General features: G+C 37.3%; 1 protein-coding gene across 2 annotated transcripts; it reads right to left on the bottom strand.

Moving 5' to 3' along the window:
- Positions 1-40,370: 40,370 nt before the first annotated feature.
- GABRG2 (gamma-aminobutyric acid type A receptor subunit gamma2) lies at positions 40,371-135,454 on the bottom strand. Of its 2 annotated transcripts, XM_034406285.3 has the most exons (10): positions 134,726-135,435; positions 111,174-111,322; positions 103,844-103,911; positions 102,165-102,385; positions 100,374-100,456; positions 97,258-97,395; positions 51,529-51,681; positions 46,069-46,274; positions 42,802-42,825; positions 40,371-41,460 (listed from the first exon to the last, which is right to left on the bottom strand). In XM_034406285.3, exons 1-10 carry the CDS (start codon positions 134,848-134,850, stop codon positions 41,185-41,187), a joined length of 1,443 nt encoding a protein of 480 aa, XP_034262176.1. In that variant the 5' UTR covers positions 134,851-135,435; the 3' UTR covers positions 40,371-41,184. The 2 variants fall into 2 exon arrangements, with proteins under 2 accessions (XP_034262176.1, XP_034262183.1); XM_034406292.3 differs by lacking the exon at positions 42,802-42,825 and having other exon boundaries at positions 134,726-135,454.
- Positions 135,455-144,179: the final 8,725 nt, after the last annotated feature.

Genomic DNA, 144,179 nt, shown 5'->3' with positions numbered 1-144,179 from the left:
ATCTGGAACGAGCTCCCCCCAGAGATACGGAGGATCCCGGATCTGCGCACCTTCCGCCATGCTTTAAAGACCTTATTATTTCACCAGGCGGGCCTGGCCTAATTTTCTCCCTCTTTTATAAAAGATTTTTAATTTTTAAATATCTTTTAGTATTTTATACATTCAATTTTAAAAAGTTGGTTTTAAAAAGTTTGGGGTTTTAAATTTGTCGGGGCCAAAATTATTTAATTTGATTTTATTCTACTTTTAAATTTTGTATGTATGTGTTTTATTGTTTGGCTGTGCACCGCCCTGAGTCCTTCGGGAGTAGGGTGGTATAGAAATCAATAAAATAAATAAAAATAAATAAAATAAATAAAATATAAAGGAGGCCATGAGAGGGCGTATCTCTCTCCTGCATCACTCATTCTCCTTATGTATCTGCATTGTAGTTCTCTGTGTAGAGTTGAAGAAGATTGATTGCTTGCCTGGTATGTACTTACCACTTGTATGTCTGTATATAGTATTGTATAAAAAAACACTGTTCGTAAGACAAACCTCTGCATCCTGTATTTTGCTCTTGGGTGGTCTCAAACACTCTGTAAACACTCTGACAATTTATAGCACGGCATAAGATTTCTTCCATCTTGGGTCAAAGTCAGCTTCCTACAAAGGAAATGAATTCTTCCCAAATACACCATATAGAACATTTTAAAAAATCAGTTCTACAATTAGTCATTAGTATGCTATCCTTGCCTTTCCCATTCATTACCTTTTCAGCTTCTTATCTTGAGATTCAGGAAAGCACAATTCTTGTAATTTAGCAGTAATCTACAGGTCCCAACTGGTAAAATGAGGTGGTATGTCAAATCAGGTTTCTAATATTTTCCAAATAGCAGCTGGTTATTTACAGGATTTACAATCTCCTGTTATAGCTTAATGCCTCCCAGTCACTATTTGGAGTTACAATATTTCTTTATTTCTCAATTTTTATAACCTGACCCAATCCCTGGATACTGGATGGTGGTATTTCATGTATTTTAAAAAATATATAGTAACGTTAAAAAAAGACCAACTTCTATTTCACTTCCAATTTATGCATAAGTATAAATAGAGATATAATATAAACACACATAGAAACACAAATGCATTTACTTAAAAACATAGAATAATAAAAATAAATAACCCCAAATATTTTTCTAATCTAATTAATAATTATAGCTAAACTAATTAGAAAGCCAAGTAAATGACCTTTAAATGGTATTTAAAAGCATAGTAAATACATTTGCAATCATGCTTAAATGGGTATTTAACCCTTAGGACTTGAGGACCTTGATTTGTAAAACATTGTACATTTTTAAATCCATTGCAGCCCCTCCTATGTGGTTTAAAAGGGATTTCATATTGCACCGCATTAAATAGTCATGATTGCCTCTTGCCCAACATCCTCTTAGATTTTCTTATAAGAAAGTCCCATTCAGCTGTGATCCCTGGCAATTTCATATGGATTGCAGATTTTTGTTGCTATTAATCCCAGCTGGGAGATTAAAGAGCAATTTTCTCTTTAGGAGCCATTGGTGACTTGGCCCCTATCAGTGTCTTATTGCTTCAGCATTATGGATAGCCAACTTTCTTAATTTCTCTTAAGAAGTAGAAAGAAAAACGTATTTGTCAGAGAGAAAGAAAGTGGGAATTGTCTTTAAAAGCATCCTGACATATACATATTGCAGGGAACAAAAAAGGAACCAGGCAGAGAGCAAATTGCTGCTCTGATTGTATGCAGAGTTGGTCATTGGCTGTTGTTTGAATGTACCTGAGAGAAAAATAGGCTTTCTCATTCCTGGCCAGACACTTAGGTCTTCCCTGTATTCATGTAATGTATGTAGCCAAAGAGTTTAACAGGATCCAATCTAGGTCCATCAGCAGAAACAGAGGTTTAGTCTTCCAACTGAACTCAGGTCCAATTCCAAGCCAGGAGAAAGATGCTGGAAATAAAATGGAGGCAGCCTGCAGAAAAGGAAGTCTCTGTTTATTTGGTAGCCAGAAACTAGTGACAGCAGCTTGTTTCTGAGGTAGCTGACAAAATGGGGTTGAGAGTAGGTGAGTTTTTATACATTCTTTGGGGCTTTGTGGTTGAGATGCCTGTTCCTGTGCAAGGATATGTCCTTCAATATTTTAATTTGCCAGATTCCTACGGGGTCATGGCTGGCTCTACAGGCAAAAGGGGAAATGTAAATCCAAGCTTGCCTGAGCTAATCTTGTCAGTTTTGGCTTGCCTATTGTGTTGTTTATTTGGAATCTCTTTGCTTATGAATAGATTGTCCCAGTCTTTATGATACAAAATCTCCATTCCTAAAGACCAGTCAAGTTTCTGCTTGAGGCTGTTTTCCTATGGCAGGAAGACTGGGGCTGCTTTCTTCCTTCCTTAAGATTTTGTTTCTCTTCTCCTTTAGGGGAAATATTCTATCCTGCCTCTTTTTAATATTAAGAATAAAGAATATTTAAATCTGGGGGGGGCTTCCTACACAGACTTGTGTTGGGACTAGGGGTGAAATGCTCCCGGTTTGGACCGGATTGCCCGATCCAGTAGTGATGGAGGCAGTGGTTCGGAGAACCAGTAGCAAAAATCCCTGCCTTCCCCCCATTGCCCAGCTGAGCTGCGCAATCATCAGAGGCTTTTTTTTTTATTATTTTTAAAAGCATTTTTTCTACAACCTCTTCGGCTGAAGGGGTTATAGAAAAAATGTTTTTAAAAGGAAAAAAAGCCTCTGCTGATCAGGGAAGCCAGCTGGGATCATCAGAGGCTTTAAAAGCATTTTTTTACAACCTCTTCAGCCTCTTCAGCCAAAGAAGTTGTAGAAAAAATGGTTTTAAAAGTAAAAAAAAAAAAAGTTGGCCATGCCCATTCAGTCATATTACACACACACACACACACACACACACACACACACACACACACACACCACCACCACCACCAAACCACGCTCACAGAACTGGTAGTAACAAATTTTACATTTCACCACTGGTTGGGACCCTCCTCAGGGAACTTCTCTTTACCATTCCAGTGGCTGACCCAGATTGGATCCTGAAACATTATCCTAGGACATATATATTTGACTTCATTCTCAAAGATCTTTCTTCATAAGGCTTCAAGACTACACAGAATTCCATTTTTCTGGTCATATACTTTTTTCTGCTTCTATGTTAGCAAACCAGGATCTTGCAGATTTTGGAAAGCTTTTTCTTATAGGATACTAATCTGGGAGGAAAATGTACTTGCTTAATACTTGACTGCTGTTATCTATTTCAGTTTTAACCTTGGACCAAGGAGTGGATTTCACAGGAAAATTAGACATGAGTTGAGGGAAATTTCTTTTGCTGAAGAAAATGCTAGCACAATTACCAATCCCTAATTTTTAGGAACTGAAAAGAAAGTACAAAAATTAAAAATATTTGACTGATAATTATTTATGAGGTATGATTACTATAAGATTATAAAGGCCTGACATCAAACATTTTATTTCTTTGTATAATCCAGATGATGGTTGTCCCAAAGTCCCAGTGCTTTTTAAAAGCAACTGGACTTCCTTTGTTTGTTTTTTGGTTTGGTTTTTTTGAAGACGTTTTGCTTCTCATCCAATAAGCTTCTTCAGCTGAAGGTCAATCATTATCTCTCTGAGAGTCATTGAAGCCCCTTGGGGATTTATCTATGTCCTCAGGATCACCTGAATCAGATTGCAAATGGGTATGAAACCTTATTGGAACTTCTTTTTGGAACTTTCAGCAATTCTAAAAAGATTCCACACCCTTTGCACTATTCAGGTGAATCCGAACGCACAGATAAACCTCCAAGTGGCCTTAACAACTCTCAGAATGAATGCTAAAGACCAGATGAGTGCAAAGAATATAAATTCTTCCATCCTCCACCATTCCGTCAAAACTGAAGAAGCTTCTTGGATGAGAAGCAAAACAGCTTCAGGGAAAAACAAGGTCCACTTGTCTTTTGAAAAAACACCTTTGGGGACACTCACTAGTACCGTGTTTTCCGAAAATATGCCTTACCCCAAAAATAAGCCCTAGTGAAGGGGGTGGGCATGGCCAGCACAGAAGGCAGCCCTTCCCTTCCCCGGTTACCTCATGGCTGCTCAGCCATTTAGTCAGGCCCACGGATCAGCTGAGCCAGCGAGGGCCAGGAGTTGCCTTTCATTCTTTCTCTCCAGGTGCAGCCTGGCCTTTCAAGCAATCAAATGTCGCTTGAGAAAAGGACACACATCCCAGGATTGCAACAGTGAAGGCTCGGAATGGAGCCTTTTTGACAAATGGCAGGAAAATGGGGAGGGGGATTTTCCTACCTATCATCCTTTCCTCAGTCTGTGCTGAGATTGAGGAAAGGATGATAGGCAAGAAAATCCCCCTTCCCATTTTCCTGCTATTCACAAAAAAGCTCCATTCCAAGACTTGGTGTATCCCAGGATCCTGCAAGGCTTGTTGTAGCATTGTACATGCAAGCGACAGCATCACCATGATGTTCATCACATCAGTGCAACCTCTTGGAGCAGGATCCTGCAAGGATTGTTGCATGTGCAAGCGACAACACCACTGTGAGGTTCAACATATTAGTGCAGCTGCTCGCAGCAGGATGCCAGCTGTGCTGGTGTGATGAAGCTTGTGGCAGTGCTGCCATTCATGAATGCAACACCACAACAAACCTTACTGGGTTCTGCTCCAAGAGGCTGAGCTGGTATGACAAACCTCACGGCAATGCCACCACTCCTGTGCATTGCTCGCTTTGTTGCAAACAGCCCAGGGATTTGGGCAGCCTTTACATACCGCAGGAACCCTGGCTTCTGAGTCCAGCAAGGCTAAGCGTTTAGGCTCCAGTGTGTTCTTCTCTTCCTGGGCAGAGGCAGTGCATCCACAGTGCGTCCAGCTCACCGAGTCTGGCCTGCTGATCTCAGTTGGCAGTGGTGGTGGGTCTGACCTGATCCTGGACACCAATCTGGCAGGGGGTTGAGCACAGCTAGCTTCATGCAAGAAATGAGGCGCTGCAAGGTAGGCCATTTCTCACATTGGCCAGGTGGGGGTTGCCCACAGAGAAGGACAGTCCTTGTGGCGCCACCCTGAACAGGCACCGAGCTGAAGGTGGGGAAAGGTCAGTCCCCTTAGCTAGTTACCCCCTGCTGTTTCTCATCAAATGTCTCTCTCTGTGTGTGTGAGTGTGTGTGTGAGAGAGAGAGGGAGGGAGAGAGAGAGAAAGAGAAACGGCAGAGAGGAAACTGTTTCAAACAGCATTGCCTGCAATCGTTGTTACTCCCCTCCCTCTCTCTCTCTCTCTCTCTCTCTCTCTCCCTCCCTCCCTCCCTCCCTCCCTCCCTCTCTCTCCTTCTCTCTCTCTTACACACACAGACATTTGATTGCTTGAAAGGGACAGGCTACAGTTTGCTTCAACCGTAAGCACACACTTCCCACAATCTTCCACTATTGTCTTTTCTCAAGCAGCCAGGTAGAGGCGGGTAGGGAAGACAATTCTGAGGGGGCGCATGGCTTTCTGCCTCACTGGCCCTGGCTGGCTCAGCTGATCTGTGGACCACGGTTAAGGGCCCCAGGAGCCATGAGGTGACTGCGCTCACCACCTCCTGCACACACACACCCAAAAAAAGACCTCCCTGAAAATAAGCCTGAGTGCTTATGTTCAAGCCTAAAAGTAAATAAGACCAGGTCTTATTTTGGGGAAAATACAGTTATAAGTATGTGAACAATACTTTGGTCAAGATTAAAATGCAGTGGAAGCCTTCACCAAACACATCCATCTCTGTAGGCAGATACATTAAGTTCATATAGGAGGATGTTAAGGAAAATAGTCTGGCTTTCCTGGATTGTGAAGTATACAATACAGAAAATCCACATACAAGTATCATTTGCATTTTAGTTCTCACCACCCACTGGAGCACAAAATAGGAGTCATCAGAACCCTACAGCACCAGGCTGAAGGTTTCCCTATCAGCAAAGAGGAAAAAGGAAAAAAAATAAACATATCAAGGAAGCCTTCAGAACTTACGGCTATCCCAACTAGGTCTTCATCAAATCCAGAAAAAGGAAAAAAAAAAAAAAAGACCCAACAGGAGTTCCTTCATAACAGACAAAGAAGGGAACAACAACCAAGCAATTTTGTCATCCCATATATTGCAGGAATAGCTGGAAAGCTCAGGAAGATTTTCAACCAACAAAACATACATGCACACTTCAAACCCAATAATATACTAAAGCAGAAGCTTGTGTCCCCCCCACCCCAAGGATAAAACACCCAGATACAAACTAAGCAATGTGATATATGCAGTGAGACATGTGCAAACACCGTGTTTCCCCAAAAATAAGACCCTGTCTTATATTTTTTTGAATCTTGAAATAAGCGCTTGGCCTTATTGCCATGCGCTCAAAAGCCTTATTGGGCTTATTATCAGGGGATGTCTTATTATGGGGGAAAACAGGGTATGTACATTGGAGAAACAAAATAATTTCACAAACACATAGCACAACATAGGAGAACAGGACAATATTCAGAAGTCCATCTGCATTTGATAGACAAAGGATTTTGCTCTTTTGAAGACAGCAAAGTCCACATTCTGGACAGAGAGAACCACTAGTTTGAAAGAGGGGTAATGGAGGCCATCTACATTAAAATTGAACAGCCCTCTCTCAACAGAAGGAAAGGAATTCAACAACACCTATCTCCTGTTTACAACATTGTCCTTTTGCAGTTCCAAGATGGTTCCACACCCATTTGCACACTGTTTCGGGTGACCCTGAGGGCACAAATAAACCTGCAAGTAGTTTCAACTACTCTCAGAGAGCTAATGATTGATCTTCAGAGTGCTAAAGGCCAGATGATTGCAAGGAATATAAATCCTTCCATTCCCACCATTCATTTAGAACTGAAGAAACTTCTTGGCTGAGAAATGAAATATCTTCAAGGAAAAAACTAAGTTCATTTTCCTTTTGAAAAAATAATTATTTTTGACTGGGTTAAAAGTAATATTTAATTACTTTAAATATTTATTAAATATCATATAACAACTTGCTAAACCCTAATTCAGCTTTATCCTACACTGTACAAAATAACAAAATGTGTCTGATTCCGTGTTAAGGCAAATCCTGGAATTAAAATTCCTATTACCGTCTGATACTAATTTCTTATTTCCAAAACTAGGAAGGATGGTATTGTTACTTTCTATATTTTTCCTAGCAAGCTTTGGAAGAGTTCTTGGTACATCCAAATGCTTAGAATATTGAAATTTTAAATATTATTTTGTTACGTTTGAATTATCCTGGATTTCCTCTTATAATTTTTACAATGTATTTCATGATTAAATCTTTTCAGTAGCTTTAATCAAGTAAGGGGTCAGATGAGAATGGAGGTAGCATATTCGTGTTTGTTTATGTTCATTTTAAACCCATCACACGACAGGAGAAATTGGACTTTCAACTTCTCACAAGATGCACCGTGTAATTTGCCCAATGCCTATTACCATATCCCCTCTAAAACATTTCCTATTTAATATGATCAGTAGGAAACTGGTTGATAGCTAGCAATTAATTAGTGAAACACCATATGTTAATAGACACACAGCAGATGTGTAGAAATGGAGACTCTGGTCTGGAATAATTCTGCCATTGCAGTTCAGGTAAGGAGAACAATTAATCATGGTGCTAAAGTTTGTAAATGGTAACTTGATTAATATAGTTAACAGTTTTTGGGTAGAGTAAAATCTAGTAGTTAACGGCAAACTCAAACCCTTGTAAGTCTAGGACTATCTACCGTACAGTATAGTGTATGTGAAGATTCAATAAGATGAACAGTAAGTGATGAAATGCCCAGAGATAGCCAACAGAGGTCACTAAATCAAGATTAAATGGGGGGGGAGTCTTTGATCTGTGGTTGTGTGGTGTGTGGGTCCACAAGCACACATTAGTTCTTAAATGTGTGAGAGATTCCTTTTAGAAAAAGGATCCCAACCATAGGCAGCTAATTGGGAAGCTGATGTTGACATGAAGTCAATTCAGCGACAAAGCCAACTAACATGTTTTTTTGGTGGCAAGTTCAAAGTCTCGCTGAATTGCATGTGTGAATTTGAGAGGTCAATATTTAATGGCAAACATTAGAAAATTATGTCAGGCATATTAGCAAAAATCATCTCTTAATAAGGTATGATTAATGGATTTGCCAGACAAGAGTAAAACAAACAGCCATAACCTTTCAAAGCAAATTTCACAAATAGGGTAATAATATGTATCAGAGATGTTTTTTGCTTACGTTTAAGAAAACAATTGTTTGTGCATTTGCTATTTAATTGAGCATGTACCAGAAAATGGCAATTAACTCTTTAGCTTTTCTGCAAAGCCAAGCCATTAATGAACAACAGCATATTGGAGACGTTTACTTATTTATATAGTTAACCCAAATTATTATATTAAATTATTTTATCAGGACCAAGCTCCTGATGGCAGAAAAAGATCCAAAAGTCCATCGTGTTTGCCCTTTGAGTTTTTTGTTTTTGTTTTCTTTTAATTTCTTTATTATTCTTATTTATTTTTATTTTTGTTGGCTGATAGGCAACAGTAAACAGGAGTTCTGTAGATACAAGGCTTTCATGCATGCATTTGAAGTGTCTTTCATTTATACCTGATAAAATGGGTATTTGACTCTTTCAGTAACAATCTCTCAGTTTAAAATTAGAGTCATAAATCACGTTTATAAATCCATTCGAATTGAGCATCGATTGAAGAAAGAAATCCAGGTAGGTCTTTATTATATCTTTAACTGGATATAATAACTGTATTGATAAGAATGCAATCTTAAAATCTTTGTTTAGTGTAACACATTAATGTGTTGGAAATGTTTTGCATAAATGTTTTTTTTTCCTAGTTTGCCAAAAGGCGCAAAACTGAATGAGACATTCGCCAATTAAAGGGAACCACAAGGCAGGCAGATTTCCTTATCAAGATGCAGGCTTGGTTTCTTCCCTTTAAGAGGAATAAAAAAATATGACAGGATGTAAAAATGAAACAGCAAATATTGAAGCAGATGGGGAAAAGTGATCAAAGATGGTTGTTGTTATAAGGGGTATTTGTGTACATGATATAAAACCTGGACTTACAGTAGTTTCTCTAGACAAACAGGAATGGCATTTTTTTTTAACCATTTACATCTAATCCAAGAAACATGAAAGCTCTTTTGAAAATATTTCCCTTTGATACATTTAAAAAAGGTAACTAAGCTCGAGGGCAATGATGCATCCAGCCAAATAATCCTGCTCCAGTGTAACAATAACAGAGTTGGAAACAACCTTGGAAATCATCTAGTCCAACCGCCTGCTCATGCAAGAAATCTATACTAGTTCTGAGAAATGGCTGTCCAGTGCCTTCTTAAAAAATCTCTAATGATGAGGCACCCACAACTTCCGAAGGCAATTTGTTCCACTGGTTGATTGTTCTCACTGTTAGGAATTTTCTCCTTAGTTCTTAGGTTGCTTTTCTCCTTGATTAGTTTCCATCCATTGTTTCTTGTCTTGCCTTCAGGTGCTTTGGTAAATAGGTTGGCCCTGTCTTCCTTGTGGCATCCCTTCAAGTATTGGAAGACTGCTTTAATATCACCCCTGTTCCTTCTTTTCACTAGACTAGGCATACCCAGTTCCTGCAATCTTTCTTCTTCTTATAGCTTCTAGACCTCTAATCATCTTTGTTTCTCTTCTATAAACTCTTTCGTAAATCTCAACATCTGACCAAAACTGGATGCAGTATTCTAAGTGTGGTCTTACTAGAGCTTTATAAAATGGTACCATTACTTTGCATGATCTCGATTCCATTCCTCTGTTAATGCAACCTAGTATTGAATTGATTTTTTTTGGCTTCACACACTACTATTGAGACAAGTTTCATCTAGTCTGTATCTGTACTTTTGATTTTCTTCCCTAAGTGTTAGACTTTGCTTTTCTCTATGTTAAATTTCATTTTGTTAGATAGGGCCCAGTGAACATCTATTGAGATTTATCTGGATCTTGAGCCTATCTTTTGGGGTATTGGCTTTTCCTGCCAGCTTGGAATCATCTGCAAATTTGATGAGTTCCTCTTTTATCCCCTCATCTAAGTCATTCATGAAGATGTTGAAGAGTACTGGGCCTAATACAGAACCTTGGGGAACCTTACTGCTTAGTTCCCTCCATGCAGATGCAGTTCCATTAAAGACTACACATTGACTATAGTAAACGTGTTGGTTACATTGTTGTCAACACGTTATCAACACAATGTATTGTAACGCTCTCTACATGGGGCTCCCCTTGAGGTGCACTCGGAGGCTCCAACTGGCGCAGAGTGCGGCCGCGTGGGTGGTTATGGGAGCAACATGGAGCTCCCATGTAACACCTCCTGCGCGAGCTGCACTGGCTCCCGGTGGTCTTCCGAGTGCGCTTCAAGGTTTTGGTTACTACCTTTAAAGCACTCCATGGCTTAGGACCTGGTTATCTACAGGACCGCCTGATACCACCAAAAGCCTCCCACCGGCCAGTACGCTCCCATAGAGAGGGGCTCCTCCGGGTGCCGTCGGCCAAACAATGTCGGCTGGCGGCCCCCAGGGGGAGAGCCTTCTCCGTGGGGGCACCTACGATCTGGAACGAGCTCCCCCCGGAGATACGGAGGATCCCGGATCTTCGCACCTTCCGTCGTGCGCTTAAAACTTTTTTATTTCATCAAGCTGGCCTGGCCTAAATCATCTCCTCTTTTAAATTTAAATTTTAAACATAAATTTTTAATCTGTTTAATTATGGGGTATTTTAAAATTCAGCCTAAATTATTTAATCTGTTTTAATTCATTTTAGATTTTGTATTTCCTGTGTTTTATCTTCTGGCTGTTCACCGCCCTGAGTCCTTCAGGAGAAGGGCGGTATAGAAATTTAATAAAATAAAATAAATAAAATAAAATAAACAATGTGTTGTGTTGACATGTTGACAACATGGAGTGAGAAACATGATATCACCCCCTCTACTTACTCAATAGTAAAAGTTAGGACCTCCTGGTATTTACTGGTATAAGGATCCTCATATGTGGAGGGTGATGGTGCCCATACTATGTTGAGAACAAACTAAGTGGTATAGCCCCATTCCACTTCTCCTGTGTTCAAAACCTTCTCAAGCAGCTGAATAGTTTCTTTCCCTGTTTCCTAATGTTTGACTATACCAGGGGTCAGCAACCCATGGCTCTGGAGCCGCATGTGGCTCGTTCATCCCTCTGCTGTGGCTCCCTGTTGCTGGTCGGCACCACAATTTGGAGAGGAGCTTCCATTTAAGGGGGGGGAAGCATGGTGTCCCAGGAGGAGACTCTAGGGCAAAGGGTGGGATTTCCGGTCGGCTCCACAATTGATAGGGCTTTTAGTTAGGACACGTAGAGGAAAAAGGACACTGCACTAGGAGGAGACTCTATGGTGGGGGAACCGGACTTCCGGGCGGCTCCAGAATTGAACAGGGGCTTCCGGTTAGGACCTTTGTGGCTCTTTGAGGGTTTAAGGTTGCCGACCCCTGGACTATACCGATTAACTCTCTACTCTGCTAAATGTGGGGGGGGGGACACTGAGAAACTGACCAGACTACTTCATAGGAACCTTTATTCTAATCACTTTAAACTCAGAGAAAAACCTGATATCTATGTGTTTGTTACAGAGATTTTATTAAAAGTCAGATCAAAAATAAAATATGAACAAAGTATTAGGAAACAAAGGGAAAACACAATACCATTTTAACTAAAACTATGAAGCATTTCATATTAAAATATTAAAAACAGTAGCTTGAAGCACTTAGGGAAGGGTTTTCAAACTCATCGGCTCTTCCATGAAGTTACACATTGTTCACCAACACCCAAACGTTCATTACATGAAAATCATAAGTGCTACTATAAATAATTATAATGATGATAATCAGAATAACAGCAGCAGCAATATCAATATCAATAGCTCTTGGGGGTTTGATATTGGCCATTTTGGAGAATCCTTGCCTAAAGGGGAAATGTAGCATAATTCCACAAGTCTTTTTTCAATGCATGAAATTGTGGAAGACATGATTTTTTTTTTAGAAAACAAGCAACTTTTGTTGCTTTACATTTTTTTCTAATAAGTGCTATGTTCACATCTTTTGCTTTATTGCAAAGTATCATTGGAGAACTGAATTGAAGGCCTGCTACAAAGCTCTATTATTTATCATATTCTCTATCTAACAGACATCAGGAAGAGGGGTAATCAAAATGATAAAGCACATACAGTATATATTGCCACCATCATAATATCAAAGTAATAGGAACTTAGCCCATTAGATGCATTACCCATTGTAAGAGCATAATGCAGTAGAAGCACCTTTTTAAAGGGAAGGACAGCGAAACTATGAAATCTGTCTTTAGTATAGTGGTCATATGTCATGACATTACTGGGTAGTAAGCGTGGATAAAAATATACCAAAGTACAGACGAAAGGAGCCAACAAGCCAAAAGTTAACACTGATACACACACATACACAAACAAACACACAACATGGGGAGATAAATGCAATGGAAAGTCGGCACCTAACTTACATTAGTGCAAGGACAAGTTAGGGAACAGCAGAGTTCTGCGGGCTTTCATTAGACTAAGTCATAGGCATCCTCAGTTAGCCAAAGAAGAGCAAAATGATGAAATGTATATTGTGCATTACAATACAAACCCTGCCCCTCCCTTCAAGCCTGGCTCACAATGTTGCATGCAAGTATCTAAGCTGCAGTTTTTTATATCACAACATCACAGTACACATGTACAATCTCATTACTTGTCTCCCTTGCTGTCATCCTTGTAGGTATTCCAGACCAGAAGCACATCCAGCAGTACTAGATCTTTGTTTATGATAAGGTTACATTAACAGAGTCTTGCAAGTCTGACAATACATAGCTATTCCTCCCGCCCACCTTTACAGTACAAGAAACTGTTGCTTAGCACATTGTAAGCCGCCCTGAGTCTCCGGAGAAGGGCGGCATATAAATCAAATTAAAAAAACAAAACAAAACAAAGAAGGTCCTTTCTGAGATGTTGCCACACTCCCAGTGGTGGTATTCAGCCAGTTCTATCCAGTTTGGGTGAACCGGTAGTGTCGGCTGCAGGAGGCTCCACCCACCCACCCACCCGGATGTCATCACTTCCCGTTTTTGATGATCTGCGCATGCGCGGAAGGCCCTGCATATGCATGGAGGTGGTTGTGGGCACTCACATTTGTAAACCAGTAGCAAAGGTAAGTGAATACCACCCCTGCGCACCCCAATTCCTCCTGAAGACTCAACTGCCTCTTATCTGACCATTGTCTTTTCCTTTTGTCTACCAAGATTGTTCCCATATATCATTACAACTGCAAGTTCCTCGGAATTGAGCTACAGCCTAATTTCATTCGGATCCATTTACTCTCTGCACCAATCCTTAAAAAGATAAATCAGATTACAGACGTGTATGTGGACTGTGAAATGTCACTCTTCCTGTTTTGCTTTTCTATTTCATGTTCCCTTGCTTTGGAGGAGAGCTTATTATTTACTTGTTTTTTCCCCAAGTTTTATTTAAGTTGGTGAGCATGCGGCTGGTTTTATTCTCCCTATTTTAATGGTGTTCTTAACTAATTATTAGAAATGCCAGTGCTTGTGGGTTTTTTTTTTTATTCCAGACAAGAAATAAGAAGAAGCCCTGCTGTTTCCCAGGCTGTGCAGCACATGTTTCAAAGAAGTACCCCACAACAGCTGTGGACTAGTCAGCCTACACCAAAGTTACCAAATAACTTTGTGAATAATTAAAAGTAAAAAAGGAACTCATAAGCCTCATTGTTCTCTCCCTGTCTGTCACATTTCATGCCAGCCGTAAAACCATCTAAAAGTATTCTAGAGATAGGCAGACATCTAAGAAAAAAAGTAATTATTTGACAGTGAATCAGAATTCTGTATTTATATAATCCCCTGCTGAGCTTATCCACCTGAATGTGTCTTTCAGGTCTCTTATATGTTGAAAGGGAGACCCATCCCCATCTGCATTTTCATATTAGAATAACCAGTATTTGCATGCTGTCCTATAGCTACAATTACAAAACATTTGGAGAACATCTCTGTTTGTTCGGAGGCATCAAATGTATGCATTCATGCCTGGAAAAACTAGCAGAATTACTCCGCATTCAGTACCTTCACAAATCAGTGCTTTTTGCAGCTGATCAATACAGGAGTGCAAGAGAGAGGGGGGAGGAAGACAGAAGGAGAGAATTATTTAGTCTTTGCCTCTCTACAACTTGTTGCTTTGCTTGTTTGCCATGTTTTTTGATCACATCATGTGCATTTTGCAACCGTTGGTATGATGAGAAAGTCGTCTAGCTGTTAAGACATCATTCCTCTACATACAGTACATTCCCACTGGGTGCTGTAATAAAAGCAAGAATTCATCCCTTGACAGCCAGGTACTTTTCCTGACAACAAGTGATGTGGTATAGTGTTTGAATGTGTCTTGGAGACAGACGTAAACTGAAAGCCAGGAAACTAGGGTAAAGAAAACCAAGAATTGTCTAGAAGCTGATTAGAGTTGGTAAGATTTGCTGTGAAATTACTGGTTTGAGAGGGGGATCAGAGGTGTTATTCAGCCAGTTTGGACCGGTTTGGGAGAATCAGTAGTGGCGACCTGTGCCCATCCGCCGGGCACAATCCTGTCCTATATCACTGTGTTTTTGATGCCGTACGTATGCATGGACGGCGCGTGCGAGCAAATTGCCATGTTGTTTGACATCGTATGCATGCGTGGACAGCATGCACTAGCGAATTGCCATGTTTTGTATGCAGCACGCATGTGCAGATGGCACGCACTCACATTTCCGGTGCTGGCAAACTGGTTGCTACTGTATGTGAATCCCACCTCTGGGGAGGGGTACTCAGGATCAGGCAAGAGTTTCTGGAAATCAACCTGATTCCAATCCCTGTGGAACTCCAGACAAATTGTTATAGAAGAAAATTGATTTAACTGCCTATGACAGATGATATTACAGGAACATGAATGTAACATGTGCCAGAACAATGAAAATGTCATGGGTGAGGAGCTCTTGATGAAGCTTGCTTTTCTTGTGATCTACCAGCCAAACTCAAAAGGGAATGACCTTTTCCTTCCCCACCTGGTTGGGTTTCTTTATTTTTTTTCCCCTGGAAATTTCAAGACTATGTATTCTATAGTACATTATTGGAGAAGATTACCCATTCCAATATTGTACTATAAAGAATTGCAGAGAGAGAGGGAGAAAGGGAGAGGGAGAGTGACTTATATACCACTTCATTGTGCTTTACAGTCCTCTATAAACAGTTTACAGAGTTAGAATATTCCCTCCAACAATCTGGGTCCTCATTTTGTTGACCTCAGAAAGATGAAACATTGAGTCAACCTTGAGCCATTCAGAAGCGAACTCCTGGAGTGAACAGTGAGTTAACCTGCAGTACTGCATTCTGACCACTGCTCTACCACAGCTCACCATTCCTTAAATTTAAGTTAGTAAACTAATGACTAGGTGCAAGGAGTTCAAATTTCAAGAACTAAAAAGAGTTCTGCTCAATTATGAACTTGTGACAGTTGGATGAGTTCCTAATGTGGCATGCAAATCCATTAGTGTCATAGTTTTGTTCTCAAAATCCTTGAATTGTGCAAGTTCCATTCCTGCCTTTTGGCATTCTGTATAATTTCTTCATAAGCATCAAATTCAACCTACAAAGATAAACTCTTTTTCCATTATTTCTGTAGCAATTGAAAAGACTGCACAAAGAACATTCATTACTACAAAGCAAGAAAGTCTCCATCAAAGAAAAGAAAATAAAGTAATGTAATTAAATTCCTATAACAACTTATTGGAAGTTAAACTGGGCTTTCTTCTCCCTTCCTTCTTCAGCTAGCATGTTTCTCTGATCCTCTTCCTGCCTCCCAGGTCTGACCTGGTTCTGTCAAGGATTCCCTAATGTCTTCATTGTCATCTCACTGAGAGCCTGGCAGAATCCATTTCCAAAAATTACGATAAATATCTGCATGAATAACTGACTTTTATACTCAACACAGTTCGCCCCCTGGCTGCACAATTGTTTGGCATTACTATTGCAAGTGTCAACCATTTTTGAGAAATTATATTGAATGAATGGGAATAGGCTATTCATTTGAGCATTGGTTCCAATGGACTTCAGAGACCATCTTCTTCTTACCTGAAGGAGAAGCTGCAAGGTTTGTTTGTTTTTTTTTACTTCCTCCAGTGATATGTTGTCCGATTTCTGTAATAATTTCTGCTAACCTAGTAGCTATTAAACTATTTTTTTTTTCAAACACTTTCACCAGTCCTATGCCATAGGCATGTTTATCTAAACAGAAGCCCGATTACACTTATTAGTTCTTTCAAAACCTGGACCTGTTGTAAACTAAAATCTGAGGGATTAAAACCTGCAATTGTCTACTAGCAAACCCTGTGTTCTTTCTTTGATTTGGGTCCTGAATGTAAAAATAATGATATATGTTTTTTGCTTTGCATTTTAGCACTGAATAATAGCATGGCCCTCTTCTGTATTCTTAATTTTGTGGTTATTGGACTAAATTTAAGATTTTGTTTGTGTGATATATGTTCTTTCAAGGACATTACAAGTTACATGATGAAAATCCATCCTTTTTGTCATTTTGTTAACAGAATCATTCTGAAACTACTCTTCCCAAGCTGGTGTATCCATTAGGGAGCTGTACTTTTCCTATAAACTTTTTTCTGCCTCAATTCCTTTGCTGTCTTTATTTCTTAATTCACTTTTTTTCTTTTTTTTCTTTAATTTGTTAGAAGTCCAGTTCTTCCCCATGCTCTCTCCTCATGCATCATTAATAAGAAGTCGCCGACAATGCCAGAAGAGTATAAACATTGGCAAGCCAGTAATCAGAAACTAAGATCTGATGCAGAACTCGAAACACAATTTATTTAAAACCTGTTCATGCATTAAAAAACATGAGGCAATATTACCCTGTGGCTTCCTTGGATTGACAGTGAAAGGGAAAGTGCAAATGCAGTTCCAGTGTCAGATACACAAATATCAATCACAGCAAGGTTCCCAGTGAGAAAAGGAGTAAGAAACAGTAATCTGGAGAAATTAAGGCATGGGGTAAGGAAAAGGGAACAAAGAATCTTTTAAATAGTCCCTTCCTAGCCAATTTGGGGTAGTGGTTAAGGCATCAGAATAAAAATCAGGAGACCGTGAGTTCTAGTTCCACCTTAGACATGAAGCCAAATGGGTGACCTTGGGCTAGGTATTCTCAATACTAGGTAGGAGATAATGGAAACCACTTCTGAAATCTTGTTAAGAAATCTGCAGCGTTTAATCCAGTTGATCATGAGGAGTCAACACTGATTTGAGATCCACAAAGAAAAAGAGATAGCAGGAATTATAGGTAAGATATTTTGAAATCATGTATCAGCAGCATCCTCAGGCTCTCATTACTTTCATCACAATGACCCAAGCAGTGTTGCACCATAAGCACTGTTACTTTGGGGAGAGGGGGTGCATATAATATTCTAACACACACAGAAAAGGACAGGACCAGTTGCAGAAAGCTTGCCTCTGCTAAATTTCATCTGGCACCCACTACCTGAGGTCAGCTTCACCCTTCTCAAATCTCAAGGAAATTAATGATGGTTCTGAGAAAAAAATGATGTTGAAGTGTGTTACAGTCTCTCTCCAGTGTGAAGCAGAACCATCTAGGACAGAGGTGTCAAACTCAAGGCCCGTGGGCCACATCTGGCCCACACAGTGCTTAGATCTGGCCCGCAGGCCCATCCTGGAAACAGCAAAAGTTACTGCCTCTGCCAGTGAAAATGGAATTTGGGAGAGCCATACACGGAGCCCATTTTTGCTGGCAGAGTGCTTGGGCCACCAGAGACACCCCTGGCACAAGTGACATTGAGCTGGCCATGCCCACCCTGGCTCCCACACAACCCTGATGTGGCCCTCAATGGAATCGAGTTTGACACCCCTGATCTAGGAGTAGAGGGAAGGGAAGAGTCTGCCTGAGCTTCTTCCAAATGTAATCTTGCAGTTCTGGACTTTAAAAATGCTTCAGCCCCCTTTTGTCTAGGCAACGCTTTCTTTTTATATATATAAATTTTATTAATTTTCTATTCTTTATATTTGTTGATGTTTAATAAATAAGCAACACTTTCTATGTAGCACTGTCAAAGTCATTTTCCTTAATTCTCTACCTAACACACACACACACACACCCCGCTACCATGTGAGACATTGTATCTGGAAAATTGTATTTTTTTAGAAATATAAATTATCAATGATTATCATATTATTATGTTGTTGCTGTTGTTGTTCCTGCAGTTGCTATTACTAGCCTTCTATAAAGCAAGTTTTGCTGCAAAGATTGCTAAGGTCTTAAAGTCAGCCTATGGCATCTTCTGAAAAAAACACAACAGTAGTCACCACCCGATTTCAGTCACTATAGTTAACTACTAAACAGAAGTAAATTGAGAGAAGAAATGGAAATCTCTTCAACAAAATTTTCTTGCAGAATGGTGATATTATGAATAGTGAATATAGCGAATATAAAAATCGACATCTCTAAGTAAACATTGATAGACAAAACAATGAAGTGTCTGCCCTTCTCCTATGCCTTGATGGAATTATATTTCACTCCTAGCAAAAATTTTAGGTCCCTTGTTAAAACTTTAATTAAACTATGTTATTTGGATAAAGCCCCAGGAAAAGGTTTGAATGTACAGAGGTATATAAAGATAATATTGATGCACAATCCTTTAGGGTACAACATCCCTTTTCACAAGGTTATATCATAGTATTAAAAAAGAAATGAGAAAATACATCTGAATTATAGCTCTGATAGTAAGTTTGATAAGGGAGCTTTAAATATTTTATTGTAGCATTTAATGCGAAATTAAAACCTGGGTTGGAATCAATAACACTTCGAATAAATAAACAAGTTCAGGAGTGTGTGCATACTGTATTGTGTGTAGACAATCCTTGTGTGATCCTTTGCTACTCTTGCTTTTGATCCATAAATCTTCTTTAGTGACTGAGAGACATCTTCATGCAGCCATTATATGGGCAGTTATTTCTGATGGAGGAAATTGCTGAAAACTCATATTGATTGAAAAGTTTATTCAATTTTACTGGCACACTGAGGAAAAGTTTCAAATACAGCCAAAAGGGCCATCTATGATTCTAGTTACCAAAAAAAAAGTGCCATATTTTTTTCTTGTGAAACGCACACATACACAACTCAACTGAACTGAACCAAAAATGCTCCTCTCCAACTTCATAAGGCTCTGTAAAACTCAGTGAGAAAGATAAGGAAGGATTTGAAAAGTTTGCTAAGGAAAAGTAGGTAGGTAATCCTCAATTTATGACCACAATTTGGAGTGGAAATTCTGTCATTAAATGATGCAGTCATTAAGTAAGTTGCATCTGATCTTACTCTCCTCCTGCTTTTCTATTACTCTAACGTAGTGGGAGAAAGGTCACTTTCTGTTCACCCATCCACCCCTCTGTATCAACTTGCACACTTGGGGGTCTTTGTTAAGGAAGTCAGACTGGAGAGAGAGGGGAATATTCTTTGTTTCTTGCCCATCAATTTATTCTACCCCTTTTTCCATTTTGGGTTAATTTATGGTTTTCAAAAAAGGGTGATCCATAGAAAATATGGATCACACTTGTTAATCTTTAAAATCATTTTCAATTTGTACAAAAGAGTTTTAGTAATTTTAAGTGGGCCCTTTAATGTATTACTAAATGTATTTATATAGTGGATTTTTTAGCATGATTTTTTTAAAAAAACATGGCATCAGAACATTTGGAAAATATGAAAGCTGCAGGTTAAGAGCTGTGGGTCGCTAGTGCTCTCTGAGCAGGGTTGTTTTCTTTCAGAAAGTAGATTGACGTGCACTGAAGATGTTACCATGAAACAGCTGCAGAGAACACACAGTTCAACCCTGAACTGCAAACGTTCTCTTCGATCAGTTAAGAATTACAAATTCCCTTTTGTTTGTGTTTGTTTGTTTATCCCATCTTGTGGTTCAGGCAACTGAGTGACTCAGATCAAGATAAAGCATATGAGTTAGAAAATAGCTAATGTATTCATCTTGCAAGTGAAGAAGATGAAAAAGTGTGAGTTACTGCTCAGAGCATATTCATCACACTCCTCTCTCCTTGAAGATGGAAGTCATTGGGTTCTTTACTAATGCTTTATTGATACTGGAAGGACAAAATTAGGAACTGTCCTGGATGGTTCTGTATAGTAATCAACAAAATTATACTTGACATACTTTGCAATAGGGAGACAGGGCTGCCAAGCATTTGCTGCTGGTTTTAATTTGATATGTCTTTTGGCTTGTATCTCAGAGTCAAGTGCTCCCCACAGGGTTATGAACCACTGCAGATATTTAAAATGCACTAGGGTATTGCTTAATTCCATGTGTTCCCTTTCATAAATTTAGAAACAGTTCCTTGTACCTAGTTTTTTGTCTTATTTTTCTACAGAAAATCTAATTATTCTTAAAAAGAAAACCACACCTTTCCAATCTTAGTCAATCAATAAGAAGACTTTAAAACTGTAACTATTTTCTTTTTTCCTTACTTGTTGAAGGTATGATGATACAATAATGGATCATTACTAAATATTTCTAATTTAGAATCCCACTGTGGACTTGAAGCCAAGTGATCCTGTTACTCCTAATCTCCACCTTGATTCCACTCAAACAGTTCCTTTAGCTAGCCTCCATGGCCAAAAAGTTCTTAAAATATTCCAAGTGGATCAGAAAAACAAAAACTTTTATCACACAAATATCAAACTGAAATATACTAACAGTGCTATTGATTTCAGGCTCAAATTTGCAAAAATTAAGACAAGTCCTTTTAAACAAACTGAGGACCCAGCTCTAAAACTAAGATGATCATGGTCAATTCTTATTAAATATATTGTAAATATTCAGTATTTGGGTTAATCTCATTTAGGATAATTAGAAATCAATTGGCGTTACATAAAGCAACTCTCCATTGGTTTATCAGGATAGGGCATTCAGTTCATTATTTCAGAGGATGCATAAATAGCTATTAATGTCATCAAATACTTTGAACTTTCTGTGAAAAAGATATGCTTGCTTAAAAGCCAAAGTTAATACTTGTATCACCTTCAAGCTCTGTAAAAACTCTGAAGCAAAATAGGATCTGGTTCAAATAGTCCAAATGATAAATGTTTGAGCTGACTAAATCACCAAGAATCATTCTCAGATAAATTAACTCTTATCATCATCATCGTCATCGTCATCATCATCACCATCAACATGTGGCAAAGGTATTTAAATTGGCATTCTCAAAACTAATCTGAGCCAAGGTAATAATAGACAGGGGTCTCTTTGTGTGTCCATGTATGTATGTACCAACCATGTCAAGATAACAGAAGCTAATGGATGATTGAAGTCATTTTAACATCAATTACACACATTATAAAAAGGAGTGGGTTTTGACTGGCTAGTCACACCTACCACCATAAGATCACTGACACATCCATCCATCCTATTTGATGACCCTATACTTACATCTTTAACCTGATTTTTTAAAAAATATTAAAATTAGCTCAGCAATTCAATATTTTCCATATGTTTATTCCGGAATTAATTGAAGAGGTTTTGAATTGTTCAAGGAAGAACCAAATTTGTATCTCAGCCATTTCATTAAAGTATATATTTTAATAGTATGTAATATTATTATATAATAACTGTCAGGTGCAAATAATCCAGAACAGGACTTGAGTTCAACACACTAAGTTTTCTTTCCCACCTATCCAGAAGAATCTAAACTAATGGTCCAATCTAGATTGGCACTAGATAAGGGATACCGAAATTCTTGGGGGGGGGGGAATGGACTTGAGTTTCTCATGGCTGTGCACTGACTCTAAACTGATGATGTATTTAATCCCACTCTCTAACTCAGCCTGTTCATCTCCCACAATAACTGAAGTTAGTTTATTATAGCATATAGAATATACAATAATTTGCACTATTGCATTTTGACATCCTGCCATCTATGGTACAAGACAGTAAATTTTAAAAGATTCCTTGGCATTATTATGTTATTTTATTGTAATTTCCAGAATATGCATATAGAGCTTTTAGCACCTCTCAGTAGGCCATTCCCTGGCTGTCCAGCTGACTATTATATAAAATTCTGTCTGACCAGCTGAATATTATGCAAAATTCTGTCTGGCAAATAAAGACAAGCTTTGCCACATTTCTTTTTGCAGCCTGTAGAAACCACGGTCTATCAAAGGCAAACCAATTTATGGTTGACTTTTGGCTGTGCTTTGCAGAGTATAGTATTTCATAAAGCATTAAAGAGTTAGATCATCTTCATTCCATTTTATTATAGAGTTTTTTTTTCTTTCTCTTTTTAATTTTTTTATAATTAACCTTTATTTTATAATTAATTAAGATAACTAATAATTTAAATTGTTATTATGAAAATAATTACATAACTAAATTAAATGTAACAGTTTTTCCCCTTTTCTTTTCACTTTTATCTGTCATATTTAATCCAATTTTTCTGATATGGTGTGAAGGGTTTGTGATCCGCAATATAATACAAACAGTAATATACATCTTTTAAAAAACCATATAATTGCTCTTAGGCTGTCAAGCTAACTACATTGCTACTAAGAAAATCTTAGAGACATCTTTTAAAGTAGTTGTAGAAGAGGTTCCTTCTTTCTGATCTTATGCTCAAGATGTTCTTGATCCTGCTTTTGAGAAGTATTCATGATGGTTTTCTATTGCAATTTGAAACAGACAAGAAGAGTTCCTTGCAATTTAATTGGAACACTGAAAAAGTTATTACAAACGTAAAACAGGAGATTTAATCATACCTCCTCACAAGTAAGTGCAAAATTATTACATTCCATCTGGGAGATTTCAGTATATTGCTTTCCTCCTTTCAAATAAAAGAAGCAAAGCAAATTCACCTTAATCAAACGGCGATAACTGGTTGGGGGGGGAAGCAAGAGGATATATGTACATACTACTTTACAATTTCCCATATTGGAACATATATGTTCAAGTAATAAAACTAGTTAACAGTTTGTCAAATCTAATAATCTTTTAATATTTATGAAATAAATGTGCATCCACAATTTCGTATATTAGATTAAGTTTATCATTTACTTATCTATATCTATTGTCTGTCTGTCTATCTATCTATATCATCTACCTACCTATCATCTATCTATCCATCTACCTACCTACCTATATCATCTATCTATCCATCTACCTACCTATCTATCTATCATCTATCTATCCATCTACCTAGCTACCTATGATCGATCGATCGATCTATCTATCTATCTATCTATCTATCTATCTATCTATCTATCTATCTATCTATCATCTATCTAATAATCTATAAATTTGGCATTGTTTAACTTTCTTTAACAACTGTGATTGATTTCTAATGTTTCTAACTATTGAAAAATACTAACTTTCAGAAATCTAATTTTATGATCTTTTATCTTGGAATTTAGATACTTGGCATATGATGCATTTTTTGTACAAAACAAGCAAACAATTTTAAAATATAAATTCCTATTAAGAAATAATGAATTGATTGAATGCATAATTGCCTTTCTAGGAATACAAAGGATCTTGTAGGACAGGACAGAAATGCAATTCAGAATGGTAGATGACATTTTTTGCCTCTCCCTCCTTGCTCAGGAAATGTTCTCTTATGTTTTCTTCTGCGGATTCTGCTTCAGAACAAGAACCTACTCCATAATTTCAAAGGGTAGAAGGAAAAGAAGAAATTATTAAAAATTGCCTCTCAGCGTATGGAAAGCTAATCTGCTGTAAAAACAGATATTCCACTTCTGACTTCCCCTTTCTTCAGTGCAATAAAATTGGCACAATACTTCAGAGTGAATATGACATAAGAATGAGTTTGGGAGCCCAATTCCTTTCTTCCCTTAGGTAAAGGTAAACGTAAAGGTTTCCCTCGCACATATGTACTAGTTATTCCTGACTCTAGGGAGCGGTGCTCATCTCCATTTCAAAGCTGAAGAGTCAGCGCTGACCGAAGACGTCTCCATGGTCATGTGGCCAACATGACTAAACACTAAAGGTGCACGGAATGCTGCTACCTTCCCACCAAAGGTGGTCCCTATTTTTCTACTTGCATTTTCTACGTGCTTTCAAACTGCTAGGTTGGCAGAAGCTGGGACAAGTAACAGGAGTTCACCCCGTTACGTAGCACTAGGGATTCAAACCGCTGAACTTCTAACCTTTCGATTGACAAGCTCAGCATCTTAGCCACTGAGCCACTGTGTCCCCTTTCTTTCTTCCCTTAGGTTTCTGCTATTGCTTTATTGAAAGACAGTACACTCAGGGTGAGACATTCCTATTTCTATTTCTAGGGTTGGAAAAATTTGCTCAATTTGGGGTTTTTTTTTTTTCTATTTTCCTAAAACCTAAAACACCTTCTGTACATAATCTGCTCAACTCATCACTCTGTTGATCAATAAACCTGCTTTTAATTCAATACGTAAAAGCCTGCTTCATTTGTATAATCTGTTTATAATAGCCATGGAAAAATTCCAGAATCTTGTGCCAGGAGGCTGAAACCTGGTAAGTGGGCTGGCATACATAGTCCACTTTCATTTTACAGCTTGCTGCTCAGAAAAATAGACCTTTCACAAACATTAATAAAAAAAATGAAATTGGTCAGTGGCTGTAGTCTGTATAGTCCATTTTAGGCTGTATATCATCCACAAAGAGAAAAAAGCTTTTTGATCCTGAAAAGAGCATAGCATCACCTGCAAAGCATCATCTGAGTGAAGTGCCAACACAGAGAGGGGGTGGGGATTCACTATGGAGAACGTAACATTTGATTTTCGTATGCACCTTGTTGACAAGGACATGTTTAAAGGTCAGTGGGGATTTAAAAAAGAGAAGATATTTCTAAAAGAGAGACAATGCCCTGTTAGTGTGATTGTGGTACATGATTTGCAGAAATATGGCATACAGTTCTGTCCTCCTTCAGCCACATTTGCCATTGTGGCAATTGGTAGCACCAATTATTCTGTGGACATAATATAGAAGTCTCTATGCAGCTGTCATCTTCTCTCTTCCTTAGACTGCCTCTGGCCCTTACTTGTCTTCTCTCTAAACCACTCAAACTCCTTCTCCATCTTTGCTAGTCACAGCTGATTAAAAGACAAGTCTTTACAATGGAAGATGAAGAAGGAGGGCAAATTTACCTGCTCAGCACCAGACTGGGAAGTGGTGAAGCAGGGAAAAGCCATAATTTCACATCTCTTTTTAAAAGGAAAAAAAAAAACCTCTCACTTTTGTGTTTGTGTGGGTAGCTAGTAAACAGTTTAGCAGTGCTACCATATACAACATCTAATTAAAATAATTAATTCTTCCTAATTTGAGGAAATTATTTAGAGGGTGGAGAGAAATGTTCTTTTGATTTTTAGGGGGAATGAAGGGAATACAGGGGTGAAAAGAAAGGGGTAGACTGACTTTCCCTGTCTTACTCTCTCTCTCTCTCTCTCTCTTCATCGCCCCAACTATTCACTCCTACTCTGCTTTAAAACTAAAACAGCAGCACAATAAAAATAAACCCAACTAAAATAGATGGAGTGGGAGGATGGAGGGTTTGCGTTGGAATCAAACTGCCAGATATATTTATTAGCAAAGCTTTGGTAGCTATAGGAATTCAATCACAACTGGGCCCTATATCCTCCACATTGCCCTTGCAAGTCAACCATTAGTAGCAGAGATATGACCATTCCTGACTGTTACTATATATAGTAAAACAAGATTCCAGGCTCAATGTTTGGATCAGTCAGAACACTTGAACTGATGCTAGCAAAATAGACATGTTTTACCCAAATGTTGGCATAAAAGTCTTGGAACGTATTTCTTTGTTTCAAGGCTGAAACACTCAGAACTGCCATTTTGAGCTTGAATCATTTTGCATATCCTTAATTCTATCCTTAAGAGTCACATTGCAGAGAGAGGGGGAGGGGTGTCCTATAAATGTAATAAGAAATAAGAAGCTTTTCCCCTCTCATGAAAACTAGCAGTGCCTACTTAGAAATTCATTTGAAACCTTTTTTTCTAATGGCCACTTGTCATTGGAAAGTGTTTGAGGGCGGGACCATAATGATTCATATAAGTATATAAAGGAGGCTGCAAGAGTAACCAAGACTGTAACTATCTGATTTGGAGAATGTTATAAAACAGTAAATGGGGAGAAAGTGTGTGTGGGGGGGGAGAAGAGTCCCAACCCATTTATTTTAGTCTTTTACCAGTGGCCTTAGATGATTTCTGTAGTGCACTTCATTCTGAGCTTCCTAGTTTCAACTGTTATTTCAGATTGTAGTGTAGAGTCATGGCTATCTGTTAGAGATATTTTTGATTCAATATGAAGAATGATACTGTCTTGACTTCTTTTTATTTCATTTGTTTGCTAATTCACCCCAAAGGTCTAAAAATTAAACATATATGGTACAATTGGGAAAAAAATAAACAAAAGCAAAGGTGGCTTTTGATCACATAAATACTTTACTGTACTTCATTATTGGGTTTAATCATTGTCAAGACAATGATCTTTCTATGGGATTTTCTCTTTTCCTTTTGATCCCATATATAAGTCCTAGAAAGGTAATTTAGATCAGTCTGCTGTGGTCATATCTTAGGCAGATCCCTCAGCATGTTGCTGAGATTTCCTTCCAAGTAAACAGGTAGCATCTACTGAAGTAGGCAGATACTCTCAAAGGTCCAATGCCACAAAAGGCACTATATCTCATAAGACTGTGCAGTGCTTTGGATTCAAAGGAAAACATGTGTCAGATTATGACACATGTATGCTGTGTCATAATGCTGAACTAGCAACTATAAGGCGTTCCTTGAACTCCTTGAAGTAACTGTCTTCCTTTTTAGATCAGACTGTTGCCCTCGGCTCCCAATGGTTTTGGTGCAGTAAACCATAGCTCATGAAATCCTGCATTTTTAAAATAAAATTTGTTAGTCTGAAAAACTGTGACCAGACTCCTTCTGATGTATCATTTAGTAATTCAGTCATGCAGTGTTTAGTAATACAGATAAATTGACCTGAAGGGGTGAATCAGCATTCTTCAAAATGTTACCCAATCATCACGTTTGTACAGTGATCATATTTAAAACTGATTTATTTAATTTCCTTCCTTCCTTCCTTCCTTCCTTCCTTCCTTCCTTCCTTCCTTCCTTCCTTCCTTCCTTTCTTCCTTCCTTCCTTCCTTCCTTCCTCCCTCCCTCCCTCCCTCCCTATCTCTCTCTCTCTCTCTCTCTCTCTCTCTCTTCTTTCCTTTCTTCTTTCCTTTCCTTTCTAATCAAATCATTTTCTTTTCTCAGAACAGCAAAGTTCATTCAGGGCATTTGATGTGCTATTTTAAAACATCCTGACAACATGAAAAATGGCATTTTTCCTCAACTCTAATTCAGCATATGAAAAATAAAACATACCAAGGGACTATTCTTTCTCTCAGAAGAATAAATTCAATATGAATACAGAAAGAAAAGGCTGATATCAGGAATAAAAGAGTGAGATTCTGTTTAGTAATGGAATGTGGTAATTTTCACTTATTTGGAATCCTTCCCACATTTAATAAACCAGTCTTCTGTTGAAGCAGAAATGGTTAACTAATGGGAACCAATAGCTTGGGAGGAAAGTGGTTTTGCAATAGTCAGCATTTTGGAATATGCTTATGCATTAGCAGCACCTTAACAGTTTGCTTCAAATGATGCATTGTTAGAACCCTTAAAGTGCATGGCTTTTTTCCCCCAATGGTTTTCGGAAGATATATATATATGTATATATGGATCCCAGCCTATAATACAGCAATTCTGCTCAGTGCCATAAGGGTTTTTGTTGTTGTTGTTTCATGCCCAATAGGACTCAAACCTGTGCCTAGCATATATGATTCTCGTGCATTACATTATGATTCATAGGCATGTTTGGGTCAGACCCAGAAATTGTACTTTTTAATTTAAATTTAAAACTTTTTAATTTATAAAATTGGATTTTTATAAATAAACTCCCTACGTACATAGAAATGAAAGCTTTAATCCTTTTATTTCTATTTTTCCACCAGTAGGCATTCAGCCACCCAAGAAAATATATACATATTCATGAATACATAACCTAATCTCAGATCAGTGCAATATTGGAATTTGTGACAGACTCTTTGGAAGGAGTCAGGAATCATTTGCCCCAGAAGCTGCAAGCCCTTGTCCTGAGAAGAGACAAAGTAGTTTGGCAGTCTTGGAAAAGAAAGAAACATCTCCACTAATGGAACATGAGAGAATCTAGCAAAAGCAGCTATGCAAAGGGAAATGGAAAGCTACAGTAAATGTCTATGGAGATTCTTAGTCATCCAGGTCATGGTTGTCCCAAAAGTGCTTTTTAAAAAGGCAACTGGACTTTGTTTTGTTTTTCCTTGAAGACATTTCACTATCATCCAAGAAGCATCTCTGAGCTCTGAACTGAAGAAGCTTCATGGATGAGAAGCGAAATGTCTTAAAGAAAAAACAAAGTCCAGTTGCCTTTTGAAAAAGCCATTTTGGGAAAGCTGCAGTAGCAATCTTCAATTCACAACTAGGTGAAAGTAATTCAAAGTCAATCATGACAAGGAAAATGTTTAGTCTGATAAAGAAGCAGTTGAATATGTCAAGAGAAATGTCTGGGATTGGGCAGGAACTCAGCCACAATGCCCATTTCTTTGAAAATAAAATTCTTCTTCTTCCCTGCTTCATCAGTACATTGGATAGCTTCCCACACTCGCCCCTTCCCCTCCTTCTAATGATAACTGCAGTTTTACAGAAATTAGTTCATAAATATTGCAGAATCCTCAGTTTCCATGCCTTTTAACTTGCTTCTGATATCTCTGTCAGCCACAGCTTCCTTGGAGAGCAAACAGCATTCCGGAATTAAGACACCACCATTATTAAAATCCTCATTATATATTTATAGGGCATCTCTTCTAAAGAAAGAAATGAATTGACTTTCCAAATACCTATTTCAATCAATAGCATTATCAATAGTCATATACAGAAAGAAGCATTTTAATAAAAATGTAAATGCATTTTTTTTAAAAAGGCTTGATCTTCTGCCTGCCAAAGTAAGATCATTATTTTAATGAAACTTCATTACTTTAATTAAGTGATGCAGGCATGCTGCTGCTTTGGACCTTGCTCATCATCCCTGACTTAAATAGGAGTTTTGCAAAGGACTGAAAAAGGTCCAGTGATTGAAATAACTCTACATTCTATTTGAAGTTTGTGAATGTCATACTTAAGAGATTTGGAGATTTGGAATGTATCTATTCATACAAACATCTGTTTATGAATTTAAAGGAGAGAAACATTTTTCACCTCTACTGCCAGTGAAGATTATTTTCTCTTTATTTAACAAAAGGTGGCAGCAGTAGAGATCAGAGAGACATCTAACCAAGGAAAATAACTAAGGATACCATGGACAACAGTCTTCATTCGACTTCTGAGCTTTTCACTTTCAGTTTGCATGTTCAAATACACCTAATCTTGTATAATGTTTGCATAGCCCAAGTATTTACTGCAACTGAACTACAACATTAGGAAACTGGCAAACATCATTTGTTGGAGTTATCATTTTTACACATACTGTATGGTTTTCATAAGTATGATTTTTTTTAAAAAAAGAAGATAAAAACTAATACAAACCAATGTAAAGTAAGGAAGAAAAAGAGAAGGAAAGCAAAGAGAAAGCAAAGAATGCAAGAAAAGAAAAAAGTTGAAGAAAAATAGAGAAGAAAGAAAGAAATATAAATAAATTGCTTCCAATATTATTCACAGCAAGTACAATTATATTTTAATCTCTCTCTAAAGTTACATTAGAGTACTCTTTTTTCTATAATCTGACCTGCCTAATCATCAACATTTGATGCTTATATCAACTGTTAATTTTGTTTTGCCCTTTTCTCTGGTTGTTCCATTGATTGGTCCCATTATGGATTATTGACTAGGTAAATTAAGACAGAAAGTATCACTTAAATATTGTGCCATTTATTGAGTGCCTATCTAGTAATTATATATTCCAATATTAGAATTTGAGGACTGTTTTATTTTCTATCCAGTCTTGCCACGGATTATTTAAGTTAATTATCTTAGATTGTGTCATATTCCAATGTTAGTAACAGAAGGTTTGTGGTTTATACAGCTCTTTCTATCTGTTGTGGTCCGCCAGCAGCCTGCGGAGCTAGCAGCAGAGTTGGACAGTGAGGAGGCTGGAAAGGAACATGGGCCAGTCCTGGAGTGTGGGGAAGGTTCGGACGAGGGCTCTGCATCGGAGGCAGAGATGGGACCAGGGCCATCTGGGAGTTATGTGCAGACTCTGGAGCCTCCAGAGTCAGACATCAGAAAGGCAGAGAAACAGGGGGAGCATATTCCCAGTGCGGTCATGCGCAGAGCTGACAGAAGCAAGAACAGTTAAAACAAAAGAGACAACTCAGGAGTAAGGCCCTGATTGGCCCCTCCCATAAGACATAAAGGAAGAGCAAAGGCATGTGGGCCTTGCAGGAAGCAATATTGTGGATGGTGTCTGTTTGTACTTTGAAGCTCCATTTTTGACTCTGTGTTTCCATGTGGCCTTGCCAAGATAATTGCCAATTAGGTCCTTGAAAGCGTGTCAAAGAAGATAAAGGTGGGAGTTTACCAGCCTTATCCAAAGGACTGTGGCAGATCTCTGTTGGACTATTTATAAACTCTTGGTGATTCAGCATGTCCTGTGAATGAAAGGAATTCACAGCTATTAAAATTTTAAAAAGGGGGTTTTGGGACTAATTGTGAGTTTTTTAGTATATCAGGAAGCCTAGGTCAGAACACTATTAACTGTCAGAAGGTTGAATGGTTTCCATTTTAATGGAGCTGTATACTTTTTCTGCCAGCAGCTAGGTTAACAATAGGAAGTCCCTTGAGAGTCTTGAGAGCCTGGAAGGGAAGAGTCTGTTCATATTAACTCCTGCCAAAGAATCACTGAAGCCTACTTGGTGATTGGAGGCAGGAGAAATCCATGAAAAGTTGTGAATACGAAAAATAACCATTTTTCAAAATGACAAAATCAGAAGAAATTGCTTGAATTTGATCAGTCCTGCTGGAAATGCCAGGGACTGGATTCATTGTTTTCAGTGTATAAAAATGTGTATTGCTGTTGGAAAGTATATGTTCTCTTGAGAGCAAGTTAGGGAGGAAGGCTGGTAGTATATTTGAAGACTCAGTTGTATGCTCAACATATCTAAAAAAGGATCAAAATGCAAATGTTTGATTGTTTCAAATCACTCAATTAAGTGAAAAAATATAGAAAGCTGATGAACATCTTGGAATAAGTAAACCAGAATTTCAATGAAGACTAGGAGAAATCCTTGGATTAAGATCAGTGAAAAAAGCTTCCCATATCTATTTACCAAAATATGCATACAATGGTCATATAGTTGATCTGCATTAGCGTCCACTGAAGCATGTTCTCTATTCACCTTGCAATATTGCTACAACATACAATAAGTGTGCTCAAGGGAAATCATCTATAGGCTAGCTTTACAGGCTTGGAGAAGTTATTGTTTTCTCCAATTACATGAAAAAGAACTTTCATAGGTACTAAACATTTCACGTTTCATCAGAATACTGTAACACTAGTTTACATATGACTTTCCCTGGAGCACACTTGTTGTATGTAATGTTTCAAGGTGAACAGAGGACATGTTTCAGTGGGTGGTAAAGAAACATGTATAAAACATTGATGGCAATAAAACAGATTTTATGGTAAGCAATATATCCAATTGCTGTGTTTTCAGGAAGGAATATATTCCTCAATTCTATTCCTTCATTTGTCCTTTCCTTCGTTCCATTTTAGGTAGTAAAAGAGAAAGAATTAAAGAGGTATTTGGAAATCCGCAAAGGACTGTTTCATAATGTTCTGATCCATGCTTGAAACCTTGCTAACTTGATTTTGTAGACAGCCATTGATGTGTAATTTGTGCTAAAATAAATTGAGATTTATTGTGGAAACCTACAACTCTGAAGCACTGTCTTTAGTTTGATCAAAGTGTTTTTTCATTGTTTAAGAACTGGAAGAGAACATGATATGGATTTTGGCAAGGATTATGAGTTTCAAAAATGCCTGTTCTCGTTATGTAATAATACTTACAAATATTGTTGTGCAGCATGATAGATGTGGACAGAAAACCAAAGAATTTCTTATCCTAAGAAATCTGTTGCTATAGGAAAAAGTGCTGTAGTAGCAGAGTGGGCTAAATCTGGATATAGGAGGACAATACAAATATTTTAAGATTCAAAAAGCTGTATTTATCTTATTTTAGTAAAATAATTCAGGGTTATTTTATACTCATGTTCGGGGTTAGTACTATACCTCTGTTTCATTGTGTTTTGTATATAATGGAACACATGGATATAGTTGGAACAGTCTCCTGTGATTTCATTTATATGTTCCAGTGAATGGATTTTTGGCTATGTGTATAGTTTGGCAGCTACACAAGACCATGAAACAATGAATCTCAGTGGCTTCTTCAATGGATGAGGAACTTCAAATCTCTAATCTGTTATGCAGGCTCTCCTCTCTCCATAGGTCCAAGGGTCCATCATGCCATTGCATATTATTATTATTATTATTATTATTATTATTATTATTATTATTATTATTATTATTATTATCATTATTTCAACTTGTATGCCGCCTTTCTCCGAAGACTCAAGGCGGCTTACAATGCATTTAAAAACCATATATAAAAACATTAAAAATTAAAACATTAAAAACAATTAAAACCCATTCACACCATTCATGGCCGGATCTCGCCAGATTGCAACAGCGAGATCAACGGCCCCAGGCCTGCCGGAAAAGCCAGGTCTTCACCGCTTTTCGGAAGGCCAATAGGGTGGGGATGGTCTGGATCTCAGGAGGTAACTGGTTCCAGAGAGCTGGGGCAGCCACAGAGAAGGCCCTCCCCTGCAGGCCTGCCAGCCGGCATTGTTTAGCTGACAGGACCTGGAGGAGACCAACTCTGTGGGATCTTACCGGTTGCTGGGAACTATGCAGCAGAAGGCGGTCTCAAAGATAACCTGGCCCTGAGCCATGTAGGGCTTTTAAGGTAATAACCAATACCTTGAATTGTGACCGGAGACCAATAGGGGGCCAGTACAGCTTGCGGAGAATTGGTGTAATGTGGGTGTACCTAGGTGCATATGGAAAGTTAAGGATGGTATTTCTACCTTATCAAAGAAATAGTATGTTTGTTTGTGCTTCCAATAACTCATATCCCTGACAAATATATAGTATAATCTCTATCATATGCACAGTGCACTTAACCAGATCTGGACTTTTTTTAAAAAAACAAACAACTGCATTCACATTAAACGCTGAGCTTAATGGGTTATAGATTTTACTAGTCATTTGTTTGGGGGGGGGGAGGGAATGTGGTTCTAGCTTATTTGGTTAGTTTGGACTAATTGTGAATCCAGAAAATGTATAAATTCAGTAAACATGTTGTATCAACCAAAACAAATCTCTAGAACAGCGGTCCCCCAACCTTTCTGGCTCTGCTGATTGGCAGCGGCAGTGGTGGCTGACAGTGGGGGGGGAGGGGGTGGTTTCATTCACAAAACCTAATCCTGCTTATACGCAAATGGTTCATATGTTTGCCCACCGCTTATGTGGCCTGGTTCCCAATGGACCGCAGACTGGTACCAGTCCATGGACCGGGAGTTGGAGACAAAACCCTGTAGAAACAACAATTTAGGGAAACTTTGCTTATGGTTGGGTTGAAAAGGGATTCCAATTCAAATTTTTCATAGTTCAACATTTGCATGCGTCCTTCACAAGGACCAGAACTATTCACATAAGATTTCTCCATGCACGGCTTTCCCATAATGGAAAGTCCAGAGCACCTTTCAGTTTAAAGTCTATGTTCTACACAAAAGGCCAACCATACGGTGAAATCTCAGAGGCCATCAAATTAGCTTCCACCATCTCTACCTCTAGCCCTATTCCTATCTCTACCATTCATTTTTTTCTATATTATTTTGTCTACAGTGTTAAGAAACAGCCTACATCAGGGTGAAATGCTCCCAGTAGCGATGGAGGCGGGTGGTTCGGAGAACTGGTAGCAAAAATCCCTGTCCCTCCCCATGCCAAGCTGAGCCTCACAATCACCAGAGGCTTTTTTTTCCCTTTTAAAAGCATTTTTTTCTACAACCTCTTCGGCCGAAAAAATGCTTTTAAAAGTAAAAAAAAAAAAGCCTCTGATGATCGTGAGGCTCAGCTGGGATCGTCAAAGGCTTTTAAAAGAAAAAAAGTCTCTACTGATCAGGCAACTCAGCTTGGATCGTCAGAGGCATTTAAAAGAAAAAAAACCCTTTTTTTCTTTTAAATGCCTCTGACGATCCAAGCTGAGTTGCCTAATCGGCAGAGATTTTTTTTCTTTTAAATGCCTCTAACCATCAGGCAACTCAGCTTTGATCATCAGAGGCATTTAAAAGAAAAAAAGTCTCTGCCGATCAGGCAACTCAGCTTGGATTGTCAGAGGCATTTAAAAGAAAAAAAAACCCCTTTTTCTTTTAACTGCCTCTGACGATCCAAGTTGAGGTGCCTGACCGTCAGAGGCATTTAAAAGAAAAAAAGTCTCTGCCGATCAGGCAACTCAGCTGGGATCGTCAGAGCCTTTTGAAAGCATTTTTTTACAACCTCTTCGCCAAAGAGGTTGTAGAAAAAATGGTTTTAAAAGTAAAAAATAAAAAATTGGCCACACCCACCCAGTCACATTACCCCCACACACACACCAAACCACGCCCACAGAACCGGTAATAACAAATTTTATATTTTACCACTGGCCTACATGTAATAAGATCTGGAGAACATTGGGAGACTTTAAAGTCACTCAGATCTTTGTTTGAATCAAAATTGAACTGTACTGGAGTTAAACATGATAAAATTACTTGTAGCAGGCAAGGAATTTTCTAGCCAGCAGGAAATCCCATATTCATCCAGTTTTCTCTCAAAGCAGAAAAGCTCTGTAGTTATATTGTACAACATATTTTTAAATCATCCTAGAAGTCAGCATACAATCAACTAACAAAATAATTGGTAGGACTCAGGATAATTTTTGTAATTCTTCAGGAAAGCAGGTATAAAATTACAAGTCTAAACCCTTGATTTTCACTGAAAGCCTGTCAAGACCAAAGATGGGGGCCAAGTTCCCTAGTAGAGAATTGATAACTTGAGCTATTGGATTTTTCTGTGGACTGTATTTATTCCATCTGAAATGCTTGAAGAAAGGGATAGTAAATTCAGTTTTCTTCTTCATTAGTATCCTGCCATGGTGTCTCTTCTGAACCTAGTCATTTTTGACAAATGAAAGACTCTTGGCTCCCTACTCCTGCTTTAAAGTTTGCTGAGATAAATAAACATTAGGTATTGTGCTTTGTACAATAAAATAAAGAAAAGGCAACATCTTGTGACCATTCTATGACTGCCATTGTATTATACCCCTTTCAATAAATGTGTGTGAATTTATTATTTTATTTTAAAATTTATTTTATTTTATTATTTTATATTATATTTTATTATTTATTAAATTTGTTTGCTGCAAGATGATTCTGGGAAGCTTATAATGCCAAAATGAAACCACAAATATATGTACAAATGTATAAAATCACAATAAAGTCATAATAAAAAAATAGCAATTATAACTAAAAGATGGGGAGGAAAGGAGCAAAATATATGGGGGTGGGGAGTGGGAGCTGCTATTAAATTGATCAGCCACCTCCAGTGTAATATTACTTCATTGTGGTCCCAAAGCCAACTGGCAGGTCCAGGTTTCAGGCTCTTGCAAAATGTCAGGAAGGTAGAAAACAATTTCACCTCATAGGGCAAGATGTTCCAAAGGGCTGGGACCACAGCAGAGAAGGCTCTTCTCCTAGATCCTGCCAGCTGGAATTCCTTGACTGACAGGATCCTCAGCATATCTCTTCTGCCACCATGAGTGGGACAGTTGTCCCATAGGGGTGGAATGGTTCTTCAAGTAACCTGGACCCATGTCATGCTGGGCGTTAGAGGGAATAACCAATAAAACCAACATCTTGAAGCAACTGGCACCCAGTGTAGTTGTTGTTGGCTAAATCATAGATCTATTTGTCCATTTCAAAATGAAATTGTCTATTCCTTCTCATCATAGCCATTACTCTAGGGACTAAAAATCAGTGAAAGGAGAATAGCATTTTTCTTCATAAATATACAAGATTTTATCCAAAGGCCATCAATACATTAGATACATATTTTGCCTTCTGTTTGTGGAGATATAATAACATTCAGTCATGTTCAACACATGCAACTCTTTCTTTATAAAGTTAATCGGCAGCAGTATATTTGTGTAACCTAGTTCCTAGTATTATGGCTGTGGTCCAGAGGTTATTGTTTACATAAATAAGAGAGCTGTTTTTCTAGGTAGGAGGAACAGGATGGTGTAATAAGAGACAGCAAAGTAAACAATGTTGTTTAGTGTACATATTAATAATCTCAGGGAAACTATTGCAAATGTGAAATACAACAGGGAAGTCATTTCAATAGCTTAGAAGCATTCCAAAGGCAGGGTCGCAGTGTAATTGTATTATGCCTTTTATCTTTCTTTCTATTATTCTTTCAAATGTAATTAAGCAAACATATATAATTGGAGGAGGTGTTTTGCTCAGGGCTCTCTCTCCTGCTATTTGCTGGCAAGAAGCCCAATGATTACTGTAAAGCTGTCCAATAAAGTATACTTTGTTGCAACTATCTCCAAATATTTTGGGTTCAGAATACAGTAAGCAGTTTTCTTACACCATGTAATATGTGTATTTTATTTTATTAAAAAAATGTTTAATTAAACATGAATACCAAATGATACATCAATAAATTTCAAAAGTCATGTCATGCGTCCCCAATAAGGTGTAGGAGATGACCAGGTTGAGCCCAAGGGAGACTGTCATCCGTCTCAAGTCCCTTTGCACCCACAAGAGATCTAACTCCAGTCTACTTGAGTTCAGTTGGTCATTGTCTACCACTAATTTGCTTTGACCATTAGTAGTTCAGATTCTTGTAATGAGTGTTAGCATTCAATAAATCTGTATTCATTTAAACTGCTCTGGCTCCTGATTTCTTGTGACTGACATATGGATGGAAATTATGAATCTTATTAGGCACATTATAAATTTCCAACCCCAAGGACCTTTTTCATCTTGATTTCCTAGTGGCCCATTTCCCTGCCATTGAACCCTTTTTTATCTAATGGAGCATTTTGGAGGAGAGCTTCTGAAATGGCCAAAATTGTTTGGTGCTGTTGCTTCTACCTTACACAACTTAGCATATTCTGCATGACACCAAGACAAGATTTACTAATGTAAATCAGGAAGGTTGACTATGACTTACTGAACTTTTAACTGAAGTAGGGAATGGCTAAAATAGAGGACATGTAGTGATAAACAATGCTGTGTTTATATCTATGATGTTAAGTGGACTCTCTTTTCAGTATTTTGTCTTTAGTGAATACAGAATCCTGAACCTAAAGCCATTGGATAATTTTTTAAAATGGTATGGAAAACATTGTAAGCCCACAAACTAGCCCTTTCACATTCATCCACATTATTTTCTATTAAATCTTAGCTGTATTTTTCTTCCATTCATTTCTTTTACATACATTATCAGCTACTTTAAGATTGACAGTGATTCAGTGGTTAGAATGCAGTACTGCAGGCTACTTCTGCTGACTGCCAGTTGCCTGCAATTTGGCACTTCAAATCTCACCAGGCTCATGGTTGACTCCATCCTTCAGAAGTTGGTAAAATGAGGACCCAGATTGTTGGGGGCAATACGCTGGGAACTATAAACTGCTTAGAGAGGGCTGTAAAGCACTGTGAAGTGGTATATAAGTCTAAGTGCTATTGCTATTGCTACTTTAAGCACTGGGTTTTTATTATGAACTGAAGGATGAGAAGTTAAATGTTTTCAAAGGAAAAAAACCCCATGAAAGTCCAGTTGCCTTTTGCAAAAGCACCTTTGGGACAACCATGACCTGGATGTTTGAGAATCTCCATAGATATTCTGAACTTCACTTAGGCGATGATCATCATAGGGCATAGCCTTATATATAAATAAGTCTGCAGATAATAGAAGAAAAAATGCACTGTATTTTAAAAACCTAAGCCTCAAAAAAGTAAAGTCAAATAGTGTGTTCTTTGATCAACTGACATTTTGAAGCAGGGGACTAAAACAAAAGCTTTCAAAAACTTTTTAAAAGGTTCATTGATGAGATTAACCACTATAGGGATAATCATAAATGTTTGTTGCATACACTGATGCATTTTATGGAAACTGATCAAGGAGAGATTCAACCTAGAAATACGGAGAAATTTTCTGACAGTGAGAACAATCAACTAATGGAACAGCTTGCCATCAGAAGTTGTGGGAGCTTCATCACTGGAAACTTTCAAGAAAACACTGGACTGCCATTTGTCAAAAATGGTGGTAGAGTCTCCTGCTTGGGTGGGGGGGGTTGGACTAGATGACCTACAAGGTCCCTTCCAATTCTGTTAATCTGTTAATTTTATTTGTAAATTTCTGAACAAACATACTGTATGTGCTTGTTATTAGTGAAGTCACACTCAAAGACAGTAGTAATATTGAATGCAGCAATTTTATTGGAAAAAAAAAACCATGGGTATGTGCATTTCCTTCTTTTAAGTACATTAAATAAGGAACAATTGATCAGGAATCAGTTATTCCTTTCTATGCATGTTTATTTTTAAAACTATACAGACATTGGGAAACTTAGAACTTCTTAGGACTGTATTAGTTATCACTGATTTTGCAGTGATAATATACATACAGATTATTCCTCATTCCTGTCTGCAAACCTATTTGATATTTACCATTTGTGACCATAAACATGTCAGAAATATTTACATGTGCTAAAGATTGCATAACTGAGCACTGCATGAATATTTCAAATTCAGTTGCTAGCTTGATGAGTTCAAGAATTATCTAGGTGGTTTTGGTTGTTGCTGGAGCAGCCCCATACTATGATGGATTTTCTCATTTAGTCTGGTCATTTATTTTGGTTGTCTTTTGCTTGTGTGTCAACTGTGGAGACCTTTATCATAACCAAGGGACCCAAAGCAAAACAAAAAGAAAGGAAGCACAAATATCATCACACTAATGCATGGTGAACAACAGGTCTAGAGTTTCATTTCAAATGAAAATATACCAACAGCTGCCTGTAAAACCAATGTTTGCTGTATCTCAAAAAAGCAAATGTAGCCAGAGCTTTGTTCGGCCTGGTTCATTTCAGATAGTTCGTGCATCTTAGCAGAAGCATCTTAGCAATCATCAGTATTCAAAGTAGGTGAGGAGATGCTTCCTGCGAGCAAGGCTTCAAAAGACCACAGCCAATCTTGATATATACTGTGTGTGTGTGTGTGTGTGTGTGTGTGTGTGTGTATACATACATATATATGTTTTTCTTTCTTTTTCGTAGGTTTTATGTGTATTTCTCTCTAGCCAGGTTCCACTTACGTAAACCAAGATATTATGCAGCTCTAGTTCAGTGAAATCACAATTCACTAGTTTCTGGGCTTTTTTTTTTTTCCTTCTGGCAGCCAACCAGAATTAGATGAGGGTGTGGCTAACTGATGAGGCCTTATAAGGCCGAAATAGATCTATCTTAGTCTCCCAAAGGGCAGCAAAAGGTCTGCTGGCTGCCAGAAGGGAAAAAAAAAAAGAAGAAGCCCAGAAACTAGTGAATTGTGATTTCACTGAACTAGGGCTGTGTAATATCTTGGTTTACGTAGGTGGAACCTAGATAGATAGATAGATAGATAGATAGATAGATAGATAGATAGATAGATAGATAGATAGATAGATAGATAGATATCATATATATAATAATTGCTATCCCAATTGCTGTTGAAAATGAGGAACTGGGAGCAAAATTACAGAATTTTAAAGTTGGTCACACATGGACCAATGTGTGTTCTGTTCAATTGTTTTAAGATTTGTCTAACTTCAAAAAGGTGCTGTCTGTTCAAATCTTCCATGCATGAGGGAGAAGGGATTTCTGCCAGACAAATAAAAAGAAGGCAATGGTTACTCCACAGTTTTCAGCAAAGCAGGGGATCTAAAATAAAAGATAGTTGTATATATGGAAATCTTTGCTTTATTCATTTTGCCCACCCACCCACCCACCCCAAAAAATCTTCATGCACTAGATCCAAGTGCTACAAGCTAGTGAAATATTTACAATGTTTGTACATGTGCTCTAAGGAAGGACACCCAGCAGTTCCTTTTTTTTTTTTTTAATTTGGGTGAGAAGAAAAGCTGCCTTCTCCCCACTGACTAGTTTCATTGATCTGAAGTGAAAGATGACTCTTCCAAAAAGAAAAGCCTACAGAGGACAAAAGATATCACACATTTATAGTTAGTGCTAATGCACAAGACAGCATTTATCTCAGATTGTGCCTGCTGTCATATATAACTGAAATGGTGACACCCAAACCTCAAGAGTTGGTGTGGATCCTCTCTTCGTGGTTCCTCTGAGATTCACGTGGCCTTCAATATAATCCTGGCTCTTTGTTGGATCATAGCACTTAAAAATGAAGAATGATATCATCCAGGTCACAATAGTGTTACAGTAGCCTTCAACAAATAATCTGATGGTTGTTATTTACTGAGTTATGGCATTAAAGGATTCAGATCACTGCAAAGCATGTTATAAAATTGAAAAGTTCATGAAACTTTGATGCTCAACAGACCAGGGCTGAGCCATTCCCTCCTTAGGTCAAGGAATGCTATGCATGGATAATGATATATGTGCAGCGCATTCCCTGGGGCAGAAGAGAATGGGATGGCTCCTGCCTGCAGGATAGTCCATGTGTTTATTTTAAGTCCCCTCATATGCACCAAAGCCACTAGATCATGGCACTGAAGTGAATTAATACAGGAAACCAATCTTCTAATAAAATCCCAACAATAAGGCTCATGTCATCAACTTCCTTTCTGCTTGTTTAAAGGTAAAGGTAAGATACCCAGTAGACCAGATTAAACAAACAGAAGGCCGTGGGGAAGAATATGCGGGCATAGGAGTCCATTTTGGCAATACGAATATGTATCCTTCCATGCCGCCAAGCTCCTGTTCGGCAATCCTCAAAGCAGCAGAAAAAACTCGCACAGTCCTTGCCATCAAGACACTCATAGCCATACTCTTCATCCCGCTCTTGGAGGTGTGTCGCATTGTTCATTTGAATCGTCGCTGACCTTGGGCGGATATCAATTGTTGGTGCCTAAGATACATAAGGGGCAAGAAGGAAAAAGGGCAATGATGAACGGTTGTTGCTTTGTTATAAAGCGTTCAACTAATTGGTGCAAAGCAACTAGTAGCTCTACAGAACAGGCACACGACCAGCTTGCTAAAGATCTGGTTTGCTACTACAATGATGAACTCATCATTTTGAATTAATGGAAAGGCACAATCCAACACTTATACCTTAAATCCAAATGTTACTGAACAGCAGCCACGCAGCAGGACTTAATTCCAAACAGAAACGAAGCCATAGGAACACCATGATTTGTTTCCCTTATTAGCTATAAAATGACTGTTCAATAGAGGAAAGGGATCATATTTGTTTCCCCATCAATTTGAAAGTTGATGCTTTGTATTTCTACATAGTGAAATAAGCTAAAATTGGTTATGGGAAGTCGAATACTACCAGATGAGTTATTTGTACATAGGTTAGGTGATGCTTTTAGTGATTTTTGGAACTCAGCATTTCTATAACATGCAGTTTTCAATTGACAACTGTTCACTAGCTGAAAGCTTCATCATGACAAAATATGGCAGCTGTATATGTTCAATCACTTCAATCATGTTTTACCGATAAAGATTTTTGAGGGCAAAAAACTGCTTGAAACTAGCAGCTAGTTTTTTTTTTTTTTTTTAATGTTATTAAAATAAAGGCTGGAGACAAAAAATATTTCAGATGTATTAGGATCATTTCATTTACTCTGTTACTTGGGTATTTAAAAAGTTATCTATTTCAGAATTCTATTTCATATTCAACAATGACATACAGCTACCCTGTATTTTCCACTCTGGATTTTGAGAGCTAGTGACAGTAGTGAATATAAGCATGTTATAGCCTTCAAAACTCTGCTGGTATATGTAAGAATAATTATAAGATCATCCAATGGCATCCAATAGTTTACATCTTTGAAAGATTTCTGGCTAGTAAATCTTCAGAAGATATAACTAAGGCTTAGAAATGAATCCTAAAAGAATTTATGGTGAATTCCTGTGTGGTTATCACACTGAATTGGATCCCATGGATAACTTAAGAAGAGTGAAAGAGTAATATAGATGTTTTGGATATTCTACAAGGATCTCTTCATGCATGCGGATCCAAATATTCAAATCCTTTGAACTTAGCATAAGTTCAAAACAGCAGTGAATTAGTGTCTGGGCTGCTGAATCATCTTGATGTTCATTTCTAAATATTATCCATTCTACTTCACCATCAGGCCGTTTCAAGTAGAATGCACAAATTATTTTATAAACCTCTAGTGAAGCTCTAATTGTTCAGTTCAGCAGTCACATGCAGTGGATTTCTATTCCAAAAATATTATACCTTGAATGAAAACATCCGAAGAAGCTTTGGTTTTGTAGACAGAAAAAAAAAAATCAGAATTTTTAAATTAAAGAAAAGGAGAAGAGGGGAAAAGGAGACAAAAAATAGTTTAAATTAAAGATTCTATTTGAAACTATAGCAAGTTAAAAGAAAACAAACAGAAAAAGGATTTAAAGTAGACTATTAAGCAAGAATGTATGTAAAAAAAGAATCAAAATTACACATTTTGGAATTCTAATTTAAGCTATTTCTAAAATTAAGAAAGCTATGATTTGTCTGCAAGCATTTAGTAGTAGAAAATACACTTGATCAGATTTCTAAGCACTGTTCTTGCTTCCCCACCCATCCCTCTTGTTTTTCTTCTTCAATCCACTGTCTTTCTAAATGCCAGTTCACAACATGGGTTGAAGAAAGCAGAAAATCCTATATATATAAAAACATTATCTTGTACTTTGAGCAATGACTTTGAAGCTGTTCTACTTTTTAAAAAAAATTAAACAGACACAAACAAAACCATGAAAGAGCAAGTCTGTTTCTACTATGAAACAGCAGTCTTTATTACTCTTCCTGCCATTAAAATAATACTAGTAAATAATAACAATTTTCCTTCCATTGTTTGCAATGGAGAGAAATACATTAGATTAGGTCTAGCCTGCTTGGTTTGTTTGTTTCCTGACCAGGGATATTCTTGACAACTGGAGGGTTTGGAGACTCAACTAGTCTAAAATCTTCCATTGTTAGTCCATCCACATTTACATCTCCTGCGTCAGAACTCTGCTGTCAGAAAAGTGGTAGCATTGAAGATATCATGGGGTAAGGAGAGAGAATCTCACTTCAGTTATTTTCCTCTCAAGTTTAGAACTCTTTTTTTTTTTTGCTTTAATTTATATGCCGCCCTTCTCCGGAGACTCAGGGCGCCTTACAATGCATTAAGCAATAGCCTTCATACTTTTGTATATTTATACAAAGTCAGCTTATTGCCCCCACAATCTGGGTCCTCATTTCACCTACCTTTGAAAGGATGGAAGGCTGAGTCAACCCTGAGCCTGGTGAGATTTGAACTTGCAGTAATTGCAAGCAGCTGATGTTAATAACAGTGCTTTAGTCCACTGTGCTACCAAGGCTCTTCTTTTTGACCTCATACAGAGTTTGAGTTCTTCTGTGATGATTTAAATGCCATTGGCTATAGACTGCCATCTTCATTACAAAAGTTTGTAAAAGTCTATGGAAATTAAACTTGTTCTGTCTAGCATCTGAGGAACAGATCCATCAATACATTTAATCCAGGGGTGAAATCCAGCAGGTTCTAACAGGTTCTGGAGAACCGGAAGCAGAAATTTTGAGCAGTTTGGAGAACTGGTAGCAGAAATTTTGAGTAGTTCGGAGAATCAGCAAATACCACCTCTGGCTGGCCCCAGAGTGGGGTGGGAATGGAGATTTTGCAATATCCTTCCCCTGCCATGCCCACCAAGCCACACCCACTAAGCTACACCATGCCCACCAAGTCACGCCCACTGAACCAGTAGTAAAAAAAATGGATTTCACCACTGATTTAATCCAATAGTGGCACATTGGACTCAATATTTTCTGGTGATCTTGCTTAATTGTTTTAACACGGAATGAACCCTTGAAGCAGATAAGCACATATAAACTCACTAACAAATGTGTAATTTTTCACAAGAAAACAAGTACATTGTATTAATAAAACACACAAATGATAAACTGAAAAAATAGGGAGATAATATAGACCATTAAATAAAAGGAAGGGTGATAAACAAGAAAAAAATAGACAAGAAAAGACATACTGTTTTTTAAAATTAAAATTCAAAACACATGAACTCTACAGTCTTTCCCTCAACCTTAGCAAGTTAATTCTACACTTTGAAGGTTAACAAGATCTATATTGGGGAAGAAATGTAGAAGCCTCCAGATATTGAAATCGACAAACCTTCCAAAAATAAATTTCTATGCTTAGGAATGCAGGACTTTAAGAACAATGTATAAAACAAGAGTGTCAAACTCGATTTCATTGCGGGCCGCATCACGGTTGTGCTTGACTTCAGAGGGTCGGGGGGGGGTGCGTGCCCGGGGATGGGTGGTGGGCATGGCTGGGTTGGGCATGGCCATCAGTGGGCATTTGACATAGGCTTAAGATGCATTTTTCCCCTTCTCTTCTTTCTTTCCAGAGTTCTTTACTATAACAATTTTCCTATCTTTTCTACCAGATATTAATGGCCGACAGAATGCTGCAGGAGGCTGTGGAGGCAGAAAATGGACTATGGGGGGCTTCATGGTCCATTTTGGCCAAAAGAGGTACTGCGGGTCCTTTGATATTTCCAGGCCAGCCCCGTGGGCCAGATTTAAGTACCCCATAGGCTGGATCTGGCCCAGGGGCTTTAAGTTTGACACCCCTGGTCTAAAGGCAACAGGTTTCCACTGACATACATTAAAAGAAATGATATACAACGTTATAACGGGCAGCCCATGCAAAGTACCTCCCTTGTTTGTTTGTTTTTTGTGTGTGTGTGGTTGTGTTTTTTTTTTTTGCTTTAATTTATATGCCGCCCTTCTTCGGAGACTCAGGGTGGCTTACAATGCGTTAAGCAATAGCCTTCATACTTTTGTATATTTATACAAAGTCAGCTTATTGCCCCCACAAACTGGGTCCTCATTTCACCTACCTTAGAAAGGATGGAAGGCTGAGTCAACCTTGAGCCTGGTGAGATTTGAACTTGCAGTAATTGCAAGCAGCAGATGTTAATAACAGTGCTTTAGTCCACTGTACTACAGGCTCTTATTTTTTAATCTTTTTAATCTGTTAATATAAATTGAAGATTCTGAGACAACCATAAAGAGAATAAATAAGAGGGTCTTTCAGAGTGGTCCTAAGAAAAGTTGCAGAGTGCAATTCTGGCATGATCTATCTGCTTGTTCCACAAAATTTGAGCAGCACTGAAGTTGGGGTCAGTATAAAATGAATGCAAGCTTATGCTTTTGACTTGTCTCACCAATGTGCTATATAAAGGATTCCCCCATTTCCATTTCTTCCAGATCTCCATCTATGTTCTATCTTTGTTCTATATCGGATACTAAGAAGATCTGCCATTTACATTCCTACTCATGCCTGGTCATATAGCAAATTTTCTACACACACTTTCTGTTTAATATAGCTAAAAAAGAAAAGAAAAGAAAGTAAGGGTTCATTTCTGGAAAACATGGTTAAAATCAGGGTTTGTAACATTGTTTATATTGCAGTAAGATACATACAGGATTTTTCTTCTTTTTGTCTTTATCCTTGCTTGGCTTTCTGTTACTAACAAAATAATGAAGAGTCCCATACTCCACCAATGCAGAAAAAACAAAAATGAAGCAAACTGATACAAAGAGATCCATTGCTGTCACATAAGAGACTTTGGGAAGAGATTTGCGAGCAATGGTACTGAGAGTGGTCATTGTCAGGACAGTTGTAATACCTAGTGAGAAAACAGAAACAGACAGAAAAATACAGAAAATGTATTGTTGCATAAGTAAAGAGTTCCCATGCTTGTCAAAGCAGGACGTGCAGCAGAGATGGAAACAGAAATCAATTCATTTGATTTTTGATGCAAGCACACCTTCTCTCTCTCTCTTTGAAGGTTCAAGATGGCTGGCCCAAGATCACCTAATAAGCTTCTGTGACTAAGAGTGGCTTGACTGATGAGGGACTAGAAGTTGGGGTCAGTAGAAAAATCAAATTCCAAGACTTTATCTACTACTGACTCTCAATGCACATGTACATTTTATCCAGATAATAAATGTGGATATGCCAAAATCCACACACACACACAATGTAGAGGAATCTGCACATAAAAGGGACAACTAGACACAAGAACAGTTTTTTTTCTGAACGCCATCACTCTGCTAAACAAATAATTCCCTCAACACTGTCAAACTAGTTACTAAGTCTGCATTACTATTAATCTTCTCATCGTTCCTATCACCCATCTCCTCCCACTTAAGGCTGTATGACTGTAACCTTGTTGCTGGTATCCTTATGATTTATATTGACTGTTTCCCTATGATTATCATTAAGTGTAGTACCTTATGATTCTTGATGAATGTATCTTTTCTTTTCTGTACTCTGAGAGCGTATGCACCAAGACAAATTCCTTGTGTGTCCAATCACACTTGCCCAATAAAGAATTCTATTCTATTCTATATTTGTATAGGTGTGTAGAAAAAGCTGTATGAATTTTCATATGATTTAAAAAAAAAAAAATTGCCAAAAATAGAATGGCTTCAGGTTCAGAAAAATAAGAAAACTGATTAATTGTACTTAGCAGATTTTCTTAGCTTTGGAATTCTTTGGATCCAACCTGAAGCATGTTTCAATTAAATAAATAAACAGATCTGCAACTAAATAAATGTTTATTGATAGGATTCTTCCTTCAACATTTTTAGTATTGATATCCCAAAGGATAACAAGAAAACAGTACAGTTACTTGCTTGCTTTGTTAGGCTTATTCAGATCTGCAACTTATAGCGCTCAGATCCCTTGTAATCAGTCTTCCTTGTGAGCATTATCCATGGTGTTAATGCCGAAGGATGTTTGCTATAATATGTCTACCATGAACTGTGAAAGAGAGAATGGAGTAAATCATTATTTGTTTTTGGGTACTCGCAGATGTCTTTAGTGTCTCCTCCTCTATGATTCCTACTGAATGTAATTAGTTTGTGGCCAATTTCTACAACAAAGCCCTAGTTCTAGTCAGCCAAATGCAATAACACAGAACTAGAAAAACAAGGATTAGTCAGGTGGGGGGGGGAGAAGCAAATTCTATTCAGGTCCATCTTGTGAGCAGCTAATCCTGCACTATCTGGAAGGTGGCTTTTAACCTAAAGAATTAACTGATACTTTATGATGTTTATTGCCTAGCTGACAAGGAGTGAATAGCTTGGCTTCATCCTTCTGTCCTTTGGCAAAATTAATGGTCCCGAAATATCTAGATAGCATGAAGTAACTATGGGCATTTTAAAATGATGGAATTTATCTTCTGAACGTATAAAGCTCTTGTCTGGGTAAAGCGTGAACTGTAGAACTCACTCAATGTGAACATTTATCTAAAATGAACATGCATAGGTTGTAATAGCTACTACTTTAAAGCATCCCATCTCACTTTTGTCTTCACCCCACCCACCAACCTTTGGGGGGGGGAACCCCTTCGTCAAACTTCTTGAATTGCTGAGAACACAAGAAACAATATGCGTTTGTCCCCAAATGACCAACAGGAACATGTATCATCATGTCTTTCAACCACATTCTTAGTTCCTGTTGTGTTCATTGTTTGTGAATTTCTAAAAATAATAATAATAATAACAAAAATCTGAGCAGTTGCTATGATGAAGTTGAAAAAACTGCCAGGGTATATTACTCTGGCTAAGTTTAAGAAACCAGTGAAATGTTACATGAAATGTTACTGGTTGAACTCTATAAACTCCAGGAACTGGGCTAATACAAAGTTTTCATCATAGAAAAAAGAAGTCCTTCTTCAAGTTTAATAAAGTTTCAGAATCTTTAATGGAAAATCAGATTCTCCATGATTCCCTGTACCTGAACAGAAAATAGATTGATATGGTATTCACAAATGGATATTGCCTATGGCAATCATAATTCCTTTTTCTCTAGCATAAACATCCACAATTTTTGGTTAAATAATTGGTTCATACTTGGGAACAAGTATGGGTAATATATGCATTTTAAATTACATCACTGCTTTGGGCGGAAACTAAAACTCATTCTATCTTAAACATCTATTAATATTTGACATCCACTTTACAAATGGAATTGCTCAAAGACATGGAATATTACATGCTGGAATTTCAGAACATTTGACAGTACAGTTTTGGTAGACTCAACTGATTTCAAATTTCAAGCCACATTTCTGTCCTGAACATTTCTGTGTTTTTAAGCACTGCTTTCTGTTCTTTGTATCTCAAAAATAAATTGTACTTCTGAACTATATGTCCAGCTATGGTAAGGCTTAGATACATTCTGGATCAAGGATCCAGAATCCCCTGGATAGAATCAAAGATAGAATATTCTTCTCTGACAGTAAGTCATGAGTTACTAATCCCTTTGAGAAGTTTTCCTTCATTAGTTCAAATACACAAGAAGGGTGTATTGTCTATAATATTGTTTCACTCATGATCTTTACCAATGATCCTCTGAAATTATTTTTTTTTAAAAAAAGCTGGCAGGAAGATGTTCATTCTGCATTCAAGTAACTATAGTTAGAATCCTTGTTATGGCTTGATAGACAACCAGGACCACTTGGCTGAATGAAGAAGCTCTCTCTGACTTTTTGTTTTAACATATGAAGTTTACAAAGGGAATATTGCCTTTGTAACTATATTTTTTTACTAAAAATAGAGGTATTCAGATGAGCCTTCTTAAAACGTAAATAAATAATGCATCAATTCATACCAAGCTGACTTCCACCTCCTTAATGGCATATGGACCAGCTACAATTTACAGCAACCACGGGTTTGGCAACAGTTAAAAAGAATGCAGTACTGATTGACCCAAGATTCTACTTCATGTGGAAGATCCCACACAACTATACCGACATAGTCATACTGATGGCAAACAAAACCAGTAGAAATAAAAGTTTATGATTAGCCAGCAGAATCCCATGATCCTAGCACAGATTTTTTTCTCCCCATGAGTGGTGCTAATGTGAACCATTTAATTCTACCCTTTAGTGGGAAGCCCTTAGGATCTCAGATTTGTGAGAGTCATAATATTCATTGATGATTCAGTAATCCAGCTGTCTAAAGTTGTGACAATGTCATACATAAACCATGATTTTTGTGAGAAATACAAGCAGAGGTTCTCATTACTTCAGAACGTACTAAGTAATCATCATAATCATGGCTTGAGTCTTAGAGAATGTTCTCCCTTAGCAGATATTGATTGAGCTTTCAGGCAGCCACGTTTCCTTCAGATCTATGCATGGACACTGGTATATGTAAACATCTCAATCATATCTGCTCCAAAATATATTCACAAAATATGTTCACAATAGGACAACATTTGCACACAGTAACCTCTGAAAGAAAGAGGATAAATTTTCCTTTTTAGATGAAGCTCAGGTTCTAATGCCACATCTTCTGTTTTACGATATTACGATCAAATATCAAACGTTGACAAACGCTATAACCATAGAGTGAATCATATAGTTTATTGAATGAGCAAATCAATTCATATAGAAGCAGTGAAATCTGATTGCAACACTCTTGTGGAGTCCTTGGTGCTCTGTGAGCTTGGATGTTTTTTTGCAGAGATTTCATTACCAAACTAAGTAACAACATCAGTGCTACAAGGGAGTGGGGTTTGTTCTCATTTTATATGCTAGTGGCTTGCCTTCTCAAGTAAATGGGAGTGATATTGGTGGTTCCTGGATTAGGTTATAATTTACTGTTGGCTTGTTTGTCTGAGTTGGTAGTTCCTTGATTGAAGTATTGTTTACTTCTTGATTGTTGCTCTAGTATTAATCCTGGTGTTAACCTCTGCTCATCTGGACGCTGTATGCTGGAAAGGAGCTGTTTTTGTGTCTTTGTTTCCTTTTGGACTTTTTAATTGTCCCTTTTGAATGGTATATAAATGTTGTTTATGTGTCTGCTGATAGACAATTAGTCTGAATGCTAGGCTTCCAGGAATTTTCTAGCATTTTTGGACTTGGCTTGATCTAGGATGCTCACAGTTTTCCCAGTTTAAACTAAGTCTGTCCAATGTTCTATACAATGCTCTTGAAAATAATTTGTGGATAATGTATATTGGAGAGCCAGTTTGGTGTAGTGGTTAAAGGGATCAGGTTAGAAACTGGGAGATCACGAGTTCTAGTCCCACCTTAAGTACAAAACTACCTGGGTGACATTGGGCCAAGCCACTCTCTCTCTCAGCCTTAGGAAGCAGACAAGGGAAAACTATTTCCAAAAAACCCTTGCCAAGAACACGGCAAGGATTCTGTACACTTATATACTGTACACCTATACAGGTAGTTCTCAGGAGTCAAAAACTGACTCAAAGGCACACACAGAGACACACAAATGATAAATGATAGAAAAAAATATTTACTATAATTAAGATATTGCTATTCTGTAAGCCCAATTAGTTTAGTATTCCATACAAGCCATACAAGAAAGGGGAATGTTACATTGGATCCAGGCTCTTTCCAGCCCACAAGACTGACTCTTTTCAGAGTTGGGGAACCTAGTTTGGAAATCTTGTTAAATCATAAAAAAGTTAGCAAAAGAAATAAAATGGGGGGAGTAGGGGAGCTAAGGATGTTAAACATCCCACACCATGCCTTTAATCTAGAAATTCTACTGGCCCAGTCAAAATAATGTCCTACCATTGCTTATAACTGAAAGCATATGTTTTTAAAAAGCAAGACCAGGAAGAGGACCGAGAGAAACAAAGCTACAAACTTTCTCATTTTCTCTATATCTCTTTCTCTATTCTGCTGATCTGAAAGTAATAAAGTTTTGAGCTTCTTGGAGCCTATTTGGAGAATTCCAATGAGAGCATTAGATTGTGCTTCTCTAGATTTTAATAGGGCAAAAGCTTTAAAGCAGCATTCTAAATGTATGTCACGTTGGATCTACACATCTATGCAATTTGTATAAGCTAACACATTGTTATAGAGGTTTTATGGCTACTAAAAAGATAAAGAAGCAATGACCTACCCAAAGATGTTCTGGCTGGTACAGCATCCTTATTAATCCAGAAAGAAACCCAGGAGAGCACTACAATGAGCGTGCAGGGGATATACGTTTGAATGGTGAAATAGCCCATCCTTCTGCTTAAATCAAAATAGACCGCCATCACCACATAATCTCCTGTAAAATGTATATAAAGAGATACAGATACACAAAATACATTAATACAGTCAAATTACTGCCTGCTGATGCATTACCCAGTGGACCCAAGGCACGTGAATTTCTCGGTACCAAATCTGGTTTTCCCATCTCCCTTCACCGGACCTTTGTTCCTTCCAGCTAGACTAGAAAGTTAATTGAAAACTGTGCAAGAGTACCTCCATGACTGATCCACATACATTTAAGAGAACTGCTTCATTAATTGCAATGAGCCTAGATAATCAGTGTGCAATTAACCTCCTATCTACCACAAGCTAGCAAATGATAGCAGGGTGGAGTATATCGCATCCAGCCAGCTTAACCTACATTTCTCCATGGACGGCATATCCTTCAATGTCAGGTTAGTGACTAACCAATCAATTTCAATATACTAGGTCTTGTTTTCATTTATTTATTTTAACTTGCTTCCAAAAGTCATGTTCAACTTACACTGGTTCTTATCTCTTTTCTTTCTTTGATTTTCTTTTCTCTTTGATTCGTTTTTTTTGTCATGAATGCTTCAGTTTCAGTAAAGAGCTTCAGTAAAAAAAAAAAAAAAAGATGATGTGTCCATGAAGGGGAAGGATTCTAATACATCCTGGGAATGAGACTGGAGCTGTTCCTCTCTTTTTAGGCTCTTTCCATAAATACAATCCCATGCTAGAAGACAACGGGCACATACTGTTTCTATGTAATTTTGAAGAAGGAGGCAATTGTCAGATGTAAAAAAAAAAAAATGCATATATAACTACAAACCAAGTAAAGACCTGGTTTTTTAAGTAATATTTTTATCTGGCTGTGCTGTTTTCCCAGAACTACCTGTACATGTACGGGTTAGAGGCAGAACATTCAATTAAAAGGCACATATCAATTCAGGCAACTCTAAAACTGGCAGGCCAATTCTGCAAAGTACATCTTATCACTAGATGGCAGCAAAATGTTAAGAGTTGTCTGCACAGCTTTCTTGCCATCTTCTGGTAGCCTGAGATGACCCTAAATGTTGACCAGATGTAGATGGCTTGGGCAAAATCTGTGGCTTAACAATGCAAAGTAGATGTTCTCCGTAGTGACAAAGTAAGTTGAGAGGCTTGGGGCCCTGCAGAAACAGATGCTATAGACCAGGGGTGGGCAATTGTGGCCCTTTTACAACCTGTGGACTTCAACTCCCAGAATTCCTGAGACAGGCTGTTTGTTTTCAACCCAGGTTGAAAACAAAGGGTCAAACATGATATAAAAAACGCATGGAATTCTTTATCAGATTTATTGCCAAAAGTTAGGCACTGTGTTTCAATTCTTAGGAAAGCACTCTTTAATCTCTCTTTAAATTGTACCATAAGGTATAAAAGGAGAAAAAGATCAAGGTCAACAACAAACTAATCCATTAATTTTCCACTCATAGGGTTACAAGGTCTCAGCTACAAAAATCCAGGTAGCCATAAAACAGCAGCAAAGAACTAGTTTAGTGAGATTGAGGAACCATTGCAGTTCAAACTACAGGTAGTCCTCGACTTACAACAATTCATTTAGTGACCGGTCAAAGTTACAATGGCACTGAGAAATGTGACTTATGACCGTTTTCCACACTTAGAACCATTGCAGCATCCCCATGGTCGCATGATCCTGGCAACTGGTTCATATTTTAGGACAGTTGCAGTACCCCAGGATTGTGTGATCTGCTTTTGCGACCTTCTGACAAGCAAAATTAATGAGGATTCAGATTCACTTAACAACCGTGTTACTAACTTAATACATGCAATGATTCACTTAACAACTCTGGCAAGAAAAGTTGTGAAATGGGGAAAACTCACTTAACAAATGTTTCACTTAGCAACATAAATTTGGGGCTCAATTGTCGCCATAAGTCGAGGACTAACTGTATTTGCTTAAATAAATATCTTCAAAGAAAATATCATAAGGTTTGGTACATATCCAACAAAACTCCTCCACCTCTTTTTTCCAAGCAGCTTACTAAGGAGTTATTTTCCCCTCCTAGATCATCACTTCTCCCTGCTGATTGCTAGGTTCGTGATGCAGGAATCCTATGGATTTTGGCATGGGTAGTTTTTGAAAGACGTTTCAAAATGCCTCTTCCCACCCTATAATTCACTGGCATTGACCATTGGTAAGAGGAAGATTAATAAATAATATTTTACTGCAAAGTCATTTACGCACAAAAACAAACAAACCTATAATTAAAACTCACAATTCCTCTATGTGAAATTTGGTAGGATTATCCTCACAGTGGCAATAATTTGTGATAAAAATGTCATTTAATTTTGTCCCAAGTCAACAAATGTCAGACTTTGTTCATGTTTCAAAAGCCTAAAACTGAAAAGAGCCTCACTCCAAAAGCTTGTAAATGCTCTTGCAAATTTAACCCTTTGACCACTTGCCACGCACACAAAATTTACATATTGCAACATTTGCCCTGAGATGAAGCAAATAAATTCTGAACTGGTTTAAATAAAAGCACCAAATCATAACTGAAACCAAATTTTGTCATCAGTGCAGGCATCCAGAATATACTGATTTGTTATTCATTTACAATATGTGTCTCCGTTTAAGAATCTTTTCAATTTCTTACCCTCTGCTTTATTTATTTATAAATAAATTTATTTATTTATCTGAGAACTGCCTTTATGGAATGATTGAAAAATCTGTCTTATCTGAATTTTTAAATGAGTATTTCATTCCTTCCAAATTTTAGGAGATTCTATATTTAATGAATTGTCATATTAAAAAAGAAAACCTCACAAAACTGAGCAATTAAGAAAAACTGACTTTACCTTTCCCTTGAATGCCCTAACCAACAAGGTTTATGGTAGCCACAGAAAACCCTTTTGTGCAAGAGGAAAAGATTTATTCCCAAATCTGTTTGAAAGTATAGCTCTTTTACAGGTGACTAAAAGAACCACACTTTCAAAGTTCTGGGAATAAATAGTAATTTATCAGAAAAGCTGTGCAATCCAATAACGGGAACTTTGCTGAAGCAGAAAATATCGGTGCATCAAATCAGATGGTGAGAAGTCTATCAGGTTCTCTAACATTCCATGTTAGTAAATGCAAATTCACTACAAAGAACTATGTCTGCGGTTCAGAACAATAGACTCTCCAAGTTATGAAAAGCAAAACAATCAAACATCAATTGTATCGACAATACTTCACAGAAAAACAACTTGAAATATTACTTCCACACTAACAATAACTGTGTAAGTTCCATTTAGATGCACTAAATTTCCTCACAACATGCTGGCTTGCAAAACCAAAACCAAATTTATCAAAATACTAGCTGTACCCGGCCACGTGTTGCTGTGGCCCAGTCTGGTGCTTCCGCTGGGCTAAAAGAGTGAGGCTGAAGTTCCAAAGTCTCCATGAACATTTGGTGGGCATGGCCAACTCGATGTCACTCACTTTCATCAGTCACATGACAGCCCGAGCCACGCCTACCCAGCTAGATTAGGGCAGAGAACCGGTTGCTAAAAAAGAATGGGAACCACAAAATCTTCCCTCTCTGTCTCTCCCTCTCTCTTTGTATCTCTCTATGTCTCTTTCTCTCCCCCTTCTGTATCTCTCTCTGTCTCTCTCTCTCCCCCCCTCTGTATCTTTCTATGTATCTCTCTCCCCCCTCTCTCTGTCTCTCTCCCACCCTCTCTCTCTGTATCTCTGTATGTGTCTCTCTCCACCCCTCCGTCTCTCTGTATTTCTCTATGTCTCTCTCTCCCTCTCTCTCTGTTTATCTCTGTCTCTGGCCCGGCCTCTTCTGCATCCCCTGCCATTGCCCTTACCTTTTCAGGCCAGGCCTTCGCAGCTCTCCGCACCACAGCAGAAACTCAGGGGGGCCCTCCATCCTCCCTACACAGATGTTCTCTGGGGGCTCGACGGGGAGACGCATAGCAGGGAAGGGAAGGGAAGGGAGGGAGGGAGGCTGTGTGGCGGGGGTTCGAGGCTGGTTTGGGGCTTCCCGGCCAAAGGAAGAAAGCAGCAAAGCCAGCAGCCACGCACACCCCAGTGGACCCCTGCGGCACAGTTCTCTTCCCCCACCTGCCAAGGGCAGGGGAAGGATTAAATCTCCCGCTCTTCCAAGCAAAATGAAGGAGGGCTGGCCATCCTCCCTTCTGACTGTTTCCACCCCCCGAAGCCTCCCCGGAGCCCCTTTTCTGCCAGAGGCCGAAATTTTCATGTAGGCTCCGTGAACTGCCAGAGCGCCCACCTGGGAATCAAAGGTGACACTGGTCAAAGGCAACCCCGAGGCTCCAATTGCCTCCATCTCCCGCTCACCGACCGTATTCGCATAGCGCCGGTTAGCGGCTGGTCTTTCTGACCTCGGCGCCTGTGGTAGCGCTGAGCCAGGTGCGATTCAGGCCAGGTGAGGGACGGAGGGTTCCTGCTCAGCAGACCCAGGCAGCCTCGTTGCCAGGTGTTCTTTGGAGGGAGCCCTGAGAGTGGCTGGTGAGGGGGATGGGCAGCAGTGGCAGGTGAACCTAGTTCGTGGGGTGGCCAGGGGAGGGGGAGGTCAGAGCCAAGCTCGGGAGGGCCTCACCCAGCCCTAGAAGCGCCGGCTGTGAGGGCTTCCCGGCGGGGAGCCGGCTTGCTACCTGCCGAGCCTGGTGGCAGGATATGGCCCTCGGGCGTCTCTGCCTTCCAAATGCGCAGTTTCTTGGAAGCAATATGGAGAGTCTAAATATAAGGAGCAGAAAACTGTTGAGCGTAATCAGGGCTGGGAGGCTGCCATGTTAGTTTTATGTCCAGCAGATGGCGCTGTTTTTCAATGTTTGTCAATGCCTTTCAATGTTTTCCAATGTTTTTCATGTTTTTACCTGTCACAGGTGTCACATGTATAGATATATAAAAACATGCCCGTAGTCGAATGCAACGTTGTGTCAAAATTTGAAAGCAATCGGTGAAGAACTTTCAGAGATGTGTGGTTATGTATAAACGGACATTTACATTTTTATTTATATAGATAATACCTTTTTTTCATTTTGCAATATATAGCTGCAATCCGATACAGATTGTCACAGACCTAGGCTTTCAAATGAAGAGGAACTTCATTCTGAAGAGATGTGCTAGTAGGAGTGTGTGAATTAGCCACAACCTTACTCAACCACAATATTCGATTCAAAGACATATTGATTGAAATTCAAGTTGATTGAACTGTGCAATTCAAACCATGATATCAATTTGATTCAGATATTTGGACAAATTAAATGTCTGCTTGTACTTTTGCAAAATTCTAACACATATTTACATCAGATTGGAATAAATTGACTTGATTTGGTGGTCAAATTGATTTGGCAATTCAAGCCAAACATTCAATTCAAAGGAATTGTTTGATTGAATTGCCTTCAAACCAAAGCTTCTCACAGTCATAACACTTAGACATATATAGTATTATGACTGTTTTAAAATGTTAATCCTGTCTGTATTGCAGCTCAGATTCTTCTCTTCCTTCTAACAGAATTCCATTTACTTTTTAGCTTGCTTGCCTCTCAGTCCAAAAAATTCAGGAGAAAGTAAGAAATAACAAAAACATCACAACATTGACCCAAGCATGAAAAGAGCAAGAATGTTGCAGTTGCAACAATAAAACAACCAGACTGTTCATTCAGTGTTGTGGTGATCTTAGCAGTTTTACAACAGAATCCAATGTTTGGCATCACATCTGTAACTCAGTAAAGCAGACACCAAGCTGTTTCATTGTGTAATGGTCTTCACAATGAAAACAAACAGACACCTGCCTACAGTCACCACAGAAGGCTTCCAGTGAATACAAACTAACATTCACAACTCAAATCCTTTCTCAAAGCAACAACTGGGCCAGCGTGCTTTTGAAATTAAAAATTGTGCTTTTGCCTGGGACAGCTGCTGTGGCATTTGGTTAAAGCCATAATGGAGTGCTTGAGTTAACCCAGCACAATAAAGCTATAGGGAGACCTTGTATTAGAATGTACAGGACGTTAAAACATTTAGCATAGTCCCCCTAATTTTGGCGATACAGTTATACTTGCCTTTTGTTCAACCACAGAAGCAACATAGAGGATAATTATATATTTACCTTGGCAAATGCAGACCAAATGAATGACAAAATATTTGTACTTAGCTTCAATTGATATATGCTATTGATACAAAAAAAATATTTTGTGCATTAGCTTTCTGCTAGTACATATGACATAAAGGGCATTTTATTAATGGATAATTGAAAAATAAAGGCTGAGGTTTCTCAGTTCTTCCTCAGGGGCATGAAGGAAGACAGAAAGAAAAATAAATGAGCACAAGTGGTTCCAAGAGCCCCCAGATTGAGCTATGAAGCTCAGTGATCCTTCAAGGCAGAACTATAGGATGCTTAAATATGCCTCTTATGTCTACCCTTTGATTTTATTTTACAGTATAAGTACACTGTGGTCTAATCCACATTGGAGCCATTATGGAGGGGGATGCTTCTTTTTTTCCCCTCCATCTTTATTATTGATGGAGAAGATGCTTGAGAATCCTGTGGACAGTCAAGAAAACAAACACAATGAACAAATCAATCCAGAGTTCTCACTTGAGACACAAATGACCAGGCTCAAATCACTCCATTTTGAACAATTTTTGAAGATCTAGCTCTCTGGAGAAGGCTCTAATGCTGAGAAAGGTAGAAGGAAAGAGAAGAATGGGATTACTAGCAGTATAGTGAATGGATACAGTGATTATGAATGCACATTGGGAAAACTGAATCAGTTCAGGAAGAATTGAAGGACCAGGTTAAGGACAGAACATTACAGAGAAAATCTATGTGATTTCTAAGAATGGACAACAAATGGATGGCATGTAGTCTTCATTGTCTTTGATTATGTTAGATAGATAGATAAGAGAGAGGGGGGGAGCACACTTAGACTTATAGATCATTTCACAGTGCTTTACAGAATTCTCTCAGTGGTTTACAAAGTTAGCGTATTGCCCTGAACAATCTGGATCCTCATTTTACTGACCTTGGAAAGATAGAAGGCTGAGTCAACTTCTAGCCGGTCAGGATCAAACTCCTGGCTGTGGGCAGAATCAGCCTGCAATATTGCATCCTAACCACTGTGCTACCATATATATTTTAAAAAGGAGAGATCCTTTATTCCTGCAAATTAAAATTTTACCATTAATTCCTGCATGATTGTGGGACACCAATCAATACTATTTTTATTCCTATGGGCTGCATTGGTCAGATAATTTTGAAAAATGGGTGAGAGCATGTCCCAAATATAGATAGAATTGAAATCTTCCATTTTTTTCAGGGGAGGGAAAAGTACATGGTTATTTTAATGATTTTCTGCAGTTTTGTCATCCCTTTTCAGACTTTGGTCAATCTACTCTCCTAGGGTCACAAAATGAAATTGAAGGCTCTATACAGAGCAAATGTGTCTAGACTTCTTTTATATCTTGGTCTTTCTGTGAACATTCATGGAAGTCACTACAGTATATTTTGACATTGATTTCTTGGCCCTCCAACCAATTCACTGGGCTCAGCTATCCTTAAAGTCAAATAATATTAAGCCATGTAGGAATTGGTCTCCATTTACAAAACAATCAACATATGTGACAGACAGTAAAGGAGATCTGAAACATTCTCCAAAAAAGAAAGAATAGAGAAATCACAGGACTAGTTCAATTATTTCATATAGGATACAGATTCCATTATGTAAAAAAGGTATAGCAAAATGTGGCCTTAACAGATTAATACACAGTAGGGCCTGCATGCTTCCAACCTTGAATTCTAAAGACAACTGTTCAATTGATAAAGTACGGAATGAGTCAATTGGTGAACTAGCTCTTGTAGCTATAGAGATAAATCAAGATTAGCAGAGTTATAACAGTTAATATGTCAACATGCCTGCATATAAAACAATATTTTGTTCTTTAATGTATAGAGCATGAACTTGCAATGCAAGACCAAAATAGACTAACTGGAATTGAATTAACAAGATAGTCACTTCCATTGAATGGAGCAAAGCAGAATTTTAAAGGTATTTTTCATCTTTTATAATGTCTGTCTTTACAACCAGCCAATTTTCCTTATTGAAGGGAGATGAGTACCTTAACTGCTCCTTTTATTTTATGTGCCTAAAGATGAGCAAGTCTGAAATCAGAATTAAATCATCAAGACATCAAAAATTGGCATCAATATTCTTCATGTGCTAGGAGTTCCCTGTATTTATTTTAGTGATGAACAGTGCCAGAACAGCAGTTGGATGGTGAAAAAAAAAATGGCTCAGACTGATTCAATAAATTTTTCTTAAAGACTGATCAAATGTCTAACAGCTTAAGTAAGTATGAGTCACTACAGAGATGTGAACCAGCTTATACTATTGGCATATGCCCACATGGCATGTAGGCATGCACGTATACCACCAGCTGTCCTAAAAAGAATTCTGTTGCATTCTGGTGGAAAGATAAAAAATGAGAAAAGCAAGGGATGGGCACAGATTTGTTTAAATTCTCAGTTCATTCAACTGGATAAATATACTTGAATGGAATCCTGGAAGTGTGTGTGTGGGCGGGGGGGTGGGGGGGGGAAGGATCAACAACCTTTTTGCTTGCTTATTGTAGTATAACTGTTAGTATATAGTATACTATATACTGAACAAATACAGTATATTTTCAGATAAAATGATTCATTCAGAGATAAGACCTGTCTGAAGCTGTATGCTACTAGGAAGTTTGTGATGGAATAAAAGTTTGATGAAACATGGTAGCAGTTTGGTAAGAGAAGTAATGAGTTCCTTCTGGTGGATGGACAGGCATGATAGACAGATTAGACAGAGATAGATAATATCTGGTTGCCAAAGATATGAGACTATAAAAAGTTAGAATAAGAGAAAAAGAACGCCCCAAAAGAAAACATTGGTGGAGATTAAGGGAGAGATAAATTGTTCGTATTAGACATGTTGGAATCCCTAAGGATTTTGGAATTGGTGACTTCCAGATAAGAAAAATATTGTCCCAAGGAGCAGAAGAGCATTTAAAAAATCTCAGAAGTATTTTAAAAAGTTATAAAAAGTTCTGATGCTGAGTGCAAGATAGATAGGAGAGACATAGAGATGAGGAAAGGAAAGATAAGAAAAATACTGTCCCAAGAAGCAGAAAAGCAATTAAAAAAAAAATCAGAAGTATTAACAAAGTTGTAAAACGCTCTAATGCTGCATGCAAGATAGATAGATACATAGATGAGAGGAAGTCAGGCCTGGAGCCATTGGAAGAAAAGGATGAGGATGAGGATGAGGATGAGGATGAGGAAGAGGAAGAGGAAGAGGAAGAAGAAGAAGAAGAAGAAGAAGAAGAAGAAGAAGAAGAAGAAGAAGAAGAAGAAGAACAACAACAACAACAACAACAACAACAACAACAACAACAACAACATCATAGTGGTGAAGGTATCTGGGTAGAAGTCAGGAAACTAGGAGTTCTAGTCTTATTTTAGGCACAAATGTGAACTTGGGCCAGTCACTTTTTTAGCCTTAGGAAGGAGGCAGTTGTCCACAATTTTTGAGAAAACCTTGCCAAGAAAACTATAGGAATTTGTCGAGGGAGAATGAAAGAGAAAGAGAAAGAGAAAGGGAAAGGGAGAGGGAGAGGGAGAGGGAGAGGGAGAGGGAGAGGGAGAGGGAGAAAAGAAAGACTATTTATAAGTACCCAAAGGGGAATAGAAGCAGGCTGAGGCATTTTTTTCCTACAAATCATTCCAGCTGAGCTTTATTCCCTAATAGGAAAGAGAAACATGGAGACATAAGTAGCTATAAAAACCTTAGTCCTCAATGTTCAGCCAATGGGTAAGAAAAAAGCTATCAGCTTTACCTGTAAATAATTCATCAATAAAATTGGTGAGTGGGGTAGGGGAAAATCAAGGCTTGAAGACTCCAATGGAAAAGCAAACTGGGGTCACCAGAAGGAAAGATCCAACCAGGAGCAAGTGGAGAGGGTGCATAAACTGCTAGATGTTGACCTGTATATTTTGAAAAAGGGAAGGATACAATCGGTATTTCACCTTTAAGCAGGTAAACCAGTAGGTTCTTAATAAATACTCTCTGAAAGAAAATCATCCCAACAAATTAAATAATTTAGTAAAGCTAAATAGCTTACTAATTTAGTTAAATAGCTTAGGGTTAACATTTACTCATGTGGCATTGTCTATATAACTGGTTGCTATTTTTTTATAGCAAGTAGTAAAACTGTTCTATTTGTTCAAGTTTAGTTTGATTTTTTTTAAAAAAATTCAAAGGGTAGGAAGAAGAAAAAAGAGTCTCCTCTTTTTCTGGTGGAAGAGGCTGAAGTGGAAATCACTGGCAGGCTTTCTTTAAAGATACTTGCAAAGGAACTGGGGAGAACTGACTTGAGAGATCTCAGGAGAATCGGCTTCTCGTACCCAGAAGAACTGGATTCAGATATTGGGTACATGTTTAAAGCCTTGCTTCTAGCACTATATTGAGTATCTCTGAAACTGCAGCTGACAACTGGAACACAGTAAATCTATCCATTGTGTAGAAAGCTGCCCAGAATTAGCATAATGTGGGATCATAAGTTACCTCTACCGGTCCTGTCTTTTTCCAAGCATTCTCATCTAAGCCACAATTAAGGTTTCATTACATAATGGAGTGAAACAGTGATACATCTTTGATAATGGTTTCAACAGAATTTATTTCAGAGTCTTTATATATGCTAGGTTTTCAATTTTTGCTCCAAAGATACATCCTAATTGTATTCGGTGACATTGTGACTAAGTAAAAACCACTGATTTGAAAACATATTCCCCTCACCCTCCAAGCTTATGTTAAATCACCTTCTATTTGTAGAGTATTTGGTGCTCTCTGAGCTAGTTATATTCCCTTCTATTGACATCTTTTATTCAGTTATATGATTATAGAGCAGCGGTGGCACAGTGTTTAGAATGCAATACTGCAGACTACTTTTGCTGCCTGCTGGCTGCCTGCAATTTGGCAGTTCAAATCTCACTAGGCTCAGGGTTGACTCTACTTTCCCTACTTCCGAGGTGGGTAAAATGAGGACCCAGATTCTTGGGGGCAATATGCTGACTCTGTTAAACCGCTTAGAGATGGCTATAAAGCACTGTGAAGCGGTATATAAATGTAAGTGCTATTGCTATTGCTATTGCTATTGCTATAGAGGCACGAAATTATGTCAAAGCCAACACTGAGGGAGACAACCTTATATAAGAGATTGTGTACAGCGTGTTGTCATGGAATTTTCATGGAAACTCTTTTCATTTGTAAAAACATGTCCAGTTTTAACTACATGAACAATCTGACTATTTAAGTGGGGTTGTACAGTTAAATATTAAGTGTATATAATTATATTATACTGTGTTTTCCCCAAAATAAGACATCCCCTGATAATAAGCACAATCGGGCTTTTGAGTGCATGGAAATAAAGCCAAGCGCTTATTTCAGGGTTCAAAAAAATATAAGACAGGGTCTTATTTTCAGGAAAACATGGTATATCGTTTATTGTTGGGCAATTAGTAGTTTCACTATAGTATTGCCGTATCTAAATATTAGAACAATGTATTCTTTTTACCATTTATTCCAAGGATAAATGCAATTTCCTTTTATAATTGTGCTGCGTTTTCCTAAGACTTCAATGTAGCTACTCTCATGTTCAGGGACTCACATTTTACCCCATTGAAGAACTGCTTCATTTCTTGCAGTGCAATAAATGAGTGACATTTTGGTTCTGAAGAGAATTCATAGAAGCATTCTGGAAAGTCAGTTTATTTAAGACTGAAGAAGCATCATGTAGCTGTCCAGAATATGCTCCCTGGGAATGCATATGCCCACAAATCTAAGAAGTGGGGGAGATTGTGTGTACATATGGCACTGAGCTATATTTTACCCATTTAGTTGTCAAGAGGCTTATAAAACAGCATGGTGTATCCAGAACTGGTATATCTGCTCCAAACAATTTCCAACACAGAATTTACATAAGATATGAGAAAAAATGAACTTGCCATAAAAATAGTAAGAACAAAAGGGGCAAACCTTCCTTGGAGATTACTAAAGACTTGCCAGAATTTTATTTTTGGTACTGGGAAGATTAATATGCTTATATAAAAAAAGACCATCAATATTCAGTATTACGCTTGAATATTGATTGAACTGGCTCTGAAGATACCATTATTCACCAATGTGTAAATAATCTGCAAATGAAGATGCATATGCCTCCTTTTATTTTCTCTCCAAACAGCAGCCACTAGAGAGAAGAATAATTCCTTTTTCCTGTTTGAGTTGTTCAGACTGGTTAAAAAATTTGCTTCCCAATTAACCTGCACAGTGCACTACTATTCCAATAACATTTAAGAAAATTGCTTTGAGTTTGTGAGACATATTATATTTTAAAGGTGTAATATTTCAGTTCACATATTGCTAATAAGAAAAAAGAACATCCAGATCTCAGCCAATTTAAAGATACTCAATTCAAACATCAGCTTCTTCAATACTTTCCAAAACAATCTATTAATCATTCTCTTCTTCAATACACCTTCCTCTCAAATACTGTCAAAAATTTAGAAGGTACAAGTGCCAAAATCTAAACCCATTTGCCATGCAAGCAGAAGCTGGAACAGAATATAAAACTATATTATAGATTTAACTCAAGGTTGGGATACTAATTTTAACTAATTATAATAGCAAATACACAGCATAAGCCTCATGTTATACAGTAATAAATAATAGCTGCCACAAGGTTTCTATAAATAAATAAGTTATTAGTAGATTTATTTATGTATTTATTTGTTGTATGATCATAGAACATAGAACAAGAATTGACATGAAATCAGAATAAGGTACTTGAAAGCAACAAGAGCAAAAAGTCATTGATATGAAGATGGCTTTTGATTTTATTCTCCATACACTATGGGAATAAGCTTTCAACTTCAATTTTAAATGATCCTTCCATTGGATATGAGCGATTTGCCTATATTATACTTTTTTTGTTTTTGTTTTTGTCTTCAAGTCAGTCTTGACTCCTAGCATTTCCTCTTTGCAAGATTTCAGAAGTGGTTTGCCATTGACTTCTTCCAAGGGCTGAACAAAAGTAATAGGCCCAAGGTCATCCAGCTGTCTTTGTGCCTAAGGCAGGACTAGAACTCACACTCTTCCAATTTCTAGCCTGATGCCTTAACTGCTACACAAACTGACTCTTATGCACACTGAACCAAAAAAATATCTTATTCATTTTAACTACAACAACAAAAAAGATTAACTGAGGTTAGCAGAGGAAACATGCTAGGAGTTGTTTGGAGAAGCAGTTAAAATGTAAGAATAGCGAGTGATAATATTGCCTTTCATTGAGCTGAGGTAACTGAATTGCTTTCCTTTCATTAAAATTTAAAAGAGACAAGTTTTGCTGCCATTCAAATAGTAGATTAACTGTTCTACCACCTCTGGGAAACAAACATAATAAGAAAGCATAATTCCCAGAGAGCTTGTTAAAAGGAAATATGGCTTTCCCTTTTATACCCAGGGTAACCTTATTTAACTCTTATTTCATCCCCAAAATCACAGAGAAGCAGCCCAGTCAGGCTTTGAAGAGATAATTATATGCTTTACATTTATATTCATATCTATAGATCTATATACTGTACATATTAAAAAGGGGGAAAGTGTCAAATCATAATCTAAAGTACATTTGTCACACCAGTGCTTGTTTCAAACAAGAGGACACTCTAGTATAACATGCTATTGACATAATAATAGTTTCCTTGCCCTGGTGGGATTTTTGAGTTTCTAGGAAGATCTGAACTAGCACTGTCCAAGAAATAAAATAAAATAAATCTATATAACTAGTGTTGGCTGCTTCCTGAACTGGATGCTTTTGATGGATGGGTTAATTCATTTGACAGAGAGAAACAGAGAACATATGACAAATAAAAAGAATAGTTTTGACAATATGTTTGAACATATGACAGAAAAAAGATGAGGATCTCATCTATCAACATTAATTAGTTTCCATAGGATGCGCATTTTGTGTTGTTCATTTCTTTCCAAATTTATTATTATAGTTGGTTGTACAGCCAGCTAGATGTTTAAGATGGCTTTGGCATTTTTGTCCACCTGTCAAGTCCTTTCTGGGATAGGCAATCATTATTATTAATAATTATTATTATTCATTATTATGTCCTAGCCATTTTGACAACTGAGTTCTCAAAGAATGCAATGTAATGTAGTGGTTAAGGAATTGTACTAGGAATGCACAGATTTGTTTAAAGTCCAATCAATCAATCAATTTCTATTCCTGTCCATCTCAATCCAATTTACTCTCAGATACCAACCGTTTCTGAGTAAGTTTGGAGTCATTACTCAATCTACCATCCACCTAACCACACAGGGTGGTTGTTGTGGATAAAAACTGGAGGAGGGTGTTTTATATATGCCAGAAAGAGCAAGATAAAATCCAACAAATAAATACATTTACTTTTGAGGCAACATCTTTCCCCCCTCCCAACTATTCCATCCATTTCCCTCAAATTGCTGAAACTGTATGAAAATCCATATTATTTGTAAAACTTCTATCCTTTAAATCCACATATATTTATAAATGTTGATATTAATTCAGAGCATTCAGCATTTGTAAACTATCTAGAGTCATTTAGGTGAGATGGATGATATAGAAATTTGATAAATAAAATAAACACTGTCCTATGAAATATTGTATTTTCACTGTGACTTTATTGAGAAAGAAGTAATGATCACAGTATTCCAGCTTGTCATCCTCAGTGTTTCCCAACTAGTGACAATTTTTCTTTAGCAGGCTGTTCTAAGGACATTTTGGACAAATTATTTTCTTGAACCCCCTAGTAAAAGGCATTGTCCAATCACTAAAGCTAATGCTGTTGACCATATGTGTGAAGAAGAAACATGAATTCCAGATGCTGCCCACCTCAAAACCGCTTGCCAAATTGTAAGTGCAATGATCCCAAGAATCAATGTCATCTCAGAGTCAGTCTAGAAGTAGCCAAGCAGGTTAATACTCAGCATTTGCTCCATCAGTTCTAAGGGTTGCTTATGGTAGGATAAAACATTAAGTGAGCATTCCTGTAAAACACCTTCATTTAGGGGCAAGGAAGGAGAGAGCAAGATACTTCCAACTATTTTCAAACTCAAGGGGCACCATTAGATTAAAAAAGTGGACATTTTACCCCAGGGAGATGTCTATGGAGATTCTCTGTCATCCAGGTTGTGGTTGTCCTAAAGATGCTTTTTTAAAGAGGCAACTGGACTTTCTGGTTTTTCTTTGAAGATGTTTCACTTCTGAACCAAGAAACTTTTTCAGCTGACTGGTAATGGAAGGATTTATATTCCTTGAAGACAGCTGATCATTTGCATTCTTTTAGAGAATTATTGAAGCCATCTGGAGATTTATCTTGATCATTAGTTGAGTAGTGCACATGGGTATGGAGCCTTCTTAGAACTGTCGAAAGGACTGTGTTGTGAACTGGAGATAGACAATGTTATATTCCTCCCCCTCTATTGAGATAGGGCTGTTCAATTTTGACATAGATGGGCTCTTTGACCCCTCTTTCAAACCAGCATTTCTCTATGTCCAAAATGTCCAAAATCCTTCCATTACCCACTATCCAGTCAGAGCTGAAGAAGCTTCTTGGATGAGAAGCAAAACGTCTTCGAAGAAAAACTAGAAAGTTCAGTTGCCTCTTGAAAAACACCTTTGGGTACCCCAGGAAGCTACTAAGTAGGGTAGATTTTAGCATATTTACTCTGTTATGCAAAGGGCTAGAAGAATTCTGAAGTATAAGCAAGAAGAAAAATATTATGCTGATCAGGTTCATATCACTAAATCCTTTCATATCTCAAGTTTATCATTTTTATTTTTACTTATCTTATGTAAATGTCTCAGTAAATTGCATCCCTAGTTTTGCCAGAACATTTTGTTTCAAATTCCCCTAGGGAAAGGACTCTAAGAACAGTAAGTAACAAGCAAAATTTGTCTTCATTCAAAAGACTGGAGGGTGAAGCAAAAAACAGTCCAGATTCACTGCAGCTTTCTTGCAAGCTGGCTGTGATCTGACAGGCTACTGACAAGCATTTCAGGCTGCATCAGGCAAGCATAGAATGCAAAGCAGGCTAGCTTAGGGAATTCTCAAAAAATGTTGGGGAGTGTCATGCTTCTCCCAGTGGCTCAACAGCTTTACCTTCATGCCATATTTTGTGTACATGATGAAACACATCTTTTTGCTAATGGATCTGCCCTAGGAAGCAGTCTTAAGAATTGGATGAGTAAGATCAGAAGCAAAAACCTGAGACCAGACTGTTCCATTACAACAGGGCTTTCAAACTCGCGGCCCATGGGCCAGATGTGTCATGCAATGGGCATGCCCACGCCCAGTTTAGCGAAGGAGGAAAAGTCCTGATATGTCACATGATACCGCCATGATGATGTGAGTTTGACACCGCTGCACTAATCCCTCGGGTTATGATGGCAATTAGGACCATGATTGCTTTGCTAACTGTTGTGATCATAAAGTGCAATATCACATGGAAATTCCAGGACCATGTGGGACATTAAGTTGGAAGAGCAACTTGCTACATTCCTGCCAGATTCTCCATGTGGGAAGCTAGTAGGGAAGATCACAAACAGTGATCACATGATGTGCTTTGATGTGATGTCATAACCATGAACTGGGTGTGTCAATTTTTTCAGTGCCACCATAAATCTGAACAGTCAATGACTGAATGGATGCAAGCTGAGGACTATCTGTAATGAGGCGCAGAGTCAACCATTTTTTCTGCTAAAAGTTAAGAAGCTCTTAGTCTGTAATATTGCACAAAATCATACTGCACAAAATGGAGAAAAAGGAAAGTCATTTGAACCGTCTTCCTGTATATTAGTCTTTGCAATTTTTGGATTTTTAATTAATAGCTATTGAAATAAAACTAGCTTATTAACAGGTAAGTCCATGAATCTCTGGCTGTTAAGACTTCCAGATCCCATGTTGATCAGAGAAGACCCCAACCAAGCAAAATAACTTGACTATCTATCTCACTTTGCTTTTAGAAGGCACATGTTGCTTTATGAAACAGCTTGAAAGGAGCTCTTCATTTATAGAATTATTGAAGAAAGCTTTCTTTGGAATTTGGCATCTGTATCAAATCATAATGATGTCTAAAGATCACTAGGGTGCAATGACATCATCATGCAAAACCTGATCTTATGCATTTCCTTTCCAATGTTTGATTCAAGGGCATAAACTGAGCCAGTTGTGTGCTGGTGTTGCCATCCATCTTCCATTATTCGCCTTCCTCCCTGTAGATACCTATGTTTTTGAAGTTTTGCATAGAAAAAAATGTGTGACTATAATGAGACATTCAAAATCAGAAATTACTTTATGGCTTAGGACCTTGGGTACTTACGGGACCGCCTTAGGCTACTGGTGGCAGAAGGCAGTCCCGTAAGTACCCAGGTCCTAAGCCATAAAGTAATTTCTGATTTTGAATGTCTCATTATATTCACACACACACACCACTCACCGGCCAGTACGCTCACATAGAGAGGGGCTCCTCAGGGTGCCGTCGGCCAAACAGTGTCAACTGGTGGCCCCCAGGGGAAGAGCCTTCTCTGTGGGGGCACCTGCCATCTGGAATGAGCTCCCACCAGAGATACGGACGATCCCGGATTTACGCACCTTCTGCCGTGTCCTGAAGACCTTTTTATTTCAGCAGACTGGCCTGGCCTAACTTCTCTTTTAAATTGTAAATTGTAAATTTGCTTTAAAATATTAGGGGTGTTTTAATTTGTTTTGGGCCAAATTATCTAATGGGTTTTTATATGGTCTTTTATATGGTCTTTTAAATTTTGTAGTTTGTGTGTTTTATCTTTTTGGCTGTTTACCGCCCTGAGTCCTTCGGGAGTAGGGCGGTATATAAATCCAATAAAATAAAATAAAATAAAATAAAATAAAATAATAAAATAATAAAATAAAATAAAATAAAATAAAATAAAATAAAATAAAATAAAATAAAATAAAATAAAATAAAATAAAATAAAATAAAATAATAAAATAAAATAATAAAATAAAATAAAATAAAATAAATATATATTATGTCTTCCACCCGATTTAGCATTTAAAAGACATAGATTTCATATTCAGCTTTTTTTTTTTTTAAAAAAAAACCATTTTAAACACATGTTGGGGAAACACTATGTACATACTAACATAATCACAACCCTTATTTTTTCATAGCTCCTTGAGGCATCCTTGTGTAACTAATTGTTCTGCCAAGTACCTTTGTGGCTCGCCTTAAAGCAGAAATAAGATGCTTTGTATTCTAAGATGGTGATGACTATCCCATTACAATTCTTAAAGAACAAGCTAGGAAATGACCCAGAACAATTTGCAAGGGAACAACAAGTTGAAACTTCTGTAGCAGCTTAACAGGTCATCTGTAATTATGGAACAAATGTAATCAGAGATCTTCAGAATCCTAGACAAATTGTTCCAATTAAAAACTAGTTATCCTCCAAGTTTTAAACAGTCAGCCAACATGATAACACAGGTCAGAATGCAGACGCGTAATGGAGAATGATAATCCTTTCTGTCCATCTTTCCTAATGCTTTTTAGCCTGCTATCACCAAGACTACATGGTTGCATGTAGTCTTTGGGATCAAACACGCTAGTTCCATAATCAAATGTTTCTTAGAATAGGGATTTTTAAGATTATTCCATCAGCGAAATGTTAGTTAAAAAAACATTCCAGAACTTTTGATCAAGAGACAAAATTCTTGTGACTATATTTGGTGCTTTATTCCCTCTCCAGTTTTTCATAGAACACATCAGGTTCTTATGAATCCATAAGTTCTAAAGAACAGAAGGAAAATTATGCCTTAAAGCTGAATTCTCTGAAGATGCTCCAGATTGCTAACATTCCAAACTGCCCAATTTACATTTAATAATATGAGATCTATCAAAGGCCACTTACACACTTGATTACAGCGACCCTCTCCCTTGGCACACTGCTGAAGGTCTTGATCATTTGTTTCCTTAACGTTTGAAAGTGGCACTTTTATGGCGTCCCATGTCCTTAAGGTTAGACTATTCCAGAGGACTTCTGAGAATGTCTTAAATATGAAGTTATTTTAAAACTGAGTACTGACAAATAAATGTAAAGCAAAGATGCTTCTCAATGTAATTCCACGCTTTTCTTTGAAATGTATGCATGTGTGAGGTAGGGCACTCATGAAAATTATACAAGGCAGACTTGCAGAACAAGAGTTCTGGAATTCTTCCTAACCCCAAGGTTTATAAGCCGAGGCTGTAGGAGGCATCTATATTTTCTTCTGGGTAAGGAAGGAACAGTTTGTATGGATGGATGTTCTTGCTCTTCCCCAATGTTGTAACTATGGTTGTATGCAGGCAGCATATTCCACTCTGGCTCAAGGAAGGAAAGAGGGAAGTGAAATGAAACACTCTGAGCAGCTCTGCTTAAAATGAAACCTTCTGAGCAGCTCTGCTATTAATTGAAGGATTTCTTTTCAGGATTCTTTCCTGCCCTTTGATATGGCCCATTCCCAAACTGTTGTATTCCCCCCACTTTGGCTAGTTTTTTTTCTTTCTTTACATCAAATTTATTCAATTTTTACAGAATTGATGGACAGAAATGGGGCCCCAACCACTTTACATAATTTCTTTCAACAGGACTTCTTAGTTTCTTCTGTATTCACCTTTTTTTTACTTTCTGAGTGAAGTCCTACTAGCTACATACCTTCTATGTAAACAGTTATTACTAGTGCATTCGTTTAGGCATCTCTGATTTCCCTTCTTGTAACATTCAGGAAATAAGCAGGCTATTGACCACTTGCATTTTATCACCTTCAGGATAATCAGTTAAGATCTGAGACTAGATGGAATGTATTGTGTGTCTGTCATGTAATTGTGATAGACTCACAAAAGCAATAATTGAATACTCTGAGTACCTAATCTTGGATTACTAAATTTATTTCCACACAGCATCATTTCCACTTATAAATTCTTACACTTTTCTGTCCTTACAAATAATTTTCAAGCCATTTTCTCTCCTCTGTCCCCAAAATGGCAAAGACCACAATGAATTAATCAGTGGGTCCATAGATGTGGATAGAAAAGTCATCAATCAGTACCCAATCCTGAGCAACTGTTGCTACTGATTCTCTTATCAACATTTCATAAAGAAAGAAAAAGAAATGGCTAGCACTCCCTCTTTCCATTTCCAGAACATATTGTATGTGGTTGTCTAGTTCTGTTGTAAAATAAACAAACAAACAAAAAAAAATTAAAGAGCAAAGGAACCTGAAAAACCACCAAGTAATGATACCTCTGTTATATGAAAGAGCAGTTTGTTGTCTGTGATGGTGAAGGACAAGCATCTAACAAGGTTTGCTACAGATAACACTTTATAGGAACTCTAAGCTTAGTTGCACTTTGTATCTTTCCCTTATCTGCATTGTAAACAACAAACCCAAGAAATAAAATGAATTGCTAACATTTCCCCACAAAGGGCAATTGCTAGAATCTGCAAGCAATTTAGCAATTTAAACCTGGATGCTTTTTTAATGTGGAATTAAAAGGTTATGTGAGCTTGCTTAGTCATATGAAAAAAAAAAGGGTTAGGGTTAGGGTGTGAAGGAAGCTGTGAAGGAAGCCTGGTGAAGTCATCCAGTCATCTTTTCACTTTAAGAACCCATAACTTTCTCTGAAGTGAGAAAACTGGGAAGCAGGATGAGGCAGCATCAATGGGTAAATAGACTACCAATAAGCTCCTCAAACCTGCAGTGCTGCAGATAAAATGTTCCCTTGTTTTTCAATTCCAAATGCAACCAGTTGAGCCAAAATTAAATAAATAAATATTGTCAATGGGTTGACAACACAGAAGACAGAACTGATTTGACGCAAAAAAAAAAAAAAAAAAACACCATATGGAAATATCATCTGTTATACCACCTGCTTGTCTAAGAAAACACAGGTTGATCTTATTGTGCAACAGCAGAATATCTACTACAGTACATCTTAAAAGTATAAACAATCTGTAATCCCGGTTATTCAGAATGGAAAAGGCAAAGGGGTGACAATTGTAAGGACTTACCTTCCTAGCAATAACGTGAGATACACAAATCCATTAAATTAGTGATAATCATAGAGTTAAAAATAGTCATAATTCTATAACTTTGTTCTCTGAATTGTTAAACTACATACAGTTGCCTTCTCACTGGTCTAGTTCATACATCATAGGCTACAGTAAATCATAATTTGGTTTGTTTCCTTTTGGGTTAGCATCTTTTATGAATTCAACAAACTGTGGCTTCTTCATCATACTGCAGTTAAACCAGTGAATCACCATCAAGCGCAAATCTACTTGCAGCATTAGTGCAATCTCAGACTGCTTTACTCAGTTGGAACCTCTCTCTGTCCTCAGCTGAAAACATATATAGGTCTTTTCACAGCTTCTTAACTGTAAAATACTGAACACTGATTACCTAATAAAAGAACTGAACTTTGGGGAAAGGTTGCTGGCTCCGCTGTGACAAAAATCTGGATTTTTTTTGGCCGTGTTCTTAGAGACCCTAAGAGATAGTTTCATTATAGCAAGGAGTTCCTTTGGAAGTCAACATTTTAAACTGCAATCTTAACTACTGTAAATGGTTGATTTGGGTTTGATAATGCATTCCCTAATCAATTCTAATCATAACTTTCAATGAGAAAACCTTTAATGCTTTTTACTTTTTCTAAGATTTGAGTCATTGGTTATATCTTGCCAAGATCATCTGTTTCCAAAACTAGAGGAATTACAGGCAACAAATGATGGTTTGTATTTTTCAGCTGCATTTTTTTTAAAAAAATTGCCGAAATAAGACTGGTACTGAAAGAGTTTACCACCTGAATATTTTATTTCAGAGAGGGGAGTTGCTTCTGCAGCTTGGTTTTGTTATTACTGAATATAAAACTACAGAAACATGCAGTTTATTGTGCTGAAGTCCAGTCAACCATAATATCTAGTTTTTCATAGCACTGGGACATTTTAGATAGACATGTCTGATTTGAAGCAGTTAATATTAAGGGAGGTCTACCTAGAGATGTACAGCTATTCAGTTCTTCAACATTCTGTAACAACTTGGATAATATTTAAAACTAATTGCAGATTTGAAGTATGCACACTTTGCATATACTTGAATAAAATTAATGTTGCCAATCATACACTTAAACTGAGAAAAATCTCTCTCTCTCTCTCTCTCTCTCTCTCTGTGTGTGTGTGTGTGTGTGTGTGTGTCAGTTTCTTTTGCTATCTGAATGGTCATAATGTGTCAAAATTGGAGGCATCAAATATAAATACTTTGAATTGGAAAAAAGGAACCATGTTTCTCTAGGATACTTTTTAATGCTTTTCTAAAATCAATAAATGTTCTTTTTCTAATCAATAGATTTGAATTATTTCCCTCTCTCTCTCCCTCCCCCCTCTCTCCAGTTGTCATTTGATTTTAACTATTTGCTTTGCCTTAAATAATGTCAAGTGTGAACAATCGGAGTTATGTCTCGAGATGGGACGGGTGGTGATTGGAGCATGTGACCGACTGAGAAGTGAGGGGATAGTTTTGGGGGTTTTGATTTACTGAGAGAAAACCCAGACCTCTCAGATTCAGGTTTTCCCAGATGTGCCAGTTTACCTATTCTAGTAAATAGAACTTTGAAAAATGCTTGCTTCAGTTTTACTTGGAGTTGGGGGGGTTTTCTGGAATGCTGACACCAGAGTCACATGCATAGAGTTCAAGCTAATTATTATGTTCTGCTATAATATAGGAATCTCCCCAGTCCCCAGTCTAATTGTTCTCTGGGAACAATTAGATAAAGTTCCAAGGAATTTGGGGAGGTCAGTTCTGACCCTTTTATGGCTACGCAGTGACTCTAGATTTGGCCCACACTTCATCTCTCCTCCCTGCCAGGCTTAAATACTGCCCAATAAATATTTAAATCCTTTTCATCACATTTTACATAGTAGTATTAAGTGTATGAAATGATAAAAAAGTGTTTTATCATATCTGGGAAGAAGCAATATACCTCTCCAATAATCTGTTTAATTAAAGCAAGGAACACCAATCCACAATCCACTAATAAATCCACAAATTACTCATTGTAAGGAATATCTATTATATAGCAAGCAAAGAATAAAAATTAAACCCTTAAACAAAGCAATCTGTTCTACAGAACACCATAATGCATAATTCTATAATGAAAGTTAACAGTAATGTTGCAATATATACCTAGATTCTTCAGATAGGCTTGATTGCTTCAAGATCCTGTCTGTGCTCAAAAGCTAAGCAAGATTGGATCTAGTTAGCACTGAATAAAAGACCATCAGAGAAGCTAGGATAGACTAGGAAATTGGGGAGAAAAAAACTCATAAAGACTCCCATGCTGCAAGTGTCTTGAAATGATATATGGTATGGTAAAAACAGTTTTGGCAATAGAAAGATATAGAGAGCTATAGTGAACTGTGCTGGATACATTATTTTAGCTCTGCTTCCTCTTTCCTTTTGCCTTATTTTGTGCCTTAGGTTTCTTCTTCCTGATAATTCACACTCCTATTCTGACTTTCACACACTACAATCCACCCCAAAGAGAATGCTATTATGGCATATGATATATTGATATACCATATTAACAATTAATAGTATTATAATTGCTGCACCATTGCTTTGAAAACTGCATGGCTGTGCTGATGTAGTCTTCAAGAGTGAAGTTCAGCTCAAGGTTATCTTATCTTTCATTATTTGTTTGTTTGTTTTTTGTAGGAAAAGAGAGCAAAAAGAACATTTATGCTTTAGTAATTTAGAGTGACTGGCAATCTCAATCTTTCAGGTGCTTAAATTCGTTCGACAATAGATTTTTACAGCATGCTGTTTCATGCATTCATGTATCTTATCACAGCTGGTAACAACATTTCAAAGTATTATAGTTATTTTAGCTACCTTTTCTTCAAATGTTACCTACTCAAACCAAAACAATGACAACAAAAAGAACCTTGATTTAACTAGAGTGTGATCTGGGTAACTTGAGCATCCAATTATACTGCTTCCTCTTCACCCAGCTCTCAATTAAAATTTCTTGAAATAGCTGGGATGGGAGAAAAGGCCCTTGCAAATTACCTAAGTAGGTTACCAAAATGCAACATAACAACCTTAAGTTGAGAAGGCAGCACCTTCAGCTGCTGTGCGTTGCATAAGGAATTCACTGAGCAATAACCACCTTGGAGGCATCACTGTTTATTATGGAAGATGTAGATATGCCAGAAGCCAATGTCTTTTTATTTTATGAGTATTTTCCCCCTTGTTTTTCTTTCTTTTTAAAAAATGTTTGCGCACTACCTCTTCATCAGAATGGCCTAGAAACATCCCTTCTGCTTTATTATTGTAAGTAAAAAAATGTGACATTTAGCAATGACCCACCTCCTCTATAGCAGGGGAGGCAGGAAGAACAAGTTCCACTTGGAACTGAGTGCTTATTAGGACTCGTTCTCTTTACATCTGACTGAACAAATGGAAACCCTATCCAAGCTATCACTGAATCCATTTGTATTTAGACAAGATTTTAGCAAAAAGGTGCTTCTTCTTTCTGAATCTTAATTTTAACAGCCTTCAAATATTTCACTATCAGTTTCTAATGTTTAAGTCCAGTAACTAAGGTAACAATGTGCTTCTGAAAGAAGGAAACTGAAAGGTGGAGATTACCAAACAAAACTATTATGCAATCACTTTTCCAGAATGATATTTGGATGCAATAGATAGTCATACAGTCTGTCTATTGCTAGGTGCCTGAATCAAGTACCATTCTCCAGAAAACCAAATTCAGGAAACAATGCTCTGAAATAATTATATTATAGTTTGTCAATTATGGTTTGGCAAGGATTCTAAAACTGAACCATACTTCACTTTCTTATTTATTTAGCATTCATATTTATCAATCATATTCATATAGCTCACGAAAAAAGTGACTTTTCATGACATACAATAGTATATGGAAATACATGCATTAAATTTACTTTAGGAAATTTTATTTCAGCATAGCAGGCCTGTGCCTTTTTTGCTGGAGAGATTGAATATTGTTTCCATAGCTAAACTAGGTTCTATAATCTCTTTGTGGGTCATGATTCTCCATCACAATATGTTGCTATGACTTTCTCCAATTGCTAGCTGCAATAATGAAATCAGAGCACACTTTGTAAGTTAAACGGCAGCAGTTTAATGAAAACCAATAATTAGATTTAGTTGCGATTTCAGTGTAAAGGAGTGCATAGATTCTGAGACAATGCAATTTTCAAAAAAGTGTCATTAATTCTTAATAGTACCTGATTCTTAGTTCAGCCAGAACTAAGAATGCTGAGATGTTTTTAATTTTCATCTTAATATAAATTATTCTTGATATATGGTTTATTGTAAGTTTTCTTAGGTTAGGTTATAGATATTATATTTTCATTTGTTGATTTATTTTAATTAGCTTTCCCACCAAGAATGTAGTCTTTATCTATGATACAGTCTTACAATATTTTATCATGAAGGGAAGGCTTTTTTAAAAAAAATGCTATTGAGATAGGTTTGCAGTGGAATCAATAGAAATATTTAACATATCTAAAAGCGGTATCTCAAGCCAGGTGCTTTGTTGCATTCAGCTTTCCTGGAAACCATTTTGAAATTTGATTATTCATATTTTCTGAGCTATTACCCATAGGACACTTTATCACACTTTGTATCTATCCTTTGAAGAAAGACAACATTTGAACTGTAGGAGAATTATTCCTTTTGTTAACTGTATTTGCAGCAGCTCAATTTTGTCCATCTCGAGTCTTTCCCAAGATCCTGAATTGCTGTTGTTTGTGAGATTTTTTTTTATTGTGTTAAAGGTATTATTGCAAGATGTAAGCTTTCCAAGTAAAAGCTGCCTTTTGTAATTGACAGGTGGTGTTTTCGTCAATGCTGAAAGTATTCAAATATTGCTCTTTTTGCAGTTGTACCCCAAACACTTATTACTATTGGTACTACCTTTGCTTTCCTTTGCCTCAGTTGTTCTCTTCTATTTGCAGGACTTTGCATTTGGGGATTTTCTCTAGTTCTTTATATTCTGCTCTCTCTAGGTATTACAACATCCACTATTCCAATTTGTCTTTCTCTTATCAACAAGTGTAAGTGTGAGGTGTAATGTGGATTGTCTGATTGAATTCCAAAGTCCCAGACAACTTTTAGCTTATTCATTTTTTATTACTTTGTCTATATTGGATCCCAGCACTTGCTTGCACACAAATGGTGTTTCGTACAGTATTCCAAGGCACCATTGTTGTACTTTCTCATGCTGTTTTTTGTAGTCAATCTATGTGTTGAATAGGTGTTCTTACATAGTGATGGGTTGCCCCCAGTTTGCACCGGTTCTATAGAACTGGTAGTAAAACTGGCGGGAGGCTCCGCCCACTGACCCTGATGTCATGAAAATGCTTCTGCGCTTGCGCAGAAGAGCGTGCGTGTGCACAAGCGAAGCGTGCGTGTGCGCGTGGCACCATTGTGAACCGGTAGTAAAGGTAAGTAGAATCCACCCCTGTTCTTATGACAGCTAAATAGGTATTCCTTTTTTTTTTTTCACCTTCTTTGCAGAGATGGCATTTGATATCTTTTGCTCCTCTCAATTCTGGCTTTATGTGCATTTAATTCATAAGGCTTGAATTTGAATGTCATAAATCATAATTTGAAATTAATGGCTCGAATTAGCTCCTCTGTCTCTTTTTTCAGCTTTCCTTCTCTTAGCCATTGCCGGGTCTTCTTACCTGTTTTGTCTAGTATTTTTTAAGTACTGCCTGTATAACACTTGGCCTTGCCATGTTTCTTTTCTACTCTTCATTTAGTTTTTCTTGTAGGTCAGTTTGGTCTCTCCAGTACTCATAAGCTTTCCTGGTATACTAGCTTCAGTGCATCTTCGTGATCCATCATATATTTTTCCAATACCCCTTTTTTCTTCTTCAACTGTCTGGTGTACTTGCAACATTTTCCTTGATAAACAAACTCTATCAACATGTCTGTGTGGATGAATAGCATGATTCATTGTCATTACTTTTCTGGTCTTCCTAGACAGGACTTCTAGTTATGTTTTAGTCCAGTCCACTATTCCAACTACATATCTAATTATTGGAATTATCCAAGTGTTAATGGCCTCAATGGTATTTCCTCCCCTGGGATTGGGCTTTAAGATCTTCTTCACTCTCATGATGTATTTTCTTCTAAACATATTGACTTTAGTATGCTTGATGTTGTCAGCTTGAAGAACGCCCAGCTACTAATAAAGATTATCTTCATCCAGGCTCTTGATGATTATTATTATTGATCATCACACAGTCAGCCAGATGTTCAGACTGGTTTTGGCATTTTTGTCTACCTATTGGGTCCTTACCAAAGACTTGGGATAGGCAAATCTGGATGTTTGACAGTGTTACAGATATAGTCGCAGGATGGAAGCAGTTCCAAGTAAAACCGCCTTCTGCAATTGACTGATGGCAAACTTGTCAATGCCTATGGTGTTCAAGTGGTGCTCCCGTTGTTTTGGGATTACACCCAAAGCACCTATTACTATTGGTACTACCCTTGCTTGCCTTTGCCATAATTATTCTATTTCTATTTGTAGGTCTTTGTATTTTGTTATCTTTGTTATCTTTTCCAGTTCTTTCTCTTCTCTTCTGCTGTCTCCAGGCACTGCCACATCCAGTATCTATTTTTGTCTTTCTTATCGACAACTGTTATATTGTTGCTGTTGTTATATTTTTCTGCAACTAAGTCCAAATACAGTTATCTTATATTGATTTGGCATCCTCCTTGCTTCCATTTTCATATACAGATCTTAGCAAGATTAATTGATCTGATTTTTAAATTTTCACTCAATGGGAAATGAAACATAACTGGTCCTTCATGACATACAATGTGTTCAGATTTTGTGCTTATTGATAATGTATACTATAGCTGTTCTGGGCACAGTTGGGAACACAAAATGGAATTATACATAAGATTAAATGAATTATAAATCAGTCATAAATCAAATAAAACAACCCAGGCTTTTTTTTTGGAGGGGTATGTAAAATGAGTCATCTTTAGTTGGAAACCTCTTTCTGTCAACAGTGAACATTTCAAACCATTTTTAATCTGGTGTGACTAGAAAAAGCCATACAATGGGAATGAATTCATTCTTTTACCCCTTTAGTATCTAAATAAGTTATTTCTAACACCCAGGCTGCTCTTGTTGTTGTTGTTTTTTTCAAATTTCTATTCACACTGCTTCTTCAATGAAGTTAAATTTGAAACATTGTTTATCAACTTACCTGGTCCAGTGTTTATGTAATTTACAAAATTATTTCTTTGAATAATAGCACTTTAGCATTTAACTCTGAACTAATGAAGTCTCTTCTCATAAACCCTTTAGCTATATCCCCGGGGAGAATCAGCAAATGCAAACAGCTATGTTCATCTGTATATATGTTTGTATACTGTGAAGAATTAGATATGGTGCTGAATTAGAGCTCCCAAGTCTTGCTTTATGAAAAGTTTCATACCTGTAATAGCTGTAAAGCAAGTAGATACAACATGACCTTTTCAATGCTGAGCAGAGTGGATAGAGTAGAGCATAGCAGAATACTAAACCAGATTTTTTTAAAAAACAATGGTTGATTTAACAAGTCATAATACTTCAAATCAGGCATTATGCCAAGCCAAAAACTAATCAACTAGAATCTGCTTAACTTTAGATATGAATATATAGCTGGTGAAATAGATGCACCTGCCACACAACATCCCAGACTCAACCATTGTTGAAAAGAAAGACAAAATGCTTGGCTAATGGATACTGCAGTACAGGATATTGCACTGGAATACCTGTAAGAATTACCGTTTGCCCCCAAGCAAGAACCCATGACCACAAGATAGACAAAGTAATAAAAAATGAAGTAGCTAAAGTACACTGGGACTTTAGAATTGAAATACATAAAACGCCTACTCCATAACATCCAGATTAACCATTGTCGATAAGAAAAACAAAAAAGATTCTGGATATGGATGTTGCAGTATCTGAAGATAGCAGAACCGAAGAGAAAGGACTAGAGAAAAATCACAAAATACAAAGACTTACAAACAGAAGTATATTGACTGTGGCAAAGGAAAGCAAAGATAGTACCAATAGCAATAGGCACCTTGGGTGCAGTCCCAAAATGTATGTGCAGCACACTTGAAGAGCATCAGCATTGGCAAAAATCACCATCAGTCAATTGCAAAAGGTAATTTTACTTGGAAAATATCCTCTGATAGTACCTTTCACATCCTTAAACAACAATATCTGCCTATCCTGGGTCCTTAGGGAAGATTTGATAGGTGGGAAAGAATGCCAAATCCAGTCTAAACATCTCACTGTCTAAATGACTTTGAGTGCTTTTCAGTTAAATATAGTCGAAACAGTAGAAAAAAATGAGCAAGTTAAAACATTGTGAAATTTCTGAATATAAAGTGATAAAGTCTTTGCTCATAAAACACCATTTTTAACTGTGGTTGAAAAGAAAAAACTGTGAATAAGTGTTATAGCAATACCAGGGGATAATTGAATAGAAGAAAAAGAATTGGAAAAGATCACAAAGTATTAAGATCTGAAAATCAAATCTGAAATATTCCAACATAAAATAACCAAGGCTGTAGCCACATTATGTACCATACTCAAAAAATTATTGTTGTACTTAGAAAATTTGTACCTTGAGAACATTTCTATTTAACAATTAAAAAAGGATCTGCACATATACATTACAATATCCTAGGTTCTTGGAAAAGCTTCAATGCATATGAAGGCCAACATCAGCTAAAGAACTGGCAGCTATGATCTCACACTGTTATTGTTATTAGGGTGGTGTGGTGGCTCAATAGTTAAGATACTGGGCTTGTTGGCTATAAAGTTGGCAGCCTAGGTTCGAGACCTGAGGGCCATGTGACAGAGTAAGCTCCTGTCATCACCCCAGCTCCTGCTAACCTAGCAATTCGAAAACATGCAAAGGCGAGTATATAAATAGGTAGCACTTCAACGGGAAGGAAACAGTGCTCTGTGATGTCATGCCAACCACATGACCACGAAAATGTCTTCAGACAGTGCTAGCTCAATGGCCTTGAAATGGAGATGACCACCATCCCCTATAGTCAGAACTGACTAGCGGAGTAAAATCTGCAGGGACTCCTTTACCTTTTGTTGTTGTTATTACTATTGTTATTATATACATATCTAATTTCCATCACATGTTTTTCCTAATAGCATAAAGTATATCCAGTACATTAGAATTAAATCTTACTGCAATGCAATCTTGCAGTAAAGTAGATTCTTTTATCAATTTCAGCAAGGTGCACATTTCACTCTTGCCCAAATTCTAATTTCCATGTTATTTCCCTCTGTGTCCTTAAAGAAAATACCAGCTTTTTGCCATATACTATACTATTTCCTATCTTAGAAGAAAAGTACAGTGCAAATGTATTATATTTTGTAACTACTTTGAATATTCAGACATCCAGTGTATGTTTCATATATAAATGTCATCCTCAGTCTAAAATATGTAGCTGTTGAAGTGCTGCTATTAGCATTATCAGGTGACTGTACCTGCATTATGCTGTAGATTTTAATTGCTAGTACTACCGTATTTTCTGGCGTATAAGATGACTTTTTAATACATGAAAATCTTCTCAAAAGTCGGGGGTCGTCTTATACGCCAGGTGTCATTCTCTTGTAACTGGCAGACCAGCCCGAAAGGCCTGACGAGCCTTAAATGGCTCTGGCGATTCAAGCTCTGACAATCCCAGCTGTGTTGCCTGCTAATCAGGCAACGCAGCTGGGAACGCCAGAGCTGCGATCCAAGCTCTGACGATCCCAGCTTTGCCTGCTAATCAGGCAACACAGCTGGGATCGCCAGAGCCATGGAAAAGAAAAAAAAATTTCCCCCTCCAGCTTGCTTACCTTAGCTGCTAGTCGCAACGCTTGCCTTGCTTCGCTTGCCTGAATCTATTCCATCAGCAAGCCACTCCCTGCCTGCAATCAAGCAGGCAGGGAGTTGTGGACTTCAACTCCCAGAATTCCTCAGCCAGCAAAACAAAGCTGGCTGAGGAATTCTGGGAGTTGAAGTCTACAAGTCTTAAAGTTGCCAAGGTTGGAGACTCCTGTTCTTTTTTTTTTTTTTTATAAATTTTTATTAATAATAAAAAGAAAAAACAAAACCAACATAAATACATAAAATGACATACAAAACTAACAAACATCGATTCAGTCCAATGACTGACTCTTAGAAGTTACTATAACGGTGGCGTATTTTCCATTTTTCTATTTATGTCAATGTCTATAATCATCTGTTTACATGGTTATATATATATATATATATAATTGATTCCTTATTTACTACTATACATTTCTATTGATTAGTCATAAATTATCTTTGTATTCCTATTTTTGCCTCCAGCCAGCCGTACCATCTTTGCCATACTAAATAGTAATCAGTATCATCTTTCTCTTGTATTTCTTTTGTAAGCTTATCCAATTCTGCGCATTCTGTAATTTTAGCTATTATTTTGTCTTCTGTAGGTAACTGTTCAGATTTCCAATGTTGGGCAAAGAGTATACGTGCTGCTGTGAGGATATGAATGATTAGATATTTTATTTCTTTGGTATAATTTGCTGTGATGATTCCCAATAAAAAGGTTTCCGGTCTCATTTCAAGTTTTTGTTTCGTAATTTCTTCAATCATTGTTTTGATTTGTTGCCAGTATTGTTTTGCCCTTCGGCATAGCCACCAGAGATGGTAATATGTCCCTTTCTGTGATTTACATTTCCAGCACATCGGAGATGTATTTGGGAACATCTTGGCTAGACGCGCCGGTGGGAGGTGCCATCGGTAGAACATTTTGTAAAGGTTTTCTTTGTAGGGTATGGACAATGTCATCTTATAATTTATCTTCCACAAATTCTCCCATTTATCCAATTCAATAGTATATCCTATGTTTTTGGCCCATGTTATCATGCTTTCTTTGACAACCTCCTCTTCCAATTTGTATTGTAATAGGTACTTATAAATTTTGGTAATCATTTTCTCATCTGCACTTTGTAATATTTTATCCAATTCATTTGGTTCATTTTGGAATCCGAATTGTGCCCGATCAGTTTTGTATCTTGATTCTATTTGCATGTATGGCCACCAATCAATGTCTATACCCTGATTTTGTAATTCTTGTCTTGTTTGTAATTCTCCTTCACTGTTCAGTAGTTCTTTATAAGTCCTCATTTTCGCTATGTCCGTAGCATTGGGATATATTTGTGCTTCCATTGTCGATAGCCATCGTGGGATCTTGGTGTAATGTTTCCTAACCTCTTGCCATGATTTGTACAATGCTTCTCTAATGATATGTTGCTGAAAATACCCATGGTGCTTATCCTTTCCCTCCCAGAGAAAGGCATGCCATCCGCGATGTAGATCAAAGCCTTCTAGTGATAACATTCTTTTATTCTTAAGATCTATCCAGTCCCTTATCCAGTTTAGCGATGCTGCTTTATAATATAGCTCCCAGTCCGGTAGGCCTAGGCCTCCTTTTTCCCGGGTATCTTGCATACATTTTATTTTAATTCTGGCCCTTTTCCCATTCCAAATAAATTTTGTTGTTATTTTAGTAAGGTCCTTAAAGAAATTCTTTCCTGGCCAGATTGGGGCTACTTGAAAAAGGTAAAGTAATCTAGGGAGTATATTCATTTTTATGGATGCAATTTTCCCTAGGAATGACAGTTGTAATTTATTCCACGTTTCCAGGTCTTTTCTAATTTGTTTCATTAATTTATTGTAATTGTCTTCTCTGATTGTTATTGCTTTGGCAGTAAGCCAGATTCCTAAATACTTTATTCTCTTTACAATTTGTATTCCTAATTTGTCTTCTAGTTGTATCTCTTGTACTTTTGTCAAGTTCTTTGTTAACACTTTAGTTTTTTGTTTGTTAATTTTAAGCCCTGCGACTCTTCCATATTCCTCTATCCTCGCTAAAAGTTTGGCTCCTGTTGTTTCCGGTTGCTCCATTATAAACACCACGTCATCAGCAAAGGCTTGCAATTTGTACTCCTCTTTCCGTGTTCTCAAACCTTTTATTTCGGGGTCTTTCCTGACTTCATTTAATAATATTTCCAAAGAGATTATGAACAATAGTGGGGATAAGGGGCAGCCTTGTCTCACTCCTTTTTGTATATCTAAGTTTTCAGTCATATCTCCATTGATCATAATTTTGGCCGTTTGGAGGGAATAAACTCTTCTAATCATTTGTAAAAATTTAGCACCAAAGTCCATAATTTCTAATTGCGATATGAGGAAGTTCCAGTTTAAATTATCAAAGGCCTTTTGTGCGTCTAAGAAGAGTAAGGCTGCTTGTTTATCGTTTCTTTTCTCGTAATATTCCAGGACATTAATAATTGTTCTTATGTTATTTTTGATCTGTCTTCTTGGAACAAAACCGTTCTGATCCGTATGTATGTATTTATGAATAATTGTTTTCAGTCTTTGCGTTATGACCAACATGAAGAGTTTATAATCTACATTAAGCAGTGAAATCGGCCTATAATTTTTAATTTGTGTGGGGTCTGTGTCTTCTTTAGGGATAAGTGTAATGATGGTTTCAGTCCAGGATTTGGGAATTTCTGCCTCTAATAATGCATCGTTGAGAACCAGGAGTAACAGTTCATCCATTGCATTTTGACAGTTCTTATAAAACTCCGTTGGTATACCGTCCGGGCCTGGAACTTTGTTGTTTTTTTGCTTTTTCCTTGCTTCCACCAGCTCGGACATCGTAATTGGTCTATTTAATGCTTCTCTGTGGGACTTCTCTAATTTTGTGATGTTTGTTTTACATAGGTATTCCTTAATGTCTTCCTCCCGAATCTCTTCTCCCTTGTAGAGACTTTGAAAGAAATCTTTAACTATACGTTTTTTGTCTAGGTTGGTATGATATATTTGTCCTGTTTCGTCTTGCAATTGAAATATTGTTCTCCTTTCTTTTTCTTTTTTCAATTTATACGCTAACCAGCGCCCCGTTTTGTTTGCATGCTCAAAGTGTTTCTGCTTTGCTAATTTAATTTTCTGTGCGATTTCTGTCTGGGTAGTCAGATTGATTCTGTGTTTAGTAAGGTTTAATTTTGCTTTTATTGAAGGGTTCCAGTAGAGTTTTCTTTCTGGTTTTACTTTGTTTGGTACTCCGGTAATCTTTTTCTATGTCCGTGATTGCGTTGAAGTCTCCTACCATACAGATAGCTTCGTACTCCAGGTCTTTAATTATATTGTGTAGCTTTTTGAAAAAATCATTTTGATTTGCGTTGGGTGCATATATAGATATTAATAGTATTGTTTTGGATTCTGTTTGTATTTCTATTATTAAGAAACGTCCTTCTGTGTCTGCATATATTTGTTTTGTTTTTAGGTATTTCTTCACATATATTACGACTCCTCTCTTTTTTTGGTCTCCAAGCGCTGCATATAGTCTTCCTAATCTTTGATTATCCAATAATTTTTGATGCTGTCTTTTAATATGTACCTCTTGGAGTGTTATAATATCCATTTCTAGTTTTTGAAGTTTTGTAAATGTGTGTTTTCTTTTTGCTGGTGAATTAAGTCCGTTTATGTTGATTGAAATGAGTTTTAGCTCTTTTTCCATCTCTCTTTATTTATTTATCCGTTGATTGCAGTCTTTTGTTGTTTCTGAGTATCATTTGCGTCTTTTCCCTTGCTCCCTCTCTCTCCATTCTTTCTCTTTCCAATCTTCTCCCCTCTTCTTGGTCTCTTCCTTCTTTCTCTGTCCGCCGTTCCTCTTGCCTCTTAGGACCCTCTTCTTTTCTACTCTCTTGCTCCTCCTCCAGCCCGAAGTGTTGATCAAAGAAGTCCTGTGCTTTTCCTACGTTATCAATTCTGTATTTTTTGTCTTCCCAGGAAATTAGTAGACCCTCCGATATTAGCCAGCGGAACTTTATTTTAAATTTATTTAATTGTGCCGTTAGGAAGTTGTAGTTCCTTCTTTGGTCCCTCGTCCTTTTTGGTATCTGTTTGAGGGTTAAAATTTCTCTTCCCTTATACATAGCTGTATCCTCTCTCATCTTCCTATAGATCTCTTCTTTTAAGGATTTTTTTGTAAATCTGATATGTATTTCCTTTGGCAGTTTATTTCTCCGGGCGTAGTTCGTGTGGACTCTATAGATTTCGTCTATTCCACTTCGAATCTCTTCCTTGTTCCTCTGGGTCACTTCAGAGAGTATCTCAGTCATGATTTCTCCTAAGTCCTCCTCCTTTTGCTCTTCTACATTCTGGAACCTTAAGTAGAAGGATGCCTTCTCCATCTCAAGATATGATACCGTGTCCTCTAGATCCTTATTTGTAGCTGCTTGGTCATATTCCATCCTCTCCATTTTCTTATTTGTATATTCTATTCTCTCCTCCACCTTACAAATCCTCTGTTCATTTTCCTCCATTTTATGTTGTATCTTTCCTATCTTCTCGTCCATGTTCCTAATATTATCCTTTATCTCTCCCACATCCATCCTTAGTTCCTCGTGGTTTTTCCTTGTCTCCTCATGGTTATAGGCCATAGTCTCTTGCATTTTATTCATTCCTTCCTGGATCGTCGTTAATATGGAATGAATGTTTTGCATACTAAGGGTGGGAACTGCTTTATCCTTTTCCGTGGTTTCAGCTGTTTTTTGTTGTACTGGGGAGGCCGTGAGTATCATCTGGCTTGATGGTATTTTCTTACTTAACTTAGAGATTGTTGTTGAGCTTGTAGTTGCCATTTGTATTTCTTTTAATATCTTTTCCCAGAATCTCATATACTGATTTCTATTTAGGTTATTCTATTTCTTTTGGGATTTTTGTATGGTTAGTGGCTTTCAATAGTCCCGGTAATCCCAAGAAAATAAGCAACTAGGATAAGTTCCCTTGTCACACTATCACTATCTATATGTAAATTTATCTATAAGTTCTATTTTCCCTTTTTCGATATTTTACAGAGATCTTCAATTCATAATAACTATCTGGTCTGTATTACTCTCTAAACATAGGGGTAGAATATAAGGGGGGGAAGCGAGGGAAAAGTCTAAAACTTCAGCAATTCATCAGTTAACTATCCTTATATTTAGTTATTTACTATCTTATTTAAATTAATTATTAAGTACTATTAATTAGTATTTGTCAAATCAATTACCTTAATTTCAATCCTAAAAACAATTAATCTGTCTAATATAGTTTTCAAAGCTAGACATGCAAAAAGATATAATATTTAACTACCAAGATAAAATATAGCACTAAGATAAATATAGTTATATATTAAGAGTAAATATGAAATTAAATTAACAGTTATATATATAGTATATAGTATATAGGATTATATAGATTTCACAAACAATACATTTAATATTAATGCCTTCTATAGTTCTTAATCACTAATTTGTTATCAGCTTTTAATACAATTAATTATACTTTACAGTTGATTCTTCTTCTTCTTCTTCTTCTGGATCACTCTCTTCTCTCTCTCTCTCTTTTTTTTTTCTTTTCCTTCTCTTCTTCCCAAATTTGTATCTTTCTTATTTATTGTTCAAAGTCCAAAGTTCTAAGTCCAATGTCCAATGTCCAAATATTTTTAGATTAAGTGTCCAATGTCCACCAAAGCTTCAAAACTCCCAAGTGTCCACCTTTCAACAGAGAGAGAAAAGGAGTAGGGGGTAGAATAATCCAAATCCCGAAGTTTAGGTCCAAACCTCCAAATCTCCAAAGTCCAAAAGTCCAAGAGTCCCAAGAAAAATATTCCGCTTAAGTTAATTTAATTTAGCTCCAAAAGTCACTGGTCTCCACTTTAAACGAAGTTTTCCTGGCGCTCTCTCTTCCGGTATCGAATGTTTGTTAAATGTCTCGTTATCGCCTCCACAAAGTCTGTCAAGTTAACCCCCTTTCTCTCCTTAAATTCCGTCTCTCCTCTGTGGCTGTATATTCAAAAACCAAGCTTGTCTGGGCTCGCTTTCTCCTCCTGGGTTTCCTCCGCTTTCGCCGGCTGCTAAATTGTGCGCTGTCACTGTCAAAATGGAAGCTGTCTCCGCTTATTTCTCAGTCGCCGCTATCTAGCTTCTTAGTTGGAGTTTTAACTTCTTCCGCCTTCGATTTTCACGTTATGGGTTGTAAATATACCTTTTGAGCTTTTTTCTTTCCCGATCTTTCCACCGAAGTCTTCTTTATTTGATTTTCGCTTCCCTCTTAGTCAGCTGTCAACGTTTCTGGCCAGCCGGGTGGCTGGTTTTTCCCCGATCAGGATTAAGGGGGGTTTCCTGAACCTTCGGGGGGATTGCTGTCCTCCCCGAGGTCCTCGGAGTTTCCCCTTTTTTCTATTGACCTATCCGAGGTCAATAGTGCCTAAATCGGCTCCTAAATCGGCGATATTAGGGACTTGGAGAACGGAGAACCGTTCCTTTCGTCCCTAACACGATGACGTCACCGCCGGAAGTCGAGACTCCTGTTCTATTGGGTAAGTTTTTTCCCCCTTTGGGAACTTTAAAAAAAAAAGTTAATTGGGTTTTTTTTTAGTTGTTCTTTTTTAGACCTAGCCATTTAAAGTTTAGGAAGTTTTAAATTTAGTTTTCATATAAAAATAAAAATAAAATAAAATAAAATAATATTTGTGCAGCTTTCTGAGATTTAGTGTGTTTCTGTAGTGTTTCACTCTAATTACACAAACATAAAAAATCTCACAAAGCTGTATGTGGAATTTTGTGTGTGTAAAGTGTGAAAGTTGTTTTTTTTGGGCTTTTTGTGGCTGTGTGAGGTTCCTTCTTGTTGCAGGGGCCATTTTGGGTCTAGCACAGCTGCTTTTACATTGTGGGTGAGCCAGTTGATGTTTTTTAATTTTTATTTGGTGTGCGTTGGAAGAGGGGTAGTCTTATATGGCGAGTATAGCCCAAACCCTATATTTTAACAGGAAAAGTCGGAAGACGTCTTATACGCCGGAAAATACGGTATTTTTTTTTTTTATAAATGATTTAGTGTAGATGTTTACTCCTCTAGATATTTTATTTTTATATTACATTGTATTCTGGTTTTTTTTTTGATAATAATTGTTCTTTGTAGATCAGTTGTTGTTGTTTTTTTTTGTTTTTGTTTTTAATTTGATTTATATGCCGCCCTTCTCCGGAGACTCAGGGCGGCTTACAATGCGCTATGCAATAGCCTTCATACTTTTGCATATTTATACAAAGTCAGCTTATTGCCCCCACAACTGGGTCCACATTTCACCTACCTTAGAAAGGATGGAAGGCTGAGTCAACCTTGAGCCTTGGCGAGATTCGAACCTGCAGTAATTGCAGGCAGCTGGTCTTAATAACCAGCTTAATAACAGGGTGCCTTAGACCACTGTACTACCAAGGCTCTTTTGTCCCCAACCTTCTTGGCACTAAGGACCAGTTTTGTGGAAGACAAGTTTTTCATACACTTGGGGGGGGGTATGTAACTTTGATCTTGTGCATGCGCCATTTCGCTTGCCCACTGCTCACTTCCAGCTGTGCAGCCCAGTTCCTAACAGACCATGCATGGTACCTGTCCATGGCCTGGTGGTTGGGGACCCCTATTGTAGCTGTTTCCTTGTATGCTACTATAAGTCTACTCAGATTTGATAAATTACAAGCACAAACAAAAATATTTAATTTTAAATTAAAATTGATCAACGATCAAGTCTAGAAATAGACTTTAAGCAATACTCTGCTTAAAGCAGAGTCAGATCACTTTCTCCTTATGAGATGGTGGAATGCCCCTGGTCTCAAGGATGCATTCAATACCACATACACTCACCACATGTCATCCGCCAGGTAGCCATAGCCAGTCAGGATGTGGATCCCACACAAAGGGGGCTGAACCAACAGATTTAGGAGGTAAGCAAATAAATCTGATCTGGTCTAGAAATAAACTCTGGCACAGGGAGAAATTATATATAGAATAAAGCTTTTGCAGTTAGACTTTCTGAGACAGTGGCAAATGGCCTCTGATAAAGATATAGATAAGAATTTAATCCATGAATCAGCAAGTGTTGACATTTAGAGAGGATTAGAGCTATTACTGAAAATTGCAGCATTTCAGAGAGAGTACCATGAAAGTCAATTCCACTAAACTGGAATAATTTTGAACGTTCTGACAAAATGAAGTCTGATGGGAGTTCTAAATATGTTAATAAAATACTTGTACTCTTTGGGTTCTGCTTGATCATAGGAGGAAGTTTCCAATTTCTGGTTGCTTCTTTACCTACTTTATATGGAAAGTTGTGAATTTATCCTACGCTAAAATAGAAAGATTAACGGCCACACTGCTCCTGAAATCTACAATATTTCCCTAGCTGACAAAAATAAATATGACTACGTTATCTTGGAAAACATACTTAATTATTGCTGATAACAATCTTAGGTAATGTGAGCTGCTACTTGTGTAAAAGCCAATACGTATATTTATCACTTTAAGTAAGTAGAATGGGACTGTGTGCATTTGTGCATTCATAACAAATACAATCTTTCAATTACATCAACAATGTGAGACCATTACTGTGGGTTGCAAAATTAGATTAGTGGTCCCTCTGGGAAGCCACACTAGCCTAATGTGAGTTGATAGTTGTGTGGGAGGGAAACAAAAGAATTAAAATTTAAACTATTTCTTCCAAAAGTTCTGATTTTTTTTTTCATGAGAAAAAACAGCAAGACTCTGGATAGACTCTGAGAATAGAACCTGTTATTGTGATTCTCCCCCACAAATAAACTCTTAAACTGAGCCAGAAATAAGACACTTTATGCAAGGAATTCTTTTATATCTTTCACTGATAGCACAATTGCAACCTTTGTCTTCCATTTTGGGATGCCAGAGCACCCCCCAGATTGTGTAGTTGAACCTGGGTAGCAAAGTCCACATTTTTTATTTTCAGCTTTGTTGTTGTTGTTGTTGTTGTTGTCCTAGAAAGGTGTTAACTAAAGGGGTTTAAGCATCTATGAAACAACTCAATAAAACAAATCACTGGGGAAAAAAGGAGGGAAAATTTTTCTGCAGTTCTAAAAACTAAAATAATATATTTTTAAAATGTGGGTCTGCACATTACAATTACCAACTTGAGAAACCAAGTTAAGTCTTTCATTTGTCTCTTTTTCATATTCATATTCTAAACTGTAGGATATAATTAAGCAGTGTCTGAATTTACTAATCTTTCCTCTATAAAGAAGGTTGTGAAGGTAACCTGCCTTCATTGAGGGCAGAAGGTCTTCAAATTAGATTTAGCTTCTTTTTTTTTTTATCAAACACATGCTTTCTATAATTGCTTCCCTAAATACAATCATTTCACCCTCTTCCAGATTAGGCTAATTAAAGCTCTGTTTATTCTGGAATTAAATATTTCAGAAGTACCAATGCTAATTAAAGTCTTACCACTTAGTTGCAACCATCCTTTCTTTATTCAGAATATGACCATGGATAATTTATTGATTGGCAGGACTGCCTTTAAAGGATTATTCTGATCATCAATTGGCACAATTTCCACATACTCTCCTCCCTCCAAAAATACTGCAAGTATCACAATTCTGGGATACAAAGCATATGTTCAAGCTTGTTGCTTGTAAGAGGTAGGTTGAACAACTCCTCCTCCTTCACCATCACCACCACCTCCTTATTCCTATTCCCATTCCTACCATCACTACTGGCATAGAATTTTTCAAAAAAAAAAAAATGCTTTCCAAGTTCAAACATTGTTCTGATACCATAATAGGTTTCAAGATCAAATGTGTAAAAGCATGAATCCTATTCTTCCCAATTCTATTTTGAAAATGTGCTTTCCAAGCTAAGGAATCTATGGCACATAAAAGATGATAATTTGATGAGTACATTGAGTCACCAATTGGAAGTTTTTTACAACCTTAACTGAGGTTTTTTCCCCCAAATAAAGTTTTGGGCTAACCTTCTGAACCGCTAACCTTTTGTCATTTCGGAGTCTATTACATGTGCATACTAAAGATCATACAGCGCAAGGTAAAATGGAAAACTGTAACTATAAGACCTCTTATCTACCCTACAGAGAAAATCAATCATCATTTAGTAAGTGATTGCTCTAGTTATTGCTGCAATCCAAGCACAAGCAAAATGGAGTACTGCCACTCCAAAAGTGTATTAGAAAAGGAGTCATGGCATTTAATCACAAGAGGGGTCCTTGAATACCTTTTATTGTGCAATGGGATAAAAATATCATTTTGTGATGACAGACTCCAATAAATCATGTTCATGTGTTCTCTTCTTCATATTGCTCAAGAAACTATATTCAGAATGTAGATGATTTAGCCTAGATTAAAACTTCTGAATTCATGCTTAGAGTTTATACTTTTGCCTGCTGTTTTCCATATTTTCTATGACAGAGTCGGTCAAGTAAGTGAAGCAATCTGTGGCCTCAGTACCATTCTTGTGTCTCCCAATGCCCTTCCAGGCCATAACTGCCAATCACTGATGGTAATTTTGAAGTGATTAGTCCATGAAAGCTGTAGTCTAAATCTTTAAGTGGCTTTTGAACAGCTTGATACAATGTCATATATGGGCAATTCCATTCTATACCATAAATGGATGTATTTGCATTTCGGAAGTAGCAGAGGTAGAAGACTTGGCTCACACACTATTTGATTGTTGTTTATATAAGAAGGTAAGAGACAAGTATCTTGGTTCATACGTTGACCCATTGGGAACCCTTATTAAAACAACATGACTTATGTGCAGCCAGAATTTGAAAACAACATTTAATACAGCATAGTACTTGAGTAAAATGTTTCAATTGAGATTGGCATATGTGGGACTGATAGGGGTAAATTATAGGGGTGATACTGAAATATAATTTTATCTTATTTCACTTATCCATATATAAAAGTATTATATTTTACTCCAATTTCATTTTAAATTGTTTTTATAGGATTTTATTAATAATTTATGTTTGGAGCTCTGTATTTTGATATGGCCTATGGCCAGTGGTGAGATTCAAGTAATTTAACAACTGGTTCTCTGCCCTAATGATTTCTTCCAACAACCAGTTTGCCAAACTGCTCAGAAAGTTAACAACCGGTTCTCCCAAAGTGGTGCGAACTGGCTGAATCCCACCTCTGCCTATGGCAGGGGTGGGTTCTAAAATTTTTTACTACCAGTTCTGTGGGTGTGGCTTATTTTGTGGGCATGGCTTGGAGGTCATGTGACTGGGTGGGCATGGCTAGCTGGTCATGTGACCAGGTGGCCATGGCTATGTCTATAGGGATTACTCAGAGGGCTGAAAAAAGTCATTTCTGATAGGTCCTTGTACTTTTGACTGGTCCTCACACTTGTGACCATCCTCACATTTATGCCCGTGCAGCATTCTTAACAACCATGTCACTCATTTCACAACTGCTTCTCTTCACCATGGTGACAAGATAGGGCGAAAAACATAAAATGTGAGGACAGTCGTAAGTTTGAGGACCAGTGAAAAATAACTTTTTTAGCCCTCTGAGTAGTCCATATGCACAAAAGGAATCAATTATTTCTTCAAAGTGCTGATGATTGCACCCTGGCTGGAAGAACTCCAACAGGGAGTATTTCCTCCCAACAGCGGTGTAAAAAGCTTAAAACAACCGTTCCCCTTTAAGAAAGTCAAGCAAAAAAATAGCCTCTGGAACCAGAAGTGACAGTAAGTCTAGGAGAGGCAGTTTCTGTAATAAAGATTAGGCTAGGAAACAGCCAAATGTTGTAATTAATCCTTACAGGATTAACCCTGTAAAGTGGAAAAAAACAAAAAGAGATTTCTTTTAACAACCGGTTCTCCAAACTGCTTAACTATTTAACTACTTAACTACTTAACAACTGGTTCTACCGAAGTAGAATCCCACCACTGGGTTTACCCATTTATTTTTGCAGGCACCGGTCTACTCATTTGTTTTCTTTTAACACTAATCAGCTGTAGGGCAGCCCTTTGAAGCCCCGCGGCAAGAGTTTAAACAGTTTTTTTCCCTCTAGCCATCAGCTGGGACTCAGGAGGCAGCAATAGATTGGGGGTGGGGCCAAATAAAAGGTAAGAATAACCCAGGGGGCGGGGGAGGGAGGGGGCCAGGGGGGCAGAACCGGTTCGGTGATGTCATATCGTCACCGCTACTGGTTCAGCCGAACTGGGCCAAACCGAGAGGAACTCACCACTGGCCTATGAGCTAATCAATAAACTAAATGAACTTTAGGTAGGTTTAACACCATAAAATAACAAAACAAAAAAAAAAAAACTTTCTTAGAAACTAAAGAAAAACAAAAATGGAAATTGTAATACCAAGTGCTGAGGCCTTATTCATTTTGCATGATTGCCGTCACTCCCTGTAAATCTCATCAAAAATTAAATTATTTCCTCAGCCTTTGGGATGCCCATCATTTATTTCATTATCAATTATAGTCTACAAGGTAAATTTTCTCTATGTAATGTGTTTATCTTGGAATGTTATCTCTATTTTTAAGGGCCAAAATTGGGGACAATGAGGAAGGTACAAGAACACCATCCTCACTCTAACAACTTTATATATGATGCCAACCGTCACTCTTTCTTTCATCTTTGTTGATTCAAGCTAGAAATGATCATCTATAAATGTTTGGATGAATAAGATTAGAAGCAGGCTCCCCATTACAGATCATTTTCTGAATATGTTAATCCAAATGAACAGAATATCTCTTCAAGCTAAAAGCACAAAGACTAAGATGGATATTGCCAGTGTTTGGGTAGGGAGATAACCCTATAGATTAAAGCTTCATAGAATTGGAAGAGGCCACTAAAGGAGTCCAAATATTTGCTCAGTCCAGGAATTCAAATTAAAGCGTCAGTGGCTGCCAAACTTTAGCTTTAACATATCTAATTTTTTTTTTAATTTGATTTGATTTATATGCTGCCCTTCTCCAAAGACTCAGGGCGGCTTACAATGTGCTCAGCAATAGCCTTCATCCTTTTGTATATTTATACAAAGTCAGCTTATTGCCCCCACAAACTGGGTCCTCATTTCACCTACCTTAGAAAGGATGGAAGGCTGAGTCAACCTTGAGCCTTGGCGAGATTCGAACCCTGCAGTAATTGCAGGCAGCTGGTCTTAATAAGCTTAATAACAGGGTGCCTTAAACCCCTGTACTACCAAGGCTCACTAATTGGGGGAAAAATGCACCCACTGCTTTTTATAAATGTTCTACTAGCAAACACCTTTCACTTACTGTTAATTTACATCCTGTAACTTAAAATTATTGCTCCATTTCTTGAACAATAGGTCTTTCTTTTTGAGATAACCATTCTACTCTTTGGAAAGCCCTATCTTATTCCCCAATGCTGAGAATGATTGAGGGAAAAAGAAGAAGGGGACGACAGAGAACAAGGTGGTTGGATGGAGTCACTGAAGCAGTAGGTGTGAGCTTAAATGGACTTGAGGGGATGGTAGAGGACAGGAAGGCCTGGAAGAACATTGTCAATGGGGTCGCGATGGGTCGGACACGACTTCGCAACTAATAACAACAAATCATATTCCCCAACAACCATTTTTCACGGATCTTTCCAGTTTCCTTAGTCTGTCCTTCTAAGACTAAGTTTTCTTAGTTCATTCTTGCTACCCATCTCTTCACTGGTCAGTTTATTTATGTCTTTCTTAAAATGTGGTGCACAGAGCTGGACACTGTAGCTGATATGGAATCTGGCCAAAACAAAATAAAGTAGAAGTACTATTTCCCAGGATTCAGAAATCACAGTAAAACTGCATTTGCTTTTTTCCCCAGTAATATTAGACTGTTTCCAACCAATCACTATTCCAAAATCTGCATCACAATTACATGCCATTATCTAATCAAGGCAGCCCTTTCTCTCCCCCCTCAATCCTACACCTGTTCCTTTAAATTGTGTTCCCTAAGTGAAAACACTTTGCATTGGTGTATATTAACTTTTACATGTTTATTTTCAGCTAATTTCTCTAATTTATAAAGCTAGTTTTTCTTTCTATGATCTGTTTAAGCCACCCCACCCAGTTTCATATCAACTGCAAATATGATAAGATACTATTCATCTGGATTATTCATGACAATAGGACGGCATGGTGACTCAGTGGTTAAGACGTTGGGCTTGTTGGCTGGAAAGCCAGCAGCCCACGTTTGAGTCCCAAGCGCCATATGACAAGGTGAGCTACTGTCTTGCCCTAACTCCTGCCAATTTAGCAGTTCAAAAGCATGCAAATGCAAATAGATAATTAGGTATCACTACAGTGGGAAGGTAACAGTGCTCCATGATGTCATGCTGGCCACGTGACCTTGGAAATGTCTTCCAACAACGCTGGCTCAATGGCCTTGAAATGGAGCTGAGCACCGCCCCCTATGATCATCAACAATAGCAGAGTTAAACCTGCAGGAACTCCTTTATCTTTATTCATGAAATTGGTGAAAATATGATGAAAGTATAGTTACTTAATTTACCTGATGTTGTTGGAACCACTTCAGTTGTATTTCTAAGTCCAATAAATGAGAACTGATAGAGCCTCCAGGATCTAGTATCTCCCACTTCCACGGAACTGCGTTTCCACATATAGATTATTTCTTCCTTTGGGTAGCCATCTTCAAACCAAGGGAAATCGGGATTACATCAATATATTTCTATGTGCTAGTGCTTCCTTATTTACATGTTAATACTTTCCTATTTATGTGTGGGTCTCAGTGATACTATAGATGCACTTGTATGACTTTCAGCCATTTTCAACACAATGCTTATTAAATTCATCTAAAACCCAAAGCAACAAGAACTTCAGAAAGAGATTTTACAGTTACAAACCATCATGGAAAAAACATGACTATGACAAATGTCTGACAGGTTCCACTATATCAAATTGTAAACGTTCTTTTTCTTAAGAGGAAACTTCACTAGTCACCCGGGTACCTTCGAGACTGACTTCTGCCACCAATAGCCTCCCACTGGCCAGTCTGCTCCCACAGAGAGGGTCTCCTCAGGATGCCATTGGCCAAGTTATGTCGGCTGGCGACATCCAGGGGGAGGGCCTTCTCTGTGGGAGCCTCTGCCCTGTGGAATGAACTGCCTCCGGAAATGCGTAAGATTTCCGACCTCCATGTATTTTGCTGTGCCCTCAAGACCCTGCTGTTCTGCCGGGCTATCAATGTAATGATTTTAAATTAGATGTTTTAAATTTGGGGGGTTTTAAATTTGAGCCAAAACTATTTAATAATTTTAATTATTTTTAATTGATGTTTGTCTTTGTGCTTTTAATAGGCTGTACACCGCCCTGAGTCCTCCGGGAGAAGGGCGGTATAGAAATAAGATTATTATTATTATTATTATCCCCAATCCCCATAATGGCTTTTTAAAAGTGATGGAGTTTATCAGGAACATGTATGCTAATGTTCACGACAATCTGTAAAGATGAATTGCTTTGCTAGATATCTGAGAGAAGCACTATTAAATTAAATAATAAATAAAAACATAAAATATGCACTTTTCTATGCTTTATTCTGCAGAGAGAGATATTATATGCTCTGGACCCTCCACTGGATTTGGCAGTGAGGATTTCTAGATGGCATTCCCCAGTTAGCTATGAAGTTTAATGAGTCAGTCTCACTATCCCTGTTCAATTCACTTTGCTGACATACATGACGATAAAATAGGAGGAACCCAATGCTTGCCTAAGACATTTTACTCTTGTACAAAAGGCATATGAAACCTTCAGCATTAATCATGATTTTAAAAAAGCAGATGAGTTTAGAAAATGGAGGGACAATAAACCATTGTCATCTGAGACAATCTCTTCATTCCATTCAGTTCATTTAATGGTAAAGTCAACTTTATTTAACCCTGGGCATCATAACCTCACCTATTCCTGAGCTTAGGTTGGGACACAGATGTGATGAATTTATAAACATGTGAAATCTGAATTGGTAGCTTATTTTTTGGCAGCAATATTTCTCCTTAGTTGGAATTCAACAGTACTTGGTAGCCTCCTATTTATTTAACTATATAGCTATTGTTTGAAAATAGTCCAGTGATTTATAGACAAATGCCCTAGCTTTCTCATAAAAATCAAGAGCAATGTGTTAATTTAAACCAGCGGTTCTTAACCTGGGGGTCGCGACCCCTTTGGGGGTCAAACGGCCATTTCACAGGGGTCGCCAAAGCCCTCTCTTGCCCCCCCACACCTTCACTCACTCTCACTCTCTGCCTCTGTTGGATCGCCGGCCGTTCGCTTACCCCGCCCACTCCCAATCTATTGCTGCCTCCTGAGTCCCAGCTGTTGGCTAGAGGGAAAAAAACTGTTTAAATTCTTGCCCTGGGGCTTCAAAGGGCCACCCTACAGCTGATCAGTGTTAAAAGAAAACAAATGAGTAGACCGGTGCCTGAAAAATAGAAAAAACAGCCCCTTTCAGCTTCAGGATAGGTCTTCATATTTGTTTGGGGTTGGTTTTCTTCCCTTTCATCTTTTTTATTATACAGCAATCTTTCTCCTGAAACCTACCACCTCTCTCTTTTCTATCCTTCTTACTTTCTCTTCCCCCCCTCTTCTCCTCCCTACTTCCTCTTCCTTTCTCCTTCTCCTCCTGTCTTCCTTCCTCTCTTACCCTCACTCCTACTCTAATTTCCCTTCCCTTCCTTCATCCCTCTCTATTGCTGTATCCTTTTATGCATATGGACTACTCAGAGGGCTGAAAAAGTTATTTTTGACTGGTCCTCGCACTTTTGACCAATCCTCGAACTTACAACTGTCCTCACATTTTACATTTTTGCCCTATCTTGTCACCATGGTGAAGAGAAGCAGTTGTGAAATGAGTGACACGGTTGTTAAGAATGGTACAATGGGCATAAATGATGACAAGTCATAAGTGCGAAGACCGGTCAAAAGTTCGAGGACCTGTCAGAAATCACTTTTTTCAGCCCCCTGGGTAGTCCTTTTGTGCACATGGACTACTCAGAGGGCTGAAAAAGTTTTTTTTGACTGGTCCTTGCACTTTTGACCAGTTCTTGAATTTACGACTGTCCTCACATTTTACGTTTTTTGCCCTATCTTATCTCCATGGTGAAAAGAAGTAGTTGGGAAATGAGTGACATGGTTGCTGCACAGGCATAAATGTGAGGATGGTCATAAGTGTGAGGACCAGTCAAAAGTGTTAGGACCTGTCAGAAATGACTTTTTTCAGCCCTCTGAGTAGTCCCTATACACATAGCTATGGCCACCCGGTCACATGACCAGCTAGCCACGTCCACCCAGTCACATGACCTCCAAGCCACACCCACAAAATAAGCCACGCCCACAGAACCGGTAGTAAAAAAATTTAGAACCCACCCCTGGTTGGGGGTCACTACAACATGAGGAACTGTATTAAAGGGTCGCGGCATTAGGAAGGTTGAGAACCACTGATCTAAACAGTAATTTTAGTATTGATTGTTGCTGCACATTGACACAAAAACATACTATGTATTACATTATCAGCTTTATCTGATTATTCTGATATTAAGCTTTATTATTATTATTTTTTACTATTATTATTTTCCTCTTTCTTTCATAAGGATAAACCCATTGTTGACTACTTACAGCTTGAAAATGCCAAGGGACAAGAGTGTTCATCCATTGGGAAATTGTGTAACTGTAGTTGACACTCTGCATCTATTGTCAGTCTGAAAATAAACAAAGGCAGATGTTATTTCTATTTGTACTGTTCTCAGCCTACCAATTCTTACTGTAACTATGACAATAGTCAATATGTGTTCACGCACAATACTTTATCTCTGCTAAAACCCTGAGAAGTGTTCCTTGAGTACATAAAATATGCTTACAGCCTTTGTTCTTCATAGACTATTTCTTCACCTTGGAGCAGAAATTTGTCCCAACTCTATTTTTATATTAGTTTGGGAATGGGTAAGAAGAAGCTTGAAAATCCATATGCATTTTTGTATGCAGTTCTCTTAATGCATCTTGTCTTAATATATGCAGTTTTTAATAAAAGAAAATGTATGTAACCCAGGGTCGAACTGTGGAATCCTTGGTGCCCTCTGAGCTTGGTTGTTTGCTTACACAGATTTCATTACCTAAATAGGTAACATCATCAGTGCCATATACTTCTTTTTAATTTGTTACACAATACATATATATGTATTATACTATGTATACATTTTATATGATTTTTTGCAAGTAACTGTCCATAGTCTTATACTCTAACCATTTCATTACACAATTTCAGTTCAGAATTAAACCATGAATGACATTAATTTCTCCCTTATCATTAATTCCTTCCAATGTTCCTTTTAATATATTTTGATTACTATATGATGCATCTATCAACATTCTTGTACTTCCTTTGTTATTACATAATGGATGCAGGCTTCTATATCTTTACTTGAGGGTAAAGGCTACTTAACTCAGTGTAATAATTTCTGAGCAGTCACAATTAGGTTTTTACCATGAAATGTTGACCAGCAGGAACATGTCCTGCCTCTCTAGACTCTTTAGGTGTATAAATCATGCTTGTCTTCTCACCTCCATGTGCTTTTGAAACTTACTGTTTAAATAAGCTATCTTTCAGAGCTACCATGGCAAGTGTGGTTCTTATATTAGGCTTCCAAGGAAATATCATGGAGCCAATGAGAATTAACTTATTTCTAGACTTAAGAATCAACTGTGAAAAGTCTACTGTGCAGAATTGTAAAAGCTATGTTATGCTGTATTCCTGTATTTACTTCTTGTAGATCTTGAGGGCTGTGAGTCTATACAACTCTGCAGATGCACAGGAATTGGCAATATTTGCTATTTGGAACAATTACAACTATTCCCATCCAAAACCGCGGACACTTTGATTTTTTTTATCAAGTTATTGTTACTGAGATTGCTTTTTTTGTTCACAGTGCTGCAAGCAGTCCTCAAATAGCTGCAGATCATGTGCTCTTAGTTTCCTGTCAAGCAATGAGAGAAAGGAGATGGGCGCATATCAATACTGCAGAGAAACTCCATTTTATCCTACTAATAGTTGTTTGCATACTAAGATAAGAGAATTGGGGAGGGGGGGCAGCTAGAGAGGAGGAGATGTTTTCAGTTCTTGTCCACTCATATCTTTTCATTACATGGCAGTGCATTGGTTGATGTCATTTTATTCTTCTTAAAATACTTTGGGACCAGTTTGACAGATAGTAAATATCTTATTTCATGCTCTGATTCTTAGGTTCTAACTATTCTATCATTAGTTCTGCTCTAGCAACAAACATGCTCACTTAATTTTGGCTGAAATATTCAAGACATTGGATAGTCAGTATGTATGATGCCTTCTTTGTCCACATGGACACATCCAATAAGTTCTGAGCACTGGAAACAATAGATTAACTATGAAAATACCTGAGGGTGTAGAGAACCCTGCCGTCATTCCAGATCCTAAGCATTCGATTGGGTGTTGTTATCCAGTGTGCATCTGCTTTTTTTGAGTTTCGAAAGAATGTATCAGGAATCCAGATCTTCCCCACCATGTTGCTATTCAACCTCAGAACTTTTATAGTGCTGTTGAATCTTAGTCGTCTATCATACCAGGTTTGGGCAAAAAATATATCAATTGTGTATTCCTGCAGTAATAACAGAATGTGTTAAGGGAGAACTGCAAGATCTCAGTACAAAGTCTTTATGAAATTACTTCTCAAAACTTTGATAGCTCTTTTGCTGAAGAGAATTCAGCCACTTCAGCAGAGATCCAGGCTATGCAAGAAGAGTTGTGCAGGTGGAACAGGAAAAATCTATCCCTAAATTGTGTCAGAATATCAGAGTTGGAAGGGACCTTGGAGGTCTTCTGATTCAACCTTTTGCTCAAGCATAAGATCCTATCCCATTCTAGACAAATGGCTGTCCAATCTCTCAGTGATGGAGCATCTACAACTTCTGGAGGCAAGTTATTCCACTAATGAATTGTTCATCCTCCTTAGTTTTAAGGAAATGTCTCCTTAATTTTAGATTGGATCTCTCCTTAATAAGTGTCCATATGTTATTTCTTATCTTGCCTTCAAGTGCTTTGGTTGAGCCCTTCTTCTTTCTGACAGCTCCTTAAATATCAGAAGACTGCAAACATGTCAACCCTAGTCTTTTTCTTTGTCAGACATTCTTAGTTCCTGCAATTATTCTTCATATTTTTTCCGCTCTCACAGAGCCGGGGTACCCCAGGGTACCGTCGACCAGGCAATGCCATCTGGCGACGCCCAGGGGTAAAGCGTTCTCCGTGGGTGCCCCTACCCTTTGGAACGAACTACCCACCAAGCTCCGGACGGCCCCAGATCTCTGCTCCTTCTGTCAAGGCCTGAAGACTTGGCTATTCCAACAAATGGGCTGATGCTGATTCTTGGGTTTTATTATTTATTGATTTTAATTTGGTTTTAATGGGATTTTATTATTTTATCATTGAATGTTTTTAACTTGTGTTCGCCACCCTGAGTTCTTCAGGAGAAGGGCGGCATATAATTTTTTTTATTATTATTTGATTTATATGCCGCCCTTCTCCGAAGACTTAGGGCAGCTTACAATGTGCTCAGCAATAGCCTTCATCCTTTTGTATATTTATACAAAGTCAGCTTATTGCCCCCACAACTGGGTCCTGCCAAATAAATAAATAAATAAATAAATAAATAAATAAATAAATAAATAAATAAATAAATAAATAAATAAATATTTTTTAGCCTCCAATCCCCTAACCATCTTTGTTGCTCTGTCTATTCAACTAGTGAGCATACTCTTATCTAGCTTTACAGAACCAGTCAAATTTCATCTTGCTTTTAGCCAAGTTGATATCAAGACAGAATCAATTAAAGGACATTTCATTTTCATCAATACCCATATTTCCCACTCTATCCTCAGAACAGGAAACACCTATATTGACAAACAGGCAAGAAATATAATTTCTACTCATTTTTTTTCTATAAATGTGTCTAAGGCAGTGGCATGTTAACATATATTATTTATATGTAGTAATGATCTGAATTCACTAATGACAATCTTCAATAAACTCTGACAAAAATCTATGAAGAGCTATTACATACCATATTGATTGCATTCACTGGGCCAATGCTATTGACATACATATCAGTGTGAATTACTGTTGGTTGCACTGTAACAGAAACAATAAGAGTAAAACTGTAAATTAAACACAATTCCAACAATAATTAATGATGTTAGCCATTCAAATTAACAAAGTAATGAAGCAGCAACACTCCAATGAATGTTTTAAAAAAGCTGTATTACTTCTATTAAAGAAAATATAAACAAAACTGTCAATAAGAAAAGACTTTGTCTTTCAATGAGGACTGATCTTTCTCATCATCCTGAAATTACAACATTGGGAATCTGTTCTAAATAATTAAATTTAACTAAAATTAGATGAAAACCCTTTAGAAATTCAGTGGTTTTGGAATATAAGATTGACAGAAGAAACATTTTTTTCCATGTAAACAATGATATTTATTGATAATAAAAGGTTGGCAATTCGATCGTAAAAGTCAATAATTTATATAAATTATAGCATAATGTTTACTTTAGACTTGTATTTATACTTAGCATATTTACAATTCTAATTATTGACATTTTTAACTTATAATGTGATAATTTTGTAATAAAAATTGATAATTTAGTTCTGATTGCTTTTCTGAAACAACTGATAACATAAGAGAAAACAACCTGATATCCTTCTAGAACAAACATGGTAAAAATAAAAGCACTTGGAGGCATTTTTCTCTTATTTAGCTTTTAATACTGTCAATATGATACACGGTTAGATGACATTTAAGGATTTACTAGTTAAGAGGCTTCATTGCAATTCTAAACTCACCAGTTGGACTTCTGTTCACAACTCAGATTTAACAAGCCTTGTGTGCAGTGTCATACTGAACTAAATAGCAAATGTATATATAAAACGTTGAGACTAATTTAATCCATAAACCTAAATTATGCACTTGGAGTTCAGTTAATAAGGAATCAATAGAAGTTAATTCCTCCTTAGATGTTCTAAATTCTACTATTTTTAAACAGTTGTAACTAAGAAAAAAACTTTATTTCCCCCTTCTCTGTCTAAACAAGCTGTCTAGGCAGAACACCCAAAGTAGCTATCTGCTTGTGTTTGCAAAGTCTTATTCCTATAACATATGGCTGGTCTTTCCTTCCCCTCTGCCTGAAAAAGTCAGCTTGTCTAGGCAGAGAAGAAATAATCTGATTTTTTTCACTTACTTGTACAGTAACATGTGATATTAACAACTAGGTCTCATGAACAGTGGTGGGTTGCTCCCGGTTCGCCCTGCTTTGGGCGAACCGGTAGTGGCGGCGGTGGGAGGCTCCGCCCACCCATCCAGACATCATCAAAAACAATCTGCGCATTCGCGCCCGCAGTCTACCGATAGCGAACCAGTAGCGCCAGGTTTTGAAACCCATTATTGCTCATGAACCTTACTGCTATATGATAACACTGAATAAGAGCCACTAATTCCACTACAGTAAATAACATTAAAATGAATGAAGCCTTTAAAATATATATATAGCAATAATGAAGGAAACAGAGCATGCAGATTTGCTTACTAGACATAATACCATAGTAGTTACAAATCATTGTTCCTACAAATATTAACATCCAGGTTGCTTAAAAGAATACTAAATGAAACATTACTGTGCCCAAAAAACATAATTTCAAGTTTTTTAAAAGTAAAGAAGAGAAAATACAAAGCTAAAGTATGTGAAATATTATCTTTTTCCATTAGCAAATACAGTATTAATATTGTAACACTATGTAAATTAGTTTCTGTACTAAAGAAGTGGGATGGATTATTGCATACTTAATTATAATTAGAATTAATTATAAATAATCATAGTGTACTATTAATTAGACTAAACTCTAATATGTCTGGGTGGGATGGATTTTTATTCCATCTGTATTATTGCATAATTAATTAGAATTAATAATTATAAATAATAATCCTAGTTTACCATTAATCAGACTAAAATCAAGTATGTCTGGATTTATATTTGATTGGGAATGCCTAGAGTTCAACATAAGACTGGTGGCTATATGAATGTTTTAATTAAATAAATAAATATTAAAAGATAATATTTTGTTTCTATAATCTCATTTAATCAATCACATGATTCATTAACTTTCACAAAAGAATTTCAGTTTTGATTCACATGTACTTCTCTCTCTCTCAAAAAAAAAAAAATGAAACTGGAGTATTCCATTCTCTGCTGCTCTTATTAACCAAGCATGACTGTCCCATGGATACCAAGGAAAGGAGAAACCAGCAGGAGAAACAGCCGCTTCATATTTACCATCACTTCCAGTGGTAGGCTGCTACCGGTTCGCCCCAGTTCAGGCAAACCGGTAGAAGCAGAGGGAGGCACCGTCCACCCACCCAGATGTCATCAAATACGATCTGCAGAAGTGAAGTAAGCATGCGCGAGCGAACTGGTAGTAAAGGTAAGTGAAACTCATCACTGATCACTTCCCTATTGTAACACTGCATGGCATGTTTCTGCTAAACATGAACGAACATGTCTCAACTTTTCAGTTCTGGACAAACTGTCAATCTATTTTCCTCCCTCGAATGACTGTTTTTAAATCTGGGATGGATTTTCTCAAAAAATGTGAAGAGAGGAATTTTCTCCTCTAGTCACAGCAATCACCACTTCTTGCCACTGTATTAAGAGAACTCGGTCACAAATAAAATGTCTTCTTTAATCAACCCCTCATTTTCTTCAATGCATCATCTCATATTATAGTTCTGGATCTTTAGTCTTCATTATTCCCCCCCCACTTCCTGAATCCATGTTTCTCATAATCCCATCATTATAATAAATTATTAATTCAATGGAATAACTTTAAATTAAATATATAAATCCTGTTTTACCTGAACAGAAACCCTGAGTTTGAGAGCTGATTCTTCAGTTACCCAAGCAGCTTCATTTTCAGCTCCTTTGTAAAAAAAAAAAAAAAAAAAAAAAAACCTGCTCCCCAAGCAAAGGCTTTAAAAGACAACTTCCCTCCTAATGACATTCAATAAGGGAAATTAAAAACCTCTCCTCTTATGACTTTTTTTCAAATTTTTGTTATATCATTAGGAAGCTGTGCAGAAACTTGGAAACCGCATAACACAGACACAATAATAACATTAAGCAACACTAAGGTATTCATTTCAATCAGAATGAACCCCCGTGTCCACAACAAACACTAGCTCTGAACTGAGTCTTCTCTCATAGAGTATATAAGCACCATCCATTCCACAAGCACAGTACATGTTCAATATATAGCCAACTCTAGTCTTCCCTCTCTCTTGGCAGAATAACACACTGCAACTCTCTGCACAGAGTCCCAGGATAGGAGCTTTCTCATTCTTCTCCTAGCTCCTTCCTTCTGGGCTAGAACTCAAAACCACTTCTTTCAGCTTCTTTTCCTTTTGGCCATCCAAATCAGTTTATCCTATCCAAATCATTGGATTGATTATGTGCCATAAAACTAGCACTGATCTGAGACTAATCTGATCCTTTGGGTCTTCCACTGGTGTACCCATTAGTGTTGTAATTGTCTGTCCACCTTGTTGTTGGTTGTCCTCTTTTTCTTTCTATCTTTCTTAGCATTATGGATGTCTCCAGAGAGCAAGAACATCACATAATGTCTCTGAAGTAGGATAATTTCAGGCTGGTCATTTGTGCCAAGTATGAACTCTGGGTTGATATGTTCAATAATCTATTTGTTTGTTTTCTTGGCTATCCTTGATACTCACAGGAGTCTTCTCCAAAACTAGAGTTCAAAGTGTTAATACTCTTCCTAAACTGCTTCTTCCAAATCCAACTTTCACTTTTACAGATAGTCACAGGAAAAACAATTTTCTGCATGATTGTGATTTTTGTATGCATAGACACATCCTGGCATCTTAATGTCTTTTCCAGGGTTTTCTATTCTATGGGGTGCCAATCTATGCCATATTTCTTGGCTGATGGTTGGCTTTATTTTTGATCATAAAAGGCAGAAGTCATCTACTACTTCATTTTCTTCATTGTCAAATCTTTTTTTTTATTTTTTTATTTTTTATTAAAATAACATTACAAACAACATATACAATACTTCACCCTGTGCTATACATAAGAAAGGAAGATTTGGTTCTTCGGATATATCCTCATGATCGCTAAAATCCACGTTCTCGGGGTACAGGTACCGAAGCATCCAATTTTCCCAGCGCATAGTCCACAAATAGTTTCCAAATTTTCCACAAAATATCTTCTTTATAGTCACCATTTCTAATTTTAATATCGCATGTCATTTTATCGTTTAAAGCTAATTTCCACATTTCACAATACCATTCTTCTATTCTAAAATTCACATTTAATTTCCAATATCTGGCTATTATAATTCTACCCATTATAATCATAATTCTAATCAATTCTTTCTCATATTTTGTTGGTTCTGTTTCCTTAATTATCAACAGTAATATAGTTTCTTGTCTCAATATTATTGCTTTCCCCATCATTTCAAATATCATTTTCTCCAATTGTTGCCAAAACTTTTTAACTTTATCACATTTGTACCACATATGTTCATAAATCCCTAATTCCATATCACATCTCCAACATTGTTTACTAATTTTGTTATCCATCAATGACAATCTTAATGGAGTCAAATACCATTTCCAAACAACCTTATAATTATGCTCTTTAATCCTTACAGATAAAGTCTTCATAATTCTACTCTTCCAATTCACATTCCAATCTGAATCTGATATTTTAATATTAAGTTCTTTTTCCCAATTCATTTTCATCACCCTTTGTGGTTTTCCATCAAAATTTATAATCTTATATATCTTACTAACGAGTCCCTTTAGCCTAATTTCATCTTTCATAATTTCGAATACTAAATGTTCAAATTCAGTTTTACTTCTACTTATCAAACAATTGTCCCTTACTTTCTTAGTCCATTTTTCTATCTGCATTTTTTCTAAACTCAATTTTTCAATGATTTCTTTTTTCCTCCTTTCATTTTTTGAAGTTTTTAACCAATCTATTATAATTTGTATATTTTCATCTTCCATTACCCTATCACGACTTATATTAGTTTTAATCGGCCAATTTTCAATTGTCTTCCCTAAGAAAATTATATCTGGAATTAAAATTTTAACAAATTTATTCCAAATTTTACTCAGTCCCTTTAACCAATAGCTATTAATTACACATTTTGATTTTGCTTTATCTAAAAACCATGTTGAGCCAAATTTCTTGATGTCTTTTAATTCTAAATCTCTCCAATGACTATTGGGCTTATGCTATTCGGACTGTGGTAAAAATATTTAAAGGTGAAGATAGTCTTCATTGTCAAATCTAAGATTGTACCTGTTGTCACAAATTTGGTCTTTATAGTTAACTTTAGTCCCATTTTATCACTGGGCTCTTTGACTTTTATCATTAACAAAGCCATTCATTTATTTATACATAGATAGATAAATACAATTTCTATAGCTTCCCATTTTATGTACAGCAATGATTCTGGATGATGCACAATAAAATATAACAAATACACACAAATAGTTGAAACCTCTGGCTTTTCTTTTGCTACTGTTAACTCACTTGAAACTATTTCAACACCCCCTACCCATGCTCCAAATTCCTTTTGTTATCTTCAGAGAGTAGACCCCCAGAAGGGCATCGTGCTGCAGAAAGAAGGGCAACCACATAAGTAGATTTTAACCATATAAGTAGATTTTCTACAAACAAAGGCTCTTCCATTCTATTATAATGAAGAAATGCCAGCTTTACTGCAGCCACTGGGTTGAAGTTAGTTCAAGTCACATTGCCAGGGAGCAGCAACAATGCAAGGTTCAAAGAGCAGAATTAGATGTAAGAGACTCTCTACATTGTTGTAGCTTATATAGTGAAAGACACTGAGATACTGACTGTGTTGAAGTAAATTCATCTGACAGTCATACTGGTTTTGAATATGAAATGGGAGAAAGTGAAACCTTGTTCATTGCTTCAAGCAACCAAAGATCCTAGCTCACCCCATTCTCATGTGTTTTGCATTGACTAATGGTTGTTACATTAGGATGGTTAATAATCATTCCCTATTTTTACCCCCCTGTTACTTATATCTTTTTAGAATAGATTATTATAACAGTTCCTGTTTATCATCTGAGAGGCTCCTTATTCTGTTCTTGGTGGCTTCCCTGAAAGATATGGATAAGCAATTTGTTATGATCATGCTATTTCGCTAACACAGGCTTCCCAAAGTTTCAGGTCAAATACAGAATGCTAGTGCACTGTTTCCTTGACAATTTTAGGATTTTTGTTTATTTGATTTTTTTTTATTAAATAAAACTTTCATTTTAAAGCTGTGGTGGCGGAATGGTTAGAGTGCAGTACTGCAGGCCGACTCTGCCCACTGCAAGGAGTTCGATCCTGACCGGCTCAAGGTTGACTCAGTCTTCCATCCATCCACATCGGTAAAATGTGGACCCCAATTGTTGGGGGCAATATGTTGGCTCTCAGAGAGTGTTGTAAAGTACAATGGAGCAATATACACTGCTCAAAAAAGTAAAGGGAACACAAGCAGAAGACATCCGAGATCTGAATGAATGAAATAGCCTTATTAAATACTTTGTTCGTTACATTCAGTTTTGTGTTCTCTTTAGTTGTTTTAGCAGTGTATAAACTACTTTATGTAAAGAACAAAGTATTTAATAAGGCTATTTCATTCATTCAGATCTTGGATGTCTTCTGCTTGTGTTCCCTTTACTTTTTTGAGCAGTATATAAGTCTAGGTACTATTGCTAGTGCTAGTGCTAAAGCTGACTTCATTTTTCCACACTGCTGTAAGATCAACACAATCTTTTTTTTGCCGTAATTCCTTATTCTCATCTATCCCAGACATTATGTTATGATTATAGTCTAATACCATTGAAAGCATGTTGTTAAATTCAGTTAAATGTTTACCTGCATAGAGGATCTTTTGCAAAGATACAGCCTGACCAGCTAAGTCCGGGTTCTATGGTTTGAGCCATGAACAGCATTACTTGATACAGTTCAATTGAGATACAAACTGTTCAGAGTGATATAATATCCTTCTCAAACTTATACCTTGCTGCCGATTCCCAATTCCCACTTTACTGTTTAGACTCAAGACCCTTAGATCAATGAATGAACATATTGTACAATAAGATGCTATTAATATTTCAAAATCACTGTGAGCTGTAACATTTTAAAGATATAAATTTAAAGATATATGTTAAAAAAAAACATTGATTTTTAACAATAGACACCGATTGCAAAACATTACACAGATAACATTTTTCCTTTTTCCATCTAATTACCATTAAAATAAATAAATAAATAAAACAACACTCTCACCTCCTATATCTGGTCTCAGTTTGTTGTCATACCCCTCCAGCAGACCATTTAAAATGAGAGTAACATCACTCTCATGGACTTTGGGAGTCAACACCCAGGTTTTGTTGGTAGTATAATCTTCATAATCATCATCACTTTTTTGGCTAGTACTGTTTAGGAAAAAAAAAATAAAGGAAAAGAGCACTGGAGTCATGTATCTGGAGTAGGTCAAAATTATGTTCCTTGACAACTCCAGAAGAATCCATTATGACTACAATTTTCCCCTTTTTAAATGATAGCAGTTCTGAACATCTCTCTCTGTGTGTATTCATACATATGAGAATATGAAGAAAAATATGTATAGCTCAAGCCATGCCTTTGAAAGTATGATCTGTCCATAAAGCTAATATATAACATTGATTCATATATTCTACTGTGTTAACAAAATAAAATGATACTTCAGCTTAGCTTGTTAGGCTACTCCATGTTAAATCTTTAAAAAAAAAATCTTTATTAAATTACATGCACAAAATACTTTAGAACCCGCATTTATCTTTAAAAGAATCATATTAGTTCAGGATATTTATAGACAATGAAATATATGATTTGTGCAAAAGTAGAGGAATGACTAACCCATGCATATATATATTCTACAATATTCCACTGTCTGTGACACTTCATTGATCACTTTGCTGCCAAATATATTAAATATTAAAACCAATAGTGAATATAATGATTGGAACAATAGAAATTAGTAGATGTTTGACATAAGCAAGATACAACTGGTATCATTGAGACACCAAGCCTTGGTGGTGCAGCGGACTAAAGTGCTAGCACTTAGCTGCCAGCTGCCTGCAATTAGTGCAAGTTCGAATCTCACCAGGCTCAAGGTTGACTCAGCCTTCCATCCTTTCGAGGTAGGTAAATTGAGGACCCGGATTGTGGGGGCAATAAGCCAACTTTGTATAGAACCGCTTGGAGGGGGCGAAAGCCCTAATAAGCAGGTATATACAAAAAAGTATGCAGGCTATTGCTATAATGCATTGTAAGCCGTCCTGAGTCTATGGAGAAGGGCAGCATATAAATTGGACTAAGAAAGAAAGAAAGAAGGAAAGAAAGAAAGAAAGAAAGAAAGAAAGAAAGAAAGAAAGAAAGAAAGAAAGAAAGAAAGAAAGAAAGAAAGAAAGAAAGAATAGTTTATACATTAAACTCAGAGCAGGTGTTTAACAAGGTAACCAAAATCAAAAGTCTTTACAACTTGAAAAAAAAATGCATTTTAATCGTCCCTTATTTTTATACAACACAACCTACTTCTGAGTTAAGATAACACACGAGATACAAAACTTATAGTACATCTGCATATTTAGCAAAGTGAATAGCATAGTAAATAAGAAATTACTCATAAGGAACTACAACAGATAGTTCTAGAGCAGTGTTTCTCAACCTTGGCAACTTAAGGACATCTGGACTTCAACTCCCAGAATTCTCCAGCCAGCCAAGCTGTCAGGAATTCTGGGAGTTAAAGTCCTCAGGTCTTAAAGTTGCCAAGGTTGAGAAACACTATTCTAGAGTTTTTCTAGCCTTATTGGCATATCTTTGAAAAATGTTTATGCATATTATTTTAAAATATATCACTATAATGTAATGGTTTTATATTTTAAAACAAAGGTTATCCAATGTATATTTTATCCCCCCAAAAAATAACATTCTTTAAAATCTCAGCAAATAAACTGGAAAAATACAGTAGAGGTCAAAGAATAGATACAGTTTTAAAGTTTTGTATTAATATAACTGGAGACAAAGATAAAATAGGGCAATGTGCTGTTATGAATATGCCAACACTAAAATCCAATGTAATTCTATAGATATGCTTTGGGAAGTGTCACAAGTGCCGGTCAATGGAAAACTCTCCTAACTTGCTATGGAAACAAAGCTTTTGGATAAATAATGACTCTTTTTAAAGAGTTATAGAATAGTTATAAAATTCTTTTTTTGGATCTGTTCTGTCAATGTTATAAGTCCGATTCAAAAGGGTCTGAGGGTCTTCAGATGTAGAACAAAAGACCAGGGCTTGGCTTCATGTTATCCTTATGATTTAACAAGGAAATCATTTCGGCCACAATGTGGGATTTGTAAGCCAACAAAAGTGATAATACTTAGCCCAGGGCTCTGCAACCTTAAATACTCAGAGATAAATACTTAAATACTTAAATACTCCGTTTCCCACAGAAAAGAAAACACTGGGAGCCACAAAACCTGAGTGGGCATGGCCAACTCGATGTCACCCACTCCCGCCAGTCATATGACCCCCCTAGCCACGCCTACCTGTCATTAGGGAAGAGAACCAGTTGTTAAAAAACACCAGGAACCACAAAATCCTTTTGACATATCTCTCTCTCCCCCTCTCCCTCCCTTCCCCCTCCCATCCCCCCTCCCTCTCTCTCTGTATCTCTCTATGTCTCTCTCTCTCCCCCTTTCTCTGTATCTCTCTGTCTCTGCCCTGGCCGCTTCTCTATCCCCCGTCGTCCTTACCTTCTCAAACCAGGCGAGGAGTGACTGGGAGGGGAGGGTGAGGAGCGGGGCCAGCCAATGTGACAGGGAGCCACAGCAGAGGGCCCAAAGAGCCGCATGCGGCTCCGGAGCCGCAGGTTGATGACCCCTGACATAGCCAATGTTGAATTATCTCAAAAAAGTTCATCTAAATTGAATGAGAGATCACCTGGAAAACCCCAAATCTATAAAGTAGGCAGGGAAATCAAGAGACATCCCTGCAGAAGCAGTAAGAAACCACTTTCAAATGTTGCTCAATAAAGCTACGTGACAGATGTGTCCATGAAATTGCCTGGAATCAACTTTGATTGGGAAAAAAAAATCTTTACCTTTAGGATTTGCTCTGCAACTTCAGCATATGGGGAGGAAATTCCAGCATAGGGGGGGGGGGGAATATCTAATCCTATGCTTTCATCCCATCATCCCATACACTGATTGCATGTGCAAACAGCAATCGTGCCTAGTACAAAGTAGAATCTTTTTACTAATATCAATCGTGTTACTAGTAGGAGTGCAGAGGTGAAATATGAAGCTTTTCCTTCCCATGGGTCCCACTTGTGGAGTCCCTGAACCTCCAGGTAGTGGCTGCTCCATCTACCACAGAGAATGGGGCCTAACAGTTATGGAAAGCAAGGGGCAGAAATGTCCAGGTTGCCTCGATAGGCCAGAATGTGTAAGCTCCATGAGAAGTCAAGAGGGGACCTGTAGAGAAATATTTCTCAGCCTCAGCAGCTTTAAGATATATGGACTCCAACTCCCAGAATTCCCTGGATTTAGAATTTCACGTCTTAAAATGACTTTGATCCACAAGTTTTATCTGCTTGTCTATTTATTTGTTTTATCTACACTCCTGCTTCATGGTGAAGAGCAGTAAGTATGGTTTACCTTCCAAACACATAGCAAAGTGGAGGTGAACACTTGGATGTACTAACAAGCATGGATATGTAGTAATTTGAAATAAACAAGGAATGCTGAAATAGGATTATATGCAAATTCATCACTGTCTTCCCCAAACTGAGAGAACATAGAGAATTAATGAATGGGTCTATATAATCTATAAACATCAAATATAGAAAGTCAGTGTGAAAATGTGTTTAGCGTTCTGGAATAAAAGTAGGACTCTCAATCATGGAAGTTAATTAGGGAACTTTAATCATTGTCTATCAGCCCAAGTTACTTCACAAAGTTGTTGTTGGGATAAAACTGGAAGAGGAATGTTATAAGTGCTGTATCTTGAGCACTTAAGAGGAAACACACATTATCAATCTAATGAATAAATAAAACAAGCATTTCTGTAGGAAGTTAACAGCTACTAAAGACTCTTGTAAAGCCCCAAATGAGGCAGCACATGATATATTTATTACTTGAACAAAAACTGAATTTTGCTCCTGAAGCTATGGCATTTATACAGGATGGGAAGGCTTTCTCTTGGTGTCTAGGAGTTGTGTATAATTTTTTCAAAGCTGAGGAACACAATAATCAGTGCCATAACACAAAATTTCCAGCAGGTTTTACAGTTCCTTGAATTATGAATGTTACCATGATCATCCCAAGACAGGAATACCAAAAGAAAAAAGAAAAAAGAAGAAAAAATTCAAGCAAACAGAAAAGCCTCACTAAAAGACTGTCTTTTTTCAGAAGGTATGCCATTTTGTGCAAATGTTAACATATGGCTTATAGTAAATCGTATAAGCATGTTTTATCTAAAATTGCACCATCAACACTGAAAGCTTCTATTCTCAGTTCAAATAGCAGAATGTGCTTGGGTGGCTGTAGAAACAGCTTTTCCCCCTTTTTTATCATATGGTTCAAATAACACAATGAAAAGAATTCACACAGTGCATTAACAGCCCTCTGCAGGAAAATGCATATACAAATAGAGCCAGAACCATGACAAGGACTTACTTAGTAGTTTCCCATAATCAAAAAATCTCTATGCAACTAAAATGGTATCAAACATACCCTGACCTCAGCATCTCCCCCACATTCAAATTAAAATGGACAGTGGTTTGATTCTGTTTTGTTTGCAAGATAAGGACTATTTTTTTTAGCAACCTGTATAAATGTGGGTCACAAATGTGAAATATTTGTGCAAGAAATGGGCAAATTTTGAGAGAAATCCATGCAGGGACTGCAAAGTTAAAATAAATAGCACATCATAAAAAATCTAAAGGACAGAAATGGATGATAGACGTGGAGCAACAGGGAAGTATTTAGTGACCATGTTTTTTTTCCCCAAGCAATGATCCAGTGCTGTCTCCTTCCAAGTCTCACAAAATCCACTGAAATCTCTTTGCTTCCTGGATTACTGGCAAAAAGCATTGTCCATGATCCAAAGCACTGATTGGAGAGCAATGAGTGTTATTCTTTGCCTTAAGTCCCCGAAACGACTATATAATAAGCTTGGAGAAAAAGGTAACAACTTTTGCAACTCAGTGTTCTCATCTTTGAGTTCTTCCAAATGCCAAATCATGACTACCTGATAATAACTCAGATCATTGGTTCAGCTAGTTGGATAGTGTTGACATTGATTGACAACAATTTTTATGATCTCTAGCAGAAGATTTCCAAGCCCTATGTCAGAGATTGAAGGCAGTCTTACTGTGCTTCTGTGTTCAAAGCTGGCTCTTTTTTTTTTTTGCCACTGAGTTGTTTGCCACTATTTAAATGTGAGCTATTCCTGTTGCTCATAGCTCCACAAAGATCACCCTGCTGTTTTAGTTTGTGAAATTTACACCTTATTCTTTATAATATTAAAAAGTAGATTTCAATAGAATGGCGTACAACCCAGAGTCTTCCCTTTGCCAGGTAGATAACAGCCCTTGCTCCATTAGGTCAACCTTTCAGAAACATTTCTTACCTAAACAGAGAAACAGAATGACCACAGACCACTGCAAAAAAAGCAGTGAAAGTGACAGCAGCTTCATCTTTCTGCCACCTTCTCTATTGAATTTCCTTGTGGAAAGCTAGCAGGGAGCATCAGAAATCTTCCTTCCTTCCTTCCTTCCTTCCTTCCTTCCTTCCTTCCTTCCTTCCTTCCTTCCTTCCTTCCTTCCCTGGAGTAGGGGGTTGGAGTTGGGGGAACACGTAGGATGCAATGGATGTGGTGTAGGCCAAGAACCCTACAAGGGTAACTACCTCCCTGTTCCTCTCTTCCTGCTTCCCTTCCCAGCAGGCAGGCAAGTTGGTCCTGCTGGGTGGGAGAGGGAGCAAGGGATTTTGAGAGTGGCTGGGAAACAGTCACAGAACATTCAAAATGAACTTCATGTAACAGCAGCAGCAGCCCAGCAGAGCTGAAACAGCAGCAGAGCTTGTAACACTAAAGCAGCTATGACTTTCTCAATTTTCAGTCCCTTGGGAGTCATGGGTCACAGATTTTGGACAGATTCTGTAAATTAACTTATTTGAGATACCTTCAAAAATTGCTGTGCTGTGATGCACCATTTTGGCCAGTTTAAGGAACAAGAATTTTAATAGTATAGACCGCCATCACAACAAGCTTCCTTCCTTATCTGGAAGCATTTTTCAGGAACATGCTAAACAGATTTCCAAATGAACAATAACAGAGCCCATCTGATCTTTATCAACTACATCTTTAACTAATTCCCTTTATCAACTACCTCTTTCCTTCACCTTTGTTGGCTTTGCAATTTTGTATTCCTTGACAATTTTGCACCTCGTGAACCTTCATTAGTAAGAGGTCTGTTTCACAAACACTGTAGGAATCATTAACACGACTCAGTCAATATTGTTTCCCTTCTTTTTCTTTGTATTCTTTCCCTTCCATTTGCTTTTTTATTTAAATTAAGCAAAAATGAATATCACCAGTTATTATCTATTAGGTAGATAGAAAACTGTAATTCTGGTCCTTTTTTAAAAAAGCTTCTTACATGGATGAAATCTATGGTCTTGCGTAGAGATGGAAAAAAACCTGACAGACTTGTAAAATCCATACAAATGACCATGACATCGACTATAATGGTTCCAGTATTCGACTTCCATACAGCATTCCAGTATTTCGACTTAGACATGCTTAGAATCAGACGCAGTAGTGTGCCTGAAATTCAAAAATCTGGCATAGAGGAGGATGAGGGGCAGATTGAAGGGAATTTCATGCTTTTCTCATTTGTTCCTCCCAACCAAAATAATGCGGATTATCCACATGTAAAGTGGATTTGATGTGCTTTGCTGAGACGTTTCACACTGCAAAGATGATGCAGTGATTCTTATCGAGGTAAAAAGGTAAATGCAGTATACCTCCGTGAAGGTGTTTATTTATTTATTTTATTTATTTATTTATTCAATTTATATGCCACCCCTCTCCGAAGACCCAGGGCGGCTCACAATACACTCAAAAAATCACTATAAAAACACTTAAAAATTTAAAACATTAAAGACATTAAAACCCATTCACACCATTCATGTGTTTGCTTTTTTTTATTGCTCCTCTGAGCACTTAATCTAGATGAGGCTTCTGCAAAGGTGCTCTTTGGAGCAAAAGTTTTGTGCGATTTGTCAGTCAAACCTTCATGAAGGAAAAGGAATTCACATAGATCTGCACAGCCTGATTGAAAAGAATGTTAGAGGTTAAGTCAGAAATCAAGGCTGACATAGCTCATAGAAGAGGGAGAATGAGTTTCTTTTCATTAATCTAGCAAATATCTGTCATTTTCTGTCAACTACTTAAAACTGGAGGTTCTCAGTTGTGAATCAGCTGAGTAAGTTTAACAGGAGGAATTTACATTACATTTAACAAATCCTCTTCTTTTTTTATTTTTTTTATTTTTTATTTTTTCTGTACTTTGACTTTCTTTTTTTTCCCCCTTTCTTTCCTGCTTTTACTCTATGTTAGTTGTGTTAGGTTTTATATTCGTTAAACATTTAATACAAATTTATTTTAAATGTGTAAGTCAGTCATATGCAGGCAAAATGGAAGCATTTGCTGCTGTGGTTTCCCCATCAGACTTGCCTGGTAATTTAGACAAGAAAACACAATCAGAAGTATTACCCCTAACTTTCTTGTAAGATTACATTAATGGGAATTTGCAAGTCTAAAAGTAAATCCCTATGCCCCCCTCACCTTATATTCCAAAAAGCTAAGAAGAATCCCTTCTGAGATGTTTGCTACAGTCTCATTCCTTCTGTGGACCCAGTTATTACTTGTCTGACTGTTGTTAGTTTGGACCTCTTCCTCTGGACTCGCAAGGTCATTCTGCTATATTATTACAAACACACACACACACACACACACACACAAACTTTGCCTGTTCATGTCCACAACAGGCAGTGCAATATTTTTGACAGTCCCTGGGGATATACAGATTAAAATTGAATAATTAAAATGAATTAAGATATACATTTATTTCTTGCCCGACTGTAATCTCATCAAAACTATTAGTTTTATTCCAGGAAGTGGGGATGCCACATAAGTTCATTGAACATTTGGTAGATCGTTCTTCTGATAATTCCAGTCTTTCATCCTAAGAATATCTTACGACAGAATATTGCCACAAAATGATGTTAATGGCATCTGCAGAGATTTTATGGCTTTAAAGGACATAAAGGCATCACTGAAGTTTGAGAAACAGATTGTCTCTCAAATATAGTATATACCTAGCTTGTTCCTCTCATATGAAAGCTAAATGGCTAATAGAAGGAATTGGGGAATGGTGGAGGAGGAAAATCTTTGTTTTCTCTTAAATTACCATAAATATCATGGAAAGTTAGCTGGATGAGTGTGGTACACATTATAATAAGCAAATGAATTTGAACAGCCAATATTTTTCAAGCAAACCTTTTAATATTATGTTATTCTGTGCACCATAGACATCACTGAATACTTTTATTGTTCATGCTCAAGAGAGTAGTAAAAAATGCTGAATGCTGATTATTTCAACATCTCTCCCCTAGAGAACTATTAATTATGATTAGAAACAGAAGCTATCAAGATTATGTTCAATCCTTTCCCTTTCCCTTTTTCCCATCTTAACATTCCCCTGAAACTGAGAGTTTGATTGAAATCATATTGACTTTTCTAGACCCACTACCGAAGTTCTCCCAAATAAATGAATAACAGAGTTTGAAGGGACCTTGGAGGTCTTATAGTCCATCGCCTGCTCAAGCAGGAGACTCTATCATTTCAAATGGTTGTCCAATCTCTTCTTAAAAACCTTCAGTGATAGACACCTACAACCTTTCTGAAGGCAAGCCTTTCCACTGGTTAATTGTTCTCACTGTCAGGAAATTTCTCAATAGAATAGAATAGAATAGAATAGAATAGAATAGAATAGAATAGAATAGAATAGAATAGAAAGAATAGAATAGAATAGAATAGAATAGAATAGAATAGAATAGAATAGAATAGAATAGAATAGAATAGAATAGAATAGAATAGAATAGAATAGAATAACAGAGTTGGAAGGGGCCTTGGAGGTCTTCTAGTCCAACCCCCTGCTTAGGCAGAAAACCCTACACCACTTCAGACAGATAGTTATCCAACATCTTCTTAAAAACTTCCAATGTTGGAGCATTCACAACTTCTGGAGGCAAATTATTCCACTAATTAATTGTTCTAATTGTCAGGAAATTTCTCCTTAGTTCTAAGTTGCTTCTCTCCTTGATTATTTTCCACCCATTGCTTCTTGTCCTACCGTCAGGTGCTTTGGAGAATAGCTTAATTCACTCTTTTTTTGTGGCAGCCCCTGAGATATTGGAACACTGCTATCATGTCTCCCCTAGGTTTTTTTTCCCATTAAACTAGACATACCCAGTTCCTGCAACCATTCTTCATATGCTTTAGCCTCCAGTCCCCTAATCATCTTTGTTGCTCTTCTCTGCACTCTTTCTAGAGCCTCCACATCTTTTTTATATCATGGCGACCAAAACTGAATGCAGTATTCCAAGTATGGCCTTACCAAGGCATTATAAATTGGTATTAACACTTCATGTGATCTTGATTCTATCCCTCTGTTTATGCAGCCTAGAACTGTGTTGGCTTTTTTTTGGCAGCTGCTGCATACTGCTGGCTCATATTTAAATGGTTGTCCACTAGGACTCCAAGATCCCTGTCACAGTTACTACTATTGTGAGGTACCACATATACTGTGCCTGTGCATTTTGTTTTTCTTGCCTAAATGTAGAACTTTACTTTTTTCACCATTGAATTTCATTTTGTTAGATAGTACCCAATAGTGCCCTTAAATCTAGTTTGATTCTATCCTTGATTAGTTTCCATCCATTGTTTCTTTTCCTGCCTTCTGGTGCTTTGGAAAATAAGTTGACCCCATCTTCTTTGTGACAGTCCCTCAAATATTGGAACATTGCTATCATGTCACCCCTAGTCCTTCTTTCCACTAGACTGACATACCCAATTCCTGTAATCGTTCATATGTTTAGCCTCCAGATCCCTAATCATCTTTGTTGCTGTTCTCTGCATTATTCCCAGAGTCTCAACATCTTTTTTATATTGTGGTGACCAAAACTAGATACAATATTCCAAGTCTGATTTTACTGAGGCATTATAAAGTGGTACTAACATTTATGTGATCTTGATTCTATCTCTCTGTTAGTGCAACCTAGGACTGCATTGACTTTTTTGGTGGCTGCAGCACACTGCTGGCTCATATTTAAGTGGTTGTCTACTAAGAGTCCTAGATCCCTCTCTCTGCTATTGAGCCAGGTTCCACTTATTCTGTACATGTACATTTGTTTTTTCTTGCCTAAGTGTAAAACCTTAACTTTTCTCACCACTAAATTTCATTTTGCTAGATAGGGCCCAGTGTTCAAGTTAAGTCTTGCATCAAATCAGTGATGCAAGTGGAGTTTGTGCCTCAAATTCCCAAATGATACCTAGAAAGCATTGGGAAATAATAAATATGTACAGCATAATCAACTGAGCAGAGTCTACTTAAGCTGATGCTTTCATTGTAGCAACCATCCCTTCATTTTTAAAATTATACTTGGAAGAGGGACGAATCATCTGGGCAGGTACATAGTTGCAGATGTTCACTTTATTATTGTACTTTTAAATATATAATCCTGTTCTTGGATAATTTAGTGCTTAGTAAATGTACAGTATTTAGTATCAGGATAACAGAAACAAACTCAGTTGTAACTATGCCATTGTTATGATCTAAGCAACTTTAAGATGCAAAACTACATACAGTCTAAGTACTATTACTTTTTTTTAAAAAAAAATGAGACTTATCATACATTTTGCTCTAATATATTGAGAAGATAGAAACAATTATGAAGCATGGAATATTAGAGGAGAGATACATCTGAGTTGCATGCTTAAATGAAGGAAAGAAACATGGCCATTTACAAGGCCTACTAAGTAAACGTAGTCTAGGGGCTTTAATTACTTAGCTATAAATCTGGCTCTAGATGGATTTCTGATTCTTTCTAAATCAATCGCTGTCAAAGCTTTTGCCTGGGGAATATATATCTTCAGCTGAATTTTATACCTGAAGAACTCAAAATTTAAACAGATTAGCAATTAATCTTTTGGCCTGTCACCGCTCATCTCCAGACCTATTGCCAACCACACAACTGGAGATACGTTTCTACAGCAGGGAGGGCTGTTTATGAGAGAAATTCCCCATTGCTCTATCACTCATGTGACAGACCTGAGAATGAATATGAATACAATTGTCCCTCTTCTTTCTCAATTAATTGTCATGACATCTGAAATTTGAATCCCCAAGGAGGCCTGAAAATATTTATTGTTTTATGTAAAGTTGCACTAGTAAATTTGGTCAGATGAGTAAGCAGTAATGGTTTTCATTGTTGCATTGTGATTAACATACATAGTTCTGCACATGCTCTGTAGTACAGGTGGTCCTTGACTTAGAACCATTTGTTTAGCAACTTGAGGAAAATGATTTACAACCAATCCTTGTTCTTTTGAATAGTGCAGCATTGTCATGGTCATACAACCAAAATTCAGGTGTTGGGTAACTGGCATGTATTTATGACAATTGTGGCATCCTGGGGTCATGTGATTGTCATTTGTGATCTTCCCAACTGGCTTCCAACAAGCAAAGTCAATAGGGGAAGCTGGATTCACTTTACAACTGCATTGATTCATTTATCAACGGTGGCAAAAAAAAGGTTGTAAAATTGGGCATGATTCACTTAACAACTGCCTTGCTCAACTATAGAAATTCTGATCTCAATTGTGGATGTAAATCAAGGACTACCTATACAGTCAATTGATAGATATCATTCTAATCTCTCCAACTGTATGGGAAGTAAACATGTAGAACAGTGAGAGACAACGTTTGATGTTACTAGGGGTGGGGGGGATAGCAAGAACACAGGGTGAGGATGTAAAATGTTGAGTATCACATGCATAAAGAGGCTATGATTTTTTGTTTTGCCCCCTTGCATTTTGGGGCAAATTGCAAATTGAGATTATTATTAAAGCAATGCCTTAAATTTCTTTTAGGTCTTATGACTACAATTTGCCATCTGAAATTGGCAAGAAAGCACACCAACAGTTTCTGACAACTGCAAATTTGACAGGGAGCTGTTTAGGGCCACAGGTACCCATAACTGACACAGAAAGTATATTTCCCTTTTTACATTTAGTTTTAAATTATCTTTGCCTGAAGCACGCAACACCTTTGTTTTTAATGTGAATGAAAAACCTTAAAGTAAATTTCAACTATTGAAGAAAGATTGTCAATAATTATTGGAATTTCAAGAAAATAGGAAAGTGAGGAAAAAGAGTTTTTGCAACAGAGGAAAATGTTAACATTCTCTCCTAAATACAAGTCTTCTATGAAATTAACAACTAAATGTGGCAGATGCAACATTATTCAAAAAGTGTCTTTCCTTTCCTTTCCTTTCCTTCTTTCCTTTCCTTCTTTCCTTTCCTTTCCTTTCCTTTTTCCTTTCCTTTCTTTCCACAGTTTTATTATCATTATGCTAGGTATTTCCAGTTTTATTCACTTCTACAGTATATATATTATTCTGTAAGGTTTTAAAAGTAATATTTCAACTATTTAGGCAATTAATATTTTAAAATTAGTTAATATATTACATCACAATATGATGTTTTAGTGATTTCCTCAAAAATCCTGCCATGTTCACAATTATTACTTAGTGGTTCTGATATGCAGTCTGGCAAGACAACTGCTGTTGAAACAATAGTCTGTATCTCTCACGAACGACACCCAACTCTAAGAAAAGGTATATCCACTATGTTTTCAAAATGCTGAAGCATAATTAACTTTTTTATTGTAGGGGTTTTGTGAATGACAAATATTTTTTTTATTATTTATTTATTATTTATTTATTTAATTTTTATACCGCCCTTCTCCCGAAGGACTCAGGGCGGTGCATAGCCAAAAATAAAAACGAACACATATAAAATTTAGAACAGTTTAAAAGGAATTAAATAATTTGGCCCATTTCACTTAAACCCATATAACTTAAAAATGATCTTGGTATTCAGGCCAGCCCAGCTTATTTATTTATTTATTTATTTATTAATCAAATTTCTATACCGCCCTACTCCCGGAGGAGTCAGGGTGGTGAACAGCCAAGATAAAATACAGATAATACAAATATTAAAAATCCCTTAAAATTATTAAATATTTTGGCCGAAACACAGATTAAAACACCCAATTTATAAAATCAAACGAATTAAAAATTTAAAAGAAGAGAGTTAGGCCAGGCCAGCCTGCTGAAATAAAAAAGTTTTGAGAGCACGACGAAGCTTGCGCAGGTCCGGGATCCTCCGTATCTCTGGGGGGAGCTCGTTCCAGATGGTAGGTGCCCCCACAGAGAAGGCTCTCCCCCTGGGGGCCGCCAGTCGACACTGTTTGACCGATGGCACCCCAAGGAGTCCCTCTCTGTGGGAACGTACTGGCCGGTGGGAGGTAGCAGAAGGCGATCTCGTAAGTACCCAGGTCCTAAGCCATGGAGCACTCTGAAGATAGCAACCAACAACTTGAATTGCACCCAGAAGACCACCGGGAGCCTGTGCAGCTCGCGTAGGAAAGGTATTACATGGGAGTGCCATGTCACTCCCATAATCACCCGTGCGGCCGCATTCTGGAAACAGTTGGAGCCTCCAGGTGCTCTTCAAGGGGAGCCCCATGTAGAGAGCATTACAATAGTCCAGGCGGGAAGTAATGAGGGCGTGAGTGACCGTGCGTAGGGAGTCCCGATCCAAAAAGGGCCGCAACTGGCTGATCAGGCGAACCTGATAAAAAGCCCCCCTGGCCATGGCCGTCACATGGTCTTCTAAAGACAGCCGTGCATCCAGGAGGACTCCCAAGTTGCAAACTCTCTCTGTGGGGGCCAGAGTTACATCCCCAATAGTCAGCGATGGCACCAGCTGGCTATACCGGGATACCGGGAGCCACAGCCACTCAGTCTTGGAGGGGTTGAGTCTGAGCCTGTTTCTCCCCATCCCCAAATAATGTTCTTGGCATTGCTTTTGTGTTCAGTTATACAAGAAATCCATTGAACTTTCTGTGTCCAAAGTTAGATTTCCAAGAAAAAAATACCTTGATAGATATCTTTACATAAATATTATGGGTTTTGCATTCACTCTGACTTTTCTTTTAAGAGGCACTCATCCTTGTATATATGAAAAGTGTAATTGAAATAATTCAATCATCAAAATGTACTTGTTCATTGTGGATATATAGTACAATAAAGGTCTTTAAATGTTATTAATATAACATGAAGAAAGGGAAATAAAATAACAGGTAGAAAACACTGTTGCTTGGAGTATGTGATTGTGAAAACATTCTTTTAAAAACAATATCCGTTTTAAAATATTTATATTTTTTCATGCTCTTTATAAAAGAAATATCCAGAGAATATTTTCTTTTCTTTCTTTTGATATTTTAAAATTAAATATTGGAAAAAACATGTGAAATTTCTTTGATATTGTTTTTAATTTGTGTGTCCATTTGCATATGTTCAATCTAAATGTATATACTAACCTTTTTCCTCAAATAAAATACAGAAAGTGATTTTGAACATGATGCTTGATTTTAATATGACAATATTATGACAAAATATGACAAAATTTAGAATATTTAATATACATTGCATGGATAATATTTAACTGGATAATTTATCCTTATTGAAAAAGCATCAGAGACATAAAATATTGCTTTCCTTATCTTGATTCATAGAGATTACTTGGAATCCAATATCATGCTCATAGATTTCTACAAGCACAATGCAAACCTTTGAAAATCTATCTGGAGAGTCCATTTTTTCATTACTATTTCCCCTTAAATTGGTCCCTTACCTTGAAAGAACTGGTTGTCAAACCTACTGCCAAAACTTTCTTTCCAAACTGCATATCGTTCAAATAAAAGAGACAGTAGTATTGAATGGAGAATATATTTTTCTTCTTCTTAATTGGCTCTTAAAGGGTAGTTATTGTAACCCTGCACAAGAAACATATAGGTGTCAACATCTTCTTGTATGTCAGTGATCATGGGGTAGAAATTTTGTTGCTACCTTACGATATGTAATTATTATTCTGAAATTTTAAAAATTACTGTACTGTAAGAACATAAAAACCTTGTCAATTATGTTGAACTATTGCTGATATGTGCTGGGAAACATTGTCTATTCTAACATGAGGATTGAGGTTCATTCTCCAAGCTTGTGGGTTGGTTCTCGAACATTGCATTACCAGGCCTGGTAACGAAACATTCAGAAACCAATGTTGGAGGTCAAACCTCCACCCTCACCCTATAGCTGAGCTACAGATATTTGCCACCATTGCATATTCTAACATTTCCCATTGGCCTTCTACATTATAATGTAGGATTTACCAAGGAATGTCAGCATTCACATGCTTTCTGACCTTGCTGTAATACATATACCAACATATAGCTTGATTAACTCATCATAGATATTGCATTCTATTATGCAAAAAGCAGCTCCAGATCTTTATTAATAAATAAGTAGATTTAATTATAATTCTGGATAGCCAATTTGACTATATTTGTCAGAGAGATGCTTCAAAGAAGTACAAAGCAAGACAATTTGACAGTTTTTAAACAGTCCCTTTACTATGAAACTTACATTCTTCTCAACATCCAGCCTTTTTACTTTTATTAATCACTATGTAACTCTCTGTTTGATATTATCAGTATTTGTATATCTAGGTCTATTGATGTCACCATGAACTAAGACCATTGGCTCTGTCCCTGATGACAAAATTTGGTGATATTCTTTAAAATTGTCTTGTTTTTCAATGCAACTGAAGCCAAGAACTATAGACTTTTCAGTGCCATATAAACTTTTTAGTAATAGATGCTTACGTATCACAGCTCTTCTAACACTGCATATATGAAATACAAAAGGAACAGAAATATGTTATTCTCCATTCATAGCCCTCGATTTTACTGATAAACAAGGTCATTTGGAACAGTTTACATTTCTCAGGAAGAATATGACATTCCCATTAATTCACCTACTGTACCTGCCATTTTTATATTTAACAAGACTTGATAAGTTGATATTATGGTAAAAGTCTAAGCAATTGGAAATGCTTGTTACTACATATTCTCAGCCTGCTAAAGAATAAAGACTTTTGCTGGAGGTACTTGATTCAGCTTAGCAAAAGAACAATATGCCTATTTATGCTGTCAGTCTGTGGTATGCATACACATACATAAAAAGCAATGGAGAGAGAGTTCTCTTAATTTTTTCTCAGTGAAATCAGTAATTTTGGGGTTTTACTATCTTCTCTCTCATTCATTTGAAAAGGGAAATATAATAGAGGGAAGACAGATATAGATAAAATAGAAGGGTATTAATTCTTGAAGGGCATGCATTGTCTTTTATGTTTTCTATGAAGAATTGTTAGAAGACAGTCCTCTATTGAAGATTTGTTCAGTCTAAGTGTGAAGAAAACAAATAAATCAACCAAAAGCCAGAAGTCTTAAAATTCACACCTAGAATTTAGACTTAAATGAAAATTTATATCCTCTGTTTTGGGGAGGGTGAAACATTTCTTCTTTTCTGCTAATGTTTAAGTGACTACACAATACTTTTCAGTTCCACTTGTGGAGAACTCAATGAATGCTGAGATTAAACATGCTTAGATTTTTCTCCTGTGATGAGGAACAGCAATAAGCAGAGCATCTGATAATATATTCATTTGTCTAAACATGCTTATAAACCTCTTCTATAGGGATTTGCTATGTGTGCTAAATGTGTGTTTACATGTGCATCATTACCTGTCTTTGCTTCAATTTTGCACATATTTATTTCAATAAGAAACAGAGCTATAATCTATTGTTTAATATTCTTTTTCCATGTTTAATATTCTTTTTCCAAAGACCTAGAGAAGATAATTATATGAAACTACCCCATGTATCTGTACACGTTTCTGTGGCATCAACTCTATAACTATGAAGATTGCACATCCATACAAATTTAGTCCAATGGGAATCTATCAGCTTCACTCACAAAATATCCCAGATTTATTGTTGCCTTATCCAGGTTAGAGACTTTAGAAGGTAGAAGATTCCAAGCTTCAAAAAGTGTGTGTGTGTGCGTGTGTTTGTTTGTGTAGATGGATGGATGGATGGATGGATGGATGGATGGATGGATGGATGGATGGTAGACAGACAGACAGACAGACAGACAGACAGATGACAGCCAGTCCCTAGGTAGGAGTCTCAAAAAAAAAAACCCTACATAAAACCACACAGCACTATTGTCAGTGTCAACTACAATTGTTTAAATGGGCTTATGTTCTATGTAAAAACAGCTTCCTATTTTCCTACCCCTCCCCTTTAGTGATGGAGAGAGAGAAAGAAAGAGAGATTGAAATAATGGCTGGATTTCAGCTAATAGTTTCAACCATAAACTAGCCAATTCCCTTTTAATCAAAGTATCTTACAAAACCGTATGACATGCATCCCACGATCTACAACCATGACAATAACCAAGCATCCCAGATGTGCAAACATAGCTACTATGAACATGGTTTGAAAAAAACCAAAAAAATAATGCATCTTGATTTATCTTGGCAACTTGTTCCTAATATCTCTCACTGTAATATTGGAATATGTGCATTTGAGTATGCATTCAGATGTGTCTTTCACTAAGTATATGGGTGTTTATTTTTCTCTTCTGGTCTTTGTTTCTCTTTGTGTATATTCCAGACCACGATTAGAGCTGGGTGATTAAAGCTCTATCAGAAATTCACAGGGAGGACATCAATCTTTCATTTGTTCCCACTCATGTCATCAGTCTCCACAGAGCTCCATAATTCTATGATATGTTATCAGTCATAGTGTGATCCTTTTTGAAGTAGGATCACATAATGTAGCAGATTGTTTTTTTTTGGGGGGGGGTATTTTATTAGGTTTCAAAATGGTATTGAGGCCACAACTATTTTGTGAAATGGCACACAAACTGGACAGTTGTGAACAGTAGTGAATGAGGGATTTTTTTTCACTGTGTTTTGAACTATCCTGCATTTTTTTTGACCAAAAGCATTAGAAGATAAACATTTAGAGGCTTTAGTTTGAACGCAAGACTTTCCTTTCTATTAGCTGAGCACTCCACCCACCAGAAAAGAGTCAGCAGTCAAGAACTTGGTTGCTTACAGACTTCATTATATAAATAAAATAAATGAAGATAAGTGGTCATTAATATTTTTTGAGTTTGGATCACTACAGTATGCATTTGAATGCTTTATGGTTTCAGGATTCAAGTATGAACTTTTAAACTTAACTGTTCTCACATTCCATGTTCTAGAATATCCAGCAAATAAGCTAATTTGCTTAGAATTAAGCTTTGTTTAACTGTTTTTATTAAATATGTCCAGTGATCCAGGAAATGTGAGGGAATCACATCTGCTGCTCAGATCCATAACATCAGCATATCTGTGAACTGTGGATCAGCCAATGAATATTTTCCAAAAAAAAGGTGAAAAGCATCTGCATGTGGATGACTCTGCTACATCTCTCATTGCAAAGAAACAATATTGTACATACAGCTGTACAAATGCAAAATGTATCTCAGATCTTCATCCAAATGAATTAAAACATCTTCAGATGTTTCTGAAAGTAACAATTTATGCACAATGCAAGTTGAGTATTGCAGAAGCTAAAGATGAGACAGTTTAATTCTTATATAATAAGGCCATTTGAAGATTGTGCAACACTGAATTAAACTTTGATAAGAGTTGAGGTTTGGGATAGTAGTTAAAGCATCAGGCTAGAAACTGGAAGACCCTGAATTCTAGTCCCCCTACCAGCTGACTGACCTTAGACTAGTTACCATTTCTCAACCTTAGGAAGGAGTCAATGGCAAACCATTTCTGAAATCTTGTTAAAAATACTTCAGGACTTTTCCTGATTGGAGTCAACACTAGGAGTCGACACTGACTCAAATGCATCAAAAAATAAAGCAATTATTCCTTTCTGGGTCTTATTGCATTCCTAAATCCTTTGAATATTCTTTGATTATAGATGGCTTCTCAGTGAGACATTTTGGTTTCTTTTGTGATCCTGGCTTGTATTTAAGTATACTGTCTGTAATCTGTTATCCTATGGTTCATACTTCCTGGTTCATATAAATTAGCATTCTAACACATAAACTTAAATGTATAAGAATATACAGCCAAATGCTACCATGAAAATGCATGTTGTGTTCAAAGTAGATTTGTGCATTTGTATTTCACTAAATTTGGAATCTTTCCTATGGGATCAATATATGCTATGATAGTGTGAAGATATGGAAAAGGCCCTTCTTGGTTTTAGCATTGGTATTAACACTCAAACAGGGGATTCTTTCCCCTGAGGAAAGTGTAATTGACTCCCACGCTGGTGAGTTTTGAATATCTTGCCAAAAACCTACTTTTATCACATTTTGATTTGCTACACAATATTATCTTACATTTTTTTTAAAAAAAAGGAGTGGCTTTGAGTTGTTAATTTTATTATTTCACTCTTCTTGTAATAAAATAGAAGTGTCACAATCTTAGCAGTGCTGGTATAGGGCCTTCTGCACAATTCTGTGGAAACCCTTAACCCATAAGCAGAAAGCCAAAATAAAAATGTTGTTTAGCTTTAATTCTAATGTGTCCCATTGTAACTACATCAATGATACATAATCAAATTTATATCCAGAAATCCAATGATGCAGCTAGACAGTGGGTTCTGAGTGGCTACCATCAGAGGTTAATGCATCATTTTCCACTACTGTATAGTTCTTATTTATCATAAGCTACAAGGACTCATGATAGTGCTGAACACAAAATTCTTCGTGATAGTTCCCTGCCCATGTCTGCCTAACACAATTCTCTCTTGGTGTCTATGGAGATTCTCAGTCATCCAGGTCATGGTTGTCTCAAAGATGCTTCTTTAAAAGACAACTGGACTTCGCTTTTTTCTTGAGGATGTTTCACTTATCATCCAAGAAACTTCTTCAATTTTGACTGAAGCTTCTTGAATGAGAAACGAAACGTCTTCAAGGGAAAACGAAGTCCAGTTGCCTTTTGACAAAGCACCTTTGGGACAATTCTGTCTTGAGATCTGTGTGTATTCAAATAATTAATGGATAGAAACATGCCCTGTACATTTCATGATGACTACCAACCTATCCATCTGCAAAGCCCTTCTTAGATTAGAAAAACTGAAGAATCAGATTCCTTGCTTTGGAGAGAAAAAAAAAGGCTTATATCTTTGGAGTGGTTACCCAGTGAAAAAGAAAGATACTAAATCTTAAGGACTCTTAAGTTCTTTGGTATGTAAGAAGACTTTTGATAAGATCTACAGCACTGAAAGTCTGTTATGCTAGAAGAAGAAATGGTTTAGCTAATGTCTGCTACTTTTTAGGGACTTTTTTTTTTTTTTACTCCTTTGGTGAATTGCTCATGACCCAACTTCAAGTCAGGAGAAAAATATTCCAGCATGAAATTTGCTGTGTAACACAGGTATAACTAAGGACAACTTTAAGCCTGTCTCACTCATGAGCTAGGATGAGATGAAAGCAATGTCATAGAGATACAGCAGGAAAAAAAATAAGTTGCCAAGGCATGTTTGTGCCATGATTAGGTGAAATCTGAAAACAAAACTTAGTTTATTTAAGAAATCAGATTAATGTTAGTTCTTGGAATCAGGATGGCACAGCAGTGCACATTCAGCCTTTTAAATAATCAAGTAAAAATCATCCTTTATAGAAAATTTTAAAGTGAATATTGCACAGATTAACTTGACTCTTTTAGATATAGTGCAAGTCCGCCCCCCATCCTGATGGGAAGGTGTATCAGCACAAATCATATTAGGATAAACTCAATTTAATTATGCCCAAAAGTTAGTTTCCTGGGATTATTCATTCTCTATGAAAATGAGAGGGAATCTTTAAGGAATTCTAATGAGGAGAAGGAAATTTCTGACAAACTTACAGGTTGGTTTACCTTAAATTCCAGGTGGCTAACAATGTTTGCTCTTTTTTCCTCTGGTATTTATGTATAAAGTTTAGAGAGCTACCCACTCAATTGTGTCTGGGCAGCTTGCAATTAAAAACAGCCACACAATTTTACTCCAGTAAGCTACTAAGATCAGATAAAAATGAGCAAATTTTAAAAAGTACTAGACATCCAAAGAACAACTCATCACCTCATTGCTTGGAGAAATATATTTATGAATTTATGTATGCATTTATTTTCCAAATTGCCAGTGGCATACCTGGCAATTCCAGAATGTCACCGTGAATACCTCTACATACTCCCATAGGTTTTTGGGTAAAAAATATTTTGCCACCATGACATAACCTTTGGTGGTATCCTGAAGAAATTAACACTGATTTAAAAAAAGTAAGGGAAAAATATGTTACTCACCTAATTGGTTTTCCACTTCTATTAAAAGTTCATGATCAAAGCCTGACATAATCACCATACAATTTTATCCCTCACAGTCCAGATGATATTGGTGGCCTAGAAAATCATTGGTCATGCTGTTTCTACAGCATTCCTTCTCAACAGAGTAACTTAGGTAGCTTTTATATTAAAGGTATTGAAGTACATCAAAAAGAAATAGAGACTGGAAACTCCCCCCCCATCCTACCAGTGCTGTTTGTATTGAGCAAGAAATTGGAGAAGAGGACCTCCGATCTTTCTCCCAACATTACAATTTGAAGATTTCTCAGAAATTAGTCTGTTGAGAACCTACAAGTTTTCAAGATGGTTCATTGAATATTGGCTCTTCAGCATTCAAAATGTGATGTCAATAAAGTGATATGAATTTCAACAGAAGCTTTCTATGCAAAGTGTGTACAAAGTATTTACTACATTTTCAACCACAATTTTAAAAAAGATGTTGGAAAAAGTTGCCTAGAATATCAAAGATATTAAAGGTTTCCATAAATGTCTCCCTTTGATGATGATTGCAGTTTGGGGCCTACAACTTTATCAGACAATTGTTTTCTGAAAAATTATCAGGTTAATAGAATCGGTTTGAAATGGCTATAAGAACATTTATTACATTTAATTTTCATGTATTAATTTGTCTTTTAAGTTGGAACTTTTAAATACAGAATTCAGAAGACAATCTTTCCAACATAGAATGGGAGAAATTGTAGTATCAGTAATTTTTTTCAAAATAAACACAACCAGAACCTTCCAACCCAAAAACTACCTATATTTTTAAGGCCCTGTAACCAAAATATGACACTACGAAAATCAACCAATGCTTAAAATAAGCCATTTGAGGTAAACTTTTCCTTTTTCCCTTTTGCATTTATTTCTAAAGTAAAACTTCCATTATAGGTTTGCCATTGTTAAACATGATAGGGAAATGGGCAAAATAAAAGCAAGGACTGGGGTGGGAAAAATAAGAGGGGACCAAATGGGAAGTAATAGGCCTGAGGCAAATAATGTGTGTTTCCTCTTCTTAAATTCTAACTCTTGCCCAGCATGCCACGATTGGCCATTTCTCAAAGAATCACATTAGCTCTTCTTCAATATGGCAGGTGAAAGGGAAATGAAGCTAGCAAGCATTAAAGCATCTGCTTTACTGTTGCCAAATATTTATTACAAAAGGGAGGAGGAAATATAGAGCTTGCAGCACTATGGACAAGGCTCTTGGGATAAGAGCAGCTCGGTATTGGGCAGGGCATTGCTACTTCTGACACCAGCCTGCTAATCAGAGAGTCCACAATGTTTTAAGTGCAAGGCACCGAGTTCTACAGCACAGCCTTTAAGCAAGAGTAGCAAACCCCGCGTCCCACGCCGTCGCCTGACATCTTCTCCCGACTACAACCTTTGGGCTTGTTTCTTCTGACATTAAGGGCACACACCCATCCACCCCACACACATACACGCGTGTACACACGCGCGCGCATACACGCCATATATAATCGACGAGGAAGCCAAACATCCTTCCAGTCTCCGCGTCAACATTCCCCTCAGTGAAGAGGCTGGGAGGCTAATGCAGCGCATGCCATCACTACGGCTGTGGGCTCTAGCGGCAAGGAGCGGCGTCCCTGTTCTCGGAGAGATGGTTGGCTCTGCGAGGTGCCCTTGGCCCAGAAGAAGAAACCACGCTGCTGCAGCACGGATTTAAAAATAATTTAAAAAAAAAAAAATACCCGACCACGCAGTCCCGCTATGGCCGCCTTAAGCAACCCCACGCCGCCCTCCCTCCCTTCCTAGCCAGCTTTAATAGATTTTCTTGCACTGGTAAAATGCTGTGAGTGGAGAGAGGGATGTGGGGGGGAGGGGGGGTAACCTTCCTTGGAACGGAGCCCCTCTCCCCTTCCTCTCCTTCGATTCCCTCGCCTCTGCAGCATTATAAACAGCAAGGCAAATGTAGCCATTCGGATTATGGGGAGGAATGGCACGTACGGCTCACCCCAAAGCAGATAAATACATAACGGAGGCAGGCGCTCGCCAGCATTTTCCTTCCAGCCTTATGCATTTCTCATCGGGCACCGTCTCCCCCACCCCCACTTCATTATCGCACCCCCCCCCCTCCAGCTTTTCCCCAGCCCTCCGTAGCAAAACAGAAAACGCGGCTTACCCCTGGATGAGGGATAGGAGTAGTAGTGTCCGCAGCATCATTTTGAGAGAAGACACTGCTGTATCCAGCAACGAGAAGCTGCCTGGGCTCGGCGGGTTTGGGATCGGCGAATTTGAAGGACTCATCTCTCTCTCTCTCTCTCTCTCTCTCTCTCTCTCACTCTCTCTCTCTTTTCAGCCCCCCACCACCATCACACACACACACACTCTCCCGCCCCCTTTCCTCGGTCGTAGACAAATCCGTCCCCTTCTTTATTTAGTGATTTGTAGTGTGGAAGGTGGTGGAGAGAGAGAGAGCCCCCCCCCGCTCCGTCTCTCCCTCCCTCCCTTTACCAGGTCCCGCTGGTGGGATGAGCCATTGCGCTCGCTCGCTCTCTTCCCTTCAGCCGAATTAATTTTCGGGGCGGGGGGTTCAAAAAGCAAATCGCTTCCTTATCCTTTCTTTATGTATAGGTTCCAAAAAAAAAAAAAAAAAAAGACGACAGCTTCCGAGTTGGCATGAATTGTACCACTAGAAGCCAGCGAGCGTGTGCATGTGAGTGAAGGATGCTCACGTACACACACACACACACACACACAGTTGGAGTGGGGAGGGGGAGAGGCGACGGATCCTCTGCGATCTATTCCCCCCAGAAGGGATCGGCCTGGGGAAAGAGATCGGAAAGTGGAGGGGGGGGGAGGCCTTTGCCCGGATTAAGCCGCGAGGTCAGAGGGGGAAACGCGGCACCCGAGGTTGCTGCCACTGCCGCAGCACTGCTTAACACATGCGTGGTACCAGCTGTGCAATTGCTCCCCCTTCCCTCTTCAGCACACGCGTGCGGGGCCGTCTTGCAGCACCGAGTGGTTTTCCACCCTTGCCAGGTAGCCAGGTATAAATCTTCCTTCTCTTTTTTCTAAAGTGAAGTAAAAGTGCAGTCTCTTTGCAGCTCAGTTCTGCTCTTGATGATCTATATACAGTTTGCTTGGCAACAGCTTCACAGTCTTTCCCAATGCAACTCGTAGCTCTGAGATTTCTTAGTGGTCTCTTATTCAAGGACTAAGCAGGCCCACGGCTGCTGAGCTTTTTCAATGACACAAAGTTATTCATCTAACTGCCTCTACCTGAGCGAAGGAAGAGGACCCGTCCCTTGAATCTTTCACACCCTTCAAACAAGTGTATTGAGAGGCATGGTGGGGTGGGGAGTGAAGAGGAATAAATCTGTTCTGGTATGGCCAGAGAGATGCATGATGATGGACATTATTTTCCATAGAAATGGATCTGTAGTTTCAAGGAAAATGTGTGGCTGTTTAAAGGGAGGGTGGCAGTATAAGATGCACACTGCACTGAGGTCAAAAAGATTATTTTCAGGGGCCTCCAAATGGGGGAGGGGGGAGGATTGCACATGGTTTCTGTTTCTGTTCCATTTTGAAATAAATAGATTGGTTTGCTAGCCCTTCACAAGGAGGGAGGGGGGAGGGAGGGAGGGAGGGAGGGAGGGAGGAAGGAAGGAAGGAAGGAAGGAAGGAAGGAAGGAAGGAAGGAAGGAAGGAAGGAAGGAAATAAGGGTGATAGTCCATCGGACATATGTCCAGATAAAATTTTGCCTTGCAGAAAGTTCCTCCAATATGTAAGATATGGGCAGAAGAGCAAGTAAAGTAGGTTTTTTGGGTAATCTATGAGTAGACAGGAAGAGAAACAAGCCAGTGAGCAGAGCTGAACAAGCTTCTTGGATGAGAAGTGAAATGTCTTCAAAGAAAAGCCAGAAAGTCCAGTTGCTTCTTGAAAATAAGCACCTTTGGTACAAGCCAATGAGCAACACATGAGTGGAAGACTTATCCAGGCAGTCTCCAAGAACTGAAGATGATTGAATTGAAGAAAAAGAAAGAAAGAAAGAAATGGAAGAAAAAAATTAAACAAAATAGAGAGCAACTCTGTCAATGGGGTATAATTGACTGACTATTGGGGGTGAATCATTGGCCCCCACAAAGAGGGCTCGCAACTTGGGCGTCCTCCTGGACTCATGGCTGTCTTTAGAAGAGCACTTGACGGCCATGACCGGGAGGATTTTTTATCAGGTTCGCCTGATTCGCCAGTTGCGTCCCTTTCTGGATCGGGATTCGTTATGCACGGTCACTCATGCCCTCGTCACCTCCCACCTGGACTATTGTAATGCTCTCTACATGGGGCTCCCCTTGAGGAGCACCCGGAGGCTCCAACTGGCGCAGAGTGCGGCCGCACGGGTGGTAATGGGAGTGACATGGCGCTCCCATGTAACACCTCTCCTGCGCAAGCTGCACTGGCTCCCGGTGGTCTTCCAGGTGCGCTTCAAGGTTTTGGTTACCACCTTTAAAGCGCTTCATGGCTTAGGACCTGGTTATTTACGGGACCGCCTACTACCACCAATAGCCTCCCACCGGCCAGTACGCTCTCATAGAGAGGGACTCCTCCAGGTCAGTGTCGCCAAACAGTGTTGACTGGCGGCCCCTAGGGGGAGAGCCTTCTCTGTGGGGGCACCTACCATCTGGAATGAGCTCCCCCCGGAGATTTGGAGGATCCCGGATCTGCACTCCTTCCACCGTGCTGTGAAGACCTTTTTATTCCATCAGGCGGGCTTGGCCTAATTTCTTCCCTTTTTAAATATGTAAATTTTAATCTGTTTTTAAATTATTGGGGTGTTTTAATCTGTCTGGGCCAAAATGATTTAATTTGATTTTATCTGGTTTTTAAGTTTTTTGTATTTATGTATTTTATTGTTGGCTGTTCACCGCCCTGAGTCCTTCGGGAGTAGGGCGGTATACAAATCAAATAAACCTAAACCTAAACCTAAATCATAATGTCGGGAACATTTAGGTAGAAAAGCAAAATAGATCAATTTTCATTGATAATTTGACAGGCATCATTTTAATGCCTGTCAAATGACAGGATTTAGCTTTTCTTTCACTTCATGACTTTCAGTTCAGTGATGAAAAGCCTGATCCAAAGTTCATGAAAAAGTCAGAAAAAGCACTTACTACACAACACAGCTTAACACCTTTAAGGGAAGCCTCCTTTGAGGCTTTGATGACTTCATGTTCATGTCATTGTAGTTTGCTCATAATAATATGAGAGTGATTTGCCGTTGCTTTCTTTCATAATATTTTTCAACTTCCCAATGTGCCTACAGACATTTTCTATTTACACATTCAAAACTGCTGGTGAGAAGGACAAAACTAGAAATGTGATTGTGGTCAGTTTTCTTCGCCCTAAGTAACTGCCAGTAACTTTTGTTTTACTTGAGTTAAATTTTTGTAGTAGAAAATTAGACCTTTTAACTTTGAAATGAAATGACAATATTCTTAACTACTATATTAATTCAAAAAGCTGCAACTCAAATTTGTAATCAGCAAGTCTTTTATTTGAAGTAGCTGCTGTTATAATTAGCTTGCAATCACCAATGTAATCCCTGGTACACCCTTTAATGCCAACTAAATTCCCAGTCCAATCCAACATTAAAAATCCTTTATTATAAAAAGCAAATTAATTAGGATGTGGGCATACCACAAAGCAAAGCATCAGCCACCAGGATATTTATTGTAGGATTGCCTTTGTACCCTGAAAGCTAGAATGAGAAGGGAAATTATTTGAGGTTTGTTTGCTTTTGGTATATTAAATCTTGTAGGCCTGAAGTGAAAATATCTAAACAACCATTACATGGCAGAAAAAGTTTGGATGCGCTATCCAGACACTTGGATTTTAGCCACCCAGATCTGGGAACTCTAGGTTTGTGATTGACCATGCTCACTGCAGCAGCTATATGTGAATGGACAACTCTCCCAAGACCACCAGATCTTTCCAAATAGATTCCCCCAAAGTGTCTACTCAAAGCTAACAAATTACAGTATAGAGGAGAATTCTGGGAAATGAAGTCCACACTTCTTAAAAGTGCTGAGGTTGGTAAATGCTGTGCTAAAGGTTCTTTTGCACATCTACAAGATGGTGCCCGTAAGTAAGCAAACACACCACAGAGACTATAGTTCCTTCAATATTTAATGGATTTCCATGGAAATTACTTCAGTTAATTTCATATTAAGTAATAGAAATATTCTGTTTCAGCTGTAGAATGTTATAGACCTCATATATTTTTTTTTAAAAAATGGTGAATTCAGATAAGAAGGTAGTGCTATTCCTCAGATAAGAAGGTAGTACTATCACCAATGGAGAAAACCAAACGGCACCTTAAATACTGAATTTGTCACATATCATTTTGGGCAGCTTTTAGCCACTTCCCCATCTTAACTGAACAGAGATCTAAGCAGACATCAGTACTAAACAGTTTTCTCTGCTGGAAAACTGAATTACCTGCCGACTTGGCCAAAACGTAATCACGTTGTGGCAAAGCTATGTTGTGACTCCACAAGAGATATGTCTCAGCACATCTGTTGAAAGGAAGCACGGTCACAGAATCTCTGTAACATTCACATGGGATTATTAATCGGGAATAAACTTGTTGCAGAGCTGAGTCCTGCTGCTCTCACACCTTTCCTTTATGTGTAGATACTTGCACTGCCAACAGTTATTCCAACCTGCTAGGGAGTTTCACAATGTGCTCCATTACTGTGAAGTCATGCTTTCAACACCACTGTCATTTGGCAGTCAGCGAGTGCTATCTTCAATCATGTGAATGGAGAGAAAGATTGGCATCTGGAAGATTTATATTTGAGGACTATTTTCTATATTGCAACCTTTTAGTGTTTGCTGGAAGCCCTGATTTCTTGTACTTAAACCACATTAGGATGAAAAGAAGTTCCACCCAGCACTTAATGTGATTAACAAATGATTCCTTCTGTCAGGATCAGGATCCTTTTACAATGGTTTCTTAAAAGTAACTTGTATTCACTTTCAACATTTGCTAATTCAGAGTTTCTGGGTTGTGTTATTTTGTTTAAGAAATGGGGAAATATTGGAAGTAATACTATTTTAAAAATCTAAAAATATTAACTCTTTTTCCACTGTGGAGTTAAAAATCAACCCATGCTGTAATTGCTAAAATTGCTCAATTTTTTTTTTTGCTGCAATCTATTTTTTACAGAAGCTAGTGCATATCTGCATAAACTTGCACTCTAAAAATCGGGTCTCAAAACATACCAAGGAAATACAGTAAATACTGAAATGAGATTATTTAGCAATAAGATTACATGAGTCATCTGTAAAGTACATGTGAACATAAAACTTGACAGTTACCCAGAAAGGACTAGAGGAAATGTCACTTTGGGCTCATCAAGCAAAAGCAACCCAATAACAATAATAATCTAGTCAGGAAGGTGCAGTTTTGCTTGGTAAATGCAGCCTCCAATAAACTATAGTATTCTACTTTTACAAAACACTAGCACTTTGGGTTCCTTTGCTCCTCCTTTCGCTCAAGACATTTCTGTCAAAGAAAATACCTTTAATAACATTCAATGTTGCCAGCTCTACGTAGACTAGATCTGTAGATCTAATTTTGAGTTCTTGGAGATTTGATAAAAAGTCAGCCCTGTACAGATCGGATCTGAATGGAAAAAGGAACGTTTGTAAATATATCTCCTGTCTAGGACTCCCTTAATCCTTGCAGCAACATCTCAGGATTAGGTGCTGCCTTCTATACTTTTTGAGTGACCCAGGAAAAAGATTAAAAAATGAGAAAGGAAATGAGAAGCAAACTCTTACAGACCCTTTTATTACAAGGATGAATTAATATTGTTTGGGGGAGAACACAAATCACATGGAGATGTTGCTTCAGAAGAGTTGGCCAAATGGTTCATTCTCTACATTGACAGGATGAAATGATTGTTGCTAGATAACAGGTATGGAAAACTGGACCCTAATGAAAATCATCTTGGTAAGAAATACTTGGACTTCTTATTTCTTTCTTTGTTGCAACCAGATCAAAAGTTTTCTGCTGGAAGATTGAGAAAGGGGTATAATACAAGTTTCAAATGAAGCTATTATTTCAGCCATGTCAATCAAGTACATCATATTTGAAGTAGGAAAGGAGTAGCTTCTAACACAGTACATCCTTTTACATCTGTTTACCAGGACAAAACCTGATGTTCTTCTTTACCCCCTAGGAAGTACAAGGGATATACTGTATGTGAGAGGAATTTAATGTAATTACTCAGCTACAGAATCTGTAGGACACTTCAAAGATGCTACTTCGAAAGGCAAGTGGGCTTTGTTTTTCCCTTGAGGAAAATGTTTCACTTCTTGGATGAGAAATGAAACGTCTTCCTCAAGGGAAAAAACACAGTCCAGTTGCCTTTTGAAAAAGCTCCTTTGAGACAACTATGACCTGGATGACTGAGAAACTCCATAGATATCTTTATATTTATATTCTGACCATTTTATTTTCACTTTTTTTCCTATGAATACATGGGAAACAAAGATGTTTGCTTTCCTGTTTAAGGCCAGAGCAATGTGGAACACTGTGAAAATATTATTAAGTGCTAGCACATAAAACACAATCCAAAAAAGTTTTCCACTTTAATACTTTGGATAAACAACCTACACAACAGAAGGAAAATGGTAGCATTCTAAGGTTTATCTCAATTATTTCATTCTAAGGGAAATCGTATCACAAGGCTTTGCTTTATGAAGGAGTATGGTCAAGCTGTTTTCTTATTGTCTTGAGAAATGAAGACTCTTCTGAAAGGTACATTTTCCTGCTCCTGTGTAGGTTATCAAAGGATTATTCTATTCCTATTCTAATTTTCATTTTTACAGAACAAATTTACTCAGAAACATTTTATCAGAAAGCCATGTTTTGTTTTGTTTTTTAAATTACATTATTTTTTTAAAAATTCAAACTTTAATAGTTTCTAATTTTCATCATTGGATTCTTAGATTCCCATCACCACCTCCCTTTACTGATAACTACAATAATCAGGCAACCAATTACTAATCTCCCTTTACTTTTTACCTTTTAAAAACTTTTGGTGATGATTAAAGTGCTGAAATTGGAAAGGGCCCTGAGCCATATGTTTTTTCAACTGATTGCTGTAAAATATATATTGGGTTCTTACCTTGTATTTGATTAGAGACATATGTCAAAGCTTTTCTAAATAGAATCCAGTCCTTTAATTTTAAAGAAGGAAGTATTTCATTCTCAGAGTCTAGGAAGGATCCTGTTATTTATTCCAATCATAAAAATGTTTTTTTTAAAAAAACAAACAAAACAAAACTGGATATTAAGACTATAAGAGCTATTTTTCTTACAAGCTAGTCTTTGCAACTATTGTGAACTCAGTTGAGGGTCGATTAATGTAAGGTCTGATAATGTGGTATTTTTAATCAGTGTAATTGATTAATTCAATGTAATCAATGTAACTCAAATTAGATAAAATCTAATTTGCAATGTTGTTTCTTTAGATCCTGAAAATGGTTTTGATGTTGTTTATTGGATGTTTTGAAATGAACTCTGACATTATGTATTTTAATTTTTTTGTTCTGCATTAATATGTTTCATTTAATTTTTTTCATTACTATGTGATTACTAATCACATCTATTTTTGTTTGTCACTGTTGATTTGTGGTAATGAATGCTCTGCTTCTCTTTTTCATCTGGTTTAGAATTTCTTCCTTCCACTGTTATAAATTTTAGAAATATTAAAAGGAATATATTAGGGAAGGCAATATGTAAGATTCTGTTACATGTTAATAATGTGTTCTATTACACAGATTAAGATTTAAATTCATATTTGTAATTCCATTTCATTAACTTGTGGACTTGTTTGCCCAGATATACGTACTCAATAAATTTGAGCTGATCAGATCTGTTGCTCTGGAATCTCTGTAATGATTTTGACATATTTTGTGATTCTAAACTCTAATTCTTTTGTTTGCTTTAGTATGAAGATTCCCAGGAAATTTTCTCATCATGGGGATTTAAACATCATCAGTATTCTTTCTGCGCCAACTCAGGAAGCTCAAACTGCCCAAGGAGCTGCTGTTTTAGTTCTACAGAGGAATTATTGAGTCTGTCATCTGCACCTCTATAACTGTCTAGTTGGGTTCTGCAACCCAACAAGACAGACACAGACTTCAGAGGATAATTAGAACTGCAGAAAAAATAATTACTACGAACCTGCTTTCCATTGAGGACCTGTATACTGCACGAGTCAAAAAGAGGGCTGTGAAAATATTTACAGACTCCTTGCATCCTGGACATAAAATGTTTCAACTCCTACCCTCAAAACGATGCTATAGAGCACTGCACACACTAGAACAACTATAAAAAAACAGGAACAGTTTTTTTCTGAATGCCATCACCCTCTAATTCCCTCAACACTGTCAAACTATTCACTAAGTCTGCATTACTATTAATCTTCTCATCGTTCCTATCTCCTCCCATTTATGACTGTATGATTGTAACTTTGTTGCTTGTAGTCTTACAATTTATATTGATTGTTTCCTAGTATGATTTGATTGCTTATTTGTACCCTATGATTATCATTAAGTGTTGTAACTTATGATTCTTGATTAATGTATCTTTTCTTTTTATGTACACAGACAGCATATGCACCAAAGACAAATTCCTTGTGTGTCCAATCACACTTGCCCAATAAAGAATTCTAATCTAATCTAACCTTATGTAAATAAAACAATGGCCTAGTACAATTTTAAATCTTTGGGATAAGACAAATGAGATTCATAAAAAATAAAATTGATTCATATTTTAATGAAATGAAATATTTTAATGAAATGAAAATTTTGTTCATTTCATCAAAGTTTTTCATTTCCAACACTATTTCAAGCTAATTGGAAACCATGAGGTATAGCAATTAAGGTGTTGGACTATGGAGCACAGAGACCCAGATCCAAGTCTAGCCTCAGGTATGGAACTCACTGGGTGACTTTATATTTATATTTATATTTAATTTATATCCTGCCTTTATTTATTTATTTTTTTACAAATAACACAAGATGGCAAATATATTGAACACATCATCCTCTTCCTATGATGGATAGATGGATGGATGGATGGATGGATGGACGGATGGACGGACAGGTTTAAATAAAAAACTTCAGAATTCAGCTCCAAATTGGCCTCAGTTTGTAACCTATTACTATTTGAAATCTATTATTCAGTCCCATTGAAAGCTGGACAACACTTGGATTTATTTATTTTTTATTATTTTGTTACTATGTTATGTTATTATATTATATTATGTTATTATATTATACTATTATGTTATTGTATTATGACTGCAAAAAAGTCCAGGTAGTTATGTGGCAATACATGAAGACAGCAGAATAGAAAAGGAAAAAAAATCACAGAATACAAAGGTTTGCAAATAGAAGTACATCTACTATGCCAAAAGAAAGCAAAAATATACTAATAGTAATAGGTGCCTTAAATGCAACCTCAAAATATCTGTAGCACCACTTGAACACCATCAGAATTGTCAAAATCATCAGTCAGTTGCCAAAGGCAGCTTTACTTGGAACAGCTTACATTCTG

Source organism: Pantherophis guttatus, chromosome 2, assembly GCF_059756535.1.
Source record: "Pantherophis guttatus breed Tessera chromosome 2, ASM5975653v1, whole genome shotgun sequence".
Taxonomy (NCBI): domain Eukaryota; kingdom Metazoa; phylum Chordata; class Lepidosauria; order Squamata; family Colubridae; genus Pantherophis; species Pantherophis guttatus.
The sequence above is the reverse complement of the archived record's forward strand: the minus strand, read 5'-3'. Positions and strand labels throughout refer to the sequence as shown.

Bases quoted from the DNA above. Each gene is read 5' to 3' on its own strand.
- GABRG2 (XM_034406285.3), bottom strand. From the start codon at position 134,850: ATGAGTCCTTCAAATTCGCCGATCCCAAACCCGCCGAGCCCAGGCAGC. The intron at 102,386-103,843 runs GTATGTAATAGC...TTATTACTGCAG, and splicing joins CAGTGAATGCAATCAATATG to GAATACACAATTGATATATT. The intron at 41,461-42,801 runs GTATAATATTTT...TATGTATCTTAG, and splicing joins TTCGGATGTTTTCATTCAAG to GCACCAACAATTGATATCCG.